General features: G+C 45.1%; 5 protein-coding genes and 1 long non-coding RNA gene across 6 annotated transcripts in view; 2 read left to right on the top strand and 4 right to left on the bottom strand.

Moving 5' to 3' along the window:
* Positions 1-23,062: 23,062 nt before the first annotated feature.
* Positions 23,063-29,918, bottom strand: LOC148502634 (uncharacterized). The gene is made up of 5 exons (XM_088449564.1): positions 29,778-29,918; positions 28,026-28,141; positions 27,851-27,968; positions 27,166-27,688; positions 23,063-24,606 (listed from the first exon to the last, which is right to left on the bottom strand). The coding sequence occupies exons 1-5, from the start codon at positions 29,916-29,918 to the stop codon at positions 23,645-23,647; spliced, it is 1,860 nt and encodes a 619-aa protein (XP_088305690.1). The 3' UTR covers positions 23,063-23,644.
* An 8,145-nt stretch (positions 29,919-38,063) lies between these two features.
* Positions 38,064-110,105, top strand: LOC148502631 (uncharacterized). The gene is given in 4 exon segments (XM_088449563.1): positions 38,064-38,823; positions 44,195-44,965; positions 44,968-45,433; positions 109,681-110,105. Coding segments are annotated over 4 exon segments (2,340 nt in total). The 3' UTR covers positions 110,024-110,105.
* Positions 66,919-87,755, bottom strand: LOC148502633 (uncharacterized). The gene is made up of 7 exons (XM_088449559.1): positions 87,716-87,755; positions 83,567-83,716; positions 82,238-82,429; positions 80,337-80,415; positions 79,850-79,905; positions 79,205-79,415; positions 66,919-68,486 (listed from the first exon to the last, which is right to left on the bottom strand). The coding sequence occupies exons 2-7, from the start codon at positions 83,642-83,644 to the stop codon at positions 67,126-67,128; spliced, it is 1,977 nt and encodes a 658-aa protein (XP_088305685.1). The 5' UTR covers positions 83,645-83,716; positions 87,716-87,755; the 3' UTR covers positions 66,919-67,125.
* LOC148502632 (oocyte zinc finger protein XlCOF29-like) lies at positions 88,053-97,290 on the top strand. The gene is made up of 4 exons (XM_088449600.1): positions 88,053-88,134; positions 90,735-90,885; positions 95,012-95,203; positions 97,209-97,290. The coding sequence occupies exons 2-4, from the start codon at positions 90,808-90,810 to the stop codon at positions 97,281-97,283; spliced, it is 345 nt and encodes a 114-aa protein (XP_088305726.1). The 5' UTR covers positions 88,053-88,134; positions 90,735-90,807; the 3' UTR covers positions 97,284-97,290.
* An 18,355-nt stretch (positions 110,106-128,460) lies between the features above and the next one.
* Positions 128,461-142,643, bottom strand: LOC148502630 (uncharacterized). Its single transcript, XM_088449596.1, has 2 exons — positions 142,468-142,643; positions 128,461-129,641 (listed from the first exon to the last, which is right to left on the bottom strand). The coding sequence occupies exons 1-2, from the start codon at positions 142,607-142,609 to the stop codon at positions 128,626-128,628; spliced, it is 1,158 nt and encodes a 385-aa protein (XP_088305722.1). The 5' UTR covers positions 142,610-142,643; the 3' UTR covers positions 128,461-128,625.
* Positions 142,644-142,716: 73 nt separating this feature from the next.
* Positions 142,717-144,179, bottom strand: part of LOC148502629 (uncharacterized) — a 13,299-nt gene continuing 11,836 nt past the window's right edge. Inside the window, exons 3-4 of the long non-coding RNA XR_015869995.1 lie at positions 143,099-143,196; positions 142,717-142,969 (exon numbers count right to left, since the gene is read on the bottom strand). This is a non-coding gene — a long non-coding RNA (uncharacterized LOC148502629). The remainder of the gene's footprint in view (positions 142,970-143,098; positions 143,197-144,179) is intronic.

Here is a 144,179-nt window from a genome sequence, read left to right as displayed (position 1 = left end):
CAATGCCATGAAAAGCAACCTTGACTGCATGCCAGTGTGACTCTTGGTTAGTCAGATTAAGGCTTGGAGCAGAGGCTGAAATGAGGCCATGACCTGTTAAATACCTGGAAAATGTGGACTGGGAAATTCCAATGACCCTACCAGTGACAGACTGGAAGTTTCCTGTAGCAAAAAAGTGCAACACACTCAAAGGCTTATGCATTCCTGAGACAGCATGTGAGCGACCTGTCTCAGGGTCTAGGCAAGATCATACAGATGGAATATGTTGGCTCTATTGAGCCTGAACATCTGTATGACCTCGCCATCGGCCAACGCAATCAGGTTCAAACGCCCCCTAAAAAACGCTGCCTGTGCAGCCTCCATGGTACCTGCACAACCTCTTCAGCCTGCACTCTGGAGATCGAAGGGATGTGTTCAGGAGTCCTCCGGACTCTGGAGAGATGGACAAGGTAGGCCTGTTGCTCCCAAGGCATATTACCCAAGCTTGGCTGAGGCAGCGCATGGTCTGATTCACCTGGGAAAAGAAGGTATGTGCAAGTTGGTCAGAGCATATTGGTGTGTACCAGGCTTTTCTTCTCAAGCTGGAAAGAGATCAATGTCCTGTCTGACTTGCTTGAGGAAAAATGTCGGGAAGACAATCCCCACTGAGCCATCCCATATCCCTCTGACAGACGGGCCTTTTCAGGTAATACAAATTCACTTCATCCAATTACCACCTTGCAGGAATCTCAAGTATGTATTAGTTTATACAGATGTATTTTCTAATTGGGTAGAGGCATATCCAGCTGCCACTAATACTGCTGTTTTTACTAATAAGAATATTGTTCAGGAGTTTGTATGCAGAGACGGTATCCCTAGAATCATAGAAAGTGACAGGGGTACTCATTTCACTGGTGATGTTTTCCAGAACATGTGTAAGCTTATGGGTATCAATAGTAGACTTCACACCCCCTACCGACCACATGCCAGTGCCAAGGTGGAGAGGGTAAACGGTACTATTAAGAACAAACTGAGTGAGATCATGGCTTAAAGTGGATTAGGATGGCCAGAAGCCTTACCGCTCGTCCTCCATAGCATCAGAACCACTCCTAGATCTCCTCTTAATCTGTCTCCCTTTAAGATACTGTTTGAGATGATTTGAAGAGTAATAATGAGGTTACTGTGTGATATCTTTTAAAGATGAGTAAACAGCTGAAACAGCAGCAACAGAAATTGAAAATGTCACCTGATATGCCAGAAACAAACTGTCATGTGTCATGATCCAGTGCAAGAATTCCTCTGTGGAGGATGGTGAGCCGAGGGGTTCGGGTGACTAGGGGAGTGACTAGACTAGGTCCCCTAGTTGTGGCCAAACCCAGGTTTGGCTAGACCTGCCCAGAGGCGTGGAGTCTAACTCACTTGGTGGTTTTCTCCAGTGACCCCTCCAATTGGGATTTGGTTTTCAGCTGCACCAAGTGAGCAGGTCGCGGCCCTCTGGACAGGTACCTGGGAATGGCAGAAGACCAGAAACTATAATGAATGCAATAGCACTGGAGGTGAATGGAATGAATGAACTCTGGAAATGGAACTGAGGCCCTCATTCAGAGCCGTACGCTCTGAGCAGAGCGCACGCTCTGAATGAGGGCCGGGCTCCATTTTTATGGAGCGTCCTCCTGGACGCTCGTATAGCTGTGGGTCACCACCCACAGGCTATACGAGCGTGCATTTTGATGGCCGCGATGGTCGTGACCATCGTGACCATCGAAATTGCGAGCCGGAGCCTGCGGTTGAGGTTTTCAACCGCAAGCTCCGGAGTGATTTTGGCTCTATCAGAGCCAAAATCACTCCCACTGACATCACTAGTGATGTCAGTGGGCCGGCTTCTGACGGGAGGCGTTCCCATGGGAACGCCCCTGTCAGGGAGGCACGCCCCCGGCACGCCCACCAAAGGGGGCGTGCTGTCAATCAACATTGACAGCACGCCCCCTTTGATCGGACACAATGAGCGAAGGAAAGTCCTTCGCTCGTCGTGTCTGGCGCATGCGCACGACGGAGCTCCCTCCGTCGTGCGCATGCTCAGTGCAGACCATCGACCCACTTGCGAGCGGACAGCCGCTCGCGAGTGGGTCTGAATCAGGCCCTGAATGCTATAACACAGGCATGGACTGTAAACAGTTAAGTATGCAGAAAAACACAGACATATACTGGGGATTGCAAAGGCAAGAGCAGAGTGGACTCAGGGAATATATGGGAATGCTAGAAATGATTGGAGCTGATTACCAGAGACAAGACACTGAGCAAAGAACACAGACATATACTGGAGATTGTACAGACAAGAGCAGAGTGGACTCAGGGAATATATGGGAATGCTGGAAATGATTGGCAGAGACAAGACACAAAGAGAAGTCAGGCATACACTAGGAGAGTGCTAAATGCAAGTGCAGATTTGCACTGACAAGACACAGGGCAGATTGACACAGATATGTGCTGGGAGGTCCAGCTGAGAGCTAATTAATACCAGCAGGTAATCTGACACCTCAGTGACACAAGGAAGCTGCAATACTAGCAGCACATATACAAAGACACACAGACAGAAAACAAAACAGTCTGGATACTGGGAGAGAACTACTCTCAGACTAAGAATAGCTTGGAAGCTAATACTGGAAACTGGAGAACTGTGAACAGGCTGAAGTAACTCTCTGAAAGATTAGCACAGAGCAATGCTGGTATCACTGGAACAGAGAAGAAGTTGAACAGCAACTTCCTGGAGTTCTGGAGGCGGATTTATACCCAGGGGTAGCAGATTACTGGAGCACAGCATCAGCTGACTCTAATCATGCTACCATAGGTTAGGAGTACTGTCACATGAGAGGAACTGTCATGGCGGCACCCATGATGGGAACTTCGAACCCCAGCACACACAGCCGACCATGGAAGCTCGCAAAAGCACCTAAGGCAGAATACTCAGCCCCACATTCATCACTGCACCAGACATCTGACCGCAAGGAAGTCAGGGGAAGCTGGCAAGGAGGTGAGAGAGGCCGATCCTAGGCTGAACCCTGACATCATGATGTTGAACCTGGAGAATATGTTATGATCAGAAATTTCTTATGCTCAGATTGCTTGACAGACCGGTGGGAAGGTCCTTATCAGGTGCTGATGATGAGTACCACATCCTTGAAAGTAGCAGAGAGAGATACCTGGGTCCATTGAACTCACTGCAGAAAGGTCAACCACCCGAAGTAGGTACAAGGCGGAGCCGAGACAGATAATGTGGACCTGTCGATTGCGAGCCTGTTCCGGGAGAGCTAGAGACTGCAGTGAAAACACCTGAGCCAGAGACATGTGCAGACTACTATTCCAGCAATGGCGTGGCGGGCTGTTTTTCTGTCTTTTCCTCCTTCCAGGGTTCTTCTCATCCTTATTTGTTTCAGGATTTCCTGTTTCTGTGACAGAGGACAGATCATGGAGAGGGAGGCCGATAGTAATGTCGATGGAGTGGAGTCGGAAGAGGGATTAATCAAACAATCAGAGCGGTATACGGTCAAACTCAGTACAGGAATTGTTAAGAGATCTGTTAGCCATGAAAACTCGGAGACAGTGTGAGGGGTTATTGTCTGAGGAATACTGTATTTGTGAGTACTGTGGATCCCTAGTTGATGAAAAGTCATCCAGTGATGCCAGTCCAAGAGTAATCTGTATTTGGGTGGGCATCCTTTAGAGGATTACCATTCCTTAGTGGGTAAGGTCTTAAACCAGACTGAATGTTCAGTGTGCCTCAGGGACAACATAATGTAGGATTAGTACCATTCCCATTAAATTTCTCTGAGGTCCGTGAATTACATGGGGGAAGACCGGTGGACAAGAAATATAATATATCTAGACCCCCTAATTTTAAGCTCCACCAGTATGAAGTAGATAGATCCCTGTTATGCTTAAATCTCACAAATTTCAGAAAACTGGGAAATTGGGAGGTGATCTGGAACAATCAAACAATGACCTATTCACCAGAGCTGATAATGAGCCTATCGATTCTGAACTTGTATGCAGAATTATTGCAAGTGGGAGATACTTCCGGTACAGGTACATGCGTAGTTATGACAAAGTAATGGTTGGCAAGAGTATCAGTAGGGTACTGTGCAGATATTGTCAAGCTGGATGGTTGGCTGAGACCTAAATTGTAAAATTAATATCTGAAGACGCCATGTTTGCATTGTCTGCCCGACGCCATCTGGCGTAGTCAGTATAATGTCATTGTACACGGTGCTATTTTAGCATTGTGTACATCTGCCATGTTACTGCACACTGTTAAAGTCTTTATATAATAAATGCGCACGAATACACATATATATATATTTTTAAAGACTTTATAAATTCAGTGATGACAGACAAGTCTTGAGGACAAGTCTGTGACAAATAATTAAGAATATACAAAGATACTGTGAGTGTTTGCTCCGCATACAGATACAGTATGCCCGTGGCGATAGAAGTATAACACAGACACTTCTATGCTCAGAGATAGTGCTCTGAATGTAGATTTTCAAACAATTGTCAGATGTTTAGCTATCGTTAGCAATTGTAGGCCTTGTGTCCAATGCTGATGTGGTTAAGAACTAACAATTGTATTCTAGATAAGCATAGGAAAACCTTTTGTTAAAATTATCAGACATCTTGCCAAGGCTTGCTCCACCTGTGAATGGGACAAACTCCATTGTCTGTCATTTTCTAGTTCAGATAGAAGTAATAATAATAACCAGTTACTGTTTAAAGCTATATATATATATATTAATATATATATGTATATATACACTTAAACGATCGCATGTATATCCACAATGCATGCACACATATATACAGTTGCTATTGTAAATAGAAACACACACAGCGCATGTTTTGCGCTGTACACAACCCCTGCATACAGCGCACCTTTTACGCTGCATGTAGACACAATGCATACTTACATATAACCATAAATATACATGCACTCATAAAAGGTTCCTGCACATTATGATTTATATTAACGTTATTAATTATGATGTAAAATGTATGTATTTGATATTAATGGTATACAACATGATAGACATGGCATGTATGGTACTAAACTGACACACTGTTTATTTCCAGATATCCGAACCTACCAGTGAGGGAGTCGCATCTTGCATTTGATGGTTATGGAATATAGGAAATTATTGGTTAGAATGTATACACTGTAATGTAGTGTCTCTATCTAGTTTAAATCAATTAAAGAAAGACAATGTAATCTGGAGAATTGGGACATACCCCTAGTATATTGTCCTATGAACTACAGCGTACTACAAAGTCCAGCTAATGTTGAGAGACCGCTATCCGTTATTGTGTGATTTAAAGGAATGCTAACTAGGACCTAGGGACAAGGAAGGAAAAGTTGTTTTCTTTCATTGTTAAAGTTTTGTGTTAGAGGGTAATTCGCACAATAGCGTACGCATATTTCCTGTATTGCTGCCACGTGTTCAAACATTCATTATATTTATAATGTGATTCCTTGTTAAACCTTTGAATTACACTACTATATTTGGGGAAAAGGATTATTTTTTTTTCTGCGCAGAAAAGGGTGTATGTGATTGAAACGTGTTATTATAAAGTGGAGGCTTCTGTCCGTTAAGCCTAAAGTGGAAACTCAGTAGGGGCCTGACGAGGCCGTGCAAACTACTGGGCCAGTGTACAAAGCAGGTACATTGTGGTTATCGAGAAACTAAGGGGGTTCTCAGTCCGACACCCATTAATGGCAAAGTCCGTTGATCAGTTAGGGTCTTTGGGCAATGCGATCGGACCGCATGGTTATATAAACTGAGATTATGAAGTGGGTTGTTGTGGGAGTTAACTTGCTGGCAAGGTTAGGTGTTATTGGAACTCCTAGATGCTACCAGCTTGGAGTAAACTCAAAGTAGGAAGCGAGTGGTGAAGCTTGAGATAAATTCACCACAAGTAAAATAATCAGCTAGGTGGTTATTTTACTCCTCGTTTATGCACACTGACCATTTCGCTTATCGGGAAGGTGGTGCATAAAAGGGAAGAAGCGAGCGGCTGAAGCTTGGGTTGAAATCACCGCAGGTAGACTAATTTAATAGGTGTTATTCTGCTCCTCATTGTGCAAGCTGTCTGAAACGCTAACGGGATGGCTGTGTATAAACCGGAGGGAGTGCGTGAACGTAGCTCACTAAAAATCGTTCACCAATCGAAATTCTCTAGAAATTGCTAAGCGTTTTCTCAGATGGGTGCGAAGCCCTCTATTTTAATGGTTGATGATGTGCTGCTGGTGGAATGGCCGGTTGGCTCAGCAAGGTTTATCATGTTTAAAAGTATGGTGCGTGCATTACGGTGTACTGTGACATATGGGTCAAGATGACCAAGACATGTAGAAAACCTTTTCCTAAGATTGGTAGCTTTGATTCAGAGATACTAAATAAGTTAGAGATGGTATATGTTTAGTGAAATCTCTAAGGAAAAGGATAAAGTTCAATGATTGCTTAAAGTTGTGGCAGCACGAGGGGAGTATGTGGCTTAGCGGTGTGCATGCGGCGGAAACTAGTGTCGCGCTTACGACGCAAGGGAACGCATACGCAACGCTAAATAGCATTGTGAGCGCACCTCAGGGGAGCAAGCACGTATGGCAAGGTAGCGTTGCCGAAGGAAATGTTAATAGTGCAGGCGCACTTCCTCTGCCCTATGCAGATGGGGGTGAAGGTACAGTCGATCTAAAAAAATCATAAAAATGTAACAACTTGTACCCTCTCTTGAGTAACTATAAGGAACATGTTTATAGTGCAGATGATGAACCTGTTGTAATGTCCGCTCTTTCCCATGTTGCCCAAATGTTAAATTCACCATCACAACAAGCACAGCTAGCTACCCCACCAGTACCAGTAGTAGAGGTAGCCCCACCAGTGATAGTGCAGGAAGTATTAACACCCGCTGTAACCATAGCGGAGTTACTAATACCATACGTAGTAGTAGTAGGCTGAACCCTCCACCAGGTAACAAGGCCATAGGTAGCGGTGCAGTAGGCATCCATCCCATCCGGACAATAACTGTTCCCAATGGGAATCCAGACGCACATGGTGTAGTGGCCACAAGGGAAGTAGCGATGCATTGTCCATGGACAAGAGCGGAGCTACATTCCATAATGACAGATTTTCCTGATCCTAGGAAAGAATTAGCAAAGTGCCAGAGATTTGTAAAGGATTTATGTAATGCTCATGAGCCAACCAACAAATTGGCAAGTGGTATTACGGGCATGTCTTCCACACAATACCGACATGAAAAAAGTTGATCATGGCCTGTGTATTGGATGGAGATAGTCCCATAACTGATGAAGGCAATCAGGACAACATAACCAGCATTGTCACCCAATTGGCCGTATATTTCCCAGTAGTAGTTAACTGGAGTAACATTTTTACAATTAAGCAGAAAGAGGGTGAGTCTGCAGCAGATTATTTCTCCAGAGCACTGCAGACTATTACCCATTACACAGGTATAGAAGATATCAAAGACAACACCCATCACAGGGAAATGAAAATCACGGTGCTAATTTATATTCTTAAAAACACTATAAAGACCAGGGTTCAGACCTCACTTCCTGGATGGAGGGGAGTTACAGTAGACACACTCAGGTAATCTACAATTGAACATGATAAAACATCCTTAGGAAGAGAGAAATGCAGAGCGAGAAACTAATGGCTGTTAGTATCCAAGCTCTGGAAGGAATGCAAATACCACCGCAGCACTCTTATCACACACAGCCACAATACACATGTCCCACACAACCTCCAAACCCATATCCCCATACACAACCACAATCTTTCCACACTCCCCAACCCACACAACAACAATCTTTCAATACACGACTGTTTACAATCTTTTCAACCTGCCACTGGATCTGTTCTAATACAATAGACAAGCAGGGCACAAGGTTGCAAAGGACAAATTACAGCCATGCCAGATCAGGGTTAAATACTTGGGACACTGCCTAACCCAGGGGCTATGTCATCTGACTACTGACCGAATAGCGATTCAAATGCCTAAGGCAGTGGCCATCATTAAGTGTAAAGCCCATACATGCGAGGATGATCCGGTGTCACTGGGAAATAACAGAGCAGATGAAGCTGCCAAATGGGCAGCACGGTTGAAAATAAATATACCAATTGATCAGATGATGTTTTTTTTTTCAAACTATTGATATGCAGAAGTTAATTGAGATGCAAAATTTGTGTTCCATTCAGGAAAAGGTAGTCTGGAGATCCAAGGGATGTGGACAGGAGTCCTCTGGACTCTGGAGAGATGGACAAGGTAAGCCGGTGGCACCTAAGGCATACTACCCAAGCTTGGCTGAGACAGCGCACGGTCTGACTCACTTGGGAAAGCAAGGTATGTGCAAGTTGGTCAGGGCGTATTATTGTGCACTGGGTTTTCCCAAGCTAAAAAGAGGGCAATGTCCTGTTTGACATGCTTGAGGAAGAACATTGGAAAAACAATACCAACCGAGCCATCCCACATCCCTCTGACAGATGGACCTTTCAGGTAATACAATTCGATTTCATCCAATTACCTCTCTGCAGGAGCCCCAAGTATGTATTAGTTTGTACAGATGTGTTTTCTAACTGGGTAGAGGCATACCCAGCTGCCACTAATACTGCTGTGTTCATTGCTAAAAAGATTGTACAGGAGTTTGTATGCAGATACGGTATCCCTAGAATTATTGAAAGTGATAGAGGTACTCATTTCATAGGTGATGTCTTCCAGAACATGTGTAAGTTGATGGGTAGTAAGATCATGGCAGAAAGTGGATTGTGATGGCTAGAAGCATTACCGCTAGTCCTTCATAGCATCAGGACAACTCCTAGACCCCCTCTTGAGCTTTCCCCCTTTGAAATACTGTTTGGTAGACAACCTCATTTGATTGCAAGTCCACAGGAAGATTGAAGAGTAACAACAAGGTTACTGTAAAGTATCTTATAACAATGAGTAAACAGTTGAAACAGCAGCAGCAGAAACTGAAGTCACCTGATATGCCAGAAACAAACTGTCATGATGTCAAACCTGGAGATTTGTTATGATCAAAAATTTCTTATGTTCAGGTTGTTTGACAAATCGGTTCAAAGGTCCGTATCAAGTGTTGCCGATGAGTACAACATCCTTAAAATTGGCAGAGAGAGATACCTGGGTCCATTCCACTTACTGCAGAAAGGTCAACCAACCCGTGGAGATACAAGGCGGTGTCGAGGCAGATAACATAGCCCTGTCAATCGCGAGCTTGTTCTGGGAGAGTTAAAGACTGTAGTGAGATAATCTGAGCTAGGGAAATTTGCAGCCCACTGTTCCAGCAATGAAGTGGTGGGCTGGGTTTGTGTTCTTTCTTCCAGAGTTCTCATGATCCTTGTTTGGTTCGGGAGGTCCTGTTTCTGTAACGGGGGGCAGATGATGGAGAGAGAGGATGATGGTGATATTGATGGAGTGGAGTCGGCAAAAGGAGTGCTAAACCAATCGGGGGAGTATCTGACCAAACTCAGTACAGTAATTACCAAGAGATCTGTCATTTTGGAAACTCGGAGGCAGTGCGAAGGGTTATTGTCTGAGGAATATTGTATTTGTGAGTTCTGTGGGTGCCAGCCTAAGTATAACCCGTATTGGGATGGGTATCCTTTAGAGGATTATCATACCATGGTGGGCAAAGTTTTAAACCAAACTGACTGTTGGGTGTGCTCTCACATGTCTCAGGGACAGCATAATGTAGTAGGGTTAGTGCCATTTCCATTGAATGTCTCTGAGGTTTTAGAATTACAAAAAGGGGAGACACTGGATGGAAATTTTTTTATGTCCAAACCACCCCATTTTAAACTCCACCAGTACCAAGTAGATAGATCACTTTTATGTTTGAATATCACCAATTTTTTACTTTTACGCTCCATTAGATTAGGTGGGAGACACTTCCGATATAGATATACCCTCAGTTCCACCAAGGTAATGGTTGGCAGAGTACCAGAAGGGTACTGTGCAGTTATTGTACAACCTAAAACATGTATTAGTCAGATGGGAAAATCTGGAGTAAGATTATTTGTTAGAGAATTGTGTAGATAATGATGCATTCTATTCCTTATGTACTCCCAGATGATGTGTATTTTATATGTGGAAGGAAAGCGTGTAAGTGGCTCTCTCTGAGTTCCCAAAGGTTTATGTTATCTGGGAAGGATACTTTCAGAGTGTCACGGCCAGGGTTTCTCGGCATGGTGGTCACCGGGTATTACCTGTGAGGTCACTGTGGCGAGGGGTCTCTGGCAGCGGTGCTGGTGTTTGGCAAGGGGCATTGCCTGGCGTGGTTCTGTGCAGGCACAATGTCACAGAGGCCTGGTGGTGTTTCCATTCCGTTTGGCATGTTTGCTGCCATCTTGCCTCAGGTCATGTGATTCAAGCTGTCCAATCCTGGTGGGTCATGTGCTCTTTCCAGCCAGTCACAGCACGGCACCTAGTATTTAGTAAGGTCCAGAGCCTTCATTCATTGCCAGTGCAATGTGTTTCTCAGCTGCGGCTGAGAGAGAGTACCTGTGCCTTACCTGTCCGTCTGGAAGTGCTACTAGCCTGTTACCTTGCCTGCTCCAAACCTACTGGACTCACCCTGCACCCTCCATTTACCTTTCCCCTGCCTGAGTACCTGAACCTGCTGTTTCCCTGCACCTTGCCTCACACTGTAACGCCCAGCTGGACTTCATTACCTTTGCCTGCACTTCATTACAGCTCACCAAAACCTGCATACTGGACATTTCCTGCCTCTCACTATCTGGACATTCTCCCATTTGCTTCACCACAGTTATCAAGTGCACTTTAGTGCTAAACCTGGACTTTTTAGTTTGCCATTCCCATGTCTGCTAAATCACTTATTAAAACTCCACCTTTTTATTTAAATCTGCTTCTGTGTCTGCTCCTGTCACACCCCGGGTCCACAACCAACCCAGACCCTCACAGTTTGCACTGGCCCCATGGATCTGGCCACGGAACAGGAGTCTGGAGTGGATTTATTCCAGAGTATTGCTGGTCGTTTAGAAAACCTGGAAACTATGCAGAACCAAATGGCTCCGTTTATACAGGAGATGTGTAAGTGACAAGATAATATGCAAACCTCGTTATCCACCCCTGGGGTATCAGCAACTACACCTCCTCCTGTGCCTGGTAATACAGGGACCAGGGTATCCCCTCATTTACACCTACCTATGCCAAGCATATTTGACGGCAATCCCAAGCTCTGTCGTGGTTTCTTAAATCAGTGTAATATACACATTATCTTACAGCCTGATAATTTTCCCACTGCTAGAACTAAAGTTTCATACATTGTGTTTTTGTTGTCCAGCTAAGCTTTGGATTGGGCCTCACCACTCTGGGAGCGTTCAGACTCGCTGCTGGATAACTATGCGGACTTTGTATCATCATTCAGGAGGATTTTCGATGAACCTGGATGCACTGTGCCAGCATCGACCAGTATCATGACCCTGAGACAAGAAACCCGTCCTGTCAGCCAATATGCTGTACAGTTTAAAATTTTGGCATCAGAGCTTAAATGGAATGAGGAGGCCCTCACCTCAGCCTTTTGGCATGGCCTTCGGACCAACTAAAGGATGATCTGATCACCCGTCAGTTTCCAACTAATTTATATGAGATGATCTCACTCTGCAACAAAATTGACCTACGCTTCAGAGAATGTCAGGCTGCATAGCACAGAACTGACTGGTAAAGGTCATTTACTCCTCCCTTGCCTACCCATCCACCCCATCCTCTTATAGATGAAGAGCCTCCAATAGATGAGGAGCCTATGCAGGTGAACCAAACCCATCTCTCCAAAGAGGAACGTCAGAGAAGGATGCTAAAAAACCTCTATCTATACTGTGGAGATTCGGGTCTCCTGGTGGCCTTCTGCTCCTGTAAATCGGGAAAACACCCATTCCTAACTGACCCTGGGGACATCAAGTTAGGAGTTATGAGCCCATCCCCAAATACTAAAGATTTCAAAATTTCCTTAGCTTTGGATCTTAAGCCTAAGCCTGTTTTTGTTTCTGCTCTACTGGACTCTGTAGCAGCCGGAAACTTCATGACTTCCAGCCTAGTTGATAAACTACAGATTCCTTGTTCATCTCTCAATCACGCAATCTCCCTGACCTCTGTAGATGGATGGCCTCTAGCTAAAGGAGTGGTCACCAAGGAGACTCAACCAGTATTGGTCCGTGTTGGGGCATACCACTCCGAGTCTTTAAAGTTCTTAGTGATACATGAGGCCTCCCAAGAAATCATTTTAGGACTACCCTGGTTACACCAGCATAATTCCAGGATAGACTGATGTTCTATGCAGATTCTGTCATGGGGAACTGACTGTCAGAAATCCTTTCTTCCCAAAATACGACCTGTAAGAAAGACAGTTTCATTAATATCTCCAGCTATTCCCAAGGAGTACCAGATGTTCTCTGATGTTTTATCCGAACAACAGGCGAATGTCTTTCCTCCCCATAGAGAATGGGATTGTCCAATCCAGCTGATGCCTGACAAGATGCCACCCCGTGGTCGCACCTATTCTCTATCCTTGCCCGAGACTCAAGCCATGTCTGAATACATCCAGGACAACCTAGCAAAAGTATTTATTCATCCTTCTACCTCTCCTGCTGGAGCTGGCTTCTTTTTTGTCAGCAAAAAGGACAGTGGCCTGAGGCCTTGTATAGATTACAGGGGCCTAAATGATATAACGGTCAAGAATCCTCTTCCACTGATCACAGAGTTGTTTGACAGAGTTAAGGGGTCCATCATATTCTCAAAATTGGATCTGAGAGGGGCTTATAATCTCATCCATATTCGTGCTGGTGATGAATGGAAGACTGCCTTTAATACTAGAGATGGACATTTTGAATACCTTGTGATGCCCTTGGGTTGTGCAATGCCCCTGCCATATTTCAGGGCTTTGTTAATGAAAATTTCCGGGACTTGTTGTATGTCTCGGTTGTAGTTTACCTGGACGATATACTGATTTTTTCGTCTTCTATAGAGAAATATCATGAACATGTGAAGGAAGTATTATTCCATCTAAGAAAGAACCACCTTTACTGCAAATTGGAGAAATGTGTCTTTGGGGTACCCAGTGTGCCATTCCTTGGTTACGTCATCTCCGGCTCCAGTCTTGAAATGGATCCCAAGAAGGTGTAGGCAATTTTGGATTGCTCCCGACCTCAAACCTTGAAAGCCATTGATTGCTTGGGTTCGCCAACTACTATAGATGTTTTATTAAAGGATTCTCCTCATTATTGGCTCCCTTCACCACTCTGACCCATAAAGACGCTAATCCTGCCCTATGATCACATGAGGCAGAGACTGCCTTCCAGCTTTTAAAACAGGCTTTTATTTCTGCTCCAGTCTTACTTCAACCAGATTTCGACAGGCCTTTTCTATTGGAAGTGGATGCGTCTTCAGAGGCCATGGGTGCAGTTCTTTCCAGGCGTTATGAGGATAATTGAGTTCATCCCTGTGGGTTTTTCTCCAACAAATTCTTGCCTGCCAAAAGAAATTATGCCATAGGTGAACAAGAACTCCTGGCAGTGAAATTGGCATTAAAAGAATGGAGATACCTGCTGGAAGGGGCTAAGTTCCCCTTCACTGTTTTCACAGATCATAGAAACCTTCTATTCCTCAAGAACCTCCAGTGTGTGAGTCCTCGTCTGGCCCGATGGGCAGTATTTTTTGCTCGGTTCCAGTTCACTCTGACCTTCCAGTCTGAAGCCCTTAATCAAAAGGCAGATGCTCTGTCCAGATCTCTCCTCTGTGATGACAAAGCGGAGAATCAACAAAATACCCCTTTCTTGGAGTCAAGAGTATTTGCCACACCCCAAGTACAGCCTCCCACTGGGAAGTCCTTTGTGGCCCCAGAGTTAAGGAAGCAGCTCCTCACCTGGGCTCACTCCTCTTGCTTTGCAGGTCACTCAGGTACCTGGAAGTCCTGGAATTTCTGAAGAGAGGCTATTGGTGGCCATCCATGAAAGCGGACGTGTCAGAGTTTATTTCTTCATGCTCCTTGTGTGCTCAGCATAAGTCTTCATGTCAGGCTCTGGCTGGTGAGTTGTTGTCGCTACCTATTCCATCACATCCATGGACGCATCTCGCCATGGACTTCGTCACGGATCTGCAGAATTCTCAAGGGTTCACTACCATCTGGGTCGTAGTAGAGTGATTCTCAAAAATGGTCCATTACATACCACTAAAGAAATTACCTTCTGCTCCTGACCTAGCTAATTTGTTTGTACAACATATATTCCGTCTCCATGGTCTTCCTGCCGAGATAGTCTCTGACCATGGTGTTCAGTTTACAGCAAAATTTTGGAGAGCCTTATGTTCAGTGTTGTAAGTAAAACTAAATTTTTCTACGGCTTATCACCCACAAAGCAATGGTTCCACTGAGAGGGTTAATCAAGACCTTGAGACCTTCCTGAAGATTTTCATGATATCTTCCCAAGACAATTGGTGTGTATTGCTGCCATGGGCTGAATTTGCGCATAAAGCCTCCTACCATTCTTCCAAGAACCAAATCCCATTCCAAGTGGTCTACGGTCTTCATCCTTGGGTTCCTCAATTTCAAAGCCTGCCCGTCTTTGATGTACCAGCTGTGGAAGACACTGTAAAAAGATTTGCATCAATTTGGACTCAAGTTCATGCTGACCTGGAAAAGGCATCCTCCCGTTACAAATTTCAAGCTGACAAGCGTAGGATATTACCACGTATGCAAGTTGGAGACCAAGTCTGGTTGTCCACCCGGAACCTACGGCTCAGAGTACCATCTATGAAATTTGCTCCACGCTTCTTCAGGCCCTTCTCCATTATAGAAATTATTAACCCCATGGCTTATTGCCTTCAGTTACCCCCTTACCTGAAAATTCCCAACTCCTTTCATATCTCCCTGCTTAAACCCCTAGTGTTGAATCAGTTCCACTGTCATTCCTGCTTCACCCCGTGTCCAAATGGAAAGAGGCGTGGAGTTCGAGGTTTCCCAAGTCTTGGACTCTCGTATCCGCAAAGGACATCTGCAGTACCTCTTGGATTGGAGGGGTTTCACCCCAGAGGAGCATTGTTGGACTGATGCCCGTGATATCCATGCTCCTGCACTCATCAAAAGGTTCCACGCTGCCCATCCGGAGAAACCTGGGGGGTTTAAGGGGGGGTACTGTCACGGCCAGCGTTTCTTGGCATGGTGGTCACTGAGTATTACCTGTGAGGTCATTGTGGCGAGGGGTCTCTCGCAGTGGTGCTGGTGTTTGGCGAGGGGCATTGGCTGCACGTGGTTCTGTGCGGCCACATTGTCACTGAGGCCTGGTGGTGTTTCCGTTCCATTTGGCATGGGCACCGCCATCTTGCCTCAGGTCATGTGATTCAAGCTGTCCAAACCTGGTGGGTCATGAGCCCTTTCCAGCCAGTCACAGCACGGCACCTAGTATTTAGGAAGGTCTTCATTCATTGCCAGTGCAACGTGTTTCTCAGCTGCGGCTGAGAGTACCTGTGCCTTACCTGTCCGTCTGGAAGCGCTACTAGCCTGTTACCTTGCCTGCTCCAAACCTGCTTGACTCACCCTGCACCCTCCATTTACCTTTCCCCTGCCTGAGTACCTGAACCTGCTGTTTCCCTGCACCTTGCCTCACACTCTAACTCCCAGCTGGACTTTATTACCTCTGCCTGCACTTCGCTACAGCTCACCAAAACCTGCATACTGGACATTCTCCCATTTGCTTCACCACAGTTATCAAGTGCACTTTAGTGCTAAACCTGGACTTTTTCTTTTGCCATTCTCATGTCTGCTAAGTCACTTATTAAAACTCCACCTTTTTATTTAAATCTGCTTCTGTGTCTGCTCCTGTCACACCACGGGTCCACAACAAACCCAGACCCTCACACAGAGGTTATGACCCTTACACATGGTGAAATGCTTGGCATCCATAAAAACACACCATCTCAATATCTTCATACGCATTATGAACACCGTGAGAAAAGAAACATGACACCTGGTGACATCCAAGATCTTGCTAAATTAATAGATAATATCACCGAGATGTATGATGACACATTCAGGTATACCGATAGGGAGTTACAAGCTTATAAGAAAGAACTTGTGCAACATAGGCTAGTGTTAAATTATGTAATGGCTGTCACTGGCAGATACTGTGTGACTCTGGCCACCCAATTTGGTGTCAAGTGTTGCACATACATCACCAATAACACAAGTGACCCCCAAGGAGGTGATAGACTGGAAGATGGATGAAATTCTGCAGCTGAAATGGGAATTTTGAAAGAACAATAATGCTTCACTGGTTGAAATAGAGGAAAAGGTATAAGAGTGGTTCACTTGTTTGAATCCTGTGAAATGGTTCTCCGGTCTAGGAGAGTGGGTCCAGGAACTGGTTGCTATTGTGGGTAAACTCCTGATCCTTATACTTATCGTCATCTTAGTAATTAGCTTGTGTGTCAGATGTGTTCCTAATGTATTGAAGTGTGGAAAATGTACAAGGGTGAACAGAGCAACAGAGATGATGGTGGTGAGCAATGATATTATGGATACCAAGGTCAAGGAAGAACTGTATTACAACCCTGAATTAGAGTGTACCATCAGATGATGAAATATGAAATCGTGTGGTCATGCATAGATATATTAAGGTTATTTTTAAAACATCCTAGATAATGTATTCTCAAGTCCCCAAACTTCCTTTATAGGTTCGATCCACATCCCACCAATGATCCCTATAGATCCGCAGATGGCATGTAAGGGTTGTTCTACCTTCTTGATAACGCATTATTTAATGGTTCAGTGACCTACTTGTGTCACACCATGTATAACCATAAATAATCCATTATCATGCATGACTACAACAGGTTAAGATCAGAGGGCCTGATTCAGACCCAGTCGCAAGCGCTGAGCGCTCGCAACCGGGTCGATGTTTGCCCACTGGGCATGCGCACGATGGAGCCGGCTCCGTCGTGCGCATGCGCGAGACCCGGCTAGCTATGGGTGCTCTGTCGCTCTGGGTCTTGCACCAAAGGGGGCGAGCTGTCGATGGTGATTGACAGCTCGCCCCATTTGGTAGGCGTGGCCGGGGGGTGGCTTCACAAATGGAGGTGTTCCCAAGCGAATGCCTGCTGTTTGGGGGCGGCCCCACTGATATCACCAGAGGTGTCAGTAAGAGAGTTTCCGGCTCTATTAGAGCCAGAAGCTCTCTGGGGCTTGCGGCCACGAGACCCTACCACAAGGGTCTCGTCGCAAGCCCGATGGTCGCGATGGTCTTGACCATCGCGACCATCAACTTGGACGCTTGCTATAGCTGTGGGTGGTCACCCACAGCTATGCGAGCGGCCAGGCCACTCCAAAAATAAAAAAAATGCCCCGATTCAGAGCGAGCGCTCTTTCAGAGCGTCCATCTCTGAGTCAGGCCCAGAGTGTGATAGCATATTGTTTCTATCAAAGGATGGACTGTTGAAGCTGGATGGTTGGCTGAGACCTAAATTGTAAAATTAATATCTGAAGACGCCATGTTTGCATTGTCTGCATGACGCCATCTGGCATAGTCAGTATAATATCATTGTACATGGCGCTATTTTAGCATTGTGTACATCTGCTGTGTTACTGCACACTGTTAAAGTCTTTATATAATAAATGTGCACAAATACACATATATATATTTTTAAAGACTTCATATATTCAGTGATGACAGACAAGTCTTGAGGACATGTCTGTGACAAATAATTAAGAATACACAGATACTGTAAGTGTTTGCTCTGCATACACAGTATGCCTGTGGCGATTGAAGTATAACACAGACACTGATATGCTCAGAGGGAGTGTTCTGAATATAGATTTGGAAACAATTGTCAGACGTATAGCTATCGTTAGCAATTGTAAGCCTTGTGTCCAATGCTGATGTGGTTAAGCAGAACTAACAATTGTATTCTAGATTGTATTTGTTAAAATTATCAGACATCTTTCCAAGGCTTGCTCCACCTGTGAATGGGAGAAACTCCATTGTCTGTCATTTTCTAGTTCAGACAGAAGTAATAATAATAACCAGTTACTGTTTAAAGCTATATATATATATATATATATATACACACACAATCGCATGTGTATCCACAATGTGTGTACACATATAGTTTCCATTGTAAATAAACACACACAGTGCATGTTTTGCGCTGTACACAACCCCTGCATACAGTGCACCTTTTATGCTGCATGTAGACACACAATGCATACTTACATATAACCATAAATATACATGCACTCATAAAAGGTTCCTGCGCATTATGATATATATTAAAGTTATGATGTAAAATGTATTTGATATTAATGGTATACAACATGATAGACATGGCATGTTTGGTACTAAACTAACACTGTTTATTTCCAGATATCCGAATCTATCAGCGAGGGAGTCACATCTTGCGTTCGATGGTTATGGAATATAGGAAATTATTGGTTAGACTGTATAAACTGTAGTGTCTCTATCTAGTTGAAATCAATTAAAGAAAGACAATGTAATTTGGAGAATTGGGACATACCCCTAGTGAACTGTCCTATGAACTACAGTGTACTACAAAGACCAAGAACCAATGGAATTATGTTGGTCTGTCTACATTGTTGTTATCATGATCTGTTAGGGTATATAGCCTGTGTCCCAGTCCCAGTCAGTAGCCATTCTCTTGGATGACCAGACCTCAGGATTGATTACTGTAACTGGGACCGGTGCTCTTGCGTATGTATCGACTGTACCTTATGTATTTAATAATTCTTTGTGCTCATAGTTTAGATCAAAGTGCGTAATACTCTTTTATTGTAATAACTTTTTGTGCTTTGGAACCACACTCAAAGTCTGGAAAGCAATTATTTATTGCGTAACTTGCAAAGCTAAATAGTGATATTTGGGTATAAAGGTTATTAGGTATTCATAATATTATACAACCAGAAACGTGTACCAGTCAAATGGGGGAAAGAGGGGCAGGATTTTTTGCCAGAATAATGGGTTCAATGATAATGATGCATTCTGTTCCTTACGTACTCCCAGATGATGTGTATTTTATATGTGGAAGAAAAGCATACAAGTGGCTCTCTCTGAGCTCTGAAGGTTTATGTTATCTTGGAAGGGTGCTACCAGAAATCATGACTCTTACACATGATGAAATGATTGGTATCCATAAAACCACACCCCCTCCATACATACACACGCAATATGAACATCATGACAAAAGAAATATACCTGGTGAAGAACATATAGCCACACAATTGATTAGTGAAACAACTGGCTTCCAAATTTTGGTAGCATTAGATCCCACCAGGATAACTCGGGGAACTTTAATTTTTAGATATATCCAAGACTTGGCTAAATTAATAGACAACATCACAGAGATGTATAATGACACTTCCAGGTATACTGGTAAGGAGCTACAGACTTATAAAAAGGAGTTGGTACAACATAGGCTAGTTTTAAACTACTTAACATCTATTACTGGTGGATATTGTGTGACTTTGGCCACCCAATTTGGTGTCAAGTGTTGCACGTACATTACCAATAATACTAGTGACCCCAAAGAGGTGATTGACCGGAAAATGGATGAAATCCTACAACTGAAGTGGGAGTTTCGGAAGGACCATAATACTTTGTTGTATGAGTCAGAGGTAAAGGGTAGAGAAATGGTTCTCATGGTTAAACCCTGTAAAATGGTTCACCGGTCTGGGAGAGTGGGTACAGGAAATTTTTGCTAGTATAGGTAAGCTCCTTATTCTTATACTGATTGTTATTTTAGTAATTGGTTTATGTGCCAGATGTGTTCTAGCTGTGTTGAAGTGTGGAAAAAGTACCACTAAGGTAAACAGTAAAAATTAAATCATGATGGTGAATAGTGGTGGTGTAGGTACTAAGGTTGATAAAGAACTGCATTACAATCCTGAAATTGAGTGTACCATCGGATAATAATGTGAATACGCTAAGTCATGTATAATAATAATTATTGTAAGTGTTCTTTTAAACATCATAGATAATGTAGTCTCAATTCCCCCAAACTTCCTTTATAGGTTTGATGAGGTCCCACATTCTACCAATGATCCCCTATAGATCTGCTGAGTGCGTATAAGGGTTGTTTTACCCTTTCTGAAATGCATTATTGACGGTTCAATGACCAATTTGTGTCACACCATTCAGAACATTGAATGATTTATTATGCATGGCTATAAAGGTTAAGAATAGAATGTGATTGTTTTATGTTTGCTATCAAAAGGTGGACAGTCAAAGTCAAATAATTGGATATGATCGTTTGCAATTATTATCTGATGATCTAGTCATCTATAGTCTGATGGCGAGTAAATTGAACACTACTCTGCATCGGCGCAATCTGATGCGCACAATTGCGCATCCACCACACACATACACTGATGCACATACATATATGCATACATATAGACGCTCGTATGTGTATCCACATACGTACATATAGACGCTCATATGCGTATTCACATACATACATACGCACATTTGCTATTTCAATGCAGACGCACATAAGCAAACGCATATGTATAAAATGGTTCCCACACACTATAGTTGATAACCAGAGTTATTAAAGGTATTATGTAATAATTATGATTTAATATGTACTTTAACAAGATCTAAAAGTATGGAATACAGTGGACATGTCATGTTTGGTATCATACTAAATCCCTGTTTATTTGCAGACATCCGTTTCTATCGGAAAGGAAATCGCATCATGCGTCCGCTACTTATGGATAGGCAGTTATTGAATAGAATGTTATTTCTTGTATGTAGTGTTGTAGCCAGTTTTAACCAGTTCTTCAGCAGAAAAGATACACAAAGGGACTGTTGGAGAGCTGAGCTATACCCCTGACACCGTATGAACTGACCAATGACCAGAAGCAAGAACCAATGAGAACCTGTCAATTTGTCCCTTTGTTAACTCTGAAACTTGTAATGTATATAGGCTGTGTCCCGATCTCAGTGTACACTCATCCTCTTTGATGATCACAGACGTCTGGATTGATGACTGTATACGGGGACCAGTGTGCATGCGTATGTATCGGCTTGTACTATTTTATTGCTTTTTACTCTAATTGTTAAATCTTTAATCGTGTTACTTTTTCTTTACATAAATAACTTTTTGTGCTTTGGAACCACACGATTGGACTGGAAAGCAATTCTTTCTTAAGCGACTTGCAGCGCTAAATAGCGACTATTAGGAATCAATATACCCACATACTACATTCAACCCCGGGCATTCTAGTAAATAGATAATGCCCTTTGTGTCACACATCATGAAGTGTCGGATGCTAAAGTTCTCTCGTTACATTAGATATACAGTGTCACTGGTTGTGTTGTTTTTACATTTACCACAGTAAAAGAAGCCCCTGGTTTTCCATAGGTTAATTACTGACGTTTGTTGGGAGTTTCCTGGGTTTATGTGATTGTGAACCAGTCGTTTCCTGATATCAGGAGCCTTTCTGAATATTACTAAGTCTCAGCGGTAGAATTGTGTCTCATCCTTTAGTAGTATGTTCCAGTGTTTATTACATATTATTTTTATGCTGAGAGATTTCGCGTTGTATTCCGTTAAGAAATAAACTGATTTGTTTACAGCATTTCTTATCCGTTTTTATATTGTAGCAATGTTTCTCTTTCATTGAAATGGACTTCTTCATACGCTGTCTATATTATTGCTTTTTTTTATATACATATATTTCTTCTCCTTTAGTTGTTTCTTTAAATCTTCTGTTGTTTCTTGAAGTTATCTACCGTGGAACAATTTCTTCTTCTTCTTCTTATACGGATAAACTGACCCTTTGGAATGTTGTCCAACCACTGTGGATGATGCTCCCTATTTGCCAGGATAAAACTGTTCATGACTACTTTTGTGTAGTGGGTCTTTGTATCCTCCCTTCTTGTATATGTACATCCAGGTCTAGGAACTGTACCATTGTGTTACAGTATTGCGTGGTGAAGTGTAAATTTCTCGTGGTGCTGTTTAGTTGCGCAATGAATTCCTATTCTAGCAGCTGTGGTCACACCCTTCCTTACAGCATTAATAATGCAGATGTCCAGGGATTGTACTGACACTAAATACAATCACCATTAGCCGGCAGCAGTATGCAGTCAGGAAACCGGCGGTTGAAATGCCGACCTCCAGACTCTCCCGGCATGGGACTAATGATAGGCATCTAAATATCGACGCCTATCATCAGTCCCACGCCAAAATCCCAAAGCCCAGCATACCGAACGTAGGTAAGCCAGGTGCCAGGACCTGTTGGCCACGGGGGGGTTAGGTTTAGGGACTAAGGGAGGGTTAGGAGGGGAGAGGGTTAGGATACTTACCAGGCACAGTCGAAATCTTCATCTACTGGATTTCTGGTATTGGTATTTCATCCGCCGAGCTTAGGTCTGGCAGTATGTCATACAGATTCCGCCGGCAGCTACATACCACCTATAATCACCAAGGATACTCAGGAGTTCACCATGGAGACCCTGCAGCATCAGCCATTGACTTAACCCACAAGGTCTCTATGCTAGCACCTTATTTTGGCCATAATTTCTCTTCCTACCCCAGCCTGCTCTCCTACAGTGCACAACTATGTACGGTAATCTCTACTGTTTGTTTTCTGGTTGTTTGTTTTTGCTCTTTGGGGTGTTATAGGCTTAAGGTGCGTATCCACTTATAGATATACAAATGAGAGCACAATTACGACATTGCAATCGTGCTATCGTTTGTATGTCTTGTGATGTACCTAGACTGAACGTTCACTCGTTCAGTCCAGGCACATCCATCATCCCCATACATGCTGAACCTGACGCGATCAGGTTGACCAGCATGTACGGGCGATGATAGATATCAGAAACAACCATCGGGCGCACGCATCACTGGTTGTTTCCGACCTAAACCTGCCTGATTCATGTGTGATTTGCAAGCGATTGCACGATAACTACATCGTTATTGTGTAATCGCCTGCATATATCGCCTAGTGGATACGCCTCTTTACACTTTTGTATTCAGCTTATATGATTGAATTGACCCTTATTGCACATCAACTATTCTTATAAGTATTAGAGATCAATTGTATCTAATAAATAAAAATCCTTTTGTAGAGATGCCAGGCTGCAGTAATTTATGTTATTACATTCCTTCCTCCAGGATCACAATTACAGCAGACAAGGTTTAACTGTTTAACCCACTAACATGATAGCGATGAAATATCAGGAAATAGTGGTCAGTTCTACTTATTCATTCAAACCATCTGGGTGGATTGAATTCAGTTAGAACATCCAGATAAGCCCCTGTGAGAGTTCAAATTAAATAGTATAAATGATTAATTGCACCTATATCAAGCCCTATATTAATCATTTATTATTGTTCAGATTTCCCTAGCGCTGTACATCCCTCCGCTTGTATAGTAATGTTACACATCCCAATTATGTGCAGATAGAGAACTTCAAATTTTAAAATACTGTGTGACTGGAGTGTTCCTACAGCCCTGTTTTGTATCAGCTCATGGAAATGCTTTCCCCTGTGTGATATATGTCTACCAAGATGTGACTTCGGTCTAAAACATTTCCCACACTCAGAGCATGAAAATGGTTTCTTACCTTTGTGATCTCTGATATGTAACAAGATGATCTTTTTGTGTATAACATTTTTTAACTTTCTGAGCATGGAAATGGCTTCTCTGATGTATATCTAGAGCCGATTTATATGTAAAACATTTCCCACACTCAGAGCATGTAAATGGCCGCTCATCTCTGTGACTTCTCTCATGTATAAGAAGATCTGCTTTCTGTGTAAAACATTTACCACACTGAGAACATGGAAATGGTTTCTCACCTGTGTGATGTCTCTGATGTATAACAAGCTGTGATTTCAGTGTAAAACATTTCCCACACTCAAAGCATGGAAATGGCCTCTCACCTGTGTGACTTCTCTGATGTATAACAAGATGTGATGTATTAGTAAAACATTTTCCACATTCAGAGCATGGAAATGGCTTCTCACCTGTGTGACTTCTCTGATGTATAACAAGATTTGATTTATCAATAAAACATTTCCCACATTCAGAGCATGAAAATGGTTTCTCACCAGTGTGACATTTCTGATGTCTAACAAGAGCTGATTTCTGTATAAAACATTTCTCACACTCAGAACATGAAAATGGTTTCTCACCTGTGTGATAGCTCTGATGTGTAACAAGCTTTGATTTAGATGTAAAATATTTCCCACACTCAGAGCATTGAAATGGTTTCTCACCTGTGTGACTTCTCTGATGTGTTAAAAGATTTGATTTCAGTGTAAAACATTTCCCACACACAGAACAAGGAAATATTTTATCAGGTGTATGAGCTGCACTATGTGTAACAAAAGCTATATCATAAGAACATTGGTCACAATTAGAGGGATCAGATGATATAGCTGCACTGTGAGGTGCTGGATGTATATTTAGAGTAACAGGATTATCTCCTTGAGATTCCTGTGTGATGTTATCTTCTATTTGAATATCTGTAGACAAGATGAGATCTCCCTCTAAGTCATTCCTGCTTGTGCGTCCATCTGCTGGAAATACAATAACTATTATTATTATTCAGAGTTCTTCATAAAGCTCACACATTTCATAGCACTTTACAGAGAATATTTGGCCAATTGGCTAACAATCTATATTCACAACCATATCTACTAGTACACACAATATGCTTTATTTGGGTCAGAAGCCAATTAACCTACCAGTATGATTTTTCAAGGAAATACATACAAACTCCACACATCACTTTGGTTGAAAATTAAACTTATGAACTTAGTGCTGTGAGTCAGCAATCCTAACCCCACTACACCACCATGTTATTATAAATGAAGTCGTTTAGCTGTTTAATTTGCAGGTACAAACGATGACCACATTATTATATTTACAAATGAACCAACAAGAAACAAGACTCTCATTGAACAGGTAAAATGACACAAGCACATTAATTGCACAAGTCATAGATCCAGCCACATGGACAATCTCAACCAGTTATGTTGGTGAACCACAATATCCATCTAGACCACCCTCACACATACACATGGGAAACTTGTGGGATAATTACTAACAGCTGCATCCACACTACTCAAAATTCTCCAGGTGGATATGGATATATTTTATATATATATATATAGCAAAAGCAGCTTCTATATGGTCTTCTGGTCATCCTCATGGAGAGTAGCCCCACCAGAGTCATGTTACTAACTTAGGGTAATGACTCACTGCATATAAACACTGAGAGGGAAGGAGAGCGATAGGACAGAGCAACACAGAATGATGGCGGCACAGAGCGGGGGAGGCAGCAGGAAAGGGTAGGGGAATGGTGCAGGGCACACAGTGGGGGAGGCAGCAGGACACGGCAGGGGAATGGTGCATGGCACAGAGCAGGGGAGGCAGCAGCACAGGGCAGAGGAATGGTGCAGGGCACAGAGCAGGAGAGGCAGCAGGCAGGGGAATGGTGCAGGGCACAGAGCAGGAGAGGCAGCAGGACAGGGTAGGGGAATGGTGCAGGGCACAGAGCGGGGGAGGCAGCAGGACAGAGTAGGGGAATGGTGCAGGGCATAGAGCGGGGGAGGCAGCAGGACAGGGTAGGGCACAGAGCTGGGGTGGCAGCAGGACAGGGTAGGGGAATAGAGCAGGGCACAGAGGCAGCAGGACAGGCTAGGAGCATGGCACAAGGCACAGAGCAGGGGAGGCAGTAGGACTGGGTAGAGGAATTGTGCAGGGCAGAGAGCGGGGGAGGCAGAAAGGCAGGGTAGGGGAATGGCACAGAGCGGGGGAGAGAGCAGGACAGGGTAGGGGAATAGTGCAGGGCACAGATAATTAACAGCAGAATGAGGAAGACAGCAGGAGGGCAGAGCAAGATACAGAGACAGGTCAGCAGATAAAGTGTAACAGTACAAAGCATCTAAGCACAGAAAGTGGAGAAGCAACTGTGCAACTACGGGTGTGTGGTTGTGTGTCTGTGTGTGATGGGTAGTACACAGTATACCGACAATCACATAATATTCAAAAAACATGGTCGGTGCTCTCACATGTGGTAGTGCACAAGCCAGAATCATGGCTGTTATATGGGGTCTCATCACATTGACCAGTGATTTATTTAGTATAGCTACATCCCTTACACTAATGTATGAGATACACCAGAGAGTGTGGGGAGGAGACTGCCAGATCTCTGGGCTGGTAACACACAGTGACATGATGTGAGGGGGAGAGCAGGAGTATAATAGGGGCTGATAGCTCCTGATGTATAAGATACACCAGAGAGTGTGAGGTGGTGACTGGCCAAGTCACTGGGCATGATGTGAGGAGGAGAGTAGGAGTATAAGAGGGTCTGATGGCTCCTGATGTATGAGATACACCAGAGAGTGTGGGGAGGAAACTGGTCAGATCTCTGGGCTGGTAACACACAGCGACAAGGTGGGAGGGGTCCCACTTGGCAGACACATTTAATGCCTTAGGCCCTCATTCAGAGCCGTACGCTCTGAGCAGAGCGCACGCTCTGAATGAGGGCCGGGCTCCATTTTCATGGAGCGTCCTCCAGGACGCTCGTATAGCTGTGGGTCACCACCCACAGGCTATACGAGCGTGCTTTGTGATGGCCGCGATGGTCGAGACCATCGCGACCATCGAATTTGCGAGCCGGAGCCTGCGGTTGAGGTTTTCAACCGCAAGCTCCGGAGTGATTTTGGCTCTATCAGAGCCAAAATCACTCCCACTGACATCACTAGTGATGTCAGTGGGCCGGCTTCTGACGGGAGGCGTTCCCGTGGGAACGCCCCCGTCAGGGAGGCACGCCCACCAAAGGGGGCGTGCTGTCAATCAACATTGACAGCACACCCCCTTTGATCGGACACAACGAGCGAAGGACTTTCCTTCGCTCGTCGCGTCTGGCGCATGCGCACGACGGAGCTCCCTCCGTCGTGCGCATGCTCAGTGCATAACATCGACCCACTTGCGAGCGGACAGCCGCTCGCGAGTGGGTCTGAATCAGGCCCTTAGTTTGTACTGAAAAAGGTGGTGTAGGATAGGAGACTGTTGTAGTGACTGAATGAGGAGATTGTGACTTTTTTCTGTAATAAGTGTTTATTACTCACCTGTGCTGATATCTGTAGGGATTTCCTCCTCTTTACACTGCTGATCACCCCTCACATACGGCTCTTCTTCTCTGTCTATATCTTCTGACTCCATATAAGTCATATACGTTACTTCTTTTCCCTCTGTATCTTCTGCCTTCATATCAGTCACATACGTCTCTTCTTCTCCCTCTATATCTTCTGCCTTTATATTAGTCACATACGTCTCTTCTTTTCCCTCTGTATCTTCTGCCTTCATATCAGTCACATACGTCTCTTCTTCTCCCTCTATATCTTCTGCCTTCATATCAGTCACATACGTCTCTTCTTCTCCCTCTATATCTTCTGCCTTCATATCAGTCACATACGTCTCTTCTTCTCCCTCTATATCTTCTGCCTTCATATCAGTCACGTACGTCTCTTCTTCTCCCTCTATATCTTCTGCCTTATTATCAGTCACATACATCTTTTCTTCTCCCTCTATATCACTTAAATACATGTCTTCTTCTATATGTTCAACCTTTATAAATGCCAGACCTTGATCCTAAATAACCCACAACACAAAAAAAATTATTTAAGAAAGTCTGATGAAATTACATGAAATAAAAACATAAGAATATCAGGGTATAGGACACACACAACTTCTCTACAGATCACATAGTGACAGTCACTGTGGTATATTGGTGAGACCCTAAATCCCACCTACCTGATGCTCCTGTGGGATACTGCGATTCTCCTCTGTACAATCCCGTGAATACAGAGGACGGGGACATCTCTCTGGGGCAATTCTGCCACCGGGTCCATCTGTAGGAGACACACAGTAACTGGGTACTAATATATATGTGTGATTAATAGATTATATATAGGGAAAGCCCCCATACCTGCTCTCCCCAGTACAAAAAACGTGTCTCCTCTTAACCAGTGTTGTGAGGGGCCAATAATTCTCCATCATCACGTTCTTGTACAGAGCCCTGTATTCCTCTATATACTCCCCCTCCTGTATGGAAATATAAACAGTGACATCCTGACATCTTATAGGAACTTGACACACACAATGACACAGTCATCACCCAGACACATCCCCTGGTGTTACTGTATAATGTCCCATTCCCTGCAGTCACCTCTCCAGTCATCACCCAGACACATCCCCTGGTGTTATTGTATAATGTCCCATTCCCAGCAGTCACCTCTCCAGTCATCACCCAGACACATCCCCTGGTGTTACAGTATAATGTCCCATTCCCAGCAGTCACCTCTCCAGTCATCACCCAGACACATCCCCTGGTGTTACTGTATAATGTCCCATTCAGGTAATATATCCCAGGACTCCCCTCACTGGTATATACTATAGGTACAGAGACCCCCCAGTGCTGTTGTATGAGGAGACCATAAGACAGGACAGGGTATTTAGCCCAGGCTGGTATATACCCCTCACTGATATATACAGAGCTGCTGAATGAGGAGACTGTGTGACAGTACAGGGTATATAGCCCAGACCTCTCCTCACTGGTATATACTATAGGTACAGAGACCGTGTGACAGTACAGGGTATATAGCCCAGGCCTCCCCCTCACTGGTATATACTATAGGTACAGAGACCTCCAGTACTGCTGTATGAGACCGTGTGACAGTACAGGTATATAGCCCAGGCCTCCCCTCACTGGTATATACTATAGGTACAGAGACCCCCAGTGCTGCTGTATGAGAGACTGTGTGACAGTACAGGGTATATAGCCCAGGCCTCCCCTCACTGGTATATACTATAGGTACAGAGACCCCCAGTGCTGCTGTATGAGAGACTGTGTGACAGTACAGGGTATATAGCCCAGGCCTCCCCTCACTGGTATATGCTATAGGTACAGAGACCCCCAGTGCTGCTGTATGAGGAGACTGTGTGACAGTACAGGGTATATAGCCCAGGCCTCCCCTCACTGGTATATACTCTAGGGACAGAGACCACAGGCCTTTCCTCCCGTATTGCTGCTCCCCTGTATAGTAGGACACCACAGGCTGCTCCCCCTATATAGTAGTAAACCACAGAACGCTCCCCCTGTATAGTAGTACACCACAGAACGCTCCACCTGTATAGTATGGACACCGCAGGCCACTCCCCCTGTATAGGACCTTGATACTGCAGGCCCCTCCCACTCCCCTTGTATAGTATGGACACCACAGGCCGCTCCCCCTGTATAGTGGGACACCACAGGCCACTCGCCCTGTATAGTATGGATACCGCTGGCAGCTCCCCACAGGCTGCTCACTCTGTATGTTAGAACACCAAAGGCCTCTTCTCCTGTATAGTGGGACACCGCAGGCAGCTCCCCCTGTATAGTAGGACACCACAGGCCGCTCCCCCTGTATAGTAGGACACCACAGGCCGCTCCCCTGTATAGTAGGACACCACAGGCCGCTCCCCCGGTATAGTAGGACACCACAGGCTGCTCCACCTGTATAGTAGGACAGCATTACCTGCTGATGCCGGACACAGAGACGTCGCCTTCTTTGCGCTCTATGTAACCCTGTCACTGCCAGGCCTCAGCTCCCCAGCCGGCGTCACGTGTTTACCTTTAGGAGGTCTACGCTCTGCTTTATTTTTTTTAACAATCTGATTGGCTCCTCGAAACGTCACTCACCTTATTATCAGGGAGGAGGAGATGGCTGCAGCCATAGAGACGGCGGGTGGGCGGAGCCGTTTTATTCAGCCCTGCCTCCTGGTAATCTCTCCTCCAGTAATGGTGACCATACATGTCCTCAGTGCGGGGGTCGGCGGCCATTTTCTTGTATACCAGTCAGGCAGCATACAGTAATAACAGTTATTATGGGAGCGGCGGCCATTTTCCCCTGGTCTGAGCTCTGTCTCCTCTGATCTATTCCCAGCACAGGAACAGGAGAGACGGAGAGAGCAGCCATTGTATTGTTCTGTCTGACTCTGACAGCAGCCAGGTAATATCATTATTATTATTATTATTATTATTGTTGCTTGTCTACATTCGGAGTACAGACATTGTTATTACTATAATACAGGTGGTGCAGACCCCGTTGTTACAATAATGCAGGTGGGGCAGACCCTGTTGTTACTATAATACAGGTGGCGCAGACCCCGTTGTTACTATAATACAGGTGGTGCAGACCCCGTTGTTACTATAATACAGGTGGTGCAGACTCCATTGTTACTATAATACAGATGGTGCAGACCCAGTTGTTACTATAATACAGGTGGCGCAGAGTCAGTTGTTACTATAATACAGGTGGTGCAGACTCAGTTGTTACTATAATACAGGTGGTGCAGGATCTGTTACTATAATACAGGTGGCGCAGAGTCAGTTGTTACTGTAATACAGGTGGTGCAGACTCAGTTGTTACTATAATACAGGTGGTGCAGGATCTGTTACTATAATACAGGTGGCGCAGAGTCAGTTGTTACTATAATACAGGTGGCGCAGAGTCAGTTGTTACTGTAATACAGGTGGTGCAGACTCAGTTGTTACTATAATACAGGTGGTGCAGACTCAGTTGTTGCTATAATACAGGTGGTGCAGACTCAGTTGTTACTATAATACAGGTGGTGCAGACTCAGTTGTTACTATAATACAGGTGGTGCAGTCTCCATTATTACTATAATACAGGTGGCGCAGAGTCAGTTGTTACTATAATACAGGTGGTGCAGACTCAGTTGTTACTATAATACAGGTGGTGCAGTCTCCATTATTACTATAATACAGGTGGTGCAGTCTCCATTGTTACTATAATACAGGTGGTGCAGTCTCCATTGTTACTATAATACAGATGGCGCAGACCTTGCTTGGTAAGAGACTGCTTTCTGGTGTCTTGGTAGAATACAATTAGTCAGCAATATCTGGTAAATATACACAGTGGAGTCACATTATTATGAGCACCAGCTAATAGCCAGAGTAACCACCGTGTCCAGCACAGACAGCAGCTAGAGGGTGCTGGTAGGTGGGCACAGGTATATGGAGCCATGCTGACTGCAGTACATCCCACAGCTGCTGGAGGGTGCATGGTGGAGTATCCATAGAGCGAACACAACAATGGTTGCAGGGTGTTTGTTCTCCGATGTTCCTCGACTGACACACCAGCGTCCATCCGTTCGATGAAGCAGAAAACGTGACTCATCAGAGAAGACAACCCTTCACCAATTAGCAGAGATCCAATTCCGATACAGGTGTGAAAATTGAGGCCTTTTCCAGCGATGCACCTTCGTTAGCATAGGTGCAGTGACCATCCGTTTGCTTCGGAGCCCCATACGCAGCAGGATTTGCTGAACTGTCATTTTAGACACACGTTTGGTGACCCCCCCAGGTTCATTTTGACGGTGAGCTGCTCCACTGTAGCGTGTCGGTTGGCCCACACGCACCTTCGTAGCCGACGTTCACCTCTCACATCAATGGCACGTGGTGCTCCGCAGTTTCCAAGTCAGTTATACCCAATGGTGCCATTTGTCCAGTCACGATACACCTTCACCCCAGCAGCACGCGAGTTCACAAACTGCGCTGTGTCAGAAATACTGCCACCCTTGGCCAGAGAGCCAGTAATCATCCCTTTCTGCAACTCAGATAAATCGCCCCTTTTACCCATGACCGCAACGGGTGATATGTGTGCAGACGGCCTATCGCACACCTTATATACCCACCAAGCCAGCGCACGCCACGTGACGTACTTCATGGGCTACGCGCTGACGACGTCAAATGCAAGAGGTGGTCATAATAATGTGACTCGACTGTGTATAACGGTAGTGTATAGATCCCATTCACTAGTTGTACCTGGAAGTGATGTGGAGTGAGTCCGGACGTGCGATTCCATGCCCATAAAGGCCACCAAAAGAAGTATTTGTCCCCTCGCAGGATCTCTTTGCTCGCCACGCTTCGGGCACGGGGGCTCGCTTCGCTTCCCACAGGTTTGTATTCTCCATCTATGTCCACGTGCATAGTAGGGAATGACATTGGACAGTAACTGATGATGTCGGTACATCTACGGAGGGGGATCTATCCACTACCACATGGAATCCTCCTGAACGGCTCAGCTCACTGCAGCGCCCCCTGCCTCTGTGGAGCTATCAGTACACGTCCTCATTTGGGGGTGGTTGACAGAAAGGGAGAAATTACAGCCTCCTCGTAGGAAGCTGCTGCTGCTCAGGACAGAGTGCAGCCCAGAATCCCTGCAAGGAGCCAGCTCTGCTCCTCAGCACTATCTGCATACACGGTGGGGAAACATGCCCCCTCACCACTACCGTGCCTTCTCCATCACTGTGACCAGATCTGAGGGTAGGGTTACCACCTCTTCATTTTACAGGTTCCTGAGACGTTGCCAAAAACAGCACTGTAAATGCCATAAAGGCCGCTCATGCCCTTTTATATGACTCTTGCCCCCTTGTGCCCCTTCATAAGCCTCAAAGCCCCTTCATATGCCTCAGAGCTCCTTATGCCATTATATGCCACCCCAGAGCCCCCACATGCACCTTTATATGTCTCAGAGCCTCCTCACACCCTTTTTTATGCTTTAGAGCCCCCTTGGACCATTTTACATTGGTTGCCTGAAAGTGTGACTCAGTGATAGTGTGATAGTATGCAGCTGGCATCGATAAACCGGAAGAGGTGCCATTATGGAGCTACAGTATGTTAGCCTGCCATTCTGGGTGCTCAAACAGAGCTAGAGTATGTTTGCCATCTACTCTGGGTGCCAGAATGGAGTTTTGAGTACATTAGCAATCTGTTCCTGGTTCTGGATTAGAGCTCTGATAACCTTAACCAACGGTTTTGGGTGTTGGGGTGAGCTCTGAGTATGTTAGGCAGGTGTTTGGGCTACCGCAACGGAGCCCTGAGTATTTTAGCTATCTGTTCTGGGAGCCAGAATGTAGCTCTGTGTACAATAGCCAGCAATTCTAGGTGCTGGTATAGGGCTACGAGAACCTTGGCCATTCCTTATAGCTGCCCCAATTGGTTCTACCAGTGCCTTAGCCATCCATTCTGGGTTCAAGACTAGGGCTGTAATTACCTGATCCCTTCATTCCAGCTGCTGGAATTTGTGCTGGAGCAGTAGTTCTATCTGTTTGAGTTGTCAGAATAGATGTTAGGTTACCAATTCCATCTCTTCCAGCTCCGAGAATAGGTGTCTCAGTACCATGGATGTAAATAGAGAATTTGGCCCCACAGCAACATTTTGAAGGGGCCCCTGCAAAACACACACCCAGAGTGAGCATCTGCATACAAAGGGCCACAATAACAAGTCATCCTTCACTTTTACCCCAACACTGGGGACAACATCATATCTAGGGAAGGGACTAATAACCCTCTCATCCAGGAAGGCTCAGCCCAACCATGGTTACCAAGTCACTAATAGAGGGGGGCACCTGGGAGTGTCGGTGTAACCTCCTTTACTTGGATCAGGTCCGCTTCCTCAGGCAAATTGCATCAAGTATGTGTCTTGGAGGTCCAGGACTCCTGGCCATGAGGGAGAGACATTGGTGTAACCTCCAGCAATGCCGTGTGGTGGTCACTGAGCAGCCCTATGAAGCTGGGTCAGAGGAACATCTGAGAAACACTGACTTAGGGCCTGATTCAGAACCGACGCTCTGACCAGAGCGCTCGCTCTGAATCAGGGCCCTCCTCCATTATAATGGAGCGTCCCCCTGGACGCTCGTATAGCTGTGGGTCACCACCCACAGCATATACGAGCGTCCAAAAAGATGGCCGCGATGGTCTGGACCATCGGACTTGCGACGGAGACCCTGCGGTAGGGTCTCCCAGCCACAAGCCCTGGAGTGATTTTGGCTCTATCAGAGCCAAAATCACTCCCACTGACATCACTAGTGATGTCAGTGGGGCCGACTTCAGACGGTAGCCATTCCCATGGGAACGCCTCCGTCTGGCAGGTACGCCCCCAGAACGCCCACCAAAGGGGGCGTACTGTCAGTCACCATCGACAGCACGCCCCCTTTGCTGCGAGACCCGGAGCGACAGCTTGGCTGTCGCAGTCCGGGTCTCGCGCATGCACACGATGGAGCTCCCTCCGTCGTGCGCATGCACAGTGGGGAACATCGACCCACTTGCGAGCGTACTGCCGCTTGCGAGTGGGTCTGAATGACCCCCTTAGTCTCTATGGCTCTGGGAATGATGGAATTTAGAAGCTCATTCATACACGGACGCTAAGCTGCGCTCTCTCGCAGCCATCAGGGGGCGGATATGCAAATTTCGCTATCGCACAGCCAGGCTAAATTATGCTCTCTATGTCTTAGAGAGCGACGGCAGAGTGAACACTCGCAGGTGTAAGGACGCGCACTTTTCTTTCTTAGCACACGTCATCTCCAGGAACAGTATGATTAATCTGTAACATCAAGAGCCATCACAGCTGCTCGCAGACCTTAAGGTAGACCCTACCCCGCCGCAAGCACTGCGATCACTGCAGGCTGAAATAAAACTAGGTGAAGTGTACAGTGACGCTGACATGCTAATTATGCACGCCCAAAGAACGCTGTTTTGACGCTCGGACACGCCTGCGTTCGCACATCCACTCCCCCTTTTTCCGGAATCGGTATTATTTACCGCCGGACCTCTGCCCGGTGGTTGGAATCCCGACACCAGGAGGCCGGCAGAGGAGGAAATCCCGATCGTCGAAGGTAAGTATAGACTAACCTATTTCTAACCCCCTAACCCTAACCTTTCCCCCCTGTACCTAATCCTAATCCCCCCTCTAAGTGCCTAAACCTAACCCCCCCTTCCCCGCCGCCTAAACCTAAGTCCCCCCAGGGGTGCCTAAAACTAACCCTCCCTCCCCCTAGCCTAACCCTAAGTCCCCCTCGGGAGCCCTAAACCTAACCCCCCCCGCGCGCGGCTGTACGCAGAGGCGCCCAGCATCACTTTGATCGGGTTGCCGGGCGTCAGTCTCCTGGCGTGTGTGAAATGACAGGTGTCTAGATGTAGATGCCGGTCATTTAACCCTCGCCGGGATATGACAGTCGGGAAGCCGCTGGCTTCTTGACTGCATACCCTTTTTCCCGGATCATCCCATATTACACCCACAAACGGCACTCTCTGTCACTCAAAGGAACGGCCTGTCTGTGTTCTTCGAGCGAGCACTTCCCCATCGCACAGACTAGTTTGCGCATGTGTATTTTGCCACACATGCATGTGCTGATGGGCGACAATCGCCCATAGCGAGTGAATGCGGCTTAAGGTGCCCACACACATAGCGACATTTTACACGATTTGGTAACGAATCTGGTAAAAAAAACCTACAAATCGTGAGTTTATGCTCACAAGCACGATGCCGATGCGCGTCCCCGCTCGTCGTATATCGCATCTTCTGATCAGCCGTGCTGTAGGGCAGATTAATAAATCTGGGATACAATGCATTGGCTGCAAGATAGATCTTTAGTCAGATTGGACATTTTTAACTCCAAATCGTGATCACGACGGCAAGGGAGCTCCCGTGAAAGTTCATGAGGAAATTGGCCATAAAATCGTATCGTGAGGACATCGGTATGTGTGTGGGCACCTTCAGCGTCTGGGTCTGAATCGGCCCCTTAGTGGTCACTCATGTATTTTTATGGGCAACGTGATAGCATAGTGGACAGCATTAGTAATTCACAGCACAAGGGGTCATGAATTAAATTACTGAACAAGGCTCTGTCTGTGTGGATTTTGTATGTTCTCTTTGAGTTTGCATTGGTTTCTTCCAGGTGCTCTGGTTTCCTCCCACTCTGCATAGCCACACTGGTAGGTTAGCTCGCTTCTTTCTAAACTACCTCTAGAACGTGTGTGTATGGGCTGTCTATGTGGTAGGAATGTAGATTTTAAGCTCATCTGGGCAGGGACAGATGTGACTAAATATTCCCTATAAAGCACTGTGTAATATGTGCACACTACATAAATAACTGGTAATAAATAGCTTCTAATAATTATATTCATTCCTAGATTTCTGTGCAGTGAGGCGTCAAATTCTTGTTACTAGAAGTCACGTGAGGGTGAGACGTGTCCTGTATAAATCACTGAGGATGGACAAGGACAGGAGTCACATGACTGAGAGGATACTAAATCTCACCCTGGAGATAATCTACCTGCTGACTGGGGAGGTGAGAGGGTCTGGGGGTGTCACAGTGACATCACTTATATCTATAGTAATAATACAGGGGCATGATTTGGGAGGTGAGGGGATCTGGGAGTGTCACAGTGATATCACTTATATCTATAGTAATAATACAGGGACATGATTTGGGAGGTGAGGGGATCTGGGAGTGTCACAGTGATATCACTTATATCTATAGTAATAATACAGGGACATGACTGGGGAGGTGAGGGGATCTGGGAGTGTCACAGTGACATCACTTATATCTATAGTAATAATACAAGGACATGACGGGAGGTGAGAGGGTCTGGGAGTGTCACAGTGACATCACTTATATCTATAGTAATAATACAAGGACATGACTAGGAAGGTGGGGGGATCTGGGAGTGTCACAGTGACATCACTTATATTTATACTAATAATACAGGGACATGACTGGGGAGGTGAGAGGGTCTAGGAGTGTCACAGTGACATCACTTATACCTATAGTAATAATACAGGGACATGACTGCGGAGGTGAGAGGATCTGGGAGTGTCACAGTGACATCACTTATATCTATAGTAATAATACAGAGAGATATAGTATCAGTGCCTTAGTTATCATAGGAGCTGGGATATATTACATTGCTCATGGTATCTTGTTTTGTTTCTTTTCTATCACTGAAATGAAGATGGCAGGAGATGTGCTATATTCTGTCCACTTTCCAATATATGGTAAATAGTTACAGATGGGATAGGGGTTTTATTTGTAAGACAGACCCTTCATGCATATTATGGACTGATGAAACCTTAATAAACAGCTCCATGAGTATAATTTTACCCTTTTATTGATGTCTCCCCCAATAAACAGGGTTACACAGTAGTGAAGAAAACTTCCAGTGAATGTGAGACACCCAGCAGCCGTCTCCGTGTGTCAGGAGGACTGAACAGGACCCAGAGCCCCATCACGGTGCCTCCACCTCACTCACTGATACATGAGAGACACAATGACCAGAGGATTCTGGAACTCACAAACAGGATCATTCAGCTGCTGACTGGAGAGGTGACTGTTGGGAATGGGACATTATACAGTAACACCAGGGGATGTGTCTGGGTGATGACTGGAGAGGTCACTGCTGGGAATGGGACATTATACAGTAACACCAGGGGTTGTTCTGGGTGATGACTGGAGAGGTGACTGCTGGGAATGGGACATTATACAGTAACACCAGGGGATGTGTCTGGGTGATGAATGGAGAGGTGACTTCTGGGAATAGGACATTATACCGTAACACCAGGGGATATGTCTCGGTGATGACTGTATCATTGTGTGTGTCAGGTTCCTGTAAGGTGTCAGGATGTCACTGTCTATGTCTCCATGCAGGAGGAGAAGTATATAGAGGAACACAGGGGTCTGCACAAGGACATGATGAAGGAGAATCACCGGTCCCTCACATCACTGGGTAAGAGGAGACTCATTTGTTGTACAGGGGAGATCAGGTATGGGGGCCTCCTATATACACTTATCATCTGCTAATCACATATATACAATGTACTCAGTCACTGTCTGTCTCCTACAGATGGATCCAGTCACAGAAATACCCCAGAGAGATGTCCCCATCCTCTTAATTCCCAGTATTGTACAGAGGAGAATCACAGGATCCCACAGGAGCATCAGGTAGGTGGGATTTACAGTCTCACCAATATACCAAAGTGACTGTCACTATATGATATGTAGAGAAGCTGTGTGTGTCTTATTATCCAGAATTCTTCTACTTAATGTAATTTCATGAAATCTGACATTTTTAAAATGTTATTTAATTGTTTTGTGGGTTACTTAGGGTGAAATTCTGGCTGATATGAAGACAGAAGATATAGAGGGAGAAGAAGAGACGTATGTGACTGATAATAAGGCAAATGATACAGATGGAGAAGAAGAGACGTATGTGACTGATATGAAGGCAGAAGATACAGAGGGAGAAGAAGAGACGTATGTGACTGATAATAAGGCAAATGATACAGATGGAGAAGAAGAGACGTATGTGACTGATATGAAGGCAGAAGATATAGAGGAAGAAAAAGAGACGTATGTGACTGATAATAAGGCAGATGATACAGAGGGAGAAGAAGAGACGTATGTGACTGATAATAAGGCAAATGATACAGATGGAGAAGAAGAGACGTATGTGACTGATATGAAGGCAGAAGATATAGAGGAAGAAAAAGAGACGTATGTGACTGATAATAAGGCAGATGATACAGAGGGAGAAGAAGAGACGTATGTGACTGATAATAAAGCAGATGATACAGAGAGAGAAGAGACGTATGTAACTAATAATAAGGCAGATGATACAGAGGTAGAAGAAGAGATGTATGTGACCGATAATAAGGCAGAAGATACAGAGGGAGAAGAAGAGACGTATGTGACTGATAATAAAGCAGATGATACAGAGAGAGAAGAAGAGACGTATGTGACTGATATGAAGGCAGAAGATACAGAGGGAGAAGAAGAGACGTATGTGACTGATAATAAAGCAGAAGATACAGAGGTAGAAGAGACGTATGTGAGGGGTGATCAGCAGTGTAAGGAGGAGGAAATCCCTACAGATATCGCCACAGGTGAGTAATAAAGACTTATTACAGAAAGGAGTTGCATATTCTCCTTGTGTTGTAGACAGTGCTGTAACTAGCTGTGGATGACCTGTGTCGTCGCAAAGGGCGCAGAGGCTCAGTGTGCAGCACTGTCTACCCCGCTGGTCCCTGTTCCTGGTTAGCAGGGTGCCTACAGCCAGGATTGCTTCTGGATCACCCGCAGAGTATCCTGTGGACTGACTGGCTCCCTGGCCAGTATATGCGGGCAATCGGGCGTCCTTAGGACGGTCATTGTTGCACTTAGTGAAGCAGTGTGTCACGCCCCTTCCGCCTGAGGTAATGGTGTTGCACGCTCAGTGGATGGGGCCGGCTTAGGGTGCAACCATGCCCTGCTACAACAAACCCTAATTCTACACGCTCAGCCAAAGGGCTTGGCCTGGCCTACTGATACTACATAGGATTATATGCGGAATATTATTGCTCAATTTGCAATTAACCTGTTACTGTGAAATTTAAATTATATTTAATTTTTGTTTAATGATTTGTTAACTTATGTAGAGTGGTTTTGGGCTGGACCCAGCTGCATAATATACATTTATCATCTATCTGGGGGACACCTTATATCTGGTTATATATAGTGAAGGATGGAGTCGGACACTAGCTAATTGAAAACTGGCTCCCACCCCTATATAACTCCTCCCTTTCCACCATAACACACAGACAAAAAATAGGCGCTGGACTATAACCATCTCAGTGGACCAGGATAAATGTAGGGAGTGTGTAGAGGACCAGGGGATTAATTAGTATAAAGCAGCCATCATAGAGGTGGAGGAATCTGGACCCTCCCAACAATTACCAAGAAATCGAAAGCACAGATAGACAGGCGCTAAAGATACTAATATTTAATAAGAAGACCACAGTAAATAGTAGAATTAAACACTCAAAAAATTAATAAAAATACATATAGGATAGGAAATGCTAAAATGACATATTAATGGGATAATGAAAATAAAAAATAAAGAATAAAAATATATATATATAATAACTTTCCACCATAAGCTCAGTCTTGTGTTTAGTGCCTTTGGAGTAAGGCACTAGCTAGATAGGTCCTAGCTTTTAGTTAGGTTTTATTTCTTTATGTAAAAGCTTTGGATTTGGGAGCTTGGTTCCTGGAGAAGCACCAACAGAGAGGGAGTTATATAGATTAGATGGTTTGTATGAACCTGGATCCCACTTTAAAGACGGCCACTGAGAGAGTCACCAAACTACCATGTCCCTGGGTCTCTCTCCATGCCAGACACACATCTGAGGGGGCCGCAGGCATAAAGGTCATATATGTTACTAGTATAAGAATCTTGTTATCATTATACTGCACAGTGCTTTAGAGCAGATTGGCTGGGCCTTGTTATTACAGATCCTGTAGAGTCGGCTTGTCTCACACCTCGAGAGGCTGCTCAGCACAACACTGCTTCAATCCTCAGCGCTGCATTTGGTTTGAGGGTTACAGCAGCAGAGACATGCTGCTGCTTTTAAAGGAGAGAGACTTTGCTGGTTCCAGGCCGTCGCTGACACGTTCAGGCGCACAGCAGTGATGTCATCAGGAGGGGCCACAAGTAGTTTCCAGGCCAGAGATTAAACAGGTGGCCGGATAGATAGAGCGCTGCTGCACATAGAGCCTGCGGCGGGTGGCGTCATTGGCAAGCGCCGGAGGCTATGTGTCAAAGAGTGAGTAAATGACTGCTGCACGTGTAATCGCGCAGCGGTGATATCATTAGGCTGAGCCGCAGATGCTGGATGCTATGTTCACAGGTGTCCGGAATTAGCAGGACCCGGCGCCCGGCCACGCATCCACTCCCCCAGGTATTTATTTTGATTAAAATACAGGCTCCTGCAAAGCCAGAGCGCTGAGGTCTGGTGGAAGTCAGAGCAGGCACTGCGTGATGGAGGCCTGACAAGCTAAGCCGTAACCCCGGAGCTCTTTCTAAGGGAAGTTAGGTAGCTCTCTGTTTGGAGTAGACTTGTCTTTCTCAGTATGGATAAGCCAGACAAGTGTTCTAAGAAACAAGTCACTGTTTTTACTTGTACAAAATGTTTTTGTTGGTGTTGATCGATGCACCAAATTAGAGGCTGGCCTGCTTCAAAATGGTCAATCGCTAGATGGGTCACTTCTGCTATTAGACAGGCATGTTTTTCCTCGAATATGACAGTTCCAGCCTCAATTCGGGCTAATTCTACTCGTGCTGTTGGAGCTTCTTGGGCTGTACGGCATGGTGCCTCAGTTGAGCAACTCTGAAAATCATCTACAGGACCTGGTCATCCGTACACACTTTCACAAGATTACAAAATGTTACCGCTTCCATACATTCAGCGCAAGAGATGCTAGTATTGGGCAGAAAATTCTTAGTGCGGTCAGTTCTATGCTTCCCCTGCCCTTAATTGGCTTGCTTTGGTATATGGTATATCACCCATATGTAAGGCATCCCCCAGATGGATGATAAAGGAAATACGATTTTTACTTACCATAAAATCTCTTCCTTGGAGTCCATCTGGGGGATGCCGGGATCCCTCCCTTGTTTTTCATACTGGATAACTGTTGGTTTCTGGTTCTCTCAGTTCTTCCGTGGCTCTCCTCCGGCTTTGTTAAACATTAGATTGAGCTTACGGTGGCTTGGGAGTAGTTATATAGGGGATGGGAACCGGGTGGGAGACGTTTTTTAATTAGTGTCCGACTCCACATAACCCAGATGTAAGGCATCCCTCAGATATACACCACCCATCACTACACATAACCCAGATGTAAGGCATCCCCCAGATATACACCACCCATCACTACACATAACCCAGATGTAAGGCGTCCCCCAGATGTACACCACCCATCACTACACATAACCCAGATGTAAGGCGTCCCCCAGATGTACACCACCCATCACTACACATAACCCAGATGTAAGGCGTCCCCCAGATGTACACCACTCATCACTACACATAACCCAGATGTAAGGCGTCCCCCAGATGTACACCACCCATCACTACACATAACCCAGATGTAAGGCGTCCCCCAGATATACACCACCCATCACTACACATAACCCAGATGTACACCACCCATCACTACACATAACCCAGATGTAAGGCATCCCCCAGATGTACACCACCCATCACTACACATAACCCAGATGTACACCACCCATCACTACACATAACCCAGATGTAAGGCGTCCCCCAGATGTACACCACCCATCACTACACATAACCCAGATGTAAGGCGTCCCCCAGATGTACACCACCCATCACTACACATAACCCAGATGTAAGGCGTCCCCCAGATGTACACCACCCATCACTACACATAACCCAGATGTAAGGCATCCCCCAGATGTACACCACCCATCACTACACATAACCCAGATGTAAGGCATCCCCCAGATGTACACCACCCATCACTACACATAACCCAGATGTAAGGCATCCCCCAGATGTACACCACCCATCACTACACATAACCCAGATGTAAGGCGTCCCCCAGATGTACACCACCCATCACTACACATAACCCAGATGTACACCACCCATCACTACACATAACCCAGATGTAAGGCATCCCCCAGATGTACACCACCCATCACTACACATAACCCAGATGTAAGGCATCCCCCAGATGTACACCACCCATCACTACACATAACCCAGATGTACACCACCCATCACTACACATAACCCAGATGTAAGGCATCCCCCAGATGTACACCACCCATCACTACACATAACCCAGATGTAAGGCATCCCCCAGATGGACTCCAAGGAAGAGATTTTACGGTAAGATCGTATTTTTATCACAACACTTTATCTGTGCAGCAAGAGCCATATATTGTGTATGTACATTTATTATTGTAATAAAGTAGCTGTACAGTAGTTTACAAATTCAAATTATACATCGTGGACTCACTAATAGTATTATTTACCATTATTTATATGGGTTCAGCATTGCCTTACACAGTATATAAACAGAACACATTGGAAGCCTAACAAGGGAATAGTACAAAAGACTTACAGTACCAAACATTGTAGCACATGGGACACCAGCTATAACAACACTGCAGCTTATACAGTCACAGTAATCACAGAAGCAGCACGGGCTGAGCCCAATGGTTCGGTGCCGCTGTTAGTATTTTGGAGGAGGTGATAGTATAGGTCAGGGGAGCGAAAGCACAGAAGGGAAGAGGGCCCTGCTCATTAGAGATTACAATCTATAGGAGGAGGGGCTGATAGATGGGTCACACAGGAGAGACTGAGTGAGGAGCATAGCGCGGTGGGTTAGGATGAGAGCAGGGAAGCTTTAGTAAAGAAGTAGGTTTTGAAAGTCTGTGGGATGCTTTGGAGAGAGGTGGAGAATCTGAGAGGGTGAGAGTTCCAGCGGTGGGGAGCAACAGGGACAGAGTCTTAAAGGCAGGAGTGGGAGGATATACTGATTTGGGAGGAGAGGCGCCAGGCATTGGTAGAGCAAAGTAGGTGATGGGAGAGTGGAGGGAGATGCAGTTGGAGATGTAGGGGGTGATGATTGGGTGAGGGCTATATAGGTGAGTGTGAGGAGTTTGAATTGGGTTCTGAGAGGGATGGAGAGCCAGTGTAGGACCTGTAGTAGAGGGGAGGCAGAAGCTGTAATTTTAAGAAGTGCCAGGCAGCAGCATTGAGGACAGATTACAGTGAAGAGAGATGGGTGTTGAGGAGGTTACAGTAGCCCAGTCTGGAGTTGAACAGTAAGTGGATGAGGGTCTTAGTTACCTACAGGGTGAGAGAGGGTCTGATCTGAAGATATATTGAAGGTGTGGGAGAGGGACTGAGGGCCTGATTCAGACTTGGGAATAGAGAGAAATATCACTCTCAACTGTGAACCTGAACAAACCATATTGCAATGCAAAGGGTGTAAATACATAAAAATTTTTACATGTGGGGTAAATACTGGCTGCTTTTGCATGTAGCCCACAAATACTGCACAGCTTTATTATTACTCTACAATTTAGATGTCAGTTTGGAAACTCTCCTCCCAAATCTAAATCTCTCTGCACATTTTAAATCTGCCCCACCAGCAGTGCAGCATGGTTTCACCAAGATGATCAGTTGAGAGAGATATCTCACTCTAATCTCAAGTCTGAATCAGGCCCTGAATGTGGGAATTGAAGCAGAGGGCGAGTTAAGGATATCTCCAAGACCGTTGCCTTATGGGATAGAAGAGGTAGTGAGGTTGTCAATGGACAGTAAAATTGAGGAAGGTCAGGGAACGCAGATGGTGGGAAGAAAATCAGCTCGGTCTTAGACATGTTAAGAAAGTGCTGAGACGTCAAGATAATTTGCTCCTCAATGTAAACAATTTTTTCTATTCTCATATATTTGTTTCCAGTACATGGACACACAAGCGCGAATACCTCGCAGGGAGATCTCATCACGTCACCAGATTTTAAAATAGAAGATAAGAACATAAGACAAGATTCTTCAGGAGAAACTCCAATTACCCTAAATATACATCCAGCACTTCACAGTGCGGATATGTCATTTGATCCCTCTAATCATGAGGAACTTTCTCCAGATAAATCAGATCTTGTTACACACAGTACAGCTCATATAGGTGATATATTATCTTGTTCTAAATCTGGTAAAAGTTCTATATGTCAGTCAGTTTCTGTTACACATCAGAGAAGTCACACAGGTGAGAGGCCATTTCTATGTTCTGAGTGTGGCAAACGTTTTACACATAAATCACATCTTGTCAGACATATGGTAACACACACAGGTGAGAAACTATTTCCATGCTCTGAGTGTGGGAAATGTTTTACACAGAAATCATATCTTGTTATACATCAGAGAAGTCACACAGGTGAGAGACCATTTTCATGTCCTGAGTGTTGGAAATGTTTTAGAGCTAAATCAACTCTTGTTATACATCAGAGAAGTCACACAGGGGAGAAACCATTTCCATGCTCTGAGTGTGACAAATGTTTTACACGGAAATCATTTCTTGTTATACATCAGAGAAGTCACACAGGGGAGAAACTGTTTCCATGCTCTGAGTGCGGGAAATGTTTTACTCTAAAATCAGAACTTGCTAGACATCAGATACACCACACAGGGGAGAAACCATTCCCATGCTCTGACTGTGGTAAATGTTCATACAGAAATCAAAACTTGTTACACATCAGAGAAGTCACACAGGTGAGAGGCCATTTCCATGCTCTGAGTGTGGGAAATGTTTTACACAGAAATCATATCTTGTTAGACATCAGAGAAGTCACACAGGTGAGAAACCATGTCCATGTGCTGAGTGTGGGAAATGTTTTAGACATGAATCAAGTCTTGTTACACATCAGAGAAGTCACACAGGTGAGAGGCCATTTCCATGCTCTGAGTGTGGGAAATGTTTTACACAGAAATCACTTCTTGTTAGACATAAGATGACACACACCGGTGAAAAGCCATTTCCATGCTCTGAGTGTGGGAAATGTTTTACTTATAAATCAGAACTTGTTATACATCAGACAGCTCACACAGGGGAGAAACCATTTCCATGCTCTGAGTGTGGGAAATGGTTTACACGGAAATCATCTCTTGTTAAACATCAGAGAAGTCACACAGGTGAGAAACCATTTCCATGCTCTGAATGTGGGAAATGTTTTAAGAATAAATCACATGTTCTGAGACATCAGAGAACTCGACACAGGGAGAATACAATTTCAGTTAGCTAATATTCATTGACCCTACTTGCTGCTCAGAGCACAATCCAGATGTGTAGAGGAAAAACACAATGAATAGAGTTTAAAAATTAAGTAAAGAACATTATGTAGGCGGTATCTTGTGACAGTCAATGCAATGCTGCTAATCCATACGTAGTGTTCATTCTATCACCCTGCACCCTCACAGCCTGTGTAGTTCCTCTTTTGTACCTGGAGTGTCGCTCTCTGCTCTGGTGCTTCTAGCAAACTCTGGTCTGTATCATAGCAGTTTGTTGCATCAGCTGAGAGTGGTAGAGTCACCAGAGCAGAGAGCGACACCCCAGGCAGGAAAGAGGAACTACACGGGTTAAGACTGGTGCAGGGTGCTAGAATGAACACTACATACGCTATAGTCACCCGTAAACGAAGTACAGCAGCGGGAAGTGGAGGCGACGCAGTGAGAGCATTGATCACAGCGTAATCAGTCACCAGGAGTGTCTGCAGGTCACATATAAAGAGCTAATAACACTAACTATACATGATGGTACAGAGATAATAACACTAACTGTATATGATGGCAGCGTAATAACACTGTAACTGTATATGATGGTACAGAGATAATAACACTGACTGTATATGATGGCACAGAGATAATAACACTAACTGTATATGATGGTACAGAGCTAATAACACTGTAACTGTATATGATGGTACAGAGATAATAACACTAACTGTATATGATGGTACAAAGATAATAACACTAACTGTATATGATGGTACAGAGATAATAACACTGTAACTGTATATGATGGTACAGAGATAATACTATAACTGTATATGATGGTACAGAGATAATAACACTAACTGTATATGATGGTACAGAGATAATAACACTGTAACTGTGTATGATGTTACACATATAATAACACTGTAACTGTATATGATGGTACAGAGATAATAACACTAACTGTATATATGATGGTACAGAGCTAATAACACAGTAACTGTATATGATGGTACAGAGATAATAACACTGTGACTGTATATGATGCTACAGAGCTAATAACACTGTAACTGTATATGATGGTACAGAGATAATACTGTAACTGTATATGATGGTACAGAGATAATAACACTAACTGTATATGATGGCAGCGTAATAACACTAACTGTATATGAGGGTACAGAGATAATAACACTAACTGTATATGATGGCAGCGTAATAACACTAACTGTATATGATGGCAGCGTAATAACACTAACTGTATATGAGGGTACAGAGATAATAACACTAACTATACATGATGGTACAGAGATAATAACACTGTAACTGTATATGATGGCAGCGTAATAACAACCATTCTGGGGAGACTCATCCTAGCTGGAGTTTCTACATCCTCACAGGGCCCCAATAGATCCCACCAATTGGTATTTATTGCGCTACCATCATATACAATATAAGAAGAAGGTGGAGCCGCTGAGCCTGAACCAGTTACTGAAATATATTAGAGGCAGGAATATGCATATACATCTATGATACATCTATAATACCAGATTACAGTATAACACACAGACAGAGGGAGAAGGAATGTTCCTATAATGGTGCACATAAATAGAAGTAATCATACATAAAATGTAACTTTTATTATTAAGTTATTAAAGACCTTGCTTAGAAAAATATTAAAATCAATTAGATAGAGTCTAAGGGCCGGATTCAATAAGAGGCAAAAAGTGCAGTTTGGAGATAAGTTTCCGCGGGTTCGGACTTTCCGCCTGTTTTCAAAGTATTTTCAAATTCAATTCCAGGCGGATTTCGCCTACGCGGTAACTCAATGCATTGTAATAGGCGGAAAAGTATCTCCTATAAATAGCAGGTGAAAAGAAGTGCAAAATCTTTATTTTGGGGTTCAAACATGGGGAAACGACTCAGACCCCTTGGGACAGCCCCCAAAGGACAAATCAACCAAAAAACTTTTTTAAAAAAAACCAAAATACCCCAAAGTGGGGGTCAAGCATAAAAACTAGCAAAATAGACTTCTTGTTGGTCTGCAAGGATGGGTCAGGTGTTTTTAGGATTGTAGGTGGGTTTTTCACATTTTTTAAAAAGTTCACTTTAGAGCCTTAAAATATGCTAGCACCCATTTTCAAGTACCCAAAATTTGCCTGGAGCACATATTTCCACCTACAAATACTGCTTTAAATCATTCTTCACCACTTTTACAAAGACGCTAAAAGCAAGCAATTTACCCAACTTACTGTAAGTACCCCAAATTAGCACACATGTATATTCATTTCCTTTGTCGGGGCATGTTTTTGGGGGGAACAGACTGATTCCCCCATTTGTTTCAGTACTTTCTGCCTGTTCCGCATTCGCCGTTTCCCGTTTTCGCCTGCTTTGGAATTGAATAAGGCGAAAAGCCGGGACGTGTGCAAAAAGTTTTCACCTTTGAAACTGGTTAATGAGGCTGAAAATCAGACAGGTGAAACTTCTCCGACTTTTCGCGTCTGATTGAATACGGACCTAAGATGGTGAACAGTAATGATTAGAAAAGTGATGTTTTATAAAACGCTCATCCTCTATATGCTGCAATCCTGTAATAAAGTGATTATACATTCATTCTAAGTATTTGTAACTCTCATTTGTCATTCCATGTGTGTGTGATTGTACATCATATACTGAGAGCATGTCTGTAATCACTATATCCCTCTAGTGTATTATATAATTACAGTGTAACACATAGACAAAGGTAACTCTCATTTGTCATTCCATGTGTGTGTGATTGCACATATACTGAGAGCATGTCTGTAATCACTATATCCCTCTAGTGTATTATATAATTACAGTGTGACACATAGACACAGGTAACTCTCATTTGTCATTCTATGTGTGTGATTGCACATCATATACTGAGAGCATGTCTGTAATCACTATATCCCTCTAGTGTATTATATAATTATAATGTGACACATAGACAAAGGTAACTCTCTTTTGTCATTCCATGTGTGTGTGATTGCACATCATATACTGAGAGCATGTCTGTAATCACTATATCCCTCTAGTGTATTATATAATTACAGTGTGACACATAGACACAGGTAACTCTCATTTGTCATTCCATGTGTGTGATTGCACATCATATACTGAGAGCATGTCTGTAATCACTATATCCCTCTAGTGTATTATATAATTATAATGTGACACATAGACAAAGGTAACTCTCTTTTGTCATTCCATGTGTGTGTGATTGCACATCATATACTGAGAGCATGTCTGTAATCACTATATCCCTCTAGTGTATTATATAATTACAGTGTGACACATAGACACAGGTAACTCTCATTTGTCATTCCATGTGTGTGTGTGATTGCACATCATATACTGACAGCATGTCTGTAATCAATATATCCCTCTAGTGTATTATATAATTAGTGTGACACATAGACATAGGTAACTCTCATTTGTCATTCCATGTGTGTGTGATTGTACATCATATACTGAGAGCATGTCTGTAATCACTATATCCCTCTAGTGTATTATATCATTACAGTGTGACACATAGACATAGGTAACTCTCATTTATCATTCCATGTGTGTGTGATTACACATCATATACTGATAGTATGTCTGTAATCACTATACTCCTCTAGTGTATTATATAATTACAGTGTGACACATAGACACAGGTAACTCATTTGTCATTCCATGTGTGTGTGATTGCACATCATATACTGAGAGCATGTCTGTAATCACTATATCCCTCTAGTGTATTATATCATTACAGTGTGACACATAGACATAGGTAACTCTCATTTGTCATTCCATGTGTGTGTGATTGCACATCATATACTGAGAGCATGTCTGTAATCACTATATCCCTCTAGTGTATTATATCATTACAGTGTTACACATAGACATAGGTAACTCTCATTTGTCATTCCATGTGTGTGTGACTGTACATCATATACTGAGAGCATGTCTGTAATCACTATATCCCTCTAGTGTATTATATAATTACAGTGTGACACAGACACAGGTAACTCATTTGTCATTCCATGTGTGTGTGATTGCACATCATATACTGAGAGCATGTCTGTAATCACTATATCCCTGTAGTGTATTATATCATTACAGTGTTACACATAGACATAGGTAACTCTCATTTGTCATTCCATGTGTGTGTGATTGTACATCATATACTGAGAGCATGTCTGTAATCACTATTTCTACTTCAGGGTCCATAGGGTATCCACAGGATACCTTGGGGTATAGGTGTGACGTCAGTCGCAGGGCACCAAAGAGTTAAGCTTTCAGCCTCCCAGGATGCACTAGGTCCCCCTCCTATACCCCGCCCCCGGGCCAAGGCACCTCAGTTTAGTTTGGTGCCCGGCCGGAGTCGGGTGCACCTGTTGGAGTGGGGGCTAGAAGAGCCCCTGAAGCTTATTCTTCATGCAGCTGTGGCTGCACATCTGGATGAACAGCATGGACAGTCAGTCCTGACGTCCATGCTGTCTTCCCTACACCCCGCCGGTACCAGAACGCCGGTACTGATCCGGGGATGCTGGTGGGCGTCTGGGGTCACAGCTAGCGGTGACCCCAGATGCTCCGGACCATGGCCGGATTCAAGGGGGACAGAGGTAAGCAGCGGGGTCCCGCGGTGGGTCCCCGCTGATCACATGGTCCTAAGTCCCCAGGCAGGGGGCTCCCTGGGGACTGGCTGCAGCGTGGAGCCAGGCGACCAACCTGCGCTTCCACTACCCCCTGGGACAGCAGACCGCAGCAGAGCGGTAGCGCTGCGGCGTCCCAGGGGTTAAATGCATGCCAGGGGAGCGCGCCTTCCCTGTCTCACAGCCGGCGCCTCCCCCGCTGGACACAGCCCTCTCTGCATGCTGCCGACTGGTCCTGTGGCAGCGCTCCTCCCCCAGGCCAGCCTCCTCTCTGCTCCTCGGCGGCCATCTTCTCCAGAACGCATGGTGAACGCTGCTGGAAGCGCTGGACGGAAGCATCGTGGTCTGGGTCCCCCCGCATACCTCTCCTCCACTGTGGTCAGGTCTGTGTATGCAGCGCTGTGTCCTACCAGGCCCTGTGTCTGTGTAGTTGAGTGATCAGCGCTGTTAGTGCAGGAATTGTTATTTCTCTGCATTGTATGTGACTGTGCTAGCGCTGCTGCCTGTAATCTTTTCTTCTCTAAACTGTCAGCTTTATTACTGTCCCTGTTCTTTCTGCTAAAGCCCTTGCGGTGCGGTGCTGCAGGGTGGTCTCTCGCCTATTTAATACTTAATTGGTGAGAGAGGTCACATACGTGGTGCCATCATGTCTGAAAGTGATTTTCCCCTCCGGCTACAGTGTACCACGTGCAAAGTACCGTTAGCGGAGGGGGAGGGTAGCGCGGAGGGCCTTTGCCGGCAGTGTTTGTCCATGGCGCGGCCTATTACGGTTACAGCACCGGTACAGGAGCCGCCCTGGGCTTGTTTCGCTCAGGCGTTAACAGCTTTAGTGGGCCAGTTAGCTCCGCAGCCCGCGTTTACTCCGATGGGTTTGTCCCAGCAGTCTGTGGTGTCGTCACCCATGCAGGGGTTCCCACGACAATTGGTGGTACCCCACAGTCTCCCTATTTCCCCGCTCCCGGGTTCTCAGGAGCCAGCGTGGGTTAACTCCCTGACGAGTTCTGTACAGCACTTGTCGGATGTGTTGCAAGGGGAGTCTGTGATGCGGTCTCATAAAAGGCCGGTGGCGTCTCTGTCCGCTCCTTATGAGGATGACGAAGGGACGTCTGATGATGGGGAGATTCTAGATCCTTACGATCAGGAACCTCTCCATACTAAGGACGCTGATGCTAAGTCCAAAGTATATATTCCTGGACTTATTCGGGCGGTCCGCACAGCCTTGGTGATTGAGGACGAAGTTCCCCCAGCGGCTAAATCTAAGTATGCCTTTTTCAAAGATGTGAAGGGCGATGCCACAGTCTTTCCTCTTTCGGGTCAGTTGGTGGACCATTTAGAGGAGGCGTGGAAACAACCTGGCAAAAGATACCAGCCGCAGAGACGCCTGGCGGTGGCTTATCCGTTCGCGGATAATTATTTTGCGAAGTGGGAATCCCCTCCACAGGTGGATTCTCACGTGACCCGTCTTGTCCGTAGTGCCACATTGCCGATGCCATCCATGTCCTCCCTTAAGGATGCTACGGACCGCAAGGTAGAAATCTGCCTGAAGTCCGCTTATTCCCTTGCAGGGGGGGCAGCACGGCCGGCTATGGCCATTTGCTGGGTTGCCAGAGCGATGGAGCGCTGGGCGGATTCATTAGAGGCTTCTTTTGAATCCGACTGTCCGGCCGATCAGGCGGAGTTGATTGGCAATCTCCGTGATTCGGCCACCTACATCAACGAGGCGGCTCTAGACATTAGTACTCTGGTGTCTAGAATTTCTTCAGCAGCGGTAGCTGCTCGTCGCACCTTGTGGCTGTGATCCTGGAAGGCGGACGCAGATTCCAAGAAAGGTCTGGAAGCGTTGCCGTTTACCGGAGAAGTTCTCTTCGGTCCGGATCTGGATAAGATTGTGGCCACGCTGGCGGCAGCCAAATCTGCCTGTCTCCCGTCGGCCGCTGCTCCTTCTGGTTCGGGACCATCGTCCTTTCGGTCATCTAGGGCCCAGGGCAGGCCCAAACCACAGTCGTTTCCTCGACAGGCTGGCCCTAAGAAATCGGTCAAGCCCCGGAAGCAGGCATGGAGTACCAGACGTCCGGCCCCCAAGCCAGATGGCAAGCCTGCGGCCTGACGGTCCGGGCCTCCCTTTGGGGGATCCCAGGGTGGGAGGCCGCCTGCTACAGTTCGCCCAGTGTTGGTCGACTACTACGACAGACACTTGGGTTCTGGAGGTGGTTTCCCACGGATACGCCCTCTCCTTCCGGCACAGACCCCCGGCTCGCTTCTTCACCACGGGTCTCCCATCAGACCGGAACAAGGCTACGGAGCTGCGGAAGGTATTGCACACTATGCTCCAGGCTGGAGTTATAGTGGCGGTTCCATTCTCCCAGAGGGGCCAGGGTTTCTATTCAAATCTATTTTTGGTACAGAAACCCAATGGGTCATATCGTCCGATTCTCAACCTCAAAGCACTCAACAAGTCTTTGCGGGTCCCGAAGTTTCGGATGGAGACCCTACGGTCCATCATTCTGGCGCTGGAACCTGGGGACTACTTGGTGTCATTGGACATACAGGACGCTTACCTGCATGTCCCTATTCTTTGGCGCCATCAACAGTTCCTCAGGTTTGCAATCAGCAGCGACCACTTCCAGTTTCGGGCGTTACCTTTTGGCCTGGCAACAGCACCACGTGTTTTCACCAAGGTGATGGCGGTCATGGCGGCTTCTCTGCGGCTGCAGGGAGTCCGCATGTTGCCGTATTTGGACGACCTGTTATTGGTGGCAGGATCTCCAGAGCTCCTGTTACGCCACTTGGACCTGACCATTGCACTGCTGCAACGGCACGGCTGGCTAATCAACTGGCAGAAGTCCACTCTAATCCCGTCTCGGAGGATTCTGCATCTTGGAGCCTTATTGGACTCGGGACAGCAAAGGATCTTCGTGACGGAGGACAAGATCTCTGCTTTACAGTCAAGGGTGCGCAGTTGTCTGCACAGCCGCCGGGTGTCCTTACACTCGGCGATGAGGTTACTGGGCTCCATGGTGTCGGTGTTCGACATGGTGGAATACGCCCAGTTTCACTCCAGACCTCTGCAGCACCTGATCCTGTCCAAGTGGAACGGGCTGACTCAGTCTCTGAAGTCCCAGACGATTGTGCTCACCCAGGAGGTTCGCCTGTCCCTTATGTGGTGGTTACAGACGACCCACCTCAACAAGGGACGTCCGTTCTGGGTTCCAAATTGGGTCCTGTTGACAACGGACGCCAGTCTTCGGGGCTGGGGAGCAGTTTCGGGTCCACACTTGTTCCAGGGCAGGTGGACGCCGACAGAAGCGGAGCTTCCAATAAATATCTTGGAACTCCGTGCGGTCTTCAATGCTCTCCAGCAGGCACAGCGGTTTCTCCAGGGTCGCCCGGTGCAGGTCCAGTCGGACAACGCTACCACCGTGGCCTACATAAACAGGCAAGGAGGAACTCGCAGTCGGGCGGCTCTCGTAGAGGTCTCTCGGATCCTGGTTTGGGCGGAGCGCAATCTTCCGGCCATATCAGCGGTCTTCATCCCGGGAGTGCTCAATTGGGAGGCGGACTTTCTAAGTCGCCAGGACGTTCATCCGGGGGAATGGTCCCTGCACCCGGACGTTTTTCAACTACTGGTGGACAGGTGGGGTCTTCCAGAAATCGACCTCATGGCGTCCCGGCACAACAACAAGTTGCCGGTGTACGGGTCTCGCACAAGAGACGAAGGGGCGTCTCTGGTGGATGCTCTGTCCGTCCGGTGGACGTTCCGGTTCGCATACCTGTTCCCTCCGGTCTCCCTTCTTCCACGGGTAATCCGGAAATTCAAACAGGAAGGAGGGACGCTCCTGTTGATAGCTCCCGCGTGGCCCAGACGGCACTGGTTCTCAGACCTTCAGGGTCTGTCCGTGGACATTCCTCTGCGGTTGCCGCTACGACCGGACCTTCTGTCTCAGGGTCCTTGCCTTCACCCGGACCTGACTCGGCTGTCTTTGACGGCGTGGCTGTTGAGACGGCCATGCTGAGGTCCCGGGGGTTTTCCAGCTCTGTGGTGCGTACCATGTTACGAGCTCGGAAACCGTCTTCCGCGAGGATATACCATCGCGTGTGGCATACGTTCTTCCAGTGGTGTCGACCGAGAGGTTATGCACCGCGGGAGTTTCGTCTGTCTCGGATTCTCGCCTTCCTGCAAGCGGGACTAGATCATGGGCTTCGCCTTGCTTCTTTGAAGGTACAGGTTTCGGCCCTATCTGTCTGGTTTCACCGTAGGATTGCTACAATCCCGGATGTGCGCACCTTTATGCAGGGTGTTCTCCGCATTCAGCCGCCCTTTGTTCCACCTGTGGCGCCTTGGGATTTGGCTGTGGTCCTGAGGGCTCTCCAAGGACCGCCGTTTGAACCACTGGGCTCAGTGGATCTTAAATGGCTAACAGCTAAGACTGTTTTCCTTCTGGCCATTGCTTCGGCCAGACGTGTTTCTGAGTTAGGGGCTCTTTCTTGTAGACCCCCTTTCTTGGTTTTTTATGGGAACAGGGCAGTGCTCCGCACTCGGCCCGAGTTTCTTCCCAAAGTTATTTCCCAGTTTCATATTAACGAGGAAATAGTTGTTCCGGCCTTTAACTCACCGGGTCTTTCCGTGGGTGAGGCCTCTTTGGATGTTGTGCGGGCCTTAAGGACTTATGTTGACCGCACTTCTTCGTTTAGGAAGTCGGACGCTTTGTTTGTCCTCTTTGGCTTCCGTAAAAAGGGTTGGCCTGCTTCAAAGCAAACTTTGGCAGCCTGGATCCGTATGGCTATTTCTGAAGCTTATCTTCATGAAGGCCTACCGGTCCCTCCTTCTCTGAAGGCTCATTCCACTAGGTCTGTGGGTCCTTCGTGGGCAGCTCGACGTGGTGCCTCGGCAGTTCAGATCTGCAAGGCTGCTACGTGGTCTTCTGTCCATACCTTCGTGAGGTATTACAGGTTTGACACCTTCGCCTCTCAGGATGCTTCCTTCGGGCGGCGGATTCTCCTTTCTGCACAGGAGCGTCCCCACCCTTAAAGGATACTGCTTTGGGACATCCCCAAGGTATCCTGTGGATACCCTATGGACCCTGAAGTAGAAAATATGAGATATGGTAAGAACTTACCCTTGTTATCTCTATTTCTACGAAGTCCATAGGGTTCCACAGGACTCCCGCCCTGTCGCACCTGTGCTGCAGATGGGCTTTGCTCTGGTCACCGGTTTTCCGTCTCCCTCTGGTGAGAATGTGATTCTTGTATGTGTCCAGATCTTTGTTCTCTCTCTTCCTTCTCCTCCTCCGGCCTATGGCTTGGTAACTAACTGAGGTGCCTTGGCCCGGGGGCGGGGTATAGGAGGGGGACCTAGTGCATCCTGGGAGGCTGAAAGCTTAACTCTTTGGTGCCCTGCGACTGACGTCACACCTATACCCCAAGGTATCCTGTGGAACCCTATGGACTTCGTAGAAATAGAGATAACAAGGGTAAGTTCTTACCATATCTCATATTATCCCTCTAGTGTATTATATAATTACAGTGTGACACATAGACATAGGTAACTCTCATTTGTCATTCCATGTGTGTGTGATTGCACATCATATACTGAGAGCATGTCTGTAATCACTATATCCCTGTAGTGTATTATATCATTACAGTGTTACACATAGACATAGGTAACTCTCATTTGTCATTCCATGTGTGTGTGATTGCACATCATATACTGAGAGCATGTCTGTAATCACTATATCCCTCTAGTGTATTATATCATTACAGTGTGACACATAGACATAGGTAACTCTCATTTGTCATTCCATGTGTGTGTGATTGTACATCATATACTGAGAGCATGTCTGTAATCACTATATCCCTCTAGTGTATTATATCATTACAGTGTGACATATAGGATGTTGAATCCTAACTTTTACCTGGTGTTCCATTGTTGCATAAAGTAATAGACTCCAATCCAGTACACTTAAGAATTTGTCATTTATTAAATAAATAGATCTAGACCTTAACTGGGAGCACATATCCCTACGGTTATAATGCAGCAAATAAACATGATTGATTAGAGTACAGAGGTTTTATACCTTCTATTACAATCTTCAGGTAATACGCCCACTTACATCATACTCCTAAATTTTCTAATTATTCCACATTATACAAGCAAATAACATTTGGCATATTCAAATATAACATTTATCCTGATAGACATAGTTTACTCTTGTTGCCTTGTTCCTTTGGCAAACAAATAGAAATAGATTCCTTTATGAAATGCTCATTGTGCTGTGCATCACTATATTTGGTCACTATGTTTCTCTTAGCCCAGAATTATACGTAAATGATCAAACTCCTTAAAGACATCTCAACTCATTTTACTTAGTATTGCTAAGTTTGTACAAAGCAAAATGGCTGTGCAAAGGCCATATTGAATTTCATGAGCTGTATTCACTATAAAGCATATGTAAATATGGAATTATATAAAATATAATGTTTCTTATAAATTAAGTTTCCACAATTCCACCCTTAGGTATACACATTTTACATGTGCTATATCTTGTAAATTACATCGGAATGTAATGTTCATCAACCTCCATTTCTTGGATGTTTTCACTTTTGTCGGTTCTCATTTTTTAAGTAACCATCTGAATACAGCATAGGCCAAAACTATAGAATGCATAGAACCAGGATTAAAATCTCAAGAATAAACTTTGTCAGTAGATAAAATATGTTTGAAAAACCACTTTTCTAAACCTGAAAAATCAAAAACTAGAATCTAATCATGATCATCATAAATTATTTTCAAAATCTTTATCAAAATGTATTCATTCAAATTCTTCTTTGTATATTATAAGCCTCATTTATGTAATTGATAATAATGACTTCTTCATCTGTAGTATCATTGGTCAAATACTTTCAACAACGAATTCCAAGATTTGTATAAAAAAATTAGACAATATCCTCCAGTCTGCACAATTAAGTGATCAATTATGGACAGTGCTGTAGTAACAGTTCATTCAGGAATGTTTTTAATTCATGTCCAACATAACTATAAAGTCCTATCATAAAGTTCAGTCTCATTGTCAATAAAATTGTCCAGTTCAATAATTTCATGTTGATTATCCAAATATCCCAAATTACCATACGTACGGATGTTAGCAAAGGTGGTGCCAACACGATGTCTCACAAGTATCAATCCGGGAAATTGATCTTTTATTCACTGGATCAATGAACCTTTTAGAACGTCTGGCATCCTGCAAAAGAACTTTTCACACATTATCATGAGTTATAACATAAAATTGTAGTATCAGTCTGCTTAATTAGAAAATATCTTCAAAATTAATTAGCAAACATTTGTAGGCATACTTTCCACATATATAATAAATATTATTTAGTAGAAGAACATAAAACCCAAATATCATGGTAACAACTATCATTCAATAGCCAATATGTCTGACTTATATAATCTGTCTCACTATTTGGAAAACTCACTATTAGAACTAATCCCTAGCAGTGTACAATCAAATGCCTCATTGTAAAAGTCTATTACACATAATAAGCTTTCAGCTCTTTTAAAATCTTCCTTACATTGTTCCATACAGCGATAAACTTAGAGTTTGTACACAGTAATGATCTTATTAAAATATTCTGACTCAACATTTTCCTACTTGTATGGAGTGTTCTAGCATTGGAATAGTAACCATTCCTGCAGTCATCCAAATCTGAGGTGTAGTTTGCTTCATTTCATAAACTATCTTATTACAATAAAAAGGAATGCGTTCACTTACATATGGATCTAACACAATCACTAGTGGTTTTGTCACGTTATAGTTATCAGTAACCCTTTTTCTTCACAACTTTTAATTACACAATCCTCACTCTGTTTCTATGGTAACTATCTTAGTAATTTCAGTATATTTCAACTCAACAATGGCACAAATTCAACTATTAGTAGCATTTAATACTTTACCCATCAATGAATAAGTTTGTAGAATTGGATATTCTTTTGAGTAATATTCATAGTATACACCTTTGTTCTGGTGATTTAGTACAGTAATCACAAATTCACTTTTCAATAGCTTCCCGACACCGTTCATATTCCCTGCTTATAAAAGAGGAAGGAAAGGACTTATTAGAATAAACCCCATTATCCACACTACTGGATGTGTACTCATACCATAAACCTTTGCTCACCCTCTCTCCAGAAAAAAAAAGTCAATGTTACAATAAACACGAATGTTTCAGCTACTAGCTAAGGAAAATTAAAAGTTTTCTTTGTTAGTCTATAGGCAGAGTCTATTGTAAGCAATCATCTCAATCTTGATGGAAGAGTTCTCATAAATGCAACTTAGTCTCTATATCTCAGTCTCTATATCTCAGTCTTTATATCAGCACTTGAGTCTGAGTCTTTTAGTCCCCTTTAAGCTCGGATCTCTCTGACCTTTTTCAATGTGAGCCGTGGATCCAGGTGTCCTTCTCAGCAACCTTTATAGCTGTACCTGTTGTCAGCATTACTTTGCCATGCCAAGGACCATCCCATTGATCTGTAACGGAACCAGAACATAAGGAAAACTTCTCATCATACCATAGTCTCTAGGCTGTATTTCATCTTCTGGAACAAATGCCGGGATTTGTTGAATATCCTGTTGAGCTTCCAAAGATCTTCTTATAGCTGCTTAGACAATGGTATAACATATTGAACAGTCAAATCATGTTGCAATTTCAAATCAGACTTTGGTTTAGTAACATCTTGATTGTAGTCCAAATAAACAGTAAATAAGGAGAGAGATTGAGATGAGGCTTAGGTGTGATTCTAATACTATGAAGCACCAAATGTAGGCCTTCAGACAATGCCATTCCTGTCTCCTTTGTAAGTTTAACTAGCCTATTTTTTATAACACCATTAAGTCTAATATGACGTGTAACTTTAATTCTATTCCCATAATTTCACACATTTTCTGAAACACTTCCCCTGACATAATGAGTTCCCCTTTTACTATCAATAACACTCGGTAAACCATGTCTACATACAAATTCCTGCAAAATCTCTTTCTAAGCATCTCGGAGCTGTAAACTCCGCAGTATCTAAAAACATGTCAACAACATACTTTAAAACATCCTGAAAACTTGACAAGAGCATACTTTAATCCCCTTTTACTTTGGTAAGTGAATAAAATCAATTTACAGTATCTGTAATACTTAGCAAATGTTTTAGTAGTTACCTTCTTCTCTACATTGTTTATCAACTTTCACATTTAGCTCTGGCTGGAGCATACTAGTAAGATTGTACAATGCAACTCATATTATCTGCTCCTAACTGTACTAACCCATGAACACATTCTACAAGGGCTGCTCATATTTTTAATTCCTCTCAAAAACCCAATACGATATTCTGTTGTAAAAAGCTTTAATTTCCTAACATTGCCCTCACTGTATTTTTCTAATATTGTCTCAGTTTGTCAAATGTGATATCCTTAAACACCATCAACTGAGTTTCTACATCTGGCTCGTCATATATACTAAATTGCCTCTCATACTACCCTGTCAGCTAATATGTTCCCCATGGAAATAATATCAGTCTGTCTAGTATATGCCTGACACTTAATTACTGCAACTTACTTTGGTAAACATATCGCTTCTATCAGTTCTTTACCTGTTTGTGCATGTGAAATGAGAGTTCCCTGAGCTATGCGGTAACCCCTATGCTTCCAGTTGCTCTAATCAATGCTGTACATTCAGCTAACTACATTGAGTATGGTAGTTACTACATATCCTGTCACCAAACAAACTTCATGTGTCTGTCTGTAACAGCTCTCATCAGTAAAGAGAACCAAGTCAGGATTATCTAATTAAGCTTCAGCTAAAACAAACATTGCTGAAGTTTCCATTGTTGAAAACTATTTTTATATTTCATTATTGCAAACATGTTCATTGTCTTCCTTTTTCCTCACCATCAACCATATTCCCCCCTGTTGAGGATAAAGACGATCAATGTAGCACAATTCAAAATATGACATCTGTGATCTCCCATCGAGAAAATCTGGCTGTAGGAACATGTTTAAGTGGAGCATTATTAAATATCTGAACAATAGTATGTAACACAAATAGATGCAATTCATCTTAACAATAAATACCACCCTTTAAGGATATAAATGTCTTCGACCTGATGGTAAACAATGTCCTGTACATTTAAACTCATCAGTATACAGTTGGATTTTGTCTCATTAAACTTTGTAACCTGCTTCTGCAAAAAAACCACAACAGCTTAGTATCTCTTACTGAAGTCTGAAACAACTTAGAATATAACAATAAATCACTGTTAGATTAGGACTGAGTCATCTGTAAGAGCAAAAAAAGATTGCAGATTCTTCTTTACATATTGTAAACTGTGACATTATAAAACATATTACCTCTGTCTCTTTAAAACACTTTGTAGATACTGTGTATCTAATAAAAAAGTATGTCTCATAACCTTCTTTCATTAGTACTCTGCTCAGGTACAAAAGAAAACTATGATGCAAGAATACAACACAATCCTATGCTATAAAAGAGTTAAAGCATTTTATCCCCTTGAAACAAACTTTTCTCAGATCTGGGAGGGATATACATATATGGTGGTAACATACACTGATGTACTAAGTACACAGACGGACAATTTCTCACTCTGAAAATATTCAAACAAGTAAAACAATTACAATTATGGTTACATTTATCTGCATGAAAGTTTACAATCCTGCTCTGTATATAAGAAGTATATAGGATCATATTTCTGTCACTAATAGTCCACTTTCAACTACATTTTTCTAAAAACTCTTTATCTAAAAATTCATACGTTTTTTTCCTGTTTCTCTTCGCTGTAAGATATTACTCCTATGCCGTTCTAAAGTTAACAATTATGTTAAAGGATTGTTCTTTTCACTCCAGATATTGAATTGTTACCCTATTACATAACGTAATGCATCATTCAACCTATCCATAAAAAGTCCCTTAATTATATAAGCAACCTATGTAATCTTTAAGATTTACCAATAATCTCTAATAATTATCAGCAACTGGTTCAAACATTTCTTATTTAGTCCAGTATAACGTAGCATTAAAGATTTGGTTTATTGGCAGTAATAATATCAACACTTTTATCTCATAAATCACATTTCCAATCTTTTCCAATAGGTTCATGTAACAATGACAATGTAAGAAATCTCTAAGTATCTACAGCAGCAAAAAAAGAGTCTGCTATACTTGTCCCAGCAGCATGTATCATGTATTTATTTAGGAAAGTGTAGGGTTTAAGGACTAGAACTACGCATGCACACAGGCTGATCTCTGCATTTAGATTACTCATACCAATTATGTAAACATTACAAATTCACACTTTCTGCTGCACTTTTAAAGAGATGCAGTTTGCTATTATTTACAGTATTTCTTTAATTATTATTTATTCTACCCAAGTTAAACTATTTCTACTAAATGTTCCATATAATGGAAAACACATTTTATCATCTCTTGTCATTTAACATAACTCATCATAGTACTGCACGTACTCAGGATAAGCTGTTCTATGATCGCCTTTTTTCTCCAAGCAAATACCAGCACTCATACTGATTTACAGTCTGTATTACCACTTGGGACACATCTGTCTTACGAAACACAGGCACCCACTCCAGAATAACTTCATATAGTCTTCACTACACAAATATTAAAATACATAATCTCTAAATTAATTATTCTTCTCACCTGAGCTGTGGGTGATCAGTCCACATTCTAAAATTATTACAGTATCTCAATACAATTAACTTTATTTTTAGCAATATTACTTAAATGCAACAACAATGTAAAATCATCTCTGAGTTCAACTTTAGCTACATCCACTGGTCACCTGTTTCCTCTCACATAACATCTTGGAGCACAGAATACGTATATGAATACAAACATTTCTATACTCACCGATATATAAGATGGGATGTTCCAGCTGCTGGCCACACAGCAGGCACAGACACTTCTCTCCACTTGTTGAGGAAGTGAAGAAACGACAGGTGTAGGTGTTGTAAAGGTATCTCAGCAGTGCCTCCAGCTGTTTAATCCTTTTACCTGGTGTTTCATTGTTGCACAAAGTAATATAGACTCCAATCCAGTACACTTAAGAATTTGTCATTTATTAATTAAATAAATAGATCTAGCCCTTAACTGGGAGCGCATATCCCCCAGGGTTATAATGCAAAATAACAATGATTGACTTTATTACAGAGTTTATTATATCTTTCTATTACAATATTCAGGTAATACGCCCCCTTACATCATCCATCTAGAACATTTTACATTATTCCACATTATGCAAGCATATAACGACATTTGGCATATTCAGATATAACATTCAGCAGTTAGACATAGTTTATTCTTGTTGGCTCGTTCCTTTGGCAAACAAAAAGAAATAGATTCATTTATGAGATGCTCTATCACTATATTTGGTGCGTACATTTCTCTTAGACCAGAATTATATGTAAATGGACAAGCTCTTGTACCATTCTTCAGATAAACACTTTCATAGAGAGTTGTCCTTAAAGATATCTCAACTCATTTTACTTATTATTACTAAGTTTGTACAAAGCAAAATGGCTGTGCAATGGCCATATTGAATTTCATGAGCTGTATTCACTATAAAGCATATGTAAGTATAGAATTATGTAAAATATGTTCCTTATAAATTAAGCTTCAACAAAGAGATACATTGTACAAAACGTTATACTCTGGCTAATTTGTCTGTACTGTAAAAGGAATCAGATGATATTCTCTATGGAAGATGTTTTGGGATCACCAATGAATGTGATTTAAATAGACATAAGAGCACATAGAATAAAACGCTGATCAATATTGAGGGATTTGGAATAAAGAATTTATTATCACAATATATAATGATATATAACAAGTGAGAAAGATACGTATATATATATATATATATATCATATATATGAGGAATTAATGTTAGGGCTGTATGGCTCAGAATTTCCTTATGACACGTTTCATTATATAGTCACATTTCTAATTATCTTAATATCTCACTGACTGTATATAATCTAATATAATCTATACATGTTACAGCTAACAATAAGTTATATATTATACATGTGCACCAATGACAGACAACCTCTTCTAGTTCTTCCTTGGTGTTAGTAGAACAAGGCAGTGAACCTCCTGAAGAGTAGAGACCATTGGGAGAGGCTGAGAGAGGAGGTTACAGAGAGTAGATTGGAGACATGAGATGATTGGGGACTGTCAGTAGTGATACTGATATCACCCATGATGATGGTGGAGATGTCTGAGGATAGGAAGTTGAGGGAGCCAGGCAGAAATATGTAACAGAAATTGTTGGGGTGGCCCAGGTGGGCGATAGACAGCAACAAGCAGAGAGAAAGGGGTGACAGTCCTGATAGAATGTACAAATGATGTAACTGTGAGTGATGGTACCTGTGGGAGAACTGTGTATGTGATAGATTGGGACAGTAATATTCCAACCCCTCCTCCTTTACTATTACCAGGCCTGGAGGTGTGTGTGACGTATAGTCACCGTGTGACAGTGCTGCAGGGGAGGGAGTGTCTGATTGTGTGACAGTGCTGCAGGGGAGGGAGTGTCTGATTGTGTGACAGTGCTGCAGGGGAGGGAGTGTCTAATTGTGTGACAGTGCTGCAGGGGAGGGAGTGTCTGATTGTGTGACAGTGCTGCAGGGGAGGGAGTGTCTGATTGTGTGACAGTGCTGCAGGGGAGGGAGTGTCTGATTGTGTGACAGTGCTGCAGGGGAGGGAGTGTCTGATTGTGTGACAGTGCTGCAGGGGAGGGAGTGTCTGATTGTGTGACAGTGCTGCAGGGGAGGTAATGTCTGATTGTGTGACAGTGCTGCAGGGGAGGGAGTGTCTGATTGTGTGACAGTGCTGCAGGGGAGATAATGTCTGATTGTGTGACAGTGCTGCAGGGGAGGGAGTGTCTGATTGTGTGACAGTGCTGCAGGGGAGGGAGTGTCTGACTGTGTGACAGTGCTGCAGGGGAGGGAGTGTCTGATTGTGTGACAGTGCTGCAGGGGAGGGAGTGTCTGATTGTGTGACAGTGCTGCAGGGGAGGTAATGTCTGATTGTGTGACAGTGCTGCAGGGGAGGGAGTGTCTGATTGTGTGAGCCATGTTTCTGTTATCACTAGAAGGTTGTGGTTTTTTGAGATAAAATCATGGATGGATGTAAATTTGTTACAGAGCAGCATTCCATAAGGCACATTATAGTGACTGGGAGGGTAATGGGAAAAACATGATGTTTATGAAGTTTACTGGATTTATATTCCGTTATGAGTGGGGCCTGGATTTGAAGATATGACACCAGCAAATAGAAGAGGGAGAGAACGATAACTATAGTTGTAAGCGGTGTATAAAAGATTTTTATGGTGACAGGATAAGGATGTTTGTCAGTGTAAATAGATAAGAAAAAAGCTCATGTATGTATATAAGAGGGGAGAAGAGTAATGAGGTGGCAATGTGTACAGAGGGGTGACATACAGGGAGAGTGACGGATGTAATAGCCTTAGAGAAGATACCATGGAGTTATATAGGAAAAAGCTCATGTGTGTATATAAGAGGGGAGTAGAGTAATGAGGTGGCAATGTGTACAGAGGGGTGATATACAGGGAGAGTGACGGATGTAATAGCCTTAGAGAAGATACCATGGAGTGATATAGGAAAAAGCTCATGTGTGTATATAAGAGGGGAGTAGAGTAATGAGGAGGCAATGTGTACAGAGGGGTGATATACAGGGAGAGTGACGGATGTAATAGCCTTAGAGAAGATACCATGGAGTGATATAGGAAAAAGCTCATGTGTGTATATAAGAGGGGAGTAGCGTAATGAGGAGGCAATGTGTACAGAGGGGTGACATACAGAAAGAGTGACGGAGGTAATAGCCTTAGAGAAGATACCATGGAGTGATATAGGAAACAGCTCGTGTGTGTATATAAGAGGGGAGTAGAGTAATGAGGTGGCAATGTGTACAGAGGGGTGACATACAGGGAGAGTGATGGATGTAATAGCCTTAGAGAAGATACCATGGAGTGATATAGGAAAAAGCTCATGTGTGTATACAAGAGGGGAGTAGAGTAATGAGGAGGCAATGTGTACAGAGGGGTGACATACAGGGAGAGTGAGGGGTGTAATAGCCTTAGAGAAGATACCATGGAGTGATATAGGAAAAAGCTCATGTGTGTATATAAGAGGGGAGTAGAGTAATGAGGAGGCAATGTGTACAGAGGGGTGATATACAGGGAGAGTGAGGGGTGTAATAGCCTTAGAGAAGATACCATGGAGTGATATAAGAAAAAGCTCATATGTGTATATAAGAGGGGAGTAGAGTAATGAGGAGGCAATGTGTACAGAGGGGTGATATACAGGGAGAGTGACAGATGTAATAGCCTTAGAGAAGATACCATGGAGTGATATAGGAAAAAGCTCATGTGTGTATATAAGAGGGGAGTAGAGTAATGAGGAGGCAATGTATACAGGGAGAGTGACAGATGTAATAGCCTTAGAGAAGATACCATGGAGTGATATAGGAAAAAGCTCATGTGTGTATATAAGAGGGGAGTAGAGTAATGAGGAGGCAATGTGTACAGAGCGGCGAGATACAGGGAGAGTGATGGGTGTAATAGCCTTAGAGAAGATACCATGGAGTGATATAGGAAAAGCTCATGTGTGTTTATAAGAGGGGAGTAATGAGGAGGGAATGTATACAGAGGGGTGATATACAGGGAGAGTGATGGATGTAATATCATTAGAGAAGATACCATTGAGCGATATAAAAAAAACCAAATTTTTAACAAATGTTTTTTTTCTATTAAAAGGTGAAATTTGTAGGACAGGACATAAACAAATGTCAGGTTTGAATACGAAATTGCCTGGTCACATATGGTGATCAATGTTTGTTACACTGTTTTTATTTCACTTGTTTAGAAAACACACTTAGTTATTGCATGCTTTGTGTATTACCACAGTTAGTTGCCCCCTCAGCTAGTTGCCCCCTAAGACTGATTGGTAAGATATAGTCTGGCTGATAAGACTACATCTGAGCCAATTGGTCAGTGGAATGAAATGCAGAGTGATGAGAGGACATACATAGCACTGTGTGTGTGTGAGTATATAACAGGCAGTGTGCTACTATAATCTATGCTTCACTGATCCCCATCACACACAGGTAATGACAATTACAGTAACTCATTACATCACATATGTATAACATCAGATGGAAGATGTGATGTTCTCCACGATGGACTGACATTGGGTATTTGTCACCACATGGATCTCTTAGCTAGAGTACAAGGAGGCTGAGGATTACTTGCTTTTGATTAGCAACACAAAATACAACTTTCCCTCCCTGTTCCCTTCAGTTGTCCATGACTGTGTGATATATACTTTCCTTTTATTAAGGTTGATTGTTATGTGAAAAAAAGTAGCAATGTTTGTGCACTGATGGCGCTGTGTATTGTCCATTCTACTATTACTGGTACTCAAAACGGAATCAGTGTGTAATACTTAATCCCGACAGCAATAGCCCGGCAGAGGTGATAATCCTGATCGTTCATTAAGATAAATAACGCTATCCTAACCCCCTCCTAACCTTCCTTAGGCGCTCCTAACCCCCCCTCTAAGTGCCTAAACCTATCCCCCAACTTCCCCGCAGCCTACCCCTAAGTCTCCCGGGGGGGGGGGGTTGTCCCCATGGGAGCCCCTAACCTAACCCTCCCTCCCACGGCTGTCCGTGCCTGGCTTACCTTCGATCAGTATGCCGGGCATCGGGCTCCCGGCGAAGGTAAAATGACAGCTGTCGGGATTTCGACACCTGTCATTGGAGCCTAGCCGGGATTAGACAGTCGGGATGGCGACGGTCGGCATTTAGACCATCAGCATCCACAACTTCATACCCTCAAACACAATAAATTAGCCAAAAGATTTTAAGCATTTGAATTGCTTAAAGTATTGTGTTTTATGTCTATCAGCTCGTTTTTTTTATGTATTATTTGATGTGTAACAAGATTTGATTTCTGTGTAAAACATTTCCCACACTCAGAGCATGGAAATGGTTTCTCACCTGTGTGATTTCTCTGATGTCTTACATATAAATCAAATCTTGTAAAACATTTCCCACAGTCAGAGCAAGGAAATGGTTTATCACTTATGTGTCGTCTCTGATGTCTAAGTAGACTTGATTTTCTTGTAAAACATACTCCACACTCAGAGCATGGAAATGGTTTCTCACCTGTGTGACTTCTCTGATGTATAACAAGAACTGATTTTCTGGTAAAACATTTCCCACACTCAGAGCATGGAAATGGTTTCTCACCTGTGTGACTTCTCTGATGTATAACAAGAACTGATTTTCTGGTAAAACATTTCCCACACTCAGAGCATGGAAATGGTTTCTCACCTGTGTGATTTCTCTGATGTCTTACAAGATTTGATTTATGTGTAAAACATTTCCCATAGTCAGAGCAAGGAAATTGTTTCTCACTTGTGTTACATCTCTGATGTCTAAGTAGACTTGATTTTCTTGTAAAACATTTTCCACACTCAGAGCATGGAAATGGTTTCTCATCTGTTTGACATATTTGATGTCTAACAAGATATCTTTTGTCTCTGAAACATTTCCCACAATCAGAGCATGGAAACGGTTTCTCACCTGTGTGACGTCTCAGATGTATAACAACAGATGATTTATAGACGAAACATTTCCCACACTCGGGGCATGAAAATGGTTTCTCACCTGTGTGACATCTCTGATGTATAACAAGATGTGATTTATGTTTAAAACATTTCCCACACTCAGAGCATGGAAATGGTTTCTCACCTGTGTGACATCTCTGATGTGTAACAAGATCTGATTTGTGTGTAAAACATTTCCCACACCTAGAACACGGAAACGGTTTCTCACCTGTGTGACTTCTCTGATGTGTGACGAGAGCTGATTTATAGATGAAACATTTTCCACACTCAGAGCATGTATGGTGCTTTGCACTGGTCTTAGTTGGTTGGTCATTAATGACTTTTGTGTTCTGTTGGGGATCTATGGAACAGGAATACATTTTATCTACTGCATGAGCTATAATAGGTGTACCACTATCTGGGGTATCAGGAGAACATTCCCCATAATAAGAGGGATCAGATGACACATGTGCACTGTGAGGTGCTGGATGTATAATTGTGGTGTTAGGGTTTTGTCCTAGAGAATCTCGGGTGTTGTTGTGACCTTCTATGTCACCATCTGTAGATAAGATGTGATGTCCCTCTGAGATCTTCCTTCTGTTACATCCATCTGCTGGGAATAAATTAAATATATGAAAAAAGTATTGTTTCTCTGTAACATGGATAGTTTTCCAATAGAGACTACGGTGACAGGTCCCCAAATTAGTAACAAATGGGGAAGTTCCGTTGTGTCATGGTACAATGTATAACGGTCACATATTATGCTATGTTATAGCTATCACAGGGGTTACATGTTTATTCTAATACAAAACATAAAGACAATTGTTGTCGGCATTGGAGTCACCACTACAAACCTGGGTACATCTAGCAATCCAAGCACAAGGACTTCAGCAAAACATTTAAGCTTACAGCCCAGTATCAAGGTTCCTGCAAGTATCTATATTGTATATACATCAAACACCATTAGACTGCTGGTAACATGTGCTCACCTCCCAGATCCAGAGGCTAACGCCTAAACAAGCATAGGCTAGTGAGCCACACACAAAACAGCCTCATATCGGCATGATTGACAGCATTCAGGACTTTAGGCACAATTTTCAAACAAAATAAAACAGGCCAGTCCTGGATGTTACCCATACGTTACATGGTACCAGCCGCGTGGCAATAGGTTTTTGTTTCACAATTAGCTTCTGTAGCTGAGAGACAAGAAAGATGTAACTACAAGTCAGTGGTGTATGAAGGATCAGTCATAGAGTAACTAGCAGAATATTAGGAACTCCTGATGCCGGATTACAAGCTTAAATGTTTTGACCAAAATATGAACAAATCCCTATACTGTCCTTTCAGTGTTCGCAAATACGCGCTATAGAACGTATTTTACCCGCTATTGAGCAATGGGGACTCACTTTTAACAAGTAGCCGGGTCCCCGGGGACGCGTTGTGCTGTGGCCAATCCCTGACAGCTGGCTGCAGCACAGCGCGTCCCCCTGAGAAAGACACAATGCTGTCTGTTATTGGCTGCTGCTGCTGTGGAAAGCCATGCTGGGATCAAGTGTCTGATCCCAGCATCGGCACAGCATCCGTGCCGGGCGCTGGGATAGTGTTTGTTCCCAGCGCCGGGTAAGCCACCATGGCAGGTACCTGGTGAAGGGGCCGCCTGGTCCCTTCCACCAGCGTCAGTGGTAAAGTGGCGGCGGGAGAAGCTTGGCTCCAGGCGCAAGCTAAGCGGAGCTCGCTGCCCAGAAGCGGCGGTTGTTTGGCACTGGCCACAAGCCAAACACGGCTCGCGGTCCAGCAGCCAATCGGAGGCAGAAGCGACGAGCCAATCGCGGTGTCTTGAATCAGACGCCGCTGAGAGGGAAAGTTCAGTCCGGTGGTGGAGGGGAGGAGTGAAGACCTTCCGAAGACAAGAGAAGAGCGGCGCGGCAACAGTTCCGGCGGCCACGCAAGAGGCCAGAAGACGGCGTGATCAAGGAGGAAGAAAGGAAGAGGCGGTGCCGCTGGCCAGGATGGGCCAACGGCAGAAGACTGAAGCTGAGGACTGAAGCCTCTTCCACCTTATGGGTAGGCGGCCTTCGGCCACCGTTATTTACCCCCTTCCCTAGACCACCAGGGTTGTCGGGCACTAGGCCCGTGGAATAATTTCAGGCAATAGGCCTGTAGGTATATAGGTGGGCACAAGGCCTGGGCTACATAGGGGTCATTAGGCCCAATTGAAGGTGTGAGTGACGCCAATACTGGGGGCAATGCATAGGGGGGATTACTACTGAGGGCAATGCACAGAGGGACTACTAGGGGCAATGCATAGGGGGACTACTAGGGGTAATGCATACGGGGATTACTACTAGGGGCAATGCATAGGGGGATTACTACTAGGGATAAAGCATAGCGGGATTACTACTAGGGGTAATGTATTAGGGTATTGCTACTGGGGGCAATGCATAAGGGGACTACTAGGGATAATGCATGAGGGTATTACTACTGGGGCAATGCATAGGGGGATTACTACTGGGGACAATGCATAGGTGGACTACTAGGGATAATGAATGGGGGTATTACTACTGGGGCAATACATAGGGGGATTACTACTGGGGGCAATGCATAGGGGGACTACTAGGGGTAATGCGTAGGGGGATTACTACTAGGGGCAATGCATAGGGGGATTACTACTAAGGATAAAGCATAGGGGGATTATTACTAGGGGTAATGCATAGGGGGATTCCTACTTGGGGCAATGCATAGGGGGTCTACTGGGGGCAATGCATAGGGAGTCAATTACTAGGGACAATGCATGGGGGGGACTACTACTGGGGCAATGCATAGTGGGACTAAAGGGCATTAATGTGTGGCATAATGTGTAAAGGCCAGGCATGGCTGTGTGGCATCATTTGTAAGGTCTATTACTGCATGGCATAATGTGTAAAGACGGGGCATTAATGTGTGGCATAATGTTTAAAAATCGGGCATTAATGTGCGGCATAATGTGTAAAGACCGGGCACTGCTGTGCGGCATAATGTGTAAAGGGCATTAATGTGCGGCATAATGTGTAAAGGCCGGGCATGGCTGTGTGGCATCATTTGTAAGGGGTTAGGGGAGGTCTGAGAGGCATATGGGGAGCTCTAAAGCATAAATTATGATGGGACCTAGAAATGGTCAGGTAGGACCCCATTTTTTTTTTAAAGTGGAGGGTCCCTGGGACCCACATATTTTGTCAACACCGCGATCACTGCCTTTGCTGGATACACAGATTGTGAGTGGAGGTGACAAGCCCCAAAGTGTCAGATGTTCCTCCAGGTGACTGTAGAATTATTTTGGGCTTACTTTAATACTCCTAGGGACTGTCAGCAACCGCCTGTTACTGACTCCCCCCAATGCCTCCTGGGTGGTGCTGGCTAATTGCCACTGATCTCTCACTGTGGACCAGTTGGCACATGGTAGCTGGCAGAGGGACTGAGCTTGGAGACACTGGGCTCAAACCAGAACAGCTGGAAGTAGTGTTTGGTGCTTCTCTGGTAGTCACAGGATACGAGCAGATGCAGGTGTCTGGGGCAATTGGATATTTATTGCTCATAGGATTTGTCTATACAAAGACAGTTACTCCAAAGCATAGAAGGTGTTACACAGGTTCTCTCCTCTCAGATAGTCAGAGCGTATACACCTTACAGAGCTACATCGGTTCTTTACATACAGATAATGTATATATCACAGCAGGGATCCAGCCCAAACTCTACATCAGTTATCACATCAGGAAACCAAAATTAAATAGAATTTCAATTTCACAGTAACAGGTTAATTACATTCCTCCTGTGATAAGCCTGACACTTATTACAGTATATTTAGTCATTATGAAGGAATACAAAATTATTGTGACTTAAACATGACGTGTTACATGATTGGTCTCCTTAGTACGGAAGGCATGAACAGGAAACTCCAATATGCATGAAGACCAAAAGACAAAGGCGTCATTAGGCCAAATGGACAATATGGGTAACACAGGTGCGGACATGTTTGTGTTAATAATTTACTTGCGCTGGAGATTGCTTTGAGCCATCACTGGAGAGTATATCTCATATACTTTAGATATAGGGTCTCATTCAGACCCAGTCGCAAGCGCTGAGCGCTCGCAACCGGGTTGATGTTTTACTACTGGGCATGCGCACGTCGGTACCGACTAGCGTCGGGCGCTCCATCGCTATGGGTCTCGCACCAAACGATGGAGAGTGACAGCTCGCCCCGTTTGGGAGGCGGGCCGAGGGGGGGTGGCTGAGCAAACGGATGCGTTCCTCAAGGAACACCTGACCGTTTGTGGGCGGCCCCACTGACATCACCAGTGATGTCAGTGGGGAGCTTCCTGCTCGATCAGAGCAGGAAGCTCCCTGGGGCTTGCGGATGCCGAGACCCAACCTTAGGATCTCGTCGCATGCCCCGATGGTCGTGATGGTCTTGACCATTGCGACCATTAACCTGGTCGCTCGCTAGAGCTGTGGGTGGTAACCCACAGCTCAGCTAGCGACCAGGAGGCCGCACTAAAAAATGCAAGCGGCCACCCTCAGAGCGATCACTTGCATCAAGCGCCCGACTCTGAATGAGGGCCATAATGTGTTCTGATAACCTAGACCAGGCCTGGCCAACCTGCGGCTCTGCAGCTGCTGTGAAACTACAAGTCCCAGCATGCCCTGCTGTAGTTTGGCTATAAGGAAATGCTAAAACTGTGGCAGGGCATGCTGGGATGTGTAGTTACACAACAGCTGGAGGGCCACAGGTTGGCCAGGCCTGTACTAGACCATGAAAGCTGAAGGCACGTGACCAAGACACTGCTGCCTCTAGGCTTACAGGAAAGATGCGCAATATCCATGGGATGTACAGAAAGAGAAGCTGGAAATGCACAGACGTCGCCATTTTGGGGAATATTTACATGAATAACAAGAGATATGGTAAGAACTTACCTTTGTTATCTCTGTTTCTATGAAGTCCATAGGGTCCACAGGGTTGACCTTGGGGGTATAGGATGGGAACCAAATCCGGGCACCACGCAGTTAAAGCTTTTAGCTCCCAGGATGCACTTGGGTCCACTCTCCCTATAACCCCACCCCCCAGCCAGAGGCACCTCAGTTTGTAAGTAGCCAAAGGCCGAAGGAGGAGAGAAAAAGAGAGAGAAAACTGGAACACTCAATAACCATACTCACAGAAATGGGAGATGGAAAACCGGTGACCAGCCACACAGCCCATACGAAGCCAGGTGCGTCAGGGCGGGCGCCCTGTGGACCCTATGGACTTCGTAGAAACAGAGATAACAAAGGTAAGTTCTTACCATATCTCTTGTTTTCTACTTCAGTCTCAAAGCAGTTCAACCAAGGGTGGGGACGCTCCTGTGCTGAGAGGAGAATCCGTCGCCAAAAAGGAAGCATCCTGAGAGGCAAAGGAAACCAATGCCTAGAACCTTAAAAAGGCGTGGTCACCTAGTAAGGCAAAACAGCGAGGCGCCACAGCGGGCCGCCCTCGAGGGTTACATGGCCCGAGAAAACAAGCCTCAACAGAAAGGCCTACCCATGGGTAGGCCCCTGAGGAAGACATACAAGGCCATCGAGCCAACATTTGGCTATAGGCCGGCCATCCTTTCCTGTGAAAACCAGAAATCGCAGACCACCAATAAGGGGTCCGATTTCCGTAAGGACCTTGAACGGATCACATAAATCCCAAGAGGCCGGACCACAGTCAATGAGGCCACACCAGCCGAGAGGACTGGGGACTGAATGGCCGTACCATAAGTTCCAGAATATGGTACCTAAAAACCACTTTAAAAAGAAACACAGGGCGGAGCAACTCACACCCTGACATGATGCCCTCCAGAAGAGGGAACCACATGAGAACGCTCCCAATTCAGACACTCTCCTGGTTGATATAAACACCCTGAGAGAAAGAGAGAGCCTAAGCAATAGACCATGTAATGGCTATCACAACCAGCGGTTCCATTGACTGTCCCCGGAGGGAACGAAGAACCACTACTAACTCCCAAGGAGTCCCTAGGGAGGACAAAAGGAGGCATAATCCAGAAAACACTCCAAAGGATGAACTGGATACCAGAGTGGAGCAATTCCATATCTTAACCCTACTGACAGTGTAGGGATCCGCACTGTCAGGAAGGCCAGGCCGAGGGAGAAACCCAAGCCAGCCGGAAGGAATGCCAGAATATCTGGAAATCCTGGACACCGGAGGATTGTATCAACAGGTACAATACCATAAGAATTATGGCTGCCACAGTTTGTTTGTAGGTCCCAGCAAAAGCTGATCTATGTGCTCTAATCATTCCAACGATGACAAAGCCAGGGAAGCCGTAAGACCACTGTAGGGACGCAGTCAAAGACAAACGACCCAGGTCCTTGGCAAAACCAAGGACCCTGAGACAACAGGTCCGGGCAGTGAAGCATCAGGAATGGAGTATCGATGGAGAGAATCCGAAAATCCAAGTACCCCTGACATCTGGGGCAGTCAGGAGCCACCAGCAGGAAAGCATCTCCGTCTTGATTGAAACACTTCCCTCGAGGAAGAAGGGAGACCGGAGAACACAGGTACGCAAAGTGGAAGGACCACTTCACCGACAAAGAGTCACTGAAAGTTGCTTCAGAATCCCGAGAGCTGGACTGTAACACCATAGTGTGATAAAGTCAGAAGGCCATGAGGGCCACCTCAGGGGCCCCCCCTGCTCACCAGGAGATGAAACCTCTCTTGGGGAAGAGACTAGTCCCCGGGATGCACGTCGTGACGACTGAGGACTCCCGCTTCCCAATGGAGAGCTCCTGAAATGAACGCTGCCAAGATGGTCGGGAGGAGACCCTCGGACTATGTCCGAATGTGTGACATACCTGTCATTGCCACCCAACCAACAGTGTTGCTAAAAAGGAAGCCACTGTCCTGACCCTGTCGGACTGAACCTTTTCAAGTTCACCGGGAAACAAGAGTTATGCCAGAGTGAAGGCCCAAGACAGGCTAAAGGTCCAACAAGTTAATTGACAGGGTAGAATCGACAGACGTCCAACTGCACTGAAATGGATGCGAACCAGACACTGTCCATAGCAAAGAATACCCTGGACGAGATGGCCATAGCCACCCGGAAAGGGACCGACTTGCCTCCGGAGAGAGCACATCGTTCGAACAGTGATCTGACAGAAAAAACTCGTTCCATCTGGAGATAAGCCAATTATGGAAAGGCCTGGAATGGAACTGAGCCCATTCCACCCTTCCAAAGGCAGACACTGAATATTTGATCATGCATCCCAGAGTGTAAAGACATATGTCGACTGCGTAGACATCCATGGACTCCTAATGGAAGAGTGGAGACTCCGTCTTACGCCAGAAGAATTCTCAGATTCTGAGAATCCAGCAGGGCTCCTAGATGAAGAATACCCAGAGAGGGAGGACTTATTCCCCGTTGATTAAACGTCTGCACCCTGAAGAAGCCACGGTCATCCTGATCTGGCAGTAAAGTACCCCGGTGATCCTGCTAAGAGCAGGAGACCGTCCAGGTACAGGAGCATTGGGATATACTGAACAGGAGAACTGTCAGAAAATCCAAAACGCTGGTAAACCCCTGTGGGGCTGAGGACAGTCCCAAGAGGCAGAGCCCGAAAAATTGTAAGTGTTGCTGTGATATAGCAAACCTCAGTCCATGCTGAGGAAAGGTCTCTGTAAGTACCCGTAAGCAGGCGTCCTGTATATCCAGTGATACCATAAAGTCCCCAGGTTCCAAACATAGTATGATGGAGCATAGGGATTGCCTCCTGAGCCCAGGTAGCTTTAGGAACTGGTTCAGGGAATTGAGACAGAGAATAGGCCAAAGAGAACCATTCAGCCACACCAGAAAGAAAGCAGAACAACCAGTCCCTCGCTGAGAAAGTGGGGATGGCCTCATCAGCTCCACTGACCGCAACAACTGTATAGCTTTCTGGATTTGTAAGGCCCTGTTCGGGTCTGAATAAGGGCCCGCGTACCATCACATGTAAAGAGGCCGCCTGAGCAAAGAGAGGGCGTATCCTCCTACCCACGTAGCCGCGGCAACCTGACACTAGTACCAGGCTAACTGAGAAATTCGCTATCTCCCAGTGGGAGGCCTGTCACGTCAGGCTGAAGATATATCCGTAGGTTCAGAAGCAGGATCGGCTGGCAGTCCAGGCCTGCTCGGGACTGGATATGTCGGCCCTTGTAGAGGCCGACAGTCTACGAAGAAACAGACCTTTACAGCTGACCCAGAGGACACAAAGACTTAACAGACTTAGTCTGAGGCCTTGTAGTGGGCATAGCTGAAGGCGGTAAACTGGTCGTTAGTAATACTGCCAATGTTACTACAATCTTGTCAAGGTCAGGACCAAACAAGATCTACCCTATAGATGGTATCTGCACCTCTGCATTCCCAGAGCGTAGCCATAGGGTATGACGGAGGATACAGTCGCAACCGGAACTCTGAAAGTTAGGAGACTGGTATCCAATATAGGCATTTCCACCTATGACAACTGCATATATTACGTGAGCGACCAAATACATTTGAACCCCAGACGTTTTGGAAGGGAAAAAACATTACAAATGCATCAGCTCAGTATGCAATAGTATTAACCAACCATGCTATAGCCATGGTAGGATGGGTAACAACCCCTGAAAGCGAGTATACTGATTTCAGGTAGAGTTACCACCTATGGATCCGAAGAATCCGACCACGCCGGAATGGGAGGCATAGTAACATCTGTAATGAGATGAGTAACACGCCCATCCACCCCAGGAGGGTCTCGTGATGACCCTCAGGGAATTTGGGACAGGAGGCCAAACGCTGTTGTAATACCTCGTATCTGGCAACAGCCAGAGTCCCGCCATGCGATCCAACCGCTAGTCAGCAACAGGGAACCCGAAGGCACGTAAGACGGAGGGTGTATGATACAGGTGCAGGTCAACATTCACTCTAACCAGAATGGACCTGCTACCAGCCCTAAAGCAGGGATAATAAAACCTGAAATAGGCTTCCCCCCGTGTAAGAGGGAAAGAGCCCAAAACAGTATCCAGTACACGGCAGAGCCAACTGGGAAGTAACCACAGGGCGCCAACCACGCCAATTTGCGTTTCATAGAAAACGACATCCACCCAGGGTGGCTGTGTTAATCCCTGCAAGGGGAATGACAGACTATTGTGGCACCAGGGGGAATTCATATACTTGGAAAAACCCCTGCAGGGAGCGGTAGTCTGTGTCACAGGGGAAGAGTGCAAGAAACTGCGAGATACCCTGAGATGAAGAGGGCAGTATGGTGAAGTAACCCCCAGGTGAGGTACAACAATGGGGCCCGCCCGGCGATCCGCAATTGAGAGGATCCCAAGAAAACAAACCGCCCAAAGGGGTCGTGTAAGGGGCTCGGCACCAGATGGCGCCGCATACAGAACCCTTTATGAGTCAAATCCTCCGCACTAACACCTGCAGCACATGACTTGCAGGATAGTAAAAATGGCTGCAGTATAACGCTCTATCTCCTGGTCAGACATATCTGACCAATCTTGGCGGAAATATCAAGCAGCAATATACTGGTCCTGACTGATGCCAAAATTAGCTGCAGGGACACATTTTCAGCGTATGCAACACACAGTTCCATCGAAAATATGGCAACGTGCAGCACGCAACAGTATGTGACAAACCTCACAAATATTAACAAGTATATAAATGTGAGGCCTCAGAACCACCCTAAGTACAGCTGTATTAGGGCAGATAAAGAAAAGGGATAGATATATATTGACAGGTGAGATAATAAAGTACAGACAGTCAGCACTAGCATAAGTCACATACCATGCAGATATATACATATATATATACATAAACATGTCATATAATATACTGCACTATGTCACTGCATTCAACTGCCCAGATTCAGTGTCTGGGAAGGCTACAGCGCTGTGTACACTGACCTGATGGTGCGGTACGCAGGGGGACTGGACTCACTGCCATCTCCGAAGCTCTGCTGCTGCACATAGAAAATGGCCACCTGGAGACCTCAGAAGAAGCGTAGCCCGCGGAGGAAGCAGCTCAGCGACGCCAGACTATAATACTGAAAGGCGAGCTGAGCTGAGGGGAGGAGCCGCTGTAACAGGGAAGGCTTGCTCCCCTGGCCGGCTATTAACCCCAGGGAAGCCGGCTCCCTGCGCCGATCGTTAAGTCCCTGGTGGTCTAGTGGACACACGGGGTATGGGGGGCCCGCCGCCACTGCCGGCGCCTCCGGTCTGTCCCCAGAGACCGGAGGCACAGGACTGCATTTGAAATGCGCAGATCACCGCAAGCGGTGATCCGCGACCTTACATGCTCCCCGTGGATTCGCAAGCAGTCCTGGGCGCCCACAGAGTCCGGCTAGTACAGACTCTGGGGTCCCGCTGAGATCCCCAGATCTGTACTGGCGTCTCAGCGCCAGCGGGGTGACGGAGCGGCAGGTTAGACGTCCTATGGACAGTCCAACGCTGCCGCTCTGAAGAGTCCAAAGTTGGAAAAAACTTTGTCCCTAAAAAATAAAAATAAAATAAGCTTAGGGGCTGCTAATCAGCTCCCCCTGCACTAACGGTGACCCGACTCCGGCCGGGCACCAACTTAAACTGAGGTGCCTCTGGCTTGGGGGTGGGGTTATAGGGAGAGTGGACCCAAGTGCATCCTGGGAGCTAAAAGCTTTAACTGCGTGGTGCCCGGATTTGGTTCCCAACCTATATCCCAAGGTCAACCCTGTGGACCCCCTATGGACCCTGAAATAGATAGGGGCTGATGGCTCCTGATGTATGAAATACACCAGAGAGTGTGGGGAGGAGACTGGTCAGATCTCTGGGCTGGTAACACACAGTGACATGAATTGAGGGGGAGAGCAGGAGTATAATAGGGGCTGATGGCTCCTGATGTATGAGATACACCAGAGAGTGCAGGGAGGAGACTGGTCAGATCTCTGGGCTGGTAACACACAGTGACATGATGTGAGGGGGGAGAGCAGGAGTATAATAGAGGCTGATGGCTCCTGATGTATGAGATACACCAGAGAGTGCAGGGAGGAGACTGGTCAGATCTCTGGGCTGGTAACACACAGTGACATGATGTGAGTGGGAGAGCAGGAGTATAATAGGGGCTGATGGCTGCTGATGTATGAGATACACCAGAGAGTGTGGGGAGGAGACTGGTCAGATCTCTGGGCTGGTATCACACAGTGACATAATGTGAGGAGGAGAGCAGTATAATAGGGGCTGATGGCTCCTGACTCCACCACTGGACAGATACATTTCCCTGATTAGTTTGTACTGTTGTAGTGATTGAGTAAGTGTTTATTACTCACCTGTGCTGATATCTGTAGGGATTTCCTCCTCCTTACACTGCTGATCACCCCTCACATACGTTTCTTCTTCTCTCTCTATATCTTCTACCTTCATATCAGTCACATACGTCTCTTCTTCTCCCTCTATATCTTCTGCCTTCATATCAGTCACATACGTTTCTTCTTCTCCCTCTATATCTTCTGCCTTCATATCAGTCACATACGTCTCTTCTTCTCCCTCTATATCTTCTGCCTTCATATCAGTCACATACGTCTCTTCTTCTCCCTCTATATCTTCTGCCTTCATATCAGTCACATACGTCTCTTCTTCTCCCTCTGTATCTTCTGCCTTCATATCAGTCACATACGTCTCTTCTCCCTCTATATCTTCTGCCTTCATATCAGTCACATACGGCTCTTCTTCTCCCTCTATATCTTCTGCCTTTATATTAGCCAGACTTTCACCTTAAGAAACCCACAAATCAATAAAATAACAATTTAGAAATGTCAGATTTCATTAAATCACACTAATTAGAAGAATTCTGGTTAATAAGACACACACAGCTTCCTACAGATCCTATAAAGACACTTTGGTATATTGGTGAGACCCTAAATCCCACCTACCTGATGCTCCTGTGGGGTCCTGTGATTCTCCTCTGTACAATCCTGTGAATAAAGAGGACGGGGACATCTCTCTGGAGTATTTCTGTTACTGAGTCCATCTGTAGGAAACACACAGTGACTGAGGGCCTGATTCAGAGTGAGAAAGAGCATGTAACTGTGAACCAGGACAAACCATGTTGCAATGCAAGGGGTGCAAATACATACATTATTTTGCATTTAGGGTAAATACTGGCTGCTTTTGCATGTAGCCCACATATACTGCACAGCTTTACTTTTACACTGCAATTTAGACGTCAGTTTGGACACCTCCCTTCCAACTCTAAATCTCACTGCTCATTATACATCTGCCGCACCTGCAGTGCAGCATGGTTTCACCAAGATTGTCAGTTACATGCTAATTCTCACTCTATTCCCAAAGCTGAATCAGGCCCTGAGTACATTGTATATATGTGATTATCAGGTGATGGGTGTATATAGGAGGCCCCCATACCTGCTCTCCCCTGTACAATAAATTACAGTCTCGTCTTACCCAGTGATGTGAGGGGCCGGTGATTCTCCATTATCACGTCCTTGTACAGACCCCTGTCATCCTCTATATACTCCTCCTCCTGCATGGAGACATAGACAGTGACATCCTGACACCTTATAGGAACCTGACACACAATGATACAGTCATCACCCAGACACATCCCCTGGTGTTACTGTACAATGTCCCATTCCCAGCAGTCACTTCTACAGTCATCACCCAGACACATTCCCTGGTGTTACTGTATAATGTCCCATTCCCAGCAGTCACCTCTCCAGTCATCACCCAGACACATCCCATGGTGTCACTTTATAATGTCCCATTCCCAGCAGTCACCTATCCAGTCATCACCCAGACACATCCACTGGTGTTACTGTATAATGTCCCATTCCCAGAAATCACAGCTCCAGTCATCACCCAGACACATCCCCTGGTGTTACTGTATAATGTCCCATTCCCAGCAGTCAACTCTCCAGTCATCACCCAGACACATCCCCTGGTGTTACTGTATAATGTCCCAATCCCAGCAGTCACCTCTCCAGTCATCACCCAGACACATCCCCTGGTGTTACTGTATAATGTCCCATTCCCAACAGTCACCTCTCCAGTCATCACCCAGACACATCTCCTGGTGTTACTGTATAATGTCCCATTCCCAGCAGTCACCTCTCCAGTCATCACCCAGACACATCCCCTGGTGTCCGTATAATGTCCCATTCCCAGCAGTCACCTCTCCAGTCATCACCCAGACACATCCCCTGGTGTTACAGTATAATGTCCCATTCCCAGCAGTCACCACCCAGACACATCCCCTGGTGTTACTGTATAATGTCCCATTCCCAGCAGTCACCTCTCCAGTCACCACCCAGACACATCCCCTGGTGTTACTGTATAATGTCCCATTCCCAGCAGTCACCTCTCCAGTCATCACCCAGACACATCCCCTGGTGTCTGTATAATGTCCCATTCCCAGCAGTCACCACCCAGAAACATCCCCTGGTGTCACTGTATAATGTCCCATTCCCAGGAGTCACCTCTCCAGTCATCATCCAGACACATCTCCTGTATAATGTCCCATTCCCAGCAGTCACATCTCCAGTCATCACCCAGACACATCCCCTGGTGTCACTGTATAATGTCCCATTCCCAGCAGTCACCTCTCCAGTCATCACCAAGACACATCCCCTGGTGTCACTGTATAATGTCCCATTCCCAGCAGTCACCTCTCCAGTCATCACCCAGACACATCCCCTGGTGTCACTGTATAATGTCCCATTCCCAGCAGTCTCCTCTCCAGTCATCACCCAGACACATCCCCTGGTGTCACTGTATAATGTCCCATTCCCAGCAGTCACCTCTCCAGTCATCACCCAGACACATCCCCTGGTGTCACTGTATAATGTCCCCTTCCCAGCAGTCACCTCTCCAGTCATCACCCAGACACATCCTCCGGTGTTACTGTATAATGTCCCATTCCCAACAGTCACCTCTCCAGTTATCACCCAGACACATCCCCTGGTCAGTGGCGTAAGTTCATCCGAGAAGCCCGGAGGCAAGTTATAATTTGGTGCCCCCCCTTGTCATACCCGCTGACACTCTAATATAGAAATGTGCATGCAGATAGGCTACAGATAGACAAAGGCAGCAGCTGATGGTCTGACATGGAGCTTTCCACTAGTGTATGATGGCTTCTCAGGTACTGGGAAGGGGTGCCATGTATTGGGCGGCCGTGACGGTACACTCCGGGTATATAATTACAGCCCTAAGTGGGGTGAATATGTTGTGGACAATGAAGGAGGTGCCCCCTTCAGAGCTGGAGCCCGGCGGCAGGCGCCTCCATTGTCTCCCACAGTTCTGCCCCTGCCCCTGGTGTTACTGTATAATGTCCCATTCCCAGCAATCACCTCTCCAGTCAGCAGGTGAATGTTATTGTTGATGAGTTCCAGCATCTTCTGGTCATTGTGTCTCTCATGTATCAGTGAGTGAGGTGGAGGCACCATGATGGGGCTCTGGGTCCTGCTCAGTCCTCCTGTCACATGGGGACGGTTGCTGGGAGTCTCATGCTCACCGGATGTCTTCTTCACTACTGTGTAATCCTGTGTATTGGGGGAGACATCAATGAGACAGTCATTTAAACTCCACCTAAATGGGGCTGTTTATTTAGATGATCACTTTGCATAATATACAAAAAGACTATTTCACTAAAGCAAATATTATAGCAATCTCCTATATACAGAAAAATGTAGAGTATATAGTATCTCCTGCAGCTCCAACATCTTTGTGTCACTGACAGAAAGAAAACAACATATAATTCCCAACTCCAGTGAGGACTCTGGGACTGATACTAATATCGGAGACCAGCTCCCTGTTGCTTGCTTAATAATATAGATATAAGTGATGTCACTGTGACACTCCCAGATCCTCCTCACCTCCCCAGTCATGTCCCTGTATTATTACTATAGATATAAGTGATGTCAATGTGATACTCCCAGATCCTCCTCACCTCCCCAGTCATGTCTCTGTATTATTACTATAGATATAAGTGACGTCACTGTGACATTCCCAGATCCTCCCACCTCCCCAGTCATGTCCCTGTATTATTACTATAGATGTAAGTGATGTCACTGTGATACTACTCCAGATCCCCTCACCTCCCCAGTCATGTCCCTGTATTATTACTATAGATATAAGTGATGTCACTGTGACACTCCCAGATCCCCTCACCTCCCCAGTCATGTCCCTGTATTATTACTATAGATATAAGTGATGTCACTGTGACACTCCCAGATCCTCTCACCTCCCCAGTCATGTCCCTGTATTATTACTATAGATATAAGTGATGTCACTGTGACACTCCCAGATTCTCTCACCTCCCCAGTCATGTCCCTGTATTATTACTATAGATATGTGATGTCACTGTGACACTCCCAGATCCCCTCACCTCCCCAGTCATGTCCCTGTATTATTACTATAGATATAAGTGATGTCACTGTGACACTCCCAGATCCCCTCACCTCCCCAGTCATGTCCCTGTATTATTACTATAGATATAAGTGATGTCACTGTGACACTCCCAGATCCTCTCACCTCCCCAATCATGTCCCTGTATTATGACTATAGATATAAGTGATGTCACTGTGACACTCCCAGATCCTCTCACCTCCCCACTCATGTCCCTGTATTATTACTATAGATATAAGTGATGTCACTGTGACACCCCCAGACCCTCTCACCTCCCCAGTCAGCAGGTAGATGATCTCCAGGGTGAGATGTAAGATCCTCTCAGTCCTGTGACTTTCATCCATGTCCATTTTCAGTGAATCAGTGAGAATATAGAACGTGTGATGTGTAATAAAGACTCTGGTTCCTCACAGCAGGATTATCTAGGAATAAATAGAATACACATCACAGAGAACACACATAACACAGTCAGACATGTAACACTGAGTGACCAGTAAGTCTCCCCTTTCCCCCCAGCCATAGAGCCCTGGTCAGTGTCTGTCAGAGGTTCCTGTGACCCAGCCCCATAAGGCTCCTCAGAGGCCGTCACACAATGCTGTACTGTATAAGGTTACACCAATGCTCCTCTCCTGGCCGGGGGTCTTATTCCTCCCAGACACAGATTTGGTGAAATTTGCTCCACGTGTATCTTGTACAAACACATGAATTAGGGATGTTGGGATTTTTTACTTTTGTTTTACATTTATTCCAGAAACGGAGAAAATCTGTGACTATACTGAGGTCATACAGGTAACAGGGATGTGAGGGGAGAGTACACAGGAGAGCAGAAGGGGTGCAGATATGGGGAGAGGGGAAGTAACGTAGGAATACAGAGCACACAACAGGGGATGTAACAGCTGTACAGAGGTGTCAGTAACACAGGGGAGGGGAAGGGAACAGAAGAGGTTAGTAACACAAGGATAGGACAGCAGGCAGCCCAGGGGACACACAAAGGGTTACACAATACAGAATCCCATCAGTCACTCTGCACAAATGATGAAATGACAAATGACCGCACCTCAGATGTATGTTACATGTGTGACCAGCCTGCCGGCCGTGTGTGTGCAGCGTAGGGTGGGGTGAGACATGTCCTGGGGGATAATCAGTGACACTCTGAGGATCTGGGGACTGTCACAGCCACTGGCTGTCTCTGAGAGAGTCTCTATTGCTCAGGATAACAAGACGCCCTGACAGACAGTCTCAGCTCAGGGAGTGCAGCCCTTTATTACATGTCCTGTCTGTGTCCTTCTCACACATCCTTCCCCAGTTCCTGTTATGTATCATCTGGTATATACATACATGTTATACCTATTATGTGTTATTCCTCGACCACTCATTACTGTTATTATTACTCTGCAGCTGCTGCTATAACAGGACACCACAGCCTGCTCCCCCTGTATAGGACACCACAGGCTGCTCCCCCTGTATAGTATATCACAGGCCACTCCTCCTGTTCAATAGGACACCACAGGCCACTCCCCCTCTATAGTAGGACACCACAGGCTGCTCCCCCTGTATAGTAGGACACTACAGGTCACTCCCCAATATATAAGGACACCACAGGCCGCTCTCCCTGTATAGTAGGACACCAAAGGCTGCTCCTCCTGTATAGCAGGACACACTGCAGGCTGCTCTAGCTGTATAATAGGACACCGCAGTCCGCTCCACCTGTAAAGTAGGACACCGTAGGCCACTCCCAGTGTATAGTAGGACACCACAGGCCACTCGACCAGTATAGTAGGGCAACACAGGCCACTTCCCTGTAAAGTAGGACACCGTAGGCCACTCCCAGTGTATAGTAAGACACCACAGGCTACTCAACCAGTATAGTAGGGCAACACAGGCCACTTCCCTGTAAAGTAGGACACCACAGGCCACTCCCCCTGTATAGTAGAGTGCAACAGGCTGATCCCCCTGTATAGGAAGGCACCACAGGTTGCTCTCCCTGTAGGGTAGGACAATACATGTTGCTCCCCCTGTATAGTAGAGTGCAACAGGCAGCTTCCCCTGTATAGTAGGATACCACTGGATGCTCCCCCTGTATAGTAGGACACTACAGACTGCTCCCCCTGTATAAGACACCACAGTAGGACTCAATAGGCCGCTCTTCTTGTATAGTAGGACACAATAGGCCGCTCTTCCTGGGTAGTAGGACATCACAGTCCGCTCCCCCTGTAAAGTGTTGGACAAAACATGCCGATCCTCCTGTGCAGTAGGACAATGCAGGCTGCTACCACTGTATAGGACACCACAGGCCACTCCCCCTGTAAAGTAGGACACCACCGGCAGCTCCACCTATATAGTGTAGGATACCACAGGCCACTCCCTCTGTACAGTAAAATACCATTACCTTCTGCCGTTTGACACAGCAAGGTTGCATTTTTCGCGCTTGAATTAAAAAACTCTTCCGTCAAATCCTTTCTCCCTTATATAATAATACTACCACATATAAGTGTGTGGTGAGATCTGTTTTTCCATGCTGAAGTATCACTAAACAGTTCCCACAGCTCTTTATATTATTACAACATATCAGTCTGTGGTAACATCTGATTTAATCCTCATTATATATCACTGTAGTCCCTTATCCTTTAAATATTAATAATACAGCATTCTGACTAGGTTGTTTTAGTGGGCCAATTTCAAAGGGCAGAATGCACCCTGCCCCTTTGGCGGCGCCCTGTTGGCAAACCGCTAAAACATCATGCCAGGTGGTGACCCCACCTGCGGACTGCAGTGCCCCTCGGGTGGGAAAAATTGCGGTGCAGCGCTCAACGCTGGTGAATATTCACAGAGAAAGGAGAGCTTGGGGGCAGCCTAGCTGGGCAAATCCCCAAGAGTGATGAACAGGCCGCATCATGCCCCCTTTGCAGGCGAGCGCTTGAGTGACATACCCCTTGCCGGACCTAGAATGAACACTAATAATACCACATATCAGTGAGTGCTGGAAGCAGTTATTCCCCCTCATATATCACTATACAGTCCCATTCCCCCTATATAATAATAATACCACATATCAGTGTGTGCTGGGAGCTGTGTTATTCCCCTTCATATATCACTGTACAGTCCCCTCTCCCCTATATAATAATAATACCACATATCAGTGTGTGCTGGGAGCTGTGTTATTCCCTCATATATCACTGTATGGTCCCCTCCCCCTATATAATAATAATACTACATATCAGTGTGTGCTGGGAGCTGTATTATTCCCCCTCATATATCACTGTACAGTCCCCTCTCTCCTATATAATAATAATACCACATATCAGTGTGTGCTGGGAGCTGTGTTATTCCCCCTCATATATCACTATACAGTCCCATTCCCCCATATATACTAATAATACTACATATCAGTGTGTGCTGGGAGCTGTGTTATTCCCTCTCATATATCACTGTACAGTCCCCTCTCTCCTATATAATAATAATACCACATATCAGTGTGTGCTGGGAGCTGTGGTATTCCCCCCCATATATCACTGTACAGTCCCCTCTCCCCTAAATAATACAATATTTCAGCGTGTGCTGGGAGCTGTGTTATTTCCCCTCATATTTCACTGTACGGTCCCCTCCCCTATATAATAATAATAATAATAATACCACATATCAGTGTGTGCTGGGAGCTGTGTTATTCCTCCTCATATATCACTGTACAGTCCCCTCTCCCCTATATAATAATAATACCACATATCAGTGTGTGCTGGGAGATGTGTTATTCCCCTCATATATCACTGTACGGTCCCCTCTCCCCTATATAATAATAATACCACATATCAGTGTGTGCTGGGAGCTGTGTTATTCCCCCTCATATATCACTGTACAGTCCCCTCCCCCTATATAATAATACCACATATCAGTGTGTGCTGGGAGCTGTGTTATTCCCTCTCATATATCACTGTACAGTCCCCTCTCCCCTATATAATAATAATACCACATTTCAGTGTGTGCTGGGAGCTGTGTTATTCCCCCTCATATCACTGTACAGTCCCCTCTCTCCTATATAATAATAATACCACATATCAGTGTGTGCTTGGAGCTGTGTTATTCCCCCTCATATATCACTATACAGTCCCCTCTCCCCTATATAATAATAATAATAATAATAATAATAATACCACATATCAGTGTGTGCTGGGAGCTGTGTTATCCCCCCTCATATATCACTGTACAGTCCCCTCTCCCCTATATAATAATAATACCACATATCAGTGTGTGCTGGGAGCTGTGTTATCCCCCCTCATATATCACTGTACAGTCCCCTCTCCCCTATATAATAATATCACATATCAGTGTGTGCTGGGTGCTGTGTTATTCCCCCTCATATATCACTGTACAGTCCCCTCTCCCCTATATAATAATAATAATATAATATATACAGGACACGTTACCTGGCTCCGGCTGTCAGGAATATCTATGACAAAATGGCAGCTAAAGCCCCTGTGGCCCCGCCCCCTCTGCTCTGTGACTGGGAGACTATAAGAATATGGCAGCCGGTCACCGCACATGAGGACACCATTAGACTATACAGCTGTTACTCTAGTGATGGAGCTGTAGGAGCAGGTGGCTTCTAGTTACAGGACGTCCTTCCTACTATATGCCGCCTGATTGGCTTCTCGCTGCTGCCAATCACCGCCCTGAAGGGAATGAGAGGGCGGTCACTATGATAAGAGGGGCGGGGCAGACAGTAGCCATAGCTACAGGGAGATGAGAGGGGCGTTTCTTCTTCCAGAACAGCATCTTACGTTACTGGATACAGTGTCAGTAGGAGGAGGAGGCAGAGAGCGGCCATTGTTGTGTCTGGCAGCAGGTAATGGTGTTTATTTGTGTTATATAGGGGGAGCAGACTCCAATGTTATATATGACAGGTGGTGCACTGCAGACTGTTGTTATTATAATACAGCTTTGGCGCTGCATTATCTTTATACAGGTAGGTTAGATTTCAGTGTTACATATATTACAGGTGGAGCAGACTCCAGTGTTACATATACAACTTAAGCAGACCTATGTGCTGCATTACCATCATACAGGTGGATCAGCTTCCAGTGTTTCATATACTACAGGTGGAGCAGACTCTTTTGTTACTTATCAAATACAGGTGGATCAGACATCAGTGTTGGTATAATACAGGTGGAGCAGACCCTGGTGTTACTATAATACAGCTGGAGCAGTCACTGCTCGGTGGGTAACAGACTATAGAGATAGGGAGGTGACCAGTGCACTCAGACCCCCCATACAGAACGTAGCAGCTGTAGCTGGTGGTCAGTACCCTCAGTAGGTGGTTATTAGTGTTACATATAATACAGGTGCAGCAGACCCTGGTGTTACATATAATACAGCTGGAGCAGTCACTGCTCGGTGGGTAACAGACTATAGAGAAAGGGAGGTGTCCGGTGCACTCAGACCCCCCATACAGAACGTATCAGCTGTAGGTGGCGGTCAGTACCCTTAGTAGGTGGTTATTAGTGTGGAAGTGACAGAATACACAGAGAGACACCATAGTATACACCGGGTGATGTATAAGATGCACAGACGTCCTCTGTAATAGGCCCTGCTGAGTCCTCACCTGTCTGAGGATTTCTTAGCTTTCTTTTCATTCCTCTAATTATTACCAACCTGTATGGAGCTCCCTCTGCTCCCTGCACTTTCTCTCTTACCATCATGTGTGTAAGGACCAGCGCCAGTCCTCAGGGATTCATGACAGTGCATGTTTTCCAGGTCTCCTTCCAGAATCACCAGTGAGATCATAAGTACCACCTATGGATCGTTTAGATTGTGTTAGTCAGTGATGCAGGCACCTCTGCTTCTGCAAGAAGATGTGGAAAACATGCCCTTTTAAGAACCTTTCGGGGCTGGAGCTGGGAAACACTGTTCTAGATTCTCAGTTTGTAAGTGATTATCCTCCAAGAAATGCTTCAGCCTCTCCCCTGTGCTACATAAATATGGCCTGGAGAATTGTCACACATGGAACGTACATCCTACAGTGGTAGGCTTACTGTGGATTCCAGCATGATAGGGCATGCTGGGACTTATGGTCCCACTCCAGGTGCGGAGTCAGACCATAAAACACTGCTGACACTCAGTAATTATTGCAGATGAGGGAGCAGAGAAAATAAGATGGGTGATTGTACACAAGTCGCCCAGATATTAGGAGACAGAGGAATAGGGCAGTAGTGGGGGAGAGAGGCTGGCTGGGAGATGTGGTGCGCTATCGGGGGCATATAATGGGGGAGGGGGAGCAGAGAAGTAGGGAGAGATGATGGGGGCAGAGACTTTATCCCAGGTTACTGGGGAGAATGACCTGAGGGTGGAATGAGGAGGAAAAGGTGGGTGGGCTGTGAGGGATCTGGCCTGGGGAAATATCTTGTCATATGGTGTTGTGTACTTGTGTATTTTATACTGTGTGTAGTAATCACTGGTTATCAGGTGTGTGACCTGTGTATAGTGATCAGTGTGTATCAGGTGTGTGACCTGTGTATAGTGATCAGTGTGTATCAGGTGTGTGACCTGTGTATAGTGATCAGTGTGTATCAGGTGTGTGACCTGTGTATAGTGATCAGTGTGTATCAGGTGTGTGACCTGTGTATAGTGATCAGTGTGTATCAGGTGTGTGACCTGTGTATAGTGATCAGTGTGTATCAGGTGTGTGACCTGTGTATAGTGATCAGTGTGTATCAGGTGTGTGACCTGTGTATAGTGATCAGTGTGTATCAGGTGTGTGACCTGTGTATAGTGATCAGTGTGTATCAGGTGTGTGACCTGTGTATAGTGATCAGTGTGTATCAGGTGTGTGACCTGTGTATAGTGATCAGTGTGTATCAGGTGTGTGACCTGTGTATAGTGATCAGTGTGTATCAGGTGTGTGACCTGTGTATAGTGATCAGTGTGTATCAGGTGTGTGACCTGTGTATAGTGATCAGTGTGTATCAGGTGTGTGACCTGTGTATAGTGATCAGTGTGTATCAGGTGTGTGACCTGTGTATAGTGATCAGTGTGTGACCTGTGTATAGTGATCAGTGTGTATCAGGTGTGTGACCTGTGTATAGTGATCAGTGTGTATCAGGTGTGTGACCTGTGTATAGTGATCAGTGTGTATCAGGTGTGTGACCTGTGTATAGTGATCAGTGTGTATCAGGTGTGTGACCTGTGTATAGTGATCAGTGTGTATCAGGTGTGTGACCTGTGTATAGTGATCAGTGTGTATCAGGTGTGTGACCTGTGTATAGTGATCAGTGTGTATCAGGTGTGTGACCTGTGTATAGTGATCAGTGTGTATCAGGTGTGTGAAATGGCTCAGGGAAGAGGAGGACTTAACAGGTATATATTACAAATACCCTGTGATATTTATTATAATATATTGATTACTCAGAGATACATGTAATCTGTGATGATTATTATATTTATTACTAGACACAAGAAGAACCAGAGAGTCTTTACTAGAAGTCATGTGAGGGTGAGACGTGTCCTGTATAAATCACTGAGGATGGACACAGACAGGACTCACATGACTGAGAGGATACTAAATCTAACCCTGGAGATCATCTACCTGCTGACTGGAGAGGTGAGGAGATCTGATAGTGTCACAGTGACATCACTTATATCTATAGTAATAATACAGGGACATGACTGGGGAGGTGAGGGGATCTGAGAGTATCACAGTGACATCACTTATATACATAGTAATAATACAGGGACATGACTGGGGAGGTGAGGGGATCTGGGAGTGTCACAGTGACATCACTTATATCTATAGTAATAATACAAGGACATGACTGGGGAGGTGAGAGGCTCTGGGAGTGTCACAGTGACATCACTTATATACATAGTAATAATACAAGGACATGACTGGGGAGGTGAGGGGATCTGGGAGTGTCACAGTGACATTACTTATATCTATAGTAATAATACAGGGACATGACTGGGGAGGTGAGAGGATCTGGGAGTGTCACAGTGACATCACTTTTATCTATAGTAATAATACAGGGACATGACTGGGGAGGTGAGGGGATCTGGGAGTGTCACAGTGACATCACTTATATCTATAGTAATAATACAGGGACATGACTGGGGAGGTGAGGGGATCTGGGAGTATCACAGTGACATCACTTATATCTATAGTAATAATACAGGGACATGACTGGGGAGGTGAGAGGATCTGGGAGTGTCACAGTGACATCACTTATATCTATAGTAATAATACAGGGACATGACGGGAGGTGAGGGGATCTGGGAGTGTCACAGTGACATCACTTATATCTATAGTAATAATACAGGGACATGACTGGGGAGGTGAGAGGATCTGGGGGTGTCACAATGACATCACTTATATCTATAGTAATAATACAGGGACATGACTGGGGAGGTGAGAGGACCTGGTAGTGTCACAGTGACATCACTTATATCTATAGTAATAATACAGGGACATGACTGGGGAGGTGAGGGGATCTGGGAGTGTCACAGTGACATCACTTATATACATAGTAATAATACAGGGACATGGCTGGGGAGGTGAGAGGATCTGGGAGTGTCACAGTGACATCACTTATATCTATAGTAATAATACAGGGACATGACTGGGGAGGTGAGGGGATCTGGGAGTGTCACAGTGACATCACTTATATCTATAGTAATAATACAGGGACATGACTGGGGAGATGAGGGGGTCTGGGAGTGTCACAGTGACATCACTTATATCTATAGTAATAATACAGGGACATGACTGGGGAGGTGAGGGGATCTGGGAGTGTCACAGTGACATCACTTATATCTATAGTAATAATACAGGGACATGACTGGGGAGGTGAGGGAATCTGGGAGTGTCACAGTGACATCACTTATATCTATAGTAATAATACAGGGACATGACTGGGGAGGTGAGAGGATCTGGGAGTGTCACAGTGACATCACTTATATACATAGTAATAATACAGGGACATGACGGGAGGTGAGAGGGTCTGGGAGTGTCACAGTGACATCACCTATATCTATAGTAATAATACAGGGACATGACTGGGGAGGTGAGGGGATCTGGGAGTGTCACAGTGACATCACTTATATCTATAGTAATAATACAGGGACATGACGGGAGGTGAGAGGCTCTGGGAGTGTCACAGTGACATCACTTATATACATAGTAATAATACAGGGACATGACTGGGGAGGTGAGAGGATCTGGGAGTGTCACAGTGACATCACTTATATCTATAGTAATAATACAGGGACATGACTGGGGAGGTGAGGGGATCTGGGAGTGTCACAGTGACATCACTTATACCTATAGTAATAATACAGGGACATGACTGGGGAGGTGAGGGGACCTGAGAGTGTCACAGTGACATCACTTATATCTATAGTAATAATACAGGGACATGACTGGGGAGGTGAGAGGATCTGGGGGTGTCACAGTGACATCACTTATATCTATAGTAATAATACAGGGACATGACTGGGGAGGTGAGGGGGTCTGGGAGTGTCACAGTGACATCACTTATATCTATAGTAATAATACAGGGACATGACTGGGGAGGTGAGGGGATCTGGGAGTGTCACAGTGACATCACTTATACCTATAGTAATAATACAGGGACATGACTGGGGAGGTGAGGGGACCTGAGAGTGTCACAGTGACATCACTTATATCTATAGTAATAATACAGGGACATGACTGGGGAGGTGAGAGGATCTGGGGGTGTCACACTGACATCACTTATATCTATAGTAATAACACAGGGACATGACTGGGGAGGTGAGAGGATCTGGGGGTGTCACAGTGACATCACTTATATATCTATAGTAATAATACAGGGACATGACTGGGGAGGTGAGAGGATCTGGGGGTGTCACACTGACATCACTTATATCTATAGTAATAATACAGGGACATGACTGGGGAGGTGAGGGGATCTGGGAGTGTCACAGTGACATCACTTATATCTATAGTAATAATACAGGGACATGACTGGGGAGGTGAGAGGATCTGGGAGTGTCACAGTGACATCACTTATATCTATAGTAATAATACAGGGACATGACTGGGGAGGTGAGAGGATCTGGGAGTGTCACAGTGACATCACTTATATCTACATTAATAATACAGGGACATGACTGGGGAGGTGAGAGGATCTGGGAGTGTCACAGTGACATCACTTATATCTATAGTAATAATACAGGGACATGACTGGGGAGGTGAGGGGATCTGGGAGTGTCACAGTGACATCACTTATATCTATAGTAATAATACAGGGACATGACTGGGGAGGTGAGGGGATCTGGGAGTGTCACAGTGACATCACTTATATCTATAGTAATAATACAGGGACATGACTGGGGAGGTGAGGGGATCTGGGAGTGTCACAGTGACATCACTTATATCTATAGTAATAATACAGGGACATGACTGGGGAGGTGAGAGAATCTGGGAGTGTCACAGTGACATCACTTATATCTATAGTAATAATACAGGGACATGACTGGGGAGGTGAGAGGATCTGGGAGTGTCACAGTGACATCACTTATATCTATAGTAATAATACAGGGACATGACTGGGGAGGTGAGAGAATCTGGGAGTGTCACAGTGACATCACTTATATCTATAGTAATAATACAGGGACATGACGGGAGGTGAGGGGATCTGGGGGTGTCACAGTGACATCACTTATATCTATAGTAATAATACAGAGACATGACTGGGGAGGTGAGGGGATCTGGGAGTGTCACAGTGACATCACTTATATCTATAGTAATAATACAGGGACATGACGGGAGGTGAGGGGATCTGGGGGTGTCACAGTGACATCACTTATATCTATAGTAATAATACAGGGACATGACTGGGGAGGTGAGGGGATCTGGGGGTGTCACAGTGACATCACTTATATCTATAGTAATAATACAGGGACATGACTGGGGTGGTGAGGGGGTCTGGGAGTGTCACAGTGACATCACTTATATCTATAGTAATAATACAGAGACATGACTGGGGAGGTGAGGGGATCTGGGAGTGTCACAGTGACATCACTTATATCTATAGTAATAATACAGGGACATGACGGGAGGTGAGGGGATCTGGGGGTGTCACAGTGACATCACTTATATCTATAGTAATAATACAGGGACATGACTGGGGAGGTGAGGGGATCTGGGGGTGTCACAGTGACATCACTTATATCTATAGTAATAATACAGGGACATGACTGGGGTGGTGAGGGGGTCTGGGAGTGTCACAGTGACATCACTTATATCTATAGTAATAATACAGGGACATGACTGGGGTGGTAAGGTATCCTGGGATGGTCTTTCCCCTCCAATTATTTTCTCTGTGATGCACTCAGGCATTTAGGATATCATGTGAGTACATGTGAATTTTATTTTTGGACATTAGCTTCTGTGAGATCCTTTATAGTAACAATTGTATTACAGGCTTAGCCTACCTCTGCCACAGTTTCTGCCATGTGTAGTGGGCGGCTGGTCTGAATCCTCTTATTGATCTTACACTACAGTATCCTCTCGCTGTTTGCACTACTCTGTACAAAGCATATGAGTCATCTATGGGAGTCGGCCATAGACAGAGGATACAGGGCCTTATTGGCATGTGCAGATTTACACAATTTTAACAATTAACCAATAAAAATTATAACACCAACATTTTTCATTTTACCTCCTAATTGATGTCTCCCCCAATACACAGGATTACACCGCAGTGAAGAGGACAACAAGAGAGTGTGAGACACCCAGCCACCGTCCCCGTATGTCAGGAGGACTCAGCAGGACCCAGAGCCCCATCACTGTGCCTCCTCCTCACTTACTGATACATGAGAGACACAATGACCAGAAGATCCTGGATCTCACCAACAAGATCATTCAGCTGCTGACTGGAGAGGTGACTGCTGGGAATGGGACATTATACAGTAACACCAGGAGATGTGTCTGGGTGATGACTGGAGAGGTCACTGCTGGGAAGGGGACATTATACAGTAACACCAGGGGATGTGTCTGGGTGATGACTGGAAAGGTGGCTGCTGGGAATCGGACATTATACAGTAACACCAGGGGATGTGTATGGGTGATGACTGGAGAGGTGACTGCTGGGAATGGGACATTATACAGTAACACCAGGGGATGTATCTGGGTGATGACTGGGGAGGTGACTGCTGGGAATGGGACGTTATACAGTAACACCAGGGGATGTGTCCTGGTGATGACTGGAGAGGTGACTGCTGGGAATGGGACATTATACAGTAACACCAGGGGATGTGTCTGGGTGATGACTGGAGAGGTGGCTGCTGGGAATGGGACATTATACAGTAACACCAGGGGATGTGTCTGGGTGATGACTGGAGAGGTGACTGCTGGGAATGGGACATTATACAGTAACACCAGGGGATGTGTCTGGGTGATGACTGGAGAGGTGGCTGCTGGGAATGGGACATTATACAGTAACACCAGGGGATGTGTCTGGGTGATGACTGGGGAGGTGACTGCTGGGAATGGGACATTATACAGTAACACCAGGGGATGTGTCTGGGTGATGACTGGAGAGGTGACTGCTGGGAATGGGATATTATACAGTAACACCAGGGGATGTGTATGGGTGATGACTGGAGAGGTGATTGCTGGGAATGGGACATTATACAGTAACACCAGGGGAAGTGTCTGGGTGATGACTGTAACATTGTGTATGTCAGGTTCCTATAAGGTGTCGGGATGTCACTGTCTATGTCTCCATGCAGGAGGGGGAGATGTATTACACAGGGCTGTGGGGTCGGTGTTACTAATAGGAGTCTGACTTGAAGGTTTGGCTTCCCGACCCCACAGCCCTGATATCAAAGCTCCTAAAGAGTGGAGAGTTTCTCAGAGCAACCAATCAGCTGTGAGCTAGCATTTATCATATACATTCTATAAAATAAAAGGTGGATGTTGATTGGTTGCTATGGGCAACTTCTCTACTCGTTCACTCTTAAGAGGCTATGATAAATCTCCCCAAGGTCTCTTAGAAGCCTGGGGTCTGATTTAGACCTGTACACAAACCCGATGGTGGGTGGACGGCGCATGTACTGCGATATCACTGCCACCCCGGATTACAGTGCCCTGGACACCTTCGCCTGATTGACAGGCTGCATCCATTTGTGGGTGGGGGGTGGCCGTGTGGTCTTCTGTCCACACCTTCATCAGGTTTTAAGCTTTTGATATGTTTGCCTCTCAGGATGCTTCCTTTGGGCGGTGGATTCTCCTTTCTGCTCAAGAGCGTCCTCACCCTTAGGGAAAACTGCTTTACTGCCCATGGTATCCCTGTTTATCCTCATGGAGCCTGAAGAAGAAAATAAGAGTTATGATAGACTTACCTTAGTTAACTCTTTGTCTTCGAGGATCTACAGGGCACCCACCCTGACACACCTTGCTTCAATGGGTACATTTTTCTCAGGGTCACTGATTACCTCATCTTTGTGACAGTGTATCTGGTGTATAAGTTTGTGCCCCTTCCATACGTTGCACAGAAGTAATGACACAGGGATACAGGAAATGTGCACATAAGGTACCAGGGGTGGTAATAAGCCCCTATACTGGAGCAGAGGTAACTTTTTGGACAAAGGAAGCACAGCCCTCAGTGACAGAACTTAGCAGAGGCAGCTGGATGACCTCACTAGTCATTACCACTGGGATATATTATCCTCTGCTGATTCTCAGTGTGCGACACGTTCTCCACACAGCCATGTAATAAATGTATTATTATACTCACTGATAATTACATTTCATCATAGAGACCCCATGTCAGCCTTTACAATGGGATAACATCCCTCCCCCTATAGTTTAGATAGGACATTTTCTAGGGACAGCCCACCTGCTGGTATATATCCTCACTCCCCCCTTCCTCTGTGTCTTTCCAGTGTCTCCGTATAATTGGTTCCTGGAAAACACTACAAGGGGAGGATATTCTGAAGGCTGCCATGGGGTCTCTATGAAGAAATGGAATTATCGGTGAGTGTAATTTGCTACTTTCTTCTCTGATCCCCCCATGGCAGACATCACAATGGGAAATACCAAAGCAGAATAAGGGTCGGGTCAGTAACGCCAACAAGATACTTTATCATGCCAACTTATTCAGCAAGTGCCCTGTGCAGAACATGACCCCCAAAGTGGGCGGTAGAAATATTAAGGGGTCTATGTACTAAGACTTCGAGAGAAAGAGGTAAAGTGGATGAAGATAAAGTACCAACCAATCAGCTCCTAAATGCCATTTTTCAAACAGCCTGTAAAGTGACAGGAGCTGATTGGTTGGAACTTTATCTCTCTATAAGGCTTAGTACAAAGACTCATAAGAGCATAATGTTTAGAGAACATATGAATTGAAGACCATGTGGCTGCTTCACACATATCCCTCACTGAAGCTTGAGTTTCCTTACCCATGAAGTAGCCATTGCTCTAGTTGAGTGTGCCTTCATCACAACTGGAACCTTCCGACCGTCATTTTTGTACAGGAATATGATCAGCTCTCTAATCCATCTGGAAATGGTTTTGTGGGAGCATAACCTTTTATAATTCCACCTGGAATAACCAACAAGTGTTTGAATTTTCTAATATCTTTCATTGTTTCTCTGACAAGGTCCAACGTTTGTCATTTTTCCTCCTTTTCATTCTGAGGCTCAGGATAAAATGAGGGTAATATGATCCCTTGATTTCAATTGAAAGATGTTACCACCTTAGGTAGAAAGGCTGGGTTTGTTCTCAATACCACCTTATCGGGCAGAACATTTAAGTAAATCAAGAATAATTATTCTCAGTGCTTGTTCCATGCCTAAGCTCAATTACCACCACACCTGCTGCAGAATCATTAAGAGGTAATTGCCCACCTCATACAAACACTAGACTAGACTATACAAATATAATTCTGCGCTGGTATGATTGGTGTATTCATAACAAAATATTTATTCAATAATACATAAAATCAAGTAAGGTTGTTTTGTCCACAAAGGTTGCAACTCACTGAGAAGAAATACAATTTTCCAAGTCAGAAATTTTAATGGAACATCCTGTAAAGGTTGGAATGGATGCATCATTAGGGAATTTAAAGCCAAGTTCAAGTCCCAATGAGCTACAAAAGATTTGATGGTTGGACGGATTCTTTTAATAGCCTGGCAGAATCTTTTAATGAAATCTTCTTCTGACAGCCTTCTATAGAATAGGACACTCAATGCTGCTTGATAGGTGAAATTGTCTGACTTTTTGAAAACCTCTCATGTAGGAATTGCAAGACTTGCAGAGTTATTGGCTTGGTAACCTCCTCAGCAGACCCTTTCCAGGTAATAAATCTCTTCCAGACTTTATCATTTCTTCCCTGCTTGCAGCAGGACTTGGATTACTTGGTCGGTTAGGCCTTTATCCTTCAACTGGTTCCGCCTAATCTCCATGCCTTCAGAGTTTTTGTGGGTATGGGTGGTTAACTGGCCCCTGATGTAGAAGATCTGGCCTCACTGGCAGAGTCCACAGCTCCTGTACTGCCAAGAACATGGCAGTTGCAAACCACACTCTCCTTGGCCAGAAAGAAAGAATCGCCACTACCTCCACCTGGTCTTCTCATCTGTTTTAAAACTCAAGCTATTATTGGGAATGGCGGGAAGATATAACCCAGTTGGAACTTCCATTGTATTGAGAGAGCATCCACTGCTTTTGTCTCAGGAAGATAATATTTGGAAAATAAGTTTTCTACCTTCCTGTTGAGATGTGTTGCCATCAAGTCCACATCAGGCTGGCCAAATTTGTTTACAATAATTCGGAACACGTCGCCATTCATCTCCCGCTCTCCTGGAAGAACTTTCCTGCTGAGGAATTCTGCCAATACATTCTGTTTCCCAGGCACATGCATTGCTGTTAGAGATTTCAGATTCTTTTCTGCCAATCTCATAATTTTTGCTGTGTCCTGCATTAATAAAATACTTCTTGTTTATGATTCAGATGCCCCATAACAGTTAGGGTTAGGCACTAAGGGGGGAGGGTTAGGTTTAGGATGCGGGGAGGGGGAGGTTAGGTTTAGGCACTGGGGAGGGAGGGTTAGGGTAGGGGTTAGTGTTACTATACTTACATATGGGTGTCAGGATTCTCACTGTTGAACTTCCACTGTCGGTATTCTGACCAGCGGCATCTTGACCGGCAGGAACTCATGGCCTATAACTTTTAGCCTCAATTGTTGTCTGGAGGATGTAGGCAAAGAAAATCTATTCCTTCTATCTTGCGGCAGCCTGACTGATTTTTCAAAAGATGATCTCTGTGTCATAGCATCAAGTTCAGCGCTAAATAGTAAGGTACCTTCAAACGGTAATGTTGCCAGCCTATTCGTGGAATGGGCATCTGCCACCCAAGCTCGTATTCATAAAGCTCTCCTTTCTGGTACACACCAGACACTAGAGACCTTGCTGAGAAAGATGTCACATCCAGAGATGCTTCACATAGGAATTCTATGGCCTTTTGCATAATCTACAAATGTCTCATTATATAAGGCTTAGAAATCTTCTCCTCTAGATCCATATGCATATTAGAACTCCGCAGCCTAAGGGACCTAGCTACTGAGGCTGTCGCCACTCCAGATTTTAAAGACGCCACAGAAGAAATGTGCAATCTTCTAAGAGAATTTTCCATTCTTCTGTCCATAGAACCACAAAATGTTGCACCATCTTCCCAGGGTATCGTAGTTCTAGAAGTTAATTCTGCCACAGCTGCATCTACCTTAGTCACTACACACCAATTAAGGAACTGATCACCCCTAAAGGGATACATATGCTCTATCCAGGACAATTTTTCTTGTCTCCTATCCAAATTCTGCCACTCCTTAGAAATTCACTCTTTCATTACTCTATGCACAGAAAATCATTGACCTTTTTCTATCCTATCCTCAAATAACGGATCGTGTTCCCCTGAAGGAACCACAGCTGCTTTATAATTCATGGTTTTCTAGATATTTTTTTTAGCATACTTTCAACCAGGTCAACATTAAACATTCTAGCTTATTCCCTTATCTCACCGGATTATTCACTGGAAATGTCACATAATTCATCTTCCAAAGGCTCCTCTGAGGAAACTGCACCATCATAATTTAGGGGGATGTAGTCAATTTACCTCCGATCAGGATGCCGGCAGTCAAAATCCCAGTGCTGGAATCCCGACATCAGTTGAGATGCCGACGCCTGGAATCCTGACAGCCAGCAGCCCGATCGTAAGTACAGCGGGCCGGGTAGTTGTTTGCAGCGGGGGAAGGTTATGTTTAGGCACCACGGGGAGGCTAGGGTTAGGCTGTGAAGAGGGGGGCTTAGGGTTATGCACCCCCAGGGGGAGTTAAGGTTAGGCACAAAGGGGGGAGGGTTAGGCACTAACCGGAAGAATTAGAGTTTGGGGTAGGGAGGGTTAGGATGCAGGAAGGAGGGTTAGGGTGTGAATGGGCTGGGTTGATACTTATCTGGCCCCTTTCGGGATTCTGAGCATCTGAATGCCGCTGTCGTTCTCCCATACCTATCCCTAATTTAGGATAGTTTGAGATCTAGACCTTTTTTTTCATAATTCTTTGATCATTCAAAATACAATTTAGTACATAAGAAAAAAACGGGTCAGAGAGACCCAATACAGACCAAATTTTATAAACAATACTAAACAAAGAAAAGAAAAATAAAAGCTACTCAAAATACTTGGTAGAAAAGAGAGGGGTAAACAGAGGGTAAGAGAGGAGGAAGTAGGGGGGGAGGGGGGAAGAGGAGACGACACATCTTCCAAAGAACCAATACATATCAAATATCTTCTGGACGGTAATCATCAGTCGTTGCCCATGGGTCGCTGTACAGAGTGTGTGGAAGAAAAAGGGGGACTATACTCAGCAGTCAGCCAAGGAGTCCAAACTTGAGAAAAAACATGCCCTCGATCATGGAGGTAATAAGTTATCTCCTCCATGGTCGCAACATGCCAAATCTGATAAGAGAGGAGTGGTGGGGAGGTCTTTTTCCAATTTAGAGCGATAAGGGATTTTGCTGCTGCGAGGATGTGTGCAGCCAATTTTTTTGAAAATTTGCCAATATTCGGGGGTGAATAGAACAATAAAAATATCCAAGGATCTTTTTGAAATTGGAGCTTCCAGAAGAGAATTTAGTAGTCCATGAACCGAGTCCCAGAAGGGGACAATAATTGGACAGGTCCACCAGATATGGATCATAGGGCCTGATTCAGACCCACTCGCGAGCGGCTGTCCGCTCGCAAGTGGGTCGATGTTATGGACTGAGCATGCGCACGACGGAGGGAGCTCCGTCGTGCGCATGCGCCAGACGGAGGGAGCTCCGTCGTGCGCATGCGCCAGACGCGACGAGCGAAGGAAAGTCCTTCGCTCGTTGTGTCCGATCAAAGGGGGCGTGCTGTCAATGTTGATTGACAGCACGCCCCCTTTGGTGGGCGTGCCGGGGGCGTGCCTCCCTGACGGGGGCGTTCCCACGGGAACGCCTCCCGTCAGAAGCCGGCCCACTGACATCACTAGTGATGTCAGTGGGAGTGATTTTGGCTCTGATAGAGCCAAAATCACTCCGGAGCTTGCGGTTGAAAACCTCAACCGCAGGCTCCGGCTCGCAAATTCGATGGTCGCGATGGTCGCGATGGTCTCGACCATCGCGACCATCACAATGCACGCTCGTATAGCCTGTGGGTGGTGACCCACAGCTATACGAGCGTCCAGGAGGACGCTCCATGAAAATGGAGCCCGGCCCTCATTCAGAGCGTGCGCTCTGCTCAGAGCGTACGGCTCTGAATGAGGGCCATAGTGCCCCTGCAGCCACAGTCCCGCCAACAATCGGGTGAAGAAGATAGAAACATTCTATGAAGTCTTTCAGGAGTATAATACCACCTATAATAAATTTTATATGCAGTCTCCTTGATTTTGGTTGCAATAGAACTTTGGCTATCCCAGTCTCATGTCGCCCCAAGCCTCATCATTCGGAGGAGATCCAAGATCTGAGATCTAGACCTTTTAACACTCTGCATCCCCAAAAGCTCTTCTCTGGACACACAAGTTTTCTTCATCCATTCCATTGACTCCTGAAGCTGCTTAGACTGATTAGCAATAGAAACTGGATTGTCCTCACAATCCCCACACAAAGTTTTATCCAGAGTCCCAGGAAAAATCGTATCACAGACAGCACATGTTAAGGATAAATGCTTCTCCTTAGCCCCTTTTTCCTAGGTCCTAAAGTTACTGCAGACACACTGAATATAACAATAAAACCTGTCACTACCTAAAAATAACAGAGTAAAACCAAGCTCTTTAGAAAAGGACTTACCACTTTTGGGCATTATAAGGCTTATGGGGAAAGGTTCTTTATCCATTTCTTAGCAGAGGTTCAATCCAGTAAGCAGCTCAGTAGCAATTCACAGCCACAACTCAGTTACTATGTTTGCTCTGTGGTAGCCGGCGTCATCTATAAAGAGGCAGAGTTCCCTTGGTTAGCTGCTGCACATGCGCGACCTGACCCGCTCGGCATGCTGGGACACGTGACCCGCTGTGCACTGTGGGTCTTCCACAATCCCTGAAGTAGCAGGGAACTGCTCTGTTCATACACCCGATGGCCCGGCTCTACAGCAGCCACATGGGTAAGTCAAATGGCCGCTTGGATAGAAAGTTCCAGCCCCTCCAGCGGCAGTATGGGCAGGAATCTGAAAAGGCCACGCTCCCAACACCGTGGCCATTGTCCAGGGTGACTGTTGGTACAGTCCCGGCAGCACACTTTTTGGGCAGGATTCTGTAAAGGCCACACTCCCAGGTGCTGTATTCTCTCCCTCGAGGTGCCACCCCGCACAGTCACGGAAAACACGCATATGCTGGCTAAAAAAGGGAGGTAACCCCTGACAGAAAAAAATAAACTTTCCTACACAATCTCCACTCACTACGAGACAGAAGAAAAGACACAGAGGGAAGAAGAGGAGTGAGGCTATATACCAGCAGGTGGGTGGTCCCTAGAAAACATCCTGTCTAAACTATAGGAGATGGAATGTTATCCCATTGTAACGGTTGTCACGGGGGATCGTAGAAAAAAAATTATTAGTATGCAGCATATGTTGCTTTATATGTTTCTTTGTAGTCCTCGCTATTGTATAGCCTTTGTACGTCCTATGGTCAGGGCTGCCAAGGAGGACTAAAGGCGAAAATAGTGATTTATGTACCTGATAATTCCTATTTCTCCCAGCACTCCATGGCGGCCCAGTGTTCCCACCTATCTTGGTTCATATTATATATTTCTAGCTTGGGAAGTTTTTCAAAGACACAGGGCCTGATTCAGACGCGCTCGCAAGCGCTATGCGCTCGCGAGCGGGTCAATGTTTGGTCACTGCGCATGCGCACACCGGAGCTGGCTCCGACGTGCGCATGTGCGAGACCCGGATAGCAACAGGCGCTCTGTCACTACAGGTCTCGCACCAAAGCGGGGCAGCTGTCGATTTTGATTGACAGCTTGCCCCATTTTGGAGGCGGGCAGGGGGGGGTGGCTGGCCAAACGGAGGCGTTCCCGAAGGAACGCCTGCCATTTGGGGGCGGCCCCACTGACATCACGAGTGATGTCAGTGGGTGAGCTTCCGGCTCTAATAGAGCCGAAAGCGCACTGGGGCTTGCGGGAACGAGACCCTCCCACAAGAGTCTAGTCGCTAGCCGCGATGGTCGAGACCATCACCTGGCCGCTCGCAATAGCTGTGGGTGGTCACCCACAGCTAAGCGACCGACCAGGAGACCGCACAAAAAAAAAAAAGAAAAACGCCAGCTCTGAATCAGGCGCACAGTGTGTCAAATAACCTGGGTGTAAACTTAACCAGTGAGGTTAAGGGGCGGATTTCAGTGGCAATAGCGGGCAGACATACACCAGCTGGGACCTGTATACTATCTGCAGGAGGAGCAGAACAGGGTAGTCACACACCAGCTGGGATCTGTACACTGTATCAGCAGGAAGAGCAGAAGCGGGTAGTCACACACCAGCTGGGACCTGTACACTATGTGCAGGAGGAGCAGGAGCCGGTAGTCGCACACTAGCTGGGATCTGTACACTGTATCAGCAGGAAGAGCAGAAGCGGGTAGTCACACACCAGCTTGGATCTGTACACTGTATCAGCAGGAAGAGCAGAAGCGGGTAGTCACACACCAGCTGGGATTTGTGCACTGTATCAGCAGGAAGAACAGAAGCGGGTAGTCACACACCAGTTGGGATCTGTACACTGTATCAGCAGGAAGAGCAGAAGTGCGTAGTCACACACCAGCTGGGATCTGTGCACTGTATCAGCAGGAAGAGCAAAAGCGAGTAGTTACACACCAGCTGGGATCTATACACTGTATCAGCAGGAGGAGCAAACGCGAGTAGTCACACACCAGCTGGGATCTGTACACTGTATCAGCAGGAAGAGCAGAAGCGGGTAGTCACACACCAGCTTGGATCTGTACACTGTATCAGCAGGAAGAGCAGAAGGGGGTAGTCACACACCAGCTGGGATCTGTACACTGTATCAGCAGGAGGAGCAAAAGCGAGTAGTTACACACCAGCTTGGATCTGTACACTGTATCGGCAGGAAGAGCAGAAGCGGGTAGTTGCACACCAGCTGGGATCTGTACACTGTATCAGCAGGAAGAGCAGAAGCGGGTAGTCACACACCAGCTTGGATCTGTACACTGTATCAGCAGGAAGAGCAGAAGGGGGTAGTCACACACCAGCTGGGATCTGTACACTGTATCAGCAGGAGGAGCAAAAGCGAGTAGTTACACACCAGCTTGGATCTGTACACTGTATCGGCAGGAAGAGCAGAAGCGGGTAGTTGCACACCAGCTGGGATCTGTACACTGTATCAGCAGGAAGAGCAGAAGCGGGTAGTCACACACCAGCTTGGATCTGTACACTGTATCAGCAGGAAGAGCAGAAGCGGGTAGTCACACACCAGCTGGGATCTGTGCACTGTATCAGCAGGAGGAGCAAAAGCGAGTAGTCACACACCAGCTGGGATCTGTACACTGTATCAGCAGGAGGAACAGAAGCGGGTAGTCACACACCAGTTGGGATCTGTACACTGTATCAGCAGGAAGAGCAGAAATGAGTAGTCACACACCAGCTGGGATCTGTGCACTGTATCAGCAGGAAGAGCAAAAGCGAGTAGTTACACACCAGCTGGGATCTATACACTGTATCAGCAGGAGGAGCAAACGCGAGTAGTCACACACCAGCTGGGATCTGTACACTGTATCAGCAGGAAGAGCAGACGCGGGTAGTCACATACCAGCTGGGATCTGTACACTGTATCAGCAGGAAGAGCAGAAGCGGGTAGTCGCACGCCAGCTGGGATCTGTACACTGTATCAGCAGGAGGAGCAAACGCGAGTAGTCGCACACCAGCTGGGATCTGTACACTGTATCAGCAGGAAGAGCAGACGTGGGTAGTCACACACCAGCTGGGATCTGTACACTGTATCAGCAGGAAGAGCAGAAGCGGGTAGTCACACACCAGCTGGGATCTGTACACTGTATCAGCAGGAAGAGCAGAAGCGGGTAGTCGCACGCCAGCTGGGATCTGTACACTGTATCAGCAGGAAGAGCAAAAGCGGGTAGTCACGCACCAGCTGGGATCTGTACACTGTATCCGCAGGAAGAGCAGAAGAGGGTAGTCACACACCAGCTGGGATCTGTACACTGTATCAGCAGGAAGAGCAGAAGCGGGTAGTCACACACCAGCTGGGATCTGTACACAGTGCAGAAACACCAGCACTTATGGATGTTTTCCAGTTAATATAAAGTGACCATGCTTCTGTCTCCACACTCTGGCCCTCATTCAGAGGCGGTCGGAGGATGCAAGCGGTCGCTCAGAAACTGGGCGACCTCTTGCATCCTGACCGGCCGCCTCTGTTTCAGTCGTTAGGCTGTGGGTTTACACCCACAGCTCTAATGACCGCTAGGGTGATGGTCGCGATGGTCAGCGACCATCGGGGCTTACGACGAGACCCTAGGGTAGGGTCTCACTTGTCGTAAGCCCTGGAGAGCTTCTGGCTCTGTCAGAGCCGGAAGCTCTCCACTGACATCACTAGTGATGTCAGTGGGGCCTCCCCCAAACGGCAGGCGTTCCCATGGGAACGCCTCCGTTTGGGCTGCCACCCCCCCAGCCCACCTTCCAAACGGGGCAAGCTGTCAATCAACATCGAAAGCTCGCCCCCTTTGGAAAGAGACCCACTACGACCGGCGCTGTCGGTCGTAGCGGGTCTCACGCATGCGCACGAAGGAGCCGGCTCCCTCGTGCGCATGCGCACTGGACAAACATCGAGGCGGCCGTGCGGTCGTAGACCGTACGGCCGCCTCTGAATGAAGCCCACTGTACCTCATAGTATCCAGTGTCCCTCAGAGGACTGAGATAGAAGGATACATAATGTAAGTATAGAAATCCAATATTTTATTTTCTGACCTGTGTGCATCTAATACACTAATATTCTTAATGGAACATACATTTTTAATGTGTTATTATTTTATGGGTCATTTAGAGTGAAGATCTGACTGATATCAAAGTAGAAGATGTAGAGGGAGAAGAAAAGACGTATGTGACTGATATGAAGACAGAAGATATAGAGGGAGAAGAAGAGACGTATGTGACTGATATGAAGGCAGAAGATATAGAGGGAGAAGAAGAGATGTATGTGACTGATATCAAAGTAGAAGATATTGAGGGAGAAGAAAAGACGTATATGACTGATATAAAGGCAGAAAATATAGAGGGAGAAGAAGAGACGTATATGAGAAGTGATCAGCAGTGTAAGAAGGAGGAAATCCCTACAGATATCAGCACAGGTGAGTAATAAACACTTATTACAGAATAGTCACATTCTCTGCACCATGATATAGTGTTCAGTTAGATTTTAACCATCTTATTATATGTGTGGAGTTTGTGTGTTCTACCCGTTTTGAGTGGATTTCCTTTCAAATCCCCCAAAAATACTGGTATGTTAATTGACTTCTCACACAATGCACCTGTGTGTTCGGGTATTTAGATAGTAAGCTCCAATGTGTGTGGCACATGTTAATAACTACATATCTTGCATATAGCACTAAGATTGGCTTATTATAAGTAAACATGAATAATAATTCAGTCACTACAATCTCTTATTCTACACCCTCCTCTGCCCCTATTATAATCCTGCTTTCCTCCCTTACATCATGTCACTGTGTGTTACCAGACCAGAGATCTGACCAGTCTCCTCCCCACACTCTCTGGTGTATGTCATACATCAGGAGCCATCAGCCTCTATTATACTCCTGCTCTCCCCCTCACATCATGTCACTGTGTTACCTGCCCAGAGATCTGACCAGTGTCCTCCCCACACTCTCTGGTGTATCTCATACATCAGGAGCCATCAGCCCCTATTATACTCCTGCTCTCCCCCTCACATCATGTCACTGTGTGTTACCAGCCCAGAGATCTGACCAGTCTCCTCCCCACACTCTCTGGTGTATCTCATACATCAGGAGCCATCAGCACCTATTATATTCCTGCTCTCCCCCTCACATCATGTCACTGTGTGTTACCAGCCCAGAGATCTGACCAGTCTCCTCCCCACACTCTCTGGTGTATCTCATACATCAGGAGCCATCAGCACCTATTATACTCCTGCTCTCCCCCTCACATCATGTCACTATGTGTTACTAGCCCAGAGATCTGACCAGTCTCCTCCCCACACTCTCTGGTGTATCTCATACATCAGGAGCCATCAGCCCCTATTATACTCCTGCTCTCCTCCTCACATCATGTCACTGTGTGTTACCAGCCCAGATATCTGACCAGTCTCCTCTCTCTGGTGTATCTTGTATATCAGTACATGGGATGTCACTATAATGATTAAATCACTGGCTAAGGTAATGAGACCCCATGATCCTTCTCATGCACAGCTACATGTAATAGCCATTATCTTACTTGAGTAATATGTGACTGATTTTCAATGTGCTGCATACTACACATCACAATGCACACGTCACATGAACTCCACCTTCTCACACACACACAGAGCTATAACCACACACCCGTCATTGCACAATGGCTTCCTCCAGTCTCTCTGCTTAGATGCTCTGTACTGTTGCGCTTTTTCTGCCGACCTGTCTCTGAATCCTGCTCTGTCCTTCTGTTTTGCTCTTTCTGCTGTTGCCCGTCTGTGCCCTGCGCCTTTCTAGTACCCTGTCCCTCTGCCTCCCCCGCTTTACACCTGTGCCATTCCCCTACCCTGTTCTGCTGCCTCCCCCGCTCTGTGCCCTGCGCCATTCCGTTACCCTGTCCTGCTGCCTCCTCCACTCTGTGCCCTGTGCTATTCCCCTACCCTGTTCTGCTGCCTCCCCCACTCTGTGCCCTGCGCCATTCCGCTACCCTGTCCTGCTGCCTCCCCTCTCTGTGCCCTGTACCATTCCCCTACCCTGTGCTGCTGCCCCCCGCTCTGTGCCGCCATCATTCTGTGTTGCTCTGTCCTATCGCTCTCCTTCCCTCTCAGCGGTTATATACAGTGACTCATTACCCTAATTTAGTAACATGACTCTGGTGGGGCTACTCTCCCTGAGGATGACCAGAGGACCATATAGAGGCTGATTTTACTACATATATATCCTGGGGAACTTTGTGTAGTGACGCATTTGGTGATTAGCCCACATGTTTCCCGTGTGTATGTGTGAGGACGGTATAGATGGATATTGTGGCTAATGAGGCTTCCTGCTCTGTGATGAAGGCTAGGGAACGTTACCCAGCAAAGTCTGCATTCGGGGTGAGATTTCCATTGGTGATGTACCATCTTCATATCTATGTGGAGTTTGTATGTTTTTCCTTCAAACCCTCCAAAAATCATAGTGGTAGGTTGCTTGGCTTCTGACACAAAATTATCTTAGTGTGGGTACATGTGTATCCATGTGGTAGGGATTCTAGATTTTAAACTCCACTGGGGCAGGGACTGATGTGAACGGACAAATATTCTTTGTAAAGTGCTGGTAATGTGTGTGGGCTGTATAAAGATCTCATAATACATTTATTGTATTCCCAGCAGATGGACGCACAAGCAGGAATGACTTGGAGGGAGATCTCATCTTGTCTACAGATATTAAGATAGAAGATAACATCACACAGGAATCTCCAGGAGACAAATCAGTTATACTTAATAAACATCCAGTACCTCACAGTGCAGATATATCATCTGATCCCTCTAATCATGAGGACTGTTCTCCTGATACCTCAGCTTTTGTTACACATAGTGCAGCTCATACACCTGCTACAGTGTTTGCCTGTTCTGAGTGTGGGAAATGTTTACATGTAAATTGTTTCTTCTTACACATGAGAGACATCACACAAATGAGAAGCAATTTCCATGCTCTGAGTGTGGGAAATATTTTACACGGAAATCATATCTTGTTAGACATGAGAGAATTCACACAGGTGAGAAACCATTTCCATGTTCTGAATGTGGGAAATATTTTACACGGAAATCAGGTCTTGTTATACATCAGAGATGTCACACAGGTGAGAAGCCATTTCCATGTTCTGAATGTGGGAAATGTTTTACACAGAAATCAGATCTTGTTACACATCAGAGAAGTCACACAGGTGAGAAACCATTTCCATGCTCTGAGTGTGGAAAATGTTTTACACAAAAATCGCATCTTGTTAGACATCACCTATCACATAGGAGAAAAGCATTTTTCTGAGCTGATACAAAACAGCGTTGTAGCAACACTCCAGCCACACAGTAACAGTTTAAGTTATCCATCCGCAGATAATTGGGATGTGTGTCAATATAAAAAGAGGAGGGCTATACAGTGCTAGAGAAAACTAAACAATGATACATAATTAATATAGGGCTTGATAAAGATGCAATAAAAATTTATAGTATTTAATAGTAACACCCCTAGGGGCAGTGACAGATTTCACTGTGTCATCAGTAGGTGATCTGGATGTGCTAACTGAATTCGCTTCACTAAGATGGTTTCAACTAATCAAACTCATCACTATCACCTGATATCTCTGTGGTCTTCTAGACTAGATAGACAAGAGTCACCGGGTCCTACCGACCCCCAAGATATGTTATAATCCTCTGTGTGACTTCACTTATGTGATTTTATACCTTTTTGTTTATATGTGTATGTATGTATATTATTTATTTATTATCAGTTACTTATATAGCGCGCACACATATTCTGGAATGCTTTGAATATTTGGCCATTCACATCAGTGGATATTACACTATATTCCCTACCATTTGCTCACACACTAGAGTTCATTTTGTTTGGAGACAATTTACCTACCAGTATATTTTTGGAACTTTGGGAGGAACCCGGAGTACCCGGAGAAGACCACGCTATCACAGGGAGAATATACAACCTCCACACAGTTAGGGCCATATTAAGAATTGAAGCCATGACCTCAGTGCTGTGAGGCAGTAATGCTAACCATTACACCATCTGTGTATGTATATATTATATATCAGTATGATTCCATATTCGAATATACCAAGATATCTTACGGGAGGTTCTCATTATGCCTAAATCTAAGCTATCCATATTCTACATAATTACAGATGAAGGTTTCAATACGGACGTAGGATGAATAATAATTGAATAACTTGGTTATACTGTATATTTAATAGATCACTAAAGATTAAGGAGGGAATTCAATTAGCCGCTTTTTGCTCCATAGGAAAAATCCACAAAAAGTTTTCAGCACCTCCTGAGTAGGTGATAAAAAGTGCACAACTCCTATTTTAGGCCAAAAATGTCAGGACTTGGTTTAGAACCACTGGGACACCCTCCTGTATGACTAATTAGGAAAAAAGAATGTTATAATTAGCTTAATTTGGCCAATATTGACATGTTGGAAAAAGTGGGTTTAAAGTAGTGGGACAGGTTTTTTGGGGGGGCTGTATGGATGGGACAGGTGTTTTTTAGTTTGCAGATAGGCGTTACAAGTGTATTTTTAATGTTTTTTAAAAGTTGCCTATAAGAACCCAAAAATATACTTATATGCATTTTTATGCCCCCCCCCCTAAGAAAGCAGTACATTTATTTTGCAGGAAAAAAAACTTACTGTCATTATTTAACTGTTTTAGAAACGTGCCTATAACAGTCATTCACCCTTTATAAGAACCCCAAATGCTTCTATTAGGGCCACTAATACACTTTTATATTATTATCCTACATCACTTTGCCTTTTTGGGGTACAGGCAGATTTACCTATTTTTTTCTTATAATTATCCTAGCAAAATACATGAAAGATGATCACGTGTGTGCGGCTTTGTGACTTTTGTAATAGATCTGTGCGAATAATGGGGCGAGCATAGCAGAAAGACGAAATGATCGCACAAACGTCATGAAGTGTGCGATAACTTAACACCCGTTAAGTTAAAGCAATATCGTGAGTAATTGAATTCACCCCTAAGTCTCCGATAGGGACCTAGGATGAATATTAATTTGCTATATGTATATAATATACTGTGGTGAGAGGGGTTGTCTCTCATCTTAATTGCCCACATTCTGGTATGATCAACTCCCTCCAAGGGAGAGGAAAACAAGATTAGCACATTCTGCACCTACAAAAGAAGTTTGGAATTCCAGGTTTTCTGGGCTGCACAGCTCAAACTGGTAATATAGAATTCCGGGTTTTCCTGGTCTCCCAGAGCCACTAGGAAGTCAGCAGCATAGGAAGGGTTTAAAACTCTCACACACCTATTGCTCATTGCTCCTGATGCTGGATAAGCTAGCCAGGCGATAGACAGGGGGTGGTGGTTAGCATTAAGTTGCCAGGATCTGGAAGGTCAAAGGGGTATGCTGGGAGAGCATGCCCAAATTGTGGCTGCAAGCCACTGCTGACTGATTAGCACAAGGAGTGCTGAGACTTTTATGTTTGTTTTTGTTATGTGCCTGTATGTGCCCAGGCCTAGCCTCATGTATGCTAAGCTGCAGTGTCTGCTACCATTAAAATGACATTGCTTTACCAAGTACCTGCCTGTTTGGAGTCCTCATTTCAATCCCCGTTGTACAATATTATACTGTAATATATATATATATATATATATATATATATATATATAAATCAGTTCAAGGTCTGGCACTCCAATTTGCTTTCAATGCTACTGCAGGTGCCCTCACAAATACTGAGATAATAACCATAAAGGTGCGGCACTCCAGGCATAAACTAGAAATGATCACAGCTACGGAGATACTTTCTCAACATTTCAATATATTTATCATATTGTCATCAGGATAAATAAGTAACACAACAACATACCTTATATACCTTATCAACCAAGTGTAATGGTGGCTTCCAGGCTGGGATCACATTCCCGCCCCAGCAGCGTGCTCATTGTAGACCTCATCAACAAAGAACACTACAATGATACAGAAGTGTTTACCCATCACCATGGTTACAAAGTTAAAGGAACAGCAAAATCAAGTAACATAGCTATACAAAAATATACATTGTAGCAGAGATGAGGCTTATAGTCACCATACAATGTAATATCATAAAACATATGTCCTATAGTTTAATGGTTACGTCGCTTCACAAAAATACACTTTGTAATTTTATTGGAAACATGAATATGGGATACTATCATTCAATCCTTTAGGGTGATGTATCCATCTCGCCTCTATAATAACTTAAGAGGGCGATTCCCACCTCTTAACGATGGAAACTCAATCATTCAATATCTGAGACTTCTTAGCGCATGTTTAAATTCCTGGAAGTGGCGAGCAACAGTTTGCTCCCACCACTTGTAAGTGCGGCACGAATAGCCGCTCTATGTTGTTCCATGCGTTCTTTACATTTTTGTTCAGTTTTACTGATATAGTTCAGCCCACATGGATAAATTATTCGATAAACTACAAAAGTTGAATCACAATTAAAGTAATGTCATATTTTAAACATTTTACCTGTATGGGGGTGTGCAAATGTATCCCCAGTTAATACTGGCACTTAATGCATGTACATTTAAAGCAGTCTAATTTAGTTCTGCGCAGAAAGTATTGTTTCACTGCACTTTAGTTGAAATTTCAGTTTTTATTAAAATGTCTCTGAGATTACGGCCTCTGGTATAACAAGGCAATAAATTATAATCGGACACATGAACTGCCTCATCTGAGTGCACTAAACCAAACCTTTTTAGCCATTTTGTTGATAATATATGAAGCAGAATGGTATTTATTAACCCATGGAAATTTTGCTAGATCTTCTTCTACAGTCTGGTTTCTGCAGTAATGTTTGTCTTTCCAGAGCTAATACTTTATTTTTACATGTATACAGGTTATTTCTATCATATCCACTTTGTAGATTTTTTTTTATTAATGAGTCAATTTGTAGTTCCGCTGTGCCTATATCACTATTTATTCGTCTAATCCGAATCAACTGGGAATATTGTAAGCCATTGATAAGGCTCCCAGGGTGACAACTTTGAGCTTTCAAAAATGTGTTGCGATCGGTAGGTTTGGAATATACGGTGGTTTTAATATGCTTATCTAGAATTACAAGGTTTACATCAAGAAAATCAATATTATTACAACTAAATTGATATGTGAATTTCACTAGGCTGTCTGAGCTATTATGATCATCTGTCAGATCACAAAGAATTTGTTTATCTCCACACGAAACAATTAAGAGATCAAATATGAATCTACTAAACAGTAAAATTTGATCAACCATTTTCTTATTTGCAAAAAAATATTTGATGTTCAACTGCAAACATGAATATATTTGCATATGACGGAGCCACAGCAGAACCCATAGCGCAGCCTTGAGTCTGAAGAAAAAAATGGTCATCATACACAAAATAATTATTATTCAAAAGCAAATCAAATAAATAAAGTATAATCTCAATTTGTGTCATGTCATAATTACTTTCTTAATGTAAAAAAAAAAATTCTTAAGACATAAGGCTCATGGCATGCGGAATTATGGTATATAGATTGATAACATCAACACTAAAGAACCAACATTCATCAGGAAGTTCTGATAGTGTACCCAGTTTATTCAACAATCTAGTTGTATCCAAAAGAAATGTAGTTTATTTTTTAATTAATGGTTGAAGTAGAGTCCAAAAATGTCACTTTAGGCTGAAATAAAGAGCCTTGGGCTGACACAATTGGGCGACCTGGAGGCGGGTCTAAGCCCTTATTTATTTTAGGGATAGTAGAGTTGGTACTCGAGGAAATTCTGGTAACAATATTTCTTTGATTTGTTCAGTAATAAGACCACAATCCACTGCTAATGTATTAGTTATGAGTATTAAACAGCTTTTTCTTACAGATGTTAGTTGGATCGCCACTAAGTTTCTTATAAACCAATGGTTCCGGTAATTGTCACACAATTTCTTTGTTATAGTCTGCTAAATCTTGGAAGTACAATGACGCCCCCTTATCAGCGGGGCGAATCATCGGGTTATTGTTGCGTGACAGATTGTTTAAGGCCTGCCGTTCCAATGGAGACAAATTAGGATGTGGTGGTGGTATTATTTTCATATTGTTTTTTACTTCCGGTTCCAATAAACTAGAAAAAGTTTTTATACTTGGATTGTGTGACTGAGGCTCAAACGATGATTTATTTTTAAATTTTTTAGCTGTTGTGGGATCAGGTTTGTAGTTAATGTTTTCTCATCCTTAATTCTTTTAACTTCAACTTGCATGTTAGTTCACGTTTCCCAATATTCCATGTAAATTCATCAAAATTTGTGTTGGGTACAAATGATAGTCCTTTAGATAATAAACTATATTCACTATCGGACAGATCGTAGGAGGAGAGGTTAAAAATGACGTCTTTCTGGATAGTGGTGGACGTCTCACCCATCCCCTGTCTCTTATACTGTTGCCCCCTTCTCATGAATTACAAAGAGAAAAGTCTATTTGCGCTAATACGACACCATTTATTATTAAATAAAAATAGAATAATCGGGGGGTCTGATGTTCACTAAAAAATATATATACATTTATTAGTATATTTTATATGCAATGTATATTTATTGACTAGAATATGACTAGCCATAATGTAAACATTAATAATTAGACATGTAACACATACATAAATACCAACAAATACCGCATATAAAAAAATACGTACAACCAATACATTCGTTGTACGTATTTTTTTTTATATGCGGTATTTATGTGTTATATGTCTAAATATTAATGTTTACGTTATGGCTAGTCATATTCTAATCTAGTCAGTATCAACTAGTTCCCAGATCTGCCGGCCATCCACTTGTACCATCATACAGAACAGGGTGGTTTCTGCCGGAGAGATGGTCTCAGCAGCCATGATGACCATAGATTGGGTTACTTTCCCAGCGCTGCAATCCATCGTTTCATCCTGTTTTGGACAGTGCCACCGCATATGACAGGACTCACCGCAGTTGAAACACACCACAGAAAACAGGGTTTTGTCCTTAGCAACGGGTACCAGGGTTCTGGGCTTCGGGCACTGGTTGCCACCCTTGCTTAGTTTTGGTTAATTTTCCGAAGGTAGAATGCCACTCAACCACCACAGCTAACTCCTCAAATGTCTGGGGGTCAGCTTGCAGGGCCCAATGTTGTATCCCATGGTCTAATAACCGTATAGTTTAAGGCAACAATTTCTACTATGAATAGTGCTGCATGATTTTCTGGCTGTAACCACCCTTTCACGCTTAGCCAGTTGAACTCTGGGAGGCACAGAGGGGTTCAGCCGCCAATCATGGAACTCCTGAGCTTTACTGGGGCCGATCACCACAACCCTGCTAAGAATGGCCAGCTTTAGATGAGGATACGAGCTAGACTTCGCTACTGTCAGGTCAGTATAGGCTCGCTGTGATTCCCCTGTGAGACAGGGAGCTAACCGGGCAGCCCATTCCTCCTCTGGCCACTTTAATCGGGCGGCAGTACGTTCAAAAGTGCACAAGAATGCCTCAATATCACTTGTAGCTGTGCAAAACTTCACGTTCCTGACACCTTTTCTTATTTCCCTCAGCTTCATGCAGTAGCTGGATTTGTGTTTGCTGCTCGGTAGCCAGCTCAAAGCCCGATACACAGGAATTAGTAACTGCTGTACAGAGTGCGCACTCACCAACAGCTCTCATACACAGTGCCAACAACTTAGCTGACAAAGCCTCTGGCAAAACGCAAGTCAGCCAGCCAGATAGGGGGGGTACCTCAATGCGCACTGCGGACCCCCACACCGCAAACCTATTCTTTGGGAGAGATCAGCTACAGGAATCTTTTACTTTATCTTCTCGCTGCTCTCTCAGTTGCCGGTCACCTAATTCCCAGCGCTACTTCGTGCATCAGGAATGTCAGAGTGTCCAGGCACTAACAGCAGAAGCAGTCTACACTGTTCTCTATGTGCCAGTGACTCTCATTCTTCCTCCTATACTCAGTAAGACATTGGAAAGTAGATCCCTGACCTATAAGTGCACAGCCTCTGATTTTCATATCTGATAGATTAAAAAGGTTTGTATCGTATTCTCCCGGGTAGAATGGAGGTACGCCTCTATTATATATCCATTGAGATAACTAATTGGGATGGGTTCCTGGGGAACAGCCGTTTAATATATTGTGTATTTTGCACCTTTGTTTATTGTTGTATTCTCTTCTTTATTTTTGCCTTTGTCACACATGAGGGTCCCTCCCTGATGCACTTTGTTTCATGTCTCTCAGTGTTTGCCTGTGTAAGCCCACTACTGCCAAAGGTACACATACATTGCAGATGCTTGCTGATTGCTATTGCATGTATATACTTTTGTGTTACCTGTGTATCAGGATAGTGCATATAAGGACTATCACCAATTTGGGCTTATTATACTTGTTGTGATGTACATAACATAATATGTTATTATAGCAAACTGCTGATATGTGCAAATGAGTCTGTTCTTTTCTAGTATATAATTGCAGTGCATACGGGACCAATTGTGATATCTCTCATTTGTACAGTGGCTTAGCTGAGTGTAACCTGTTGTGGGTGTGTGACGTGATATCTCTCATTTGTACAGTGGCTTAGCTGAGTGTAACTTGTTGTGGGTGTGTGACATGTGATATCTCTCATTTGTACAGTGGCTTAGCTGAGCGTAACCTGTTGTGGGTGTGACATGTGATATCTCTCATTTGTACAGCGGCTTAGCTGAGTGTTACCTGTTGTGGGTGTGACGTGTGATATCTCTCATTTGTTCAGCAGCTTAGCTGAGCGTAACCTGTTGTGGGTGTGTGACATGTGATATCTCTCATTTGTACAGTGGCTTAGCTGACCGTAACCTGTTGTGGGTGTGTGACATGTGATATCTCTCATTTGTACAGCGGCTTAGCTGAGCGTAACCTGTTGTGTGGGTGTGTGACGTGTGATATCTCTAATTTGTACAGCGGCTTAGCTGAGCGTAACCTGTTGTGTGGGTGTGTGACGTGTGATATCTCTAATTTGTACAGCGGCTTAGCTGAGCGTTACCTGTTTGTGGGTGTGTGACGTGATATTTCTCATTTGTATAGCGGCTTAGGTGAGTGTAACCTGTTGTGGGTGTGATATCTCATTTGTACAGCGGCTTAGCTGAGTGTAACCTGTTGTGGGTGTGTGATGTGATTACTCTGATTTATTTATGTATTATATACTTACAACTTACAATGTAACAAGAAGGTTTTGACTGTTTGCATAAACATACTGTATCTATACATATACTACTGCTGATAGTAACCCCGCCGCACATGGTCTACACCGGTATATCATATCCTTAATAGACACTAATAGTGGCATTATCAGTATGTGACTAATTCATCTATAATCCAGTGCATAGATGCAGATATTATCATTAATATGTGTTCTGTGCGCACTAATCTCTGTTGTTAACATGTGTCATGCCGTAATTTTATTTTATACCAATAAAAGGTATGTATTAATATATAAACCTTCCCCTTCACTTTCCCCTTACCAAAGGAGTTATTTTCTATTCTCTCTCCCTTATATACAGTATATACACTAGTGAGCACCTCCTTACACCCACCCAACCCAAGTCTGTGTGATATTTTGAACCATATCTCCTGTGCAATGATCTCATCTTCCCCTTCCCTACATGTATATAGATTATCTCCAAGCACTACTGTCCCCGGCCAATCAAATTCTTTTAGGCGTGACCCTGGTAATCAAGACCCAGGTCGCACCTCTCAGACTTTAGCTGGGTCTTTGACCTGGGTTGTAAGTCCCGGAAGAAACCGATAAGGACCATGGTTGCAGACCCAGGACTGTCAACCATGGTCAGATCTTTCACACATATGCCAGACCTAGGTCAATGTGCATTCACATGCAAACAATTGGGTTTTTGCCTGTGTGAAATGGTTATTAGACATTTGAACAATGGAGAGGGTTTGTGAGAATAAGACAAGAATGCCTCCCCTATAAGTCTACTTACCTCAACTTTACCTGTCCCCCCTTCCACGCGGGAGAGTTCCTGGGGTAGAGATACAGGAGGCTACAGGGGAGGGGGGAAGCTTGTGTCATTATGGCATATGGCAACAGCTTGTCATTGCCTTTCTCATCCTCTTCCCTCCAGCATACAGATGTAGTCATTACTAATTCTTCTTTCCATTATTCCCTCAGGAGAGTGAGATTCAGCTCTAGATGTCTACTACTTTGTATAGGATGTTACCTTTATCGGCAGACCGCATATGCCGCACCCTGTATATAAACCTTGGCAGGGGAGTCGTTATACCCCCTCACATATCAATGTACGGTTCCCTCTCCCCTATATAAAAATACCACTTATCAGTGTGTACTGGGAGCTGTTATTCCCCTCATATATCACTGTACAGTCCCCTCTCCCCTATATAATACCACATATCAGTGTGTTCTGGAAGATGTTATCCCCCCTCATATCACTATACGGTCCCCTCTCTTCTATATAATAATAATACCACATATCAGTGTGTGCTGGGAGCTGTGTTATTCCCCCTCATATATCACTGTACAGTCCCCTCTCCCCTATATAATAATAATACCACATAACAGTGTGTACTGGGAGCTGTGTTATTTCCCCTTATATATCACTGTACAGTCCCCTCTCCCCTATATAATAATAATAATACCACATATCTGTGTGCTGGGAGCTGTGTTATTTCCCCTCATATATCACTGTACGGTCCCTTCCCCCCTATATAATAATAATACCACATATCAGTGTGTTCTGGGAGCTGTATTATTCCCCCTCATATATCACTGTACGGTCCCCTCTCACTATATAATAATATCACATATCAGTGTGTGCTGGGAGCTGAGTTATTCCCTCTGATATATCACTGTATGGTTCCCTCTCCCTATATAATAATAATACCACATATGAGTGTGTGCTGGGAGCTGTTATTCCCCTCATATATCACTGTACAGTCCCCTCTCCCCTATATAATACCACATATCAGTGTGTTCTGGAAGATGTTATCCCCCCTTATATCACTATACGGTCCCCTCTCTTCTATATAATAATAATACCACATATCAGTGTGTGCTGGGAGCTGTGTTATTCCCCCTCATATATCACTGTACAGTCCCCTCTCCCCTATATAATAATAATACCACACAACAGTGTACTGGGAGCTGTGTTATTTCCCCTCATATATCACTGTACAGTCCCCTCTCCCCTATATAATAATAATACCACCACATATCTGTGTGCTGGGAGCTGTGTTATTTCCCCTCATATATCACTGTACGGTCCCTTCCCCCTATATAATAATAATACCACATATCAGTGTGTTCTGGGAGCTGTATTATTCCCCCTCATATATCACTGTACGGTCCCCTCTCACTATATAATAATATCACATATCAGTGTGTGCTGGGAGCTGAGTTATTCCCTCTGATATATCACTGTATGGTTCCCTCTCACTATATAATAATAATACCACATATCAGTGTGTGCTGGGAGCTGAGTTATTCCCTCTGATATATCACTGTATGGTTCCCTCTCACTATATAATAATAATACCACATATCAGTGTGTGCCGGGAGCTGTGTTATTTCCCCTCATATATCACTGCACAGTACACTCTCACTATATAATAATAATACCACATATCAGTGTGTGCGGGGAGCTGTGTTATTCCCCCTCATATATCACTGTATGGTTCCCTCTCCCCTATACAATAATAACATATATCAGTGTGTGCTGGGAGCTGTGTTATCCTCCTCATATCACTGTACAATCCCCTCCCTCTATATAATAATACCACATATCAGTGTATACTGGCAGCTGTTATTCCCCCTCATATATCACTGTACAGTCCCCTCTCCCTATATAATAATAATACCACATATCAGTGTGTGCTGGGAGCTGTGTTATTCCCCCTCATATGTCACAGTACGGTCCCATCTCCCCTATATAATAATATCACATATCAGTGTGTGCTGGGAGCTGTTATTCCCCCTCATATGTCACAGTACGGTCCGATCTCCCCTATATAATAATAATACCACATATCAGTGTGTGCTGGGAGCTGTGTTATTCCCCCTCATATGTCACAGTACGGTCCCATCTCCCCTATATAATAATACCACATATCAGTGTGTGCTGGGAGCTGTGTTATTCCCCCTCATATGTCACTGTACGGTCCCATCTCCCCTATATAATAATAATACCACATAGTGTGTGCTGGGAGCTGTGTCATATCATATCACACATATCACTGTACAGTCCCCTCTCCCCCTATATAATAAAAATAATACCACACATCAGTCGTATTAAATTCACTACCCCAGTATCGAAGTTGGGAATAACTTGTACACTAGACAAAAGGTAAATCTAAATCATTTTCTTTATAGGTTTCTATATCAGGGAATTACAAGTCAGCAGTCATTAGCATATAGATATCACCCAGTCAGCAGCAGTGACATGTATGTCTGAGCTTCAATTCTGAAAGCTTATTATCTCATTACAACAGTCACTTTATATATAGCTCATTACAATATTCATAACTAACCAGTGCCAACATGTAATCTGTGTCCTCAATCTTCATCTTGGAGAATGTAAAGTGACATTACCCAATTCCTATTGCTTGTATGCAAATGTCCTATGCTGTAACTCAATGTCCAAAGGTCCAGAGTATTCTTGGATCCCAGAAATGACTCATACATCATACAGGGGATGGGCTCTCAGCTAATACCATGCCAGTTTGGTTTGGCTCCTCTCCACAATATCAGGAAATGAAGTCACATGGTCATACAGGGCTGGTTATCTCACACGCCGGATCTTACACAGCAGGATGGTCATTGTGATTGTGCTTAGTCATTGGTGTGACCCACCAGAGCAGCTCTTATCTATGGGCTCTCAGATGGTAACACAGGGCTGGTTATCTCACACTTGGGATCTTGTACAGCAGGGTGGTCATTGTGACTGTGCTTAGTCATTGGTGTGACCCACCAGGACAGCTCAAATCTATGAGCTCTCATACAGCCACAGGTTTATATGAGTCTCCGATACATGATTTATATATCACTCTGCTTATTGGCATCTTGTCATCTTGGAAGTGTAAAATACATAAATTTCTATAATGTGCATCTTCTATATGTTACGTTTTATTAACATTAATTCTAGATCAGATATATATGGTAATATTGCCTATCAATATTTGTATCACTTATAATAATTTCAAAGTTATTTTAATAGCATAATTCACTTCATACAAATGCTTTTGATCATAAGGAAAATTATATTTTCTCCATGACAGCCATCACAGAACATGTGCACCACCGAGAGGACAACTGTCACAATTCCAGCCTTACTAACAATTTAGAAAATCGTTCAGGTCAGTAAGTGTGGTAAATACTAACAAACAAGCGCCACACGCAGCTGTGTTACCCCACATGGACGTCAGACACGTCCGTGCAGAGTTTGGTTTTCTTACTTTTTACCAAACTCTTTATCTCATATATTTGTAGGTGTATAACAAAGCTTGTATTGTCCTTTCTGTGATTTCCTCACTACCAAATAATCTCCATCTCCTGACCCTGTACATTACTGGTGGTGCCACCACTGTGGGAGGTGACAGTGCAGGACATACTGAGGACAATCTGTACTGATCCTACTTATCCTGTGATGTCCCTGTATTATTCCTCCATTACTACGTACCCTACTCACATCTGTATTCTGCTGGGGATATCGGGAGCCTGATGCACCAAATGGACATTACTGTTAGTGGTTTATACCAGGACCAGCAGCTTCCTGTGTCCCTACACTAATTACATTATCTAATAATGTATAAATTACATAAGTGATCATCATTGTAATGTCCTTATCTTTTGGAATAGTATAAATAGTAGGTTACAGGGGATCTAATTAGAAAGAACCAGACATCAGACTGCTGTAAGGAGATTAGAGATCCATTTACCAGGAAACCCAACCAGAGAATACTGGATCCAGTGAGATAACATCAAAGGTTACAGATGTCATTATATCACCCATCTCACCCCGTCACTTACAGCCCAGTCATCACATGATGTCATAGTTTCCCACTTCCCATATTACATCCCAGCACATTGTCATGATGACAGATTAGTTATGCTCCTATATTACATCATGTGGTCTTGTTACTGCACAAATAGGCCAATAGCACAATAATAATCTAATACAGAGCTTCCCAAACTCTGCCATTACAGACCAGGGTTTAAGGATATCCATGGTGGAGTCCAAATGGTTAAATCAAACTGACAATAAGTGACCTGTGCTGAAGCGTCGATATCCTTAATACCCGGCCTGTAATAGCGAAGTTTGGAAAACTGATCTGTTAGAATAAGGAAACTGAAAGCCATTACATGAGGAACCTGTTGGAGCCCTATGCTGGTGACAACCGTGTGGGTTTATACTAAATTGTAATATATTAGTATATAGTGTGATAATTCAAATATCATTTACCGTTTGCTAAGCAGGGACAGCAATCTAGGCTATGATTGAATTCATGTTTGTTTTTAACATTTTCAATAACAATACAGTACTGCAAATATCACTGCAATTTCTATATTTTTCTAGATGCTCATACATTGTTTTTTTCCTGTGTGATGTTTCTGATGACTAATAAGAGCGGATTTCTTTATAAAACATTTCCCACACTCAGAGCATGGAAAACAAGAGTTATGGTAAAACTTACCTTTATTAACTCTCTTTCTTCAAAGTCCATAGGGAGACCTTGGGGTGTAGGTGGTACTTGAGGTCCAGGCACCAAACAGTTAAAGCTTTGCTCCCAGGATTCAACGGGCCTTCCCCCTATACCCTGCCCCCAAGCCACTTCAGTTAGTAACAAGCCTAATGCTGGAGGAGAGGAGAAGGAAGATTGGTACACACTAGAATCATAATCTCACACAGAAAGAGACAAGAAACATGTGACCAGGAAACATAGCCCATAGAAGCCAGGTGCGTCAGAGCGGGTACCCTGTGGACTTCGAAGAAAGTCCACCATTGTTAAGTTTTACCATAGCTCGTTTTCTTCTTCAGGGTCCATAGGGCTCCACAGGGAGACCTTGGGGATGTCCCAAAGCAGTTATTCAAGGATGGTGATGCACCTGATTTGAGAGGAGAATCCAGCGTCCAAATGGAGGCATCCTAGAGGCAAATGTATTGAAGGCATAGAACCTAAGAAAGATGTGGACAGAGGACCACGTGGCCACCTTAAAAAGCTGTTCAGCTGGGGCTCCACATTGCGCTGCCGAGGGACTCAGAGCGAGTGGAACGGGCAATGACAGTAGCCGGTACAGGAAGGCCTGCCTGTGTGTAAGCCTGTGAGTTAGTCATGCAAAGCCATCTGGCCAATGTCTGTTTATTGGCTGGCCATCTCTTCTTGTGAACTCCATAGAGCACAAATAGGGACTCTGTTTTCCTCAGAGAACTGGTACAGTCCACGTCGATCCTGAGAGCACGGACCACATCGAAGGAGGCCTCACATGCTGGGAGGTCTGGTTAATGAAAGGCCGGGACTAGGATTTCCTTATTAATATGGAAAAGAGTAACCACCTTGGGTAGGAAGCCAGGTTGAGTTTGGAGAACTACTCTGTCCTGATGGAAGATTAAAAATGGGGAGCAGCGTGAGAGCGCCCCTTAATCTGCCACCCTTCAGGCGGATGCCATAGCCAAAAGTAAAAGAGTTTTCGCTGTGAGCCACTTGAGATCCGCATATTCCAAAGGTTCAAACGGAGTGCCCTGTAGGGTCTGAAGAACCACTGACAAATTCCACAGCGCCACAGGAGGGACAAAGGGAGGTTGTATGTGGAGGACACCTTGAAGGAAGGTATGGACATCCGGCAGTAAAGCAATTCTATGCTGGAACCAAATGGACAGAGCAGAGACATGCACCTTCAGTGAGGTAAGGTGGAGTCCAAGGTCCAAGCCTGCTTGGAGGAAGGCCAGGACTCTAGAAACACAAAACACCTGATGGTCATAGTTTCTGGCATCACATCACTGAAAGTATGTATGCCACTCTCTATGGTAAATCCAGGCAGAGGCCGGCTTATGCGCTCAGCATAGTCTTGACCACAGAGCAAGAAAACCCTTTAGACCTCAGGAGGGATGTCTCAAGAGCCACGCCATCAAAGACAGACAACCCAGGTGCGGGTGAAGACAAGGACCCTGAGACAACAAGTCTGGCCCCTGAGGTAGCAGGAACAAGGCATCTATGGAGAGGCTCTAAAGATCTGAGTGCCAATGTCGTCTGGGCCATGCTGGAGCCACCAACAGAACAGTGCCTCCATCTTGTTTGAACTTCCGAAGATCTCGAGGAAGAAGGGAGACTGGAGGGAATAGATATGCCAGATGGAAGGTCCACTTCACGGACAATGCATCTACCAAGGCTGCCTCGGCGTCCCTTTTTCTGGACCCATACACTGGCAGTTTGTGATTTTGTCTGGAGGCCATGAGGTCCACCTCTGGTAGGCCCCACTTGTCCACTAGGAGTTGAAAGACTTCTGAGTGGAGACCATTTCCTGGTTTGCACGTTGTGATGGCTGAGGAAGTCCGCTTCCCAATTTAGAACTCCTGGAATTGAACACTGTGGAGATGGCCGGGAGGTGACCTTTGGCCCATGCGAGAATGCGTATCCAGCCGATGTCCAACATTCATGGAAGGAATGTTGACAGGTCACTGCGCCCCAGCCCAGGACACTGGCATCCGTTGTAAGGAGTACCCATTCTGGGACCCAAAAGGGGCAACCTCTGGTTAAATTGGACGTCTGTAGCCACCAGACGAGCCTCTGGAGAAAGGACCATTGCCTGAGCTTTTATGTGATGGGGCAACCCGTTTCACCTGGATAAGATTAGCTGTTGCAGGGGCTTGTAGTGGAACTGAGCGTACTCCACCATGTCAAAGGTAGATACCATGGATCGTAGAACTTGCATTGCTGAGTGGACTGACACTTGGCGACTGCGTAGTAATCTGCGCACACGTATTTGCAGTGTGGAGATCTTGTCTGTTAGGAAGATTCTCTGACCCTGAGAATCTAAAAGAGCTCCCAGATGGACCATTCTCTGTGAAGGGTTCAAGGAGGACTTTTTCCAGTTAACCAGCTGTGCCTCTGCACGAAGGCAATGGTTACCTGAAGGTGGCATTGAAGGACCTCTGGTGAGCTTGCCAAGAGCAAGAGGTCATCCAGGTATGGCAGGAGCCTGATTCCCTGAAAAACACAGGTTGGTTGCCATGACCGCCATAATTTTGGTAAAGACCCGTGGGGCTGTAGAAAGTCCAAAGGGCAGAGTTTGAAATTGAAAATGTTGCTATAGTACAGCAAACCGGAGATATCTCTGAGAGGGCACTGTAGGTATGCATCCCAAATATCCAGAGATACCATAAAGTCCCCAGGCTCCATAGCCAGTACAATAGAGTGCAGGGTTTCCATGTGAAATTTGGGCACCCTGATGAATTTGTTTAGGAATTTGAGGTTGAGGATAGGCCGATAAGACGAATTTTGGTTCTGCACCAGAAACAGGGTAGAATAATAACAATTCCCTCGCTGTGAAAGGAGGAACTGGAACTATTACCTCCACTTGAATGGCTTTCTGCATGAGCAGGACACTGTTCAGGTGTGATGGAGGGCCTGTGTAGAAAAATTGGTGGGGTGGCCATCTCTGAAATGAGAGGGTGTACCCATGAGACTTCTCTTATCCACGCATCTGTGGTTGTCTGATGCCATTCTGAAGGAGTTGGCCTCCTACTCTGGGGTCCCCCAAGGGGAGGCCTGCCCCGTCAGGCTGAAGGCTTGTCCTCAGATTTTGAAGCAGGACGTCTGGTGGCCCAGGTCAGCTTGGTCATAGGCTTTGTGGCCTAGTGGAAGCCGATTGCTTAGGAAAGGACTGACCCTTAGGTTTGCCTTGGGGATAAAAGGACCTAAAGGACGTTGTCTGAGGCCTTGCAGTAGTTGCTGATGGCAGAAAGGCAGTTTTTAATGTTGCTAATGTGGCCACAATATTATCCAAGTCAGGGCCAAACAAGATCTCCCCATTGTAAGGTAATGCTTCTAAGGCTCTCTTAGATTCTGCATCCTCCTTCCATGACCGCAGCCACAGAATACGGTGGGCAGATACCGCCGTGGCCGAAGCTCTAGAAGCTAGGAGACTGGCATCCCAGGGGCGCTTCTCCAATATATGAAGCTATATTCTTATTTGAGCTACATAAGACATCTGATCTCAAGAGGCATCTGAGGGAAAAGATTCTTCAAGGGCGTCTGCACAGCTGTAAATTGCTTTAGCCACCCATGCAGTAGCCATGGTCACGCAAGCAATGGCACCTGAAAGAGAGTACACAGATTTAAGGCCAGTTTCAATCTTTTCTATCCATAGGGTCCTTCAGTGAGGAAACTGTAGGGATAGGTAATGTATCGCTTTTAATCAAACGTGTAACATGGAAATCCACCGCTGGGGAAGTCTCCCATCTTGTACAATGAGCTGCAGGAAAAGGATAACAAGAGGTCAGGCGTTTTTGGGGCTGAAACCTCTTACTAGGAATCTGCCAAGCTGCTGCCATGTGCTCAACAAGTTGATCCGAGAGCGGAAACTCCGCTGGCCACTTTTTGTCATTCAAATAGTGGATGCTATGATGTGGGGGCGGGCTCATCATCTTCTATTTGTAAGATAGATCTAACTGTTTGCACCAAAGCAGGTATATTCATTTTAGACTCTATACTTCTTCCCCCGAAGGGGACTCCGCAGTAGAGAGATCAGCATTTTCTGCCTCCTCAGATGACAGCTGCGTGGACTGTGAAGATAAGAGAATGCTTAGTAAACTTAAGCTGGATACACAGTATACAGATATATCTGCAGATGATGATCGTTCATACACACTGAAAGGCCATCATCTGCTTCTAGCCGTGGGTCCCGGCGACCAAGTGGCGTGTCCCACCCCCCTCCCCGGCGGCTGCCACTGTGTATGGGCAGTATGCAGACCGCCCGTACACACTTGCCGATGGACAGATATGTCTGCAGACAAATCTGTCCATCAGCTGTGCAGCACAGCCAATGCGATATGTCTGAGAACTATGTGGTTCACAGACATATCACAGGTACACACTTGGCGATGGCCAGCAGATATTGGCCGATCAATTGATCGGCCAATATATCGGTCAGTTTGTACCTAGCTTTACTGGGTAGGGGTTTCTCACTGTGCAACATATTTTGAAAGGCTGTAGAGGTACCCGCCAGACTCTGTACTGAGTTAGAGAGTATGTCTACCGATGGAGGCATAGGAGGTACCTGGATTGCTTGTACATGTTGTGGGAATCCCATAGCGATGACCAGCCTTACCTGTCCCCTTAGAATCCGCATTGCAGTCTGGGTCTGTCCGCGGAACTGGCTAGCAATGTCCCCGGGATGCCCGCTGAGAGCAACAGGCGGAGCTGACGTTGCAGTGCCCATAGGGGTGTTGGAGCGGCAGCACAAACGTCCCACGGACAATCTACTGCTGCCTGCTCAGAAGCATATAAAAAAAGAAAATTATAAAATAAAAGCTTTTGGGCTGCATGAAACAGCCCACTGTTAAAATGGTGACCCGACTCTGGCCAGGCACTGACAAAACTGTAGTGCCTCTGGCTCGGGAGCAGGGTATAGGGGGAAGGACCATTGCATCCTGGGAGCAAAGCTTTAACTGTCTGGTGCTCGGTCCTCAACCACCACCTACACCCAAGGTCTCCCTGTGGGGCCCTATGGACCCTGAAGAAGAAATTATTTCTCATCTGTGTGACGTCTCTGATGTGTAACAAGATGTGATTTCTGTGTAAAACATTTCCCACACTCAGGACATGAATACGGTTTTTCATCTGTGTGACTTCTCTGATGTCTAACAAGATGTGATTTATTTGAAAAACATTTCCCACTCAGGACATGAATACGGTTTTTCACCTGTGTGACTTCTCTGATGTCTAACAAGATGAGATTTATTTGAAAAACATTTCCCACACTCAGAACATGGAAATGGCCTCTCACCTGTGTGACTGCTCTGATGTGTAACAAGATGTGATCTCTGTTTAAAACATTTCCCACATTCAGAGCATGGAAATGGTTTCTCTCCTGTGTGACTTCTCTGATGTGTAACAAGAGCTAATTTATATGTAAAACATTTCCCACACTCAGAACATGGAAATGGCCTCTCACCTGTGTGACTTCTCTGATGTGTAACAAGAACTGATTTCTGTGTAAAACATTTCCCACATTCATAGCATGGAAATGGTTTCACACCTGTGTGATATCTCTGATGTGTAGCAAGAGTGGATTTATTTGTAAAACATTTCCCACACTCAGAACATGTAAATGGGTTCTCACCTGTATGGCCTCGATAATGTGTAACAAGAGCGGACTTCCTTATAAAACATTTCCCACATTCAAAACACTGAAATGGTCTCTCACCTGTGTGAGTTCTCTGATGGACATCAAGTTTGCGCTGCTGCGCAAAACATTTCCCACACTCAGAACATGAATATGGTCTCTCATGTGTGTGAAGCTTTGTATGTCTAGTAAGACATCTTTCCAGTCTAAAACATTTCCCACACTCAGAACATAGAAAAGGCCTTTCAGCTGCGTGAACTCTCTTCTGATGTATAGAAAGAATCATCTGCTTGGTAAAACTTTTCCCACATTCAGAACATGAAAAAGGTTTATCACTTGTGTGATCTGAGCTGTGTGTAACACTACTGGGATTATCAGGGGAACATTCCTCATGGATAGAGGGATCAGATGACGTATCTGCTCTGTGAGATGCTGGATGTATACTGGGAGTTTCTCTTGGAGAGTCCTGTGAGAATTTATCATCTAGGTCACAATCTGGAAATAATATGAGACGTCTCCCCGAGTTCTTCCTGCTGCTGTGTCCATCTGCTGGGAACAGAATAATTATATGGGAATTAGGCTCTCTGCAGAATTATACCATACTGTGTAACTATAATAAGACATCCCAGCTGTATCCCAACATCTCCATACTGTGTAACTATAATAAGACGTGCCCGGCTGCACCCTAACATCTCATACAGTCAGTGTCATTTCCAAGTTTCACTTGTGAATGTAGAAGCCAGATAGCAAATAGATCATTGTGACTGGATAACCTTGCCTCCGCCAACGGCCAGAGATATTTTTTTGATCCCACTGGATCTTGCGGGGACTTCCTCTAAATCTTGGATCTTGAAGGGATTCCCTCTTACCGTCAGTAACCACCTGTTACGGACTCCGGCCACTGTGCCATGGGCATGCAACTTTGCTGCCACCACCAATATCTTGGAACCACTTATTACCAAACAAGTTCCTACACTGGAACCTTAAAGCACTTCTCTCAGGCACCTACATCGGCACCTGAACTGCCTCTGCTGCATATGCTTAGACTAGTAGCAGCCAGACCTCTGGACTGATGTCGGCTGATACCCACTGGTCCCTCGCAATGGACCAGGCCCAGCAGGGAAGCTGGCAGAGGGTTTGAGCTTGGAGACACTGCGCTCAATTTAAACCAATCAGAAAACGGAATATCGCTTGATGCAATGCTGTTGTTGCAGGATACCTATGTAGTCATCTTAGATGTTTACTGCACAAATAGTTTTCAAAAAGACATTTCCCCTTGGGAGTATCACAGCATACAGATGATACGGCAGTTCATACCTTCTTGATGTTCAAAAAGATACACAAAACAGGCTCACATGCCTTCTTTTATCTTAATCCAATACACAATACCACAATGGGTTAGTCCACCCTGTGGTTTTTACCCAATTAAGTGCACAAGGCATGCTCAACTTTAACATTGTCCCTATTGGACAGTGGTGAGTGCTCACTCCTCTATGCCTGAGCCCACCTGTCATCATTTTAGACGCCCAGGTGCCGGCATGCCTGGGATGAGAAATAACTTCCCTACAATAAGTACCTCCAGGATTCTGCTGAGGGGCACTTGGCTACCTCCTCTACCTGAATGTAGGCTCCAGACAAGGCAGACAAGATCCCCAGCCAGCAGTCTCCTGGTCACTTTAGAGGTCCCTGAAAATAATTAACTGACTGCACTGGCCAGTTCCCCATGCACTTCTTTCAGGCATGAGGCTGCATGGTGGGACAGTCCATTTTTCTCTGGAAGGGGCTGGGGATCCAGCAGCCCACAGAGAGCTCTGCATCCCCCGGACTTCCAGGGAAACACAGGTAAGTGCAATTTATTTAAAATGTATTTAAACATTTTTAACAAATGCACTGCACAATATATAATTATATATATACATACACACACATACATACATATATATTCACATACGTACATACATACGTACACACATACACACACATTTGGTGTGACTGGTGCCCTACAGCACAAGTACTAAGGCAATAAATACAGAAAAAAAAATAAACTTTTTTTTAAATTATATTTACATATTTGGAATACTAGTACTGGGTATTTAATCATAATACTGCTGGCATTACCGGGAGCTGCTCTCCCAGAACAAAAAAACAAACAAACTAATGGACTATGCAAGAGATTTAATGGAACTCTGAAGCAGATGCTCCGGGCATTTGTGACTTCAGAGGGGGCTGACTGGTAGTGAACCCTGACGCACTTCCTGTTTGTTTATCTGGAGGTGCCATAGGCGTTCACCGATTTCTCACCCTATGAGTTACTATACGGCTGCAGAGTCCGTGGACCCCTCGACCTGTTCCGTGAGTCTTGGGTAGGGGAGTTGACTCACCAAGATGTGTCCGTGGTGGAGCATGTGCTAAAGTTCAGAGATCGGTTAGAAAATCTCATGAGGTTTACGCAAGCGAATCTTGCAAAATTGCAAACCAAGCAGAAAACTTGGAATGACCAGGGCTCATGTGTCAGGGTCTTTGAAGTTAGGCAGAAGGTGCTTGTTTTGGTGCCCATACTCCAAAACAAGCTCCAGGCTTCCTGGACGGGGCCATACACAGTCTCAAAACAACTAAGTGACATCCCCTAGGTGGTGTCATTTGCCAGCGAGGGTAGGAGGCAGGGTACCTACCATGTGCATATGTTGAAGGCATACCATGAGCATGTGGAGTCAGTAGCAGTCGCGTGCTGCTTACAGAAGGAGGAACCAGGAAATGATCCAATCCTTGAGATCTTCGCGGGTGCCCGAGGTGATGGTGGTGTAGAGGAAGTAAGCTGGAGGAAGGAATTTATTAACCTCAAGAGGAAGCAGCTTGAGTCAGTTCAGCAGTCCTTTGAAGCCCATTTCAGTGGGAAGTCTGGTCTGACTTCTTTGTGTGCACACCGCAGACACTGGTGAGCATAGGCCAATTCGGCAACCTGCATATCTGGTCTCACCAGAGGCGCAGGCAAAAATCTACAATGAGGTGCAGGAGATGTTAGTGCTAGGTGTAACAGTCCCTGGGCTGCCTCCATTGTAGTGGTTCCCAAGATGGACCGTACCATGTGGTTTTGTGTAGATTACTGCCGGTTGAATGAGGTAACCAAATCTGATACTTATCCCTTACCCTGCATTTATGTGTTGTTAGACGAGTGGGCAGGAGCAAAATACATCTCCACTTTTGAAATGAGCAAGGGGCATTGGTAGATAGTAATGACCCCTGAGGCTCAAGAGCGATCTGCCTTCATCACCTCATTTGGCTTGTTTGAGTTGAAGACCATTTGGGATGAAGAATGCACCAGCCACCTTCCAGAGCATTGTCGATGACATACTGAAGGGGTACAGAGATTTTGCTTAGGCCTACTTGGATGACTGACATCTTCAGCGGAACTTGTGAAGATCACCTGATGCATGTGGGGCTGGTGTTATAAAGGATTCGGTGGGCAGGTCTGACCATCAGGGCAGACAAGTGCCAAATGGGGATGTCAGCAGTACAGTACCTGGGGCACCGTGTGGGAGGTAAGGTGAAACCTGAACCAGCGAAAGTAGAGACAAATCAGAGACTGGTCCCGGCTCTATTAGGAATGGCAGGGTACTGTTATGAATTCCGCTGCCTACTCCATGTAACACCACAAGAACCCAGCTAGCGAGATCTTCCACCAATAACAACCGCCCGTTGTTCCCTTAGAACTAGGATACATTCACCGGTACTTGGGCGGCCGCCTGGACTTATGCTCAAGGTAGTAGCGGCTCACATGGAGATACAAGGGAATTCAATAGGGAAAAAATGTACAGTTAGGACTGAAACATTTGACGGTAATAAGGATATCAATGGTGCGGCTATAGTCGTGAGAGTACAGTTTGGTTTTTGGACAACGGCTTGGGAGCCGATGGTGTGGCAGCTGTGCCGACAGTGCAGCAATGGTGCTGATGGTGCGGCAATGATGCAGATGGTGCGGCAATGATGCCGATGGTGCGGCAATGATGCTGCTGGTGTGGCAATAGCCGTAGATGAACAGTCTAGGGATAGCAAATTGTTTTGAGAGCCAATGGTGCGGCAAGTGTGCCGATGTTGCAGCGATGGTGCCGATGTTGTGGCAATTGCCATAGATAAACAGTCTAGGGCTAGCAAATGGCTTTGAGAGCCGATGGTGCGGCAAGTGTGCCGATGTTGCAGCGATGGTGCCAAGGTTGTGGCAATTGCCGTAGATAAACAGTCTAGGGTATGAAAAATGGCTTTGAGAGTGTGCCGATGTTGCAGATGGCCGTAGATAAACAATCTAGGGTAAGAAAATGACTTTGAGAGCCGATGGTGCGGCAGGTGTGCCGATGTTGTGGCACGGGAGCTGCTTGGAGCGGCTAAGAAGCCGAGTGAAGAATGGTGGTAGCACGGGAGCTAATTGGTGTGGCTCGGAAGCAGTATGGTGAACGTTGGCAGCACGGGAGCTGCTAGATGCAGCTAGGAAGCCGTTTGGAGAGCAGACGGCAGCACGGGTGCTACTGGATGCGGCTAGGAAGCCGTGTGGGAGTTCAGTGAACAGGAACAACCTGACTCTGCAGCCAGGCCGAGGAAACTCACAGACACTCTATAGTCGGCACAGGTGCAATAGATCAGTGAGTATAAATAGGCTGAAGTCCCAATCAGGTTTGCACTTGTGGAATACACATCACTTCCTGAGGCGTGCCGATCTAGCAACAGGAAGAACTGGAGTAACCCCGTCCTGCCTGGGTATACTGTCAGAAAGTGTCAAGTCGTGACCGCGACTTGTAACAGGTACCACTGATGCTTTATCCCTGACTTCAGTTTTGTAGCTAAAACCCCTGACAGATTTGACTAAGAAGAAGCTCCCCAAGGTAGTTGACTGGACACCCTCTTGTGAGCTGGAATTTTAGTCATTTACAACGGCTCTGGTACAAGAGCTCCAGTACTGATGGTTCCAGACTACAGTAAGAACTTTGTTGTACAGACTGATTCATCACAGTATGGACTTGGAGGAGTACTGAGCCAGGAGGGACCAGATGGGCAGGAGCACCTTCTGGCCTATTTAAGAAGAAAACTGCTACAGCAGGAGGTTTCAGCTTGAATAATCCACAGCTGTGAATGAAACGCATCGCTGTCCGCATCAATTGGTGTCCACATTATCTTCTATAACTTTCCTATGGTGAGCCAACGAATTGGGACTATTCTCCTTTATTAATCAAGAACTGAAAAGGGTAAGATTACTGCCTGTAGTTACACCGGATGTGGAAGCCGGCGGGTCCTGCAGCCCTGAGCACGCTGCTTAGAGACCGGGAGCCCGAGCAGCTATATTTGTGAAGCCGGTGGGTCCTGCAGCCCGAGCACACCGCTTAGAGACTGGGAGCCCGAGCAGCTATATTTGTGAAGCCGGTGGGTCCTGCAGCCCGAGCACACTGCTTAGAGACTGGGAGCCCGAGCAGCTATATTTGTGAAGCCGGTGGGTCCTGCAGCCTGAGCACGCCACTTAGAGACCGGGAGCCTGAGCGGATATATTTGTGAAGCTGGTGGGTCCTGCAGCCCTTAGAAACCAGGACCCAGAACGGCTATATTTGTGAAGCCGGTGGGTCCTGCAGCATGTCGCTTAGAGACTGGGAGCTCGAGCGGCTATATTTGTGAAGCTGGCTGGTCCTGCAGCCCGAGCACGCCGCTTAGAGACCGGGAGCCCGAGCAGCTATATTTGTGGCAGTTGCCGGCAAAAAACCTTAGAGCAGGCGGGTCCTGCAGCTCAAGTACGCCGCATTGTGATCGGGAACCAGAGCGACTAAAATCTGTGACGGCCGCGGATGTACTACACTGAAGTCCAGACTCAGTGCGGCAACAATATACAGCCATCCAGCGCTTATCTGGTTTTACTTGTATCAGCTAAGTAAGGAGTAGGTAACCCATTAAACTTCTTCCGACATATTAACAAGAGAGAGATATGGTCACCTTAAGGAAATACATGGGATAATTTTCTGACTTTGGACATTGGGCCTGATTCAGACCCACTCGCGAGCGGCTGTCCGCTCGCAAGTGGGTCGATGTTATGGACTGAGCATGCGCACGATGGAGGGAGCTCCGTCGTGCGCATGCGCCAGACGCGACGAGCGAAGGAAAGTCCTTCGCTCGTTGTGTCCGATCAAAGGGGGCGTGCTTTCAATGTTGATTGACAGCACGCCCCCTTTGGTGGGCGTGCCTCCCTGACGGGGGCGTTCCCACGGGAACGCCTCCCGTCAAAAGATGGCCCACTGACATCACTAGTGATGTCAGTGGGAGTGATTTTGGCTCTGATAGAGCCAAAATCACTCCGGAGCTTGCGGTTGAAAACCTCAACCGCAGGCTCCGGCTCACAATTTCGATGGTCACGACCATCGCGGCCATCACAATGCACGCTCGTATAGCCTGTGGGTGGTGACCCACAGCTATACGAGCGTCCAGGAGGACGCTCCATTTTCATGGAGCCCGGCCCTCATTCAGAGCGTGCGCTCTGCTCAGAGCGTACGGCTCTGAATGAGGGCCATTGTCTTTTGAATCTCATCTAATTGAGAAATTATTTTTATTATTAATCTTTTATGCGGTTCCTAAACATGTGTGTGGAATATACTAATCTGATTATCAGTGTAGCATAATCCTTTATAAGATGACTTCATGCCATGTGATTCTTTTAGCAACATTGTAGTTATTTGTGTTTAATTTCTAATACTCAATATAAGGGGTCAATCCAATTAGGTGCGAATTGCGAGTAGCGAGTTTGTTTCACGAAACTCACAGACTTTGCACAAATGCGCGCTCCCGAGAATTCTCCAATCCAATTAAAAATGCCTATTCACGGTGCTCGCAGTGAAGGGGTGCGAACTGACTGCCAAATGCGATGTAAAAAAAGGTGCATGAAAAAGTGGGGAGACCATCCTGGACCACCCAGTATTGATAATTTTGTTAGCAGGACCGTATAGGGCTGTTTGTGGGCATAAGGAAAGTACTGAAGGTTTTTAAATGGTCTGAAATGGCTGATTTGTGTTCTTGTTTAAAAAGATGCAAAAAAAAAATGATAAAAAAGCAAACTTTTTCGTTTAATCTCAAATGAAAATTGCAATAAAAAGTAGGAAACAATGAGATTTTGGGGTACATTGTGCACACTGAAAATTTTAAAAAAGTTATGAAAACAATTATTTTTCAATTAATAAAAAACTAATTACATTTGGGGTGCCTAATCTAACGAATAAGTTAATTTTGGGGTAATTTGAGGCCATTTTTTTTACCCCCCAAATTGACATGTAATTATTGGACTAATTAAGCTAATTTGAAATTTCCAAATGCCTGATTAGTCATTAGGGGGGATGTCCAAGGGGTTCTTAAAATAAAGATTTTCCTTTCCAATGGAAAAATGCAAATTTACTCTGGTTCAGTGCAAGTTGCTAATTGGATTGCAAAATGAATTTGCTGTACTAATTAGAAGAGAAAACAGCAAATCGCACCTCGCAATTAACAAATAATTATATTAACCCCTAAGTATTTATTACAAATAATCTAAAGAATATATTTTAGAATTGATAAGAGCCTCTGACTGATTTGAAATGACCAGAGCTGTTGCGTTTGTGGGGTCACAATGTACATGACTGTAGCAGGTGATTTCCCCATTGGTCTGTCTCGGGCACTAGGATGATTTGTGTCTTATTTCCGGGAGGTGGGGTACGCCACAATTGAAAAGGAAAGCTTGGAAATTGCTTGGGCTGTGAAGAAGCTCCAGCTCCATTTGTATGGCCGGTAATTTACTGTGGTGACTGATCACAACCCTTTACAGTGTCTACAACACACCACAGGGGACAATGGCAGACTGTTGCGGTGGAGCCTTGCACTTCAGATTTATGACTTTCATATTATCTGCAAAGCAAGGCTCACAGCAATGCGGATGGATTGTCTCAGCAGGAAGAGCCTGAACCCCATGTGAACTCCCGGTAACCCCAAAGGACTGCAGGACCTGGAGCCAAAGAGACATGGCCTACTGGTGGCCCGCATGGAATTGGGGTGGGGGGGATGGGGGAGTGTGGCCAGGTACCAGTCCCGATATTGGATCCCGTCCCCCTTGCAAGTGATTAATGGCGGCAGCAGCACTGAAGGGGTTCACCCCCGTGCTGTAGCACCATCTTTGAAATGTTATAGGCGCTAGGTGCCCATTTTTAAATGTGTGTTAGCGGCGATAGGCATCGAGTGTATAAAAGAATGGATTTTTTTTACTCTTATGTGCTGCAGCCCAGATACCCCCTGACTGCTGCAGCAAAGTGTTATCCCCACAGTGAACTGCACTGGGGGGGACTATATATGTGTCGCAGCCCCAAACCATGTCCATCTAAACTGCACCGGGGACTAGAGGTAAGGAGCTGCTGAGTGCTCCATGCTGGGGACTAGCCTAGCTTCGGGCGCCCCAGCTCGGCGATGGTTCCTGTAAACCCCCGGTGCACTGCAATCGGGGGTGGGGAGGGGAGAGACTGTGTGGAAGGAGTGGCACAGCAAGGCTGTGGTTTAACGCCTGGTGCGCTGCACTGGGGGACTGCACGCAAAGAGCTGTGTGTCGGCTGCTGGGAACCGGGATCTTAGCTGAGTGCCACACACAGGAGGACCGGACTAGCCGGCTCCCTGCCTGGAGCGTTAACAACGTTGGGGACTGGGAGCGCTGGCTTCTGGTACCCCAGTGCAGTGGGAGGGCTTTGTAAACAGGGCTTTGTGTATGCCTGATGGGGGACAGGGAGAGCCCGTTCCCCGGACACCCAGCGTTAAAGGCAGGTATGAGGAGGTGCATGGGGAGCTGGCCAATGCAGCCACCTAACTATTTTCGGGAAGCTCCAACAAGCATCCTCTTGGTGTCAAGGAGACTGCTGGCTGGGTGTTTTGCTGCCTTGTCCTGGAGCCCGGATTTGGGTATAGGAGATAGCCAAGTCCTCCTCAATAGAAGCGTGTAAGTATGTTTTGGGGGGTAGATTTTTACATCCCAGAAGTGTCAGCACCTGGCCCAGAGGAGTGACCATTCCCCACTGTCCATTGGGGACAATGTTAAAGGTGAACATGCCTTGGCCATGCAAGGCACATGTACTTAATTTGATTGGGTAAAAAGCACAGGGCAGACTTACCCCATGTGGTAATGTATATTGGAGTAACATAAAAGAAGGTATGCAAGCATGTCTTCTGTGTATCTTTTTGAACATCAAGAAGGATTGTACTACTGTGACCATCTGTGTGCTGACCCCCTTAAGTCTTTTTGAAGACTATTTGAGCAACAACAGAATCGTGCCAAATGCTATTCCGTACGCCGGCTGTTCTGGATTGAGCCCAGTATCTCCAAGCTCAAGCCCTCTGCCAGCTAACATGCAGGGCCTGGTCCGTAGGGAGGGATCAGTGAGTATCAGCCAACACCAATCAGGATGTGCGGCTGCAGACTGTTTACGCATACACAGCAGAGGCAGTTCCAGGTGCCGACATAGGAGCCTGGGAAAAGTGGTTCCAAGTGCCAGTGTAGGAGCTAGGGTGTACGTAACCAGTACCAAGCACCGATAGTAGGAGTTTGGTGGTGGCAGCAATGCTACACATCCACTGCGCATTGGGTGGAGTCAGTAACAGTCGGTGGGGATAAAAACTAATCCGTGATCAGGTGGCGAGCTGAGGTTCTCCGGTCCCAGCACACATGGTCTATACATATACTCAGGTCATACTAGCTGCACCCTGCTGTGATCTCACACTCTCCAGATCTCCATCTCAGTATGTGTAACAGAGTGTAGGCATGGGCTATACCAGGGGTAGTCAACCTCGGACCTCGTGAGCTACCAACAGTTCACGTTTTCCAGGTCACCCAGCATGTGCACAGGTGTATTCATTACTAACTAACACATTTGAAAATTCCCCAGGTGGAGCTAATTATATCACTTGTGATTCTTTGAGGAGACCTGCAAAACATGCACCGTTGGTAGCTCTTGAGGACCAGGGTTGGCTACCACTGGTCTATACATTATATCACACACAGGTCATACTAGCTGTATCCTGCTGTGTCCTCACACTCTCCGTATCTCCATCTCAGTATGTGTAACAGAGTGCAGGCATGGTCTATACATTATATCACACACAGGTCATACTAGCTGTATCCTGCTGTGTCCTCACACTCTCCATATCTCCATCTCAGTATGTGTAACAGAGTGCAGGCATGGTCTATACATTATATCACACACAGGTCATACTAGCTGCACCCTGCTGTGTCCTCACACTCTCCGTATCTCCATCTCAGTATGTGTAACAGAGTGCAGGCATGGTCTATACATTATATCACACACAGGTCATACTAGCTGCATCCTGCTGTGTCCTCACACTCTCCATATCTCCATCTCAGTATGTGTAACAGAGTGCAGGCATGGTCTATACATTATATCACACACAGGTCATACTAGCTGTATCCTGCTGTGTCCTCACACTCTCCGTATCTCCATCTCAGTATGTGTAACAGAGTGCAGGCATGGTCTATACATTATATCACACACAGGTCATACTAGCTGCATCCTGCTGTGTCCTCACACTCTCCGGATCTCCATCTCAGTATGTGTAACAGAGTGCAGGCATGGTCTATACATTATATCACACACAGGACATACTAGCTGTATCCTGCTGTGTCCTCACACTCTCCATATCTCCATCTCAGTATGTGTAACAGAGTGCAGGCATGGTCTATACATTATATCACACACAGGTCATACTAGCTGTAACCTGCTGTGTCCTCACACTCTCCATATCTCCATCTCAGTATGTGTAACAGAGTGCAGGCATGGTCTATACATTATATCACACACAGGACATACTAGCTGTATCCTGCTGTGTCCTCACACTCTCCGTATCTCCATCTCAGTATGTGTAACAGAGAGCAGGCATGGTCTATACATTATATCACACACAGGACATACTAGCTGTATCCTGCTGTGTCCTCACACTCTCCATATCTCCATCTCAGTATGTGTAACAGAGTGCAGGCATGGTCTATACATTATATCACACACAGGTCATACTAGCTGTATCCTGCTGTGTCCTCACACTCTCCGTATCTCCATCTCAGTATGTGTAACAGAGAGCAGGCATGGTCTATACATTATATCACACACAGGACATACTAGCTGTATCCTGCTGTGTCCTCACACTCTCCATATCTCCATCTCAGTATGTGTAACAGAGTGCAGGCATGGTCTATACATTATATCACACACAGGACATACTAGCTGCATCCTGCTGTGTCCTCACACTCTCCATATCTCCATCTCAGTATGTGTAACAGAGTGCAGGCATGGTCTATACATTATATCACACACAGGACATACTAGCTGCATCCTGCTGTGTCCTCACACTCTCCGTATCTCCATCTCAGTATGTGTAACAGAGAGCAGGCATGGTCTATACATTATATCACACACAGGACATACTAGCTGTATCCTGCTGTGTCCTCACACTCTCCATATCTCCATCTCAGTATGTGTAACAGAGTGCAGGCATGGTCTATACATTATATCACACACAGGACATACTAGCTGTATCCTGCTGTGTCCTCACACTCTCCGTATCTCCATCTCAGTATGTGTAACAGAGAGCAGGCATGGTCTATACATTATATCACACACAGGACATACTAGCTGTATCCTGCTGTGTCCTCACACTCTCCATATCTCCATCTCAGTATGTGTAACAGAGTGCAGGCATGGTCTATACATTATATCACACACAGGACATACTAGCTGTATCCTGCTGTGTCCTCACACTCTCCATATCTCCATCTCAGTATGTGTAACAGAGTGCAGGCATGGTCTATACATTATATCACACACAGGACATACTAGCTGTAACCTGCTGTGTCCTCACACTCTCCATATCTCCATCTCAGTATGTGTAACAGAGTGTAGGCATGGTCTATACATTATATCACACACAGGTCATACTAGCTGCATCCTGCTGTGTCCTCACACTCTCCATATCTCCATCTCAGTATGTGTAACAGAGTGCAGGCATGGTCTATACATTATATCACACACAGGACATACTAGCTGCATCCTGCTGTGTCCTCACACTCTCCATATCTCCATCTCAGTATGTGTAACAGAGTGCAGGCATGGTCTATACATTATATCACACACAGGTCATACTAGTTGCATCCTGCTGTGACCTCACACTCTCCATATCTCCATCTCAGTATGTGTAACAGAGTGCAGGCATGGTCTATACATTATATCACACACAGGTCATACTAGTTGCATCCTGCTGTGTCCTCACACTCTCCGGATCTCTATCTCAGTAAATGTAAAATAACCAGTTTGTATCTCTCTAGGAATTGATATCTTCACTGGAGGTTAGATACGCTCTAACCTCTAAGGGGATCTACTGGAACATGCAAAAGAACCAGCTGGACTCAAATGAATCAGCAAAAACACAATGGAACAGAAGAATCCACATTTTAAACAATCGGAATCCACCATTGCTCTCGCTGTGGACCTCCAGGCAGAAATGTAATACTTTCCTAAAAGATATTTATACAGGTGTGGTTCATATCTCTGGTAAAACAGAATAAAATCAGTACAAGAAATCACATGCAAAGATGTTATTACCATCAGTGATCATTGATTATGTCAGGCAATAGTGGTCAGGAAGGATCATGGGTAATATCCCATTGAAGGGCATGAGAAGGACCATCGACAAAGGTCATTTTTGTAGTGGACAGTAAAGAACATGAGTAGCTGGTAGCTAACAAAGATATGATGAGTGTGGGGAGGAGACTGGTCAGATCTCTGGGCTGGTAACACATAGTAACATGATGTGAGGAGGAGAGCAGGAGTATAATAGGGGCTGATGGCTCCTGATGTATGAGATACACCAGAGAGTGTGGGGAGGAGACTGGTCAGATCTCTGGGCTGGTAACACACAGTGACATGATGTGAGGAGGAGAGCAGCAGTATAATAGGGGCTGATGGCTCCTCATGTATGACATACACCAGAGAGTGTGGAGAGGAGACTGGACAGATCTCTTGGCTGGTAACACGTAGTAACATGATGTGAGGGGGAGAGCAGGAGTATAATAGGGGCTGATGTCTCCTGATGTATGAGATACACCAGAGAGTGTGGAGAGGAAACTGGTCAGATCTCTGGGCTGGTAACACACAGTGACATGATGTGAGGGGGAGAGCAGGAGTATAATAGGGGCTGATGGCTCCTGACTCCCCCACTGTGCATATACATTTTACTCATTAGTTTGTACTGACAGAGCATGGTGTAGGATAAGAGATTGCTGTAGTGACTGAACAGAGTATGTGACTCTTTTCTGCAATAAGTGTTTATTACTTACCTGTGCTGATATCTGTAGGGATTTCCTCCTCTTTACACTTCTGATCACCCCTCTCATACGTCTCTTCTTCTCCATCTGTATCTTCTACCTTTATATCAGTCACATACGTCTCTTCTTCTCCCTCTAGATCTTCTGTCTTCATATTAGGGATGTGCAGGCTCGGTTCTACTCGGTTCCGTTCGGTTTTTTTTACCGAATCTTATTGGCTATCCAAAACTCGTGACAGCTGAAACCCAATAAGATTCGGTAAAAAAAAACGAACGGAACCGAGTAGAACCGAGCCTGCACATCCCTACTTCATATCAGTCACATACGTCTCTTCTCCCTCTATATCTTCTGTCTTCATATCAGTCACATACGTCTCTTCTCCCTCTATATCTTCTGTCTTCATATCAGTCACATACATCTCTTCTCCCTCTATATATTATGTCTTCATATCAGTCACATACGTCTCTTCTTCTCCCTCTGTATCTTCTACCTTAATATCAGCAAGATCTTCACTCTAAATGACCCATAAAATAATCAAGTCTAATTTAATTGAGAATAAACAGTAAAGTAATCAGTTTATAATACACACACATATTCTCTATAGATCATATAGTCACAGTCACTTTGGTATACTGGTATCTACCTGATGCTCCTGTGGGGTCCTGTGACTCTCCTCTGTACAATCCTGTGAATAAAGATGATGGGGACATCTCTCTGTGGTATTTCTATTACTGGGTCCATCTATAGGAAACACAGTGACTGAGTACATTGTATATATGTGCTTATCAGGTAATGTGTGTATATAGGGCTCCCATACCTGCTCTACCCTGTACAATAAATGACAGTCTCCTCTTACCCAGTGATGTGAGGGGCCGGTGATTCTCCATCATCACGTCCTTGTACAGACCCTTGTTCCATTATATATACCCCCTCCCGCATGAAGACATAGACAGTGACATCCTGACACCTTATAGGAATCTGACACACACAATGATACAGTCATCACCCAGACACATCCCCTAGTTGTACTGTCAAGTATTATTACTATAGATATAAGTGATGTCACTGTGACACTCTCAGATACCCTCACCTCCCCAGTCATGTCCCTGTATTATTACTATAGATATAAGTGATGTCACTGTGACGCTCCCAGATCCCTTGACCTCTCCAGTCATGTCCCTGTATTATTACTATAGATATAAGTGATGTCACTGTGACACTCCCAGATCCCTTGACCTCTCCAGTCATGTCCCTGTATTATTACCAGTGCTATTTTGGTAGAAAAATAGGTGGGTTGAACCATTCTTGGGGGAATGGGCTGTGGGCAAAACTAAAATTGGGGTGGGGCATCAGCTGGTGCATAACCAATTTTTTTTTTAAATTTGAAGTTTGGGTTGTGGGTAGGGAGCGCTGGACCAAGCTGGTATGCAGGGCAGGAAGGGCTGGACTAAGGGTGGTCTGGATCTATTGGAGGCACAGGGATGTCTAGACATGGTGAGGGGGTGGCAAATGAAAGGGAAGGTTGGAGCTTAATGGGGGGCACAGGACAGGGAAGGCTGGACGAGGGAGCCACATGGTAGGGAATGCTGGACTGGAGGACACATGGTAGGGAGGGGTGGACCTGGGTGGGCACAGTGCAGGGAATGCTGGACCTGGGGGGAGGCATAGGGCAGGGAATGCTGTACCAATGGGGAGAGGGCAGGGAACACTGGTCTGTGAGGGAA

Source organism: Taudactylus pleione, unplaced genomic scaffold (genome assembly GCF_031769625.1).
Source record: "Taudactylus pleione unplaced genomic scaffold, aTauple2 ptg000488l, whole genome shotgun sequence".
Classification (NCBI taxonomy): domain Eukaryota; kingdom Metazoa; phylum Chordata; class Amphibia; order Anura; family Myobatrachidae; genus Taudactylus; species Taudactylus pleione.
This window is presented reverse-complemented; position numbering and strand designations above follow the sequence as displayed.

Bases quoted from the DNA above. Each gene is read 5' to 3' on its own strand.
- LOC148502634 (XM_088449564.1), bottom strand. From the start codon at position 29,918: ATGGCCGCCGACCCCCGCACTGAGGACATGTATGGTCACCATTACTGG. The intron at 28,142-29,777 runs GTGAGTGACGTT...ATTTCCATACAG, and splicing joins TCCTCCTCCCTGATAATAAG to GAGGGGGAGTATATAGAGGA. The intron at 27,689-27,850 runs GTAGGTGGGATT...TGGGTTATTTAG, and splicing joins GTATCCCACAGGAGCATCAG to GATCAAGGTCTGGCATTTAT.
- LOC148502633 (XM_088449559.1), bottom strand. From the start codon at position 83,644: ATGGACATGGATGAAAGTCACAGGACTGAGAGGATCTTACATCTCACC. The intron at 82,430-83,566 runs GTGAGAGGGTCT...CCCAATACACAG, and splicing joins TCTACCTGCTGACTGGGGAG to GATTACACAGTAGTGAAGAA. The intron at 79,416-79,849 runs GATTGTACAGAG...ATAGAGGGAGAA, and splicing joins CCCGTCCTCTTTATTCACAG to GAAGAGACGTATGTGACTGA.
- LOC148502632 (XM_088449600.1), top strand. From the start codon at position 90,808: ATGGACACAGACAGGACTCACATGACTGAGAGGATACTAAATCTAACC. The intron at 90,886-95,011 runs GTGAGGAGATCT...CCCAATACACAG, and splicing joins TCTACCTGCTGACTGGAGAG to GATTACACCGCAGTGAAGAG. The intron at 95,204-97,208 runs GTGACTGCTGGG...GTGTCTTTCCAG, and splicing joins TTCAGCTGCTGACTGGAGAG to TGTCTCCGTATAATTGGTTC.
- LOC148502630 (XM_088449596.1), bottom strand. From the start codon at position 142,609: ATGAAGACAGAAGATCTAGAGGGAGAAGAAGAGACGTATGTGACTGAT. The intron at 129,642-142,467 runs GTAAGTAATAAA...TGTTCCCAGCAG, and splicing joins CCCTACAGATATCAGCACAG to ATGGACACAGCAGCAGGAAG.